At 49.3% G+C, this 142,602-nt stretch overlaps 2 protein-coding genes and 1 long non-coding RNA gene across 11 annotated transcripts; all 3 read right to left on the bottom strand.

Annotated features, from left to right (window-relative positions):
- Nucleotides 1–41,991: 41,991 nt before the first annotated feature.
- LOC123638138 lies at nucleotides 41,992–49,394 on the bottom strand. The gene is made up of 2 exons (XR_006735193.1): nucleotides 49,301–49,394; nucleotides 41,992–42,710 (listed from the first exon to the last, which is right to left on the bottom strand). It is a non-coding gene; the product is annotated as an uncharacterized LOC123638138 (long non-coding RNA).
- A 113-nt stretch (nucleotides 49,395–49,507) lies between these two features.
- LOC123638134 (nuclear pore membrane glycoprotein 210-like) lies at nucleotides 49,508–90,934 on the bottom strand. Of its 8 annotated transcripts, XR_006735187.1 has the most exons (7): nucleotides 90,233–90,934; nucleotides 86,110–86,236; nucleotides 73,006–73,097; nucleotides 70,999–71,173; nucleotides 67,410–67,555; nucleotides 63,960–64,073; nucleotides 57,763–57,817 (listed from the first exon to the last, which is right to left on the bottom strand). XR_006735187.1 is itself a non-coding variant. In XM_045551525.1 (6 exons), the coding sequence occupies exons 2-5, from the start codon at nucleotides 86,194–86,196 to the stop codon at nucleotides 67,448–67,450; spliced, it is 462 nt and encodes a 153-aa protein (XP_045407481.1). In that variant the 5' UTR covers nucleotides 86,197–86,236; nucleotides 90,233–90,934; the 3' UTR covers nucleotides 66,558–66,786; nucleotides 67,410–67,447. The 8 variants fall into 8 exon arrangements, 2 of the variants coding, with proteins under 2 accessions (XP_045407481.1, XP_045407482.1); XR_006735190.1 differs by lacking the exons at nucleotides 63,960–64,073; nucleotides 67,410–67,555; nucleotides 70,999–71,173; ... (1 more) ...; nucleotides 86,110–86,236; nucleotides 90,233–90,934 and adding exons at nucleotides 49,508–49,604; nucleotides 51,644–51,734; nucleotides 52,170–52,362; nucleotides 57,194–57,429; nucleotides 58,741–59,192 and having other exon boundaries at nucleotides 57,575–57,817; XM_045551525.1 differs by lacking the exons at nucleotides 57,763–57,817; nucleotides 63,960–64,073 and adding an exon at nucleotides 66,558–66,786.
- Nucleotides 90,935–99,820: 8,886 nt separating this feature from the next.
- ACAD9 (acyl-CoA dehydrogenase family member 9) lies at nucleotides 99,821–133,538 on the bottom strand. 2 transcript variants are annotated; one of them, XM_045551511.1, is made up of 18 exons: nucleotides 133,318–133,534; nucleotides 130,478–130,571; nucleotides 125,260–125,361; nucleotides 121,742–121,848; nucleotides 120,664–120,764; nucleotides 119,701–119,779; nucleotides 118,132–118,306; nucleotides 115,080–115,153; nucleotides 109,551–109,626; nucleotides 108,042–108,112; nucleotides 107,660–107,779; nucleotides 106,206–106,334; nucleotides 104,121–104,200; nucleotides 103,276–103,402; nucleotides 102,947–103,024; nucleotides 102,202–102,330; nucleotides 101,600–101,672; nucleotides 99,821–100,387 (listed from the first exon to the last, which is right to left on the bottom strand). In XM_045551511.1, exons 1-18 carry the CDS (start codon nucleotides 133,465–133,467, stop codon nucleotides 100,287–100,289), a joined length of 1,866 nt encoding a protein of 621 aa, XP_045407467.1. In that variant the 5' UTR covers nucleotides 133,468–133,534; the 3' UTR covers nucleotides 99,821–100,286. The 2 variants fall into 2 exon arrangements, with proteins under 2 accessions (XP_045407467.1, XP_045407468.1); XM_045551512.1 differs by lacking the exon at nucleotides 101,600–101,672 and having other exon boundaries at nucleotides 100,188–100,387; nucleotides 133,318–133,538.
- Nucleotides 133,539–142,602: the final 9,064 nt, after the last annotated feature.

The following is a 142,602-nucleotide window of genomic DNA, read 5'->3' as shown; positions in this document are numbered from 1 at the left end:
TGGAATGATTTTTTATTTATTTAAATGTTTTTCTTTAGTATTACTTTGAGTTTTCAATAAAAATAAATAAATCACACAAAAAAATGCTCAACAGATATTTTTCACTCTGCTGGAGATGTTTGAGTTGAAGTCACCTCCCTCTGCTGCAGAAGTCTACTAAATTACTGTTGCTTCCAGGTCCTTACTGAGTTCAAGTTCAGAATTTACAGTGCTAATTGAAAGAACAGGTCTGGTGAGGGTCTTGTATAGAACTGATATTGCATTTAAGCTAGAAGTGTGTTATGATTATCATAAAATTAATCCTCATCTCAATAAGGTTATTCTCAGGGAAAATAAAAAGAGGAGAAGTGCAGCTCCTGAGGAAAAGATTGATCATCCGAGCACTGTATTACCGTGCGTAAAACAGCTACTATTTACTGAGCAGCTGCTATGTGCCAGGAACTGTGCTAGAAACTTTGTTAGATTAGAATTATTGCTCCCAATGGTTTTGTAGAAATTTAAATATAGAAGATCCTCTTAGCACAAGACATTGGAATAGGATAGGAGGGAAGAGTTGGTAGTTTCAGCACTACCACGTCTTAATATGTATGGAGCATTTATTATTTGACACACATTATAATTAACACCTACATACTTTGTTAAATTTAATACATACCACAACCTGAGTAATTACAGATGAGGAAACTGAGGGTTAAACACGTTGAGCAATTGTCCAATGCCATGCTAATAGTAAATGTTGGAGCCAACATTTCAAACCAGTTCCCTCTGACCCCCTAGCTTATGAGCCAGCTGCCTACTAAGAGTCCCTGAAATATGGCATCCGTAGTCTTGGTGCTTTGTTCATAGTCCTGCATTGAGAACTCAGTCTTACACATGCAGAAAGTGGATTCTACTTACCCAATCAGTTAAAGATGGACTTTCCCCCTACATTTAACCTCTCCCAAATCAGTATGAGTCAATGCCTTTTTTTCCCTACTACTGGTATAAAACAAAATAGTAGTGCCTCTAGCCTATTAGATTTAAAGAAATTTAATTCTCATATTTAATCCTTTGAGAAGTATATATCATTATCTCAGATGTGAAATGTGGAAATTCAGGCATAAAGGTAAGTTATATTCAAAAACAATCGCTAAGTATTTATTATGTTTCTGTAGTAGGTATTTATAATTAAAAATATGGACTTGCAGACATGTCTCAAACTTGAGTAATGTAGTGCCTTTGAGGGGGCAGTGGAAGGCAAATATCCCCAAGTTAAACAGCAGAAGGACTGAGCTATTTTGCAGTGTGGTGCTGCCCCATGTGAGCACTCCAGCATAGTAGTCCTGCAGTTAAAACTTCAGCATTCAGTTCATAAGAATAAGGACATACTTCTCCATGACCGAATACTACTATCAATCCTATGAAAATTTAAAAATTCCATATTTAATTTCCAATTTTTTCTTCAAATTTCCCTAATAGTCCCTGTGAAATTTTTATAATTTGTTTTAAAGTCAGAATCTGGTCAAATTTCGTACATTGTATTTGGTCGTTATGTCTTTATACTCCAGTGTTCTCAAAATGTAATTCCTGGGCATCAGCACCACCTGGGAACTTGTTAGCAATGCTAATTCTTGGGTCTCACCCCTGATCTACTGAATCAGAAGCTCTGGGGATGCAGCCGAACCTCTGCGGTTTAACAAGCTCAGGTAATTCCGAAGAGTAAAGTTTGAAAACCACGGCTTTAGCGCAATCTTGACTCTCAGTCTTGGCTATATAATATTGTAGAATTACCTAGGGTTGTTTTAAAAAGACCCAACGTCAAGTGTACACCAGGCCAGTTAGATTAGAATCTCTGGGCATGAAACTCAGGCATCAGTATTGCTAACGCTCCCCGGGTGGTTCCACTGCACGGCCAAGACTAAGGACCTGTGCCTCAGTTTCTATTAACCTTGAACTGTCCTCCTCCCATTTTATTTAACCATATGGATTTTTGTCTTGCTAATTATCTTACAGAGCGGTCCATAATGTGTATGTTTGATCTATGCCTACTACTTGCACCTTATTGGGCCTCCCATTTCACAGAAATGAAAGGGATGAATCACACGTCTCTTCTAATGCTGTCCCCAAATAGCCTTGAGCTTGAACATGCCTTGCAAGTAAAATAGACCATATTATAACCGGCTTTGGGGCTTGTATTTTTTTTTCCAACCAAGTGCATCTCCTCTCTCCCACCTATTTGTTCTGTCTTGCTAGGCCAGGTTACTGCCACTGTGGCTTTCCATTCTGGTTTCCATTTCCAAGTTCATATTTTGGGGAGCATCTCTTGAGAATTTTGCCCTTCTCTGTCTGGGTTTTATCAGCTGTCTCCTGATAGCATATACTTGTCTGTTTCACTTACCTCATTCTTCTATTTCAAGCTCTGCTTTATTAGAGGATTTGTTTTCAATATCTCATCTGGCCATCCTGTGTGGAGAGTGGAGTCTTTGTTCTCTTAGGTGTTTTTTTGTTTGTTTGTTTGTTTGTTTGTTTGTTTCTAGGAAATCGGTACAGATTTGCTAAGATGCCAGCTCTCAAAACTGTTTCTATAGCGTCTGTTCTGACGCTTAACACTGTTTCTTTTTGTTCAGATTTGCAGGACGTGGCCTGTTTAGAGTTAATAGGCTTCTGCATTCTCAGAGAAATCTCCAGGTCCTAGCAGTTGACCCACTTTTTTTCAACCTGAGATGAAGCAGGTCTGCAATTATTACACAATGTATGTCACCCACATATGAAAGTAAATCAAGATATCCTTCTACCAGTTTGCATCTACTACAATGAGCAATAAGGTAGTTGAATGCAATGAAAAGGGAAATTAGAGCCATTCATGCCTCATGTGCAGACAGAACAAATAAGCCAAACAGTGAGATATTATTCTTTCGTAGTAGTAATAAATAATTTTAAAGGATAATTTTCACATATTAAGAAGTAAAAATCAGGACTCTTATAAAGATATAAAATAAGCATGTGTTAAAGACTTACCTCGTTATTAATGAAGGAATCAGATATTATTGATATAACAGGTTCACAGGAGAAGCCTAAGAAGCACAAATTTATATGGTGCATGGGAAGGCTGAAATGGATGCCAAACTGCGATTTTCCCCCCGTGGGGAAAAGGGTAAAGTCAAGTGAATGTGTGTGACCAGCCTGGAGCACATGGCCTCAAGAGGTCCTGAAAAAATGTGCCCCTCTCAGTATTTACTGACATAATTTATTTGTCAGTCTGTAGATAAGACTCATTTTACATTATTCTCCATTATTTATAACTTAGTTCTAACATAGCTCAAGGGCAATGAAAGGCAGGAGGCAGATAATTCAGAAGGGTGTGTTCTGAACATTGCATAGTATTCCATTGTAGATGCCCACTAATATTTTTTTATATTTCCAAATATCTTCACAGTGATAGCATTTATAAGAAATGTGGTGGCTTATGAAGTACTCTGAAATGTGTGCTTTCAGCCATCACCTCAACCCAGTCAGATAGGCTGGGGGGCTATTCGGATAATTCATGTCGGGGAGGTAAACTGTGAAGCATGGTGCCTGGCACAGGGTAGGTGCTCAAAAACCCGTAGTGGTTGTTGTAAGAGAAGCAGTGTTGGGTAGTGGTTAAGAGTGAGGACTTTGGAATCGTTTTGTAGATTGTGTCTCACTCTCCTCATCTGTGCAGTGAGGATAAGAATAATACCAATCTCATGGAGTTATTATACAGAGTAACTGAGCTAATTTGCACAAAGTACAGACAGTAGTGTGTGTGCTGTGCCACTGGGTCTGGGATAGGAGTCCAGGAAGCCTTAGCAGAGTTGGCCCCAGGGCTGGAGAAGCCCAGAGAGACAGTCCCAGGTTGCCAAGACTGCTTGAGTCCCCACCACACCCGGCCACAGGCTGGAGGTCAGTGGAGGTCATCATTGCTATTAGCATTTTTCTGGCTCATGGGACTCCTGCTTGTTTAATCAGAGTTTTGTGGCCAAGGAATGGCTGTATATTCTTTTCCAGGAGAGTGTGCTATCACATACAGACAACAGCAGAAGATGTTGTGGGGGTGGAAAGGTATGATACCTTTCCTCACCCATCGTAGGGGTCCAGGCGACACTCCTGTAACGAACTCTTATAACATGGTTAACATGAGCATTCACGCTCTGGTTAACATGAGAAAAGCATAACAAATTTACTTAATCAAAGTTTTACGTGATAAGGGAATCTTCAGAAATGAAAACCTGAAGACTCAGGGAAAAGTACAATATTTTCACACTGACGTTCAGTATAGAATGGACAGCCATGTAGAAATGTGATTGGACAAAAAAGGGGATAATATAATGGTAAGAGACTGAGTGAGAAAGCCCAGCAAGGTTTGTCTGCTCAGATCCTTCTTGTCCTCCCTGTGCAGCATTCCTTCCTCTGAGTAGAGGGCAGGATCCTTCTTGAATAAGGGTCCTATGACCTATTAGCAGACAAGGCAGGTCAGAGCATCTCTTTCTGGCCAGATGCTACACAGAAAGACAGGGGAAGGCTAGTGTAAGCTTTGTAGTTTCTGTGACCCGCCTTGAGGAAAAGGAATTCTAGTTTCTATGACCTGCCTTGGGGGGGACAAAGAGGGACAGGTAAAAGAAGGGCAGGAGAAGGTCACAAGGAAACTTTGCGTCAAAGGCCCTTCCAATCCTCCAGTCCAGAGTACTCAGCATGTCAGAGTGCCATACTCTGGGACATCAGATTCTGAGCCCCAGCATCATCTCATAGTTATCAAAGCTGCGCCTCAAACCCAGTGTGTGTGTGATTCTAAAGCCTGTGTGTGTCTCCCAACCACATGCTAGCCACCTATTCTTTTCTCAGCCTGCCTTTTTACTTTCCAGGGCTCAGGTTTTAGCTTCTGGCCCTAATTACTTATTCCTTCATCTACCCATACATCCTTTCAGTCAAAAACATTTAGTGCATGCTTGCTGTATGCAAGGCACTGAGCCTGTAATGGTGTGTGTGAGCAGACAGGGACTGGACACTTATGAACCTTCTAGCTGAAGGAAAGACAGAGAGAAGCAGTTAAACACGTGGATGATTCTAACAAAGCATAGAATTATTTTTTTCTAGATCTGTGAAATATGAAGTTGGTATTTTGATGGGTATCGTATGGACATTTGAACAATGTTTATCCTACCGATCCAGAATGGGAGAAAATATTTGCAAGCTGTACATCTGATAAGGGACTAATATCCAGGATCTACAAATAACTCAAACAAATCAGCAAGAAAAAAAAAACAACAACCCATTAAAAAGTGGGCAAAAGACATGAACAGAAGCTTTTCAAAAGAAGATAGACAAATGGCCAAAATACTCGTGAAAAAATGCTCAATGTTACTAATCATCAGGGGAATGCAGGTCCAAACCACAATGAGCTAGTAGGAATGCTCACACACTGTTGGTGGGACTGCAAATTAGTACAGCCTCCATGGAAAACAGTATAGAGATTTCTCAAAGAACTAAAAGTAGACCTACCATTTGATCCAGCAATTCTACTACTGGGTATTTACCCAAAGGAAAAGAAGTTATTTTATCAAAAAGAACCTGCACTGAAATATTTATTGCAGCACAATTCACAATTGCAAAGATGTGGAATCAGCAAAAGTGCTCATCACTTCATGAGTGGTGTGTGGATACATGAATACACACATACACACACACACACACCATGGAGTACTACTCAACCATAAAAAGAAATGAGGTAATGTCTTTTGCAGCAATTTTGATGGAACCGGAGACCGTTATCCTAAGTGGATTAACTCAGGAATGGAAAAAGCAAACACCACAGATACTCTCTAATAATTTGGAACTATTGATGGGCACACATGGTCACAGAGAAAAGTAAAAATTGCTGGAAATCAAGAAGGGAGGAGGGGGAAGAGGGGAGGGGTAAAAGCCTGCCTAGTAGGTACAGTGAGCTCTACTTGGGTGATGGGCACACTTACAGCACTGACTAAAGCATTTTAAAGGCTAGCATGTAAAAAACGTTGTAGCCCCATAATATTTTGAAATTAAAAAATTGAAATCATTAAAAAATAAATGGATGACAGAGTCACAACCTGTACTAGTGTGATGAAGGAGGGAAACAGGGGTTGAGACTGGGCAGAAGGGGTGGAGGGTATACTCAAGAGTAGCCAGGGAAGAGTTCTTGAGGAGGTTAGAGCTGAAATGAGACTTAAAGGATGAGAAGTGATGTCCACAGAGAGCCAGAAAATTCTTTTGCCACAGGCCAAAGGAATAGCAAGTACTATGGGTCTGAAGCAGGGACCAGCGTGGCACATTTGAGGAGCAGGGAGGTGGCCAGTGTGGGCTGGGAGCTGGGGTCAGGCAAGAGACAGGGCTGGAGATTTAGATGGGGGTCAAATCTTGCAGGGCCATGGAGAAAAATTTGAATTCTAACTTATGTTAGCAACTGACATCTGTCATAAGACCAACAACTGATAATGATAAGAATTTATTGGCCAGGCATGGTGGCTCACACCTGTAATCAATCCTAGCACTCTGGGAGGCCGAGGTGGGAAGATTGCTTGACCTCAGGAGTTCAAGACCAGTCTAAGCAAGAGTGAGACCCCGGCTCTACTAAAAATAGAAAAATTAGCCAGGCATTGTGGTGTGTGCCTGTAGTCCCAGCTACTTGGGAGGCTGAGGCAAGAGGATTGCTTGAGCCCAAGAATCTGAAGTTCTGTGAGCTACACTGATGCCACTGCACTCTACCCAGGGCGATAGAGTGAGACTCTGTCTCAAAAAAAAAAAAAAAGAAAGAATGTATTGAGTGCATAATCTATGTCTGTCATCGAAGCAGGCATTTATCACCGATCGTGTCATTTCATCTTCTGCACAACTCTGCAAGGTGGAGAGTCTGGGCTGTGTTAGAGTATCTGCTCACTTCTGCATTACGGAGCATGCTCCGTATTCAAGGCAAAATCCCAGACCTCTGGGAGGCTGGTCCCTGTCTCCAGGGAACACACAGTCTACTAAAAACACGTGCTAACCAGCGGCCATGCTAGTAGCTCTACGACCTAACTGCAGCCTCCTAACCACTCTGGGCTTCTGTTTGCTCCAAATGGGGAAGTACGAATTTCCCCACTGCAGGGGAAGATTAGAAGAGAGAGTCAACAGCTGAGCAGAGCCTGTTGCTACTCAGTCACTGGGAGTTACAAACGAACGTCTTGGTGATACTGGGATTGACAGCTGCTCACGGTGCACACCCAGGGTGGGAGAGGGCAGGAACCCCTGGGAGAGGAGAGACGGGAAAGGCTGGGAAAAGGAGGGTGAGCTGAATCTTGAAAGAACAGTAGGCATTCCCCAGGCAGACAAGGAAGAGAAGGACAGAAATTCCATTTCCATCAAGCCCAATGCATGGCAGTCCTTATTAGGAAAATTAAGCATAAGGAACAAATGCACCTGTGATTTTGACAGAAAGAAGCTACACGCCATAATTTGACGTCTCAACTTCGTGTAACACTTTGTAAAAGATGGGTTAGGATACTACTTACCAGTCATAGTTCTGCATATAATTTTCTTCAAAATGAGAATAATATAACAAATATAGTCCTGTTCAAGCACTTTCTGTTTCCAAGAATGTGGTATTATCTTTTCTTTCAAAAAAAATTTGTAAAAAACGAAGGAAAAAAAAAAAAGAAAGGATATGTCAACTTGGCCTCTAGTGGCAATATTTTGTATTTCACTCAAGTTCAAAAAATAAGCTGCACACTGGCTCTTCCAACAGTCATTTTCTTTTTCTAAGACGAAGGCCTGTACTGTGTACTGTGTGGACAACTCTCTACAGAAGGAGTAGAAGACAGTAACCTCTGTGAAGTACCTTTGTGGCAGACGAGTGTGGTCCCTTCCAGACTACTTAGCCGTGGGACTTCAGGCAAGTTATGGAACATCCAGGATGTGGTCTCCTCACCTCTGAAATGAGCCAGCCAGGGTGCTGTGTATCTTTTTTTCTCTCTTTTACTCCTGCCAGGGTGCAAGCTTGGTGAGCATAGGGATTTTGTCTGCCACTGATGCCCTGGTGCACAGAACAGGGCCTGGCTTGCAGCAGGCACGTAACACGTGTGATGAAAGAATGGACGACAACGGCAAGTGTGAAGATTGAACACTACCGGGTAGGCAAATGCCTAGGTGTGTGGTCAAGCAAGGAGTGGCTGCTTCAGCACATGATGGGGCCCTTTCTTCTCTGGTTATTACTGCTGACTTTTTATTCTATATCAGGCTTGTTTCTCTCTAAGTGGTTTTCTCTTGCTATGCTTTCTTTGACTATTGTTGAGCCAACATTTGGAAGAAACAGGAGGGAGTCAAGGAAGAGGCTGTTTTAGGTCTGAAAGACAGGTAGACACTTTGCAGGCCCTTCATTCTGGTTGGTGACATTTTAAAGTTAACACTTGGCCGGGCGCGGTGGCTCACGCCTGTAATCCTAGCACTCTGGGAGGCCGAGGCGGGTGGATCGCTCGAGGTCAGGAGTTCGAGACCAGCTCTGAGCAAGAGCGAGACCCGTCTCTACTAAAAATAGAAACAAATTAGCTGGCCAACTAAAATATATATAGAAAAAAATTAGCCGGGCATGGTGGCGCATGCCTATAGTCCCAGCTACTCGGGAGGCTGAGGCAGTAGGTTCGCTTAAGCCCAGGAGTTTGAGGTTGCTGTGAGCTAGGCTGATGCCACGGCACTCACTCTAGCCAGGGCAACAAAGTGACACTCTGTCTCAAAAAATAAAAATAAAAAAAATAATAATAAAGTTAACACTTGCCAGTAGACCAGCTATTTCTTTCCCTCCACGATGTGATCCAGGGATAAATCATTATATGTACATGGTGAATTCTGGAAATCCAACCAGGTCTGTCTCATAACTGTCTCAGTGGTCCGTGTCCCTTAACTCAGTCAAACTCCACATGACGTCAGAGGATTGAGAGGTCTTGTTCCTGAAAACATTTTGGCAGGGTATGATTCTCTAAGAAGAAAAGACATTCTTCTGTCTTAACCTCTGACAAGTGTCTCCTCAACCATACAGATTCTTTGCCATTGCTCATAAGCAGAGGGAAAACACGTTATAAAGTTGAAAGTCCTACCAATTTCAGTGAATTTCTAATAGATTGTTTGATTTATAGAAGATGTTCATGGCCTGGGAAGGTATACTGAAGCTACCCTGCTGACATACTTTTGAAGATATTGTCAAGAGGGAAAGTAATGTGACCAAAAATCACAGTAACTTAGAGTCAGCAGCAGAACAGGATTCCACATCCCTGGATTCCCGGCTCTGACAGTGAGGGCGGTAACAGCAGTAGTGTTATCATTGTCACCATCATCATCCTCATGGGCCACAGCAGCAGTGGTCGTTACCATTTATGGATCTTACATGAATAGTTTGTCCAGATTAGGTTAAGTGCTTAATCCATACTCTGTCAGTCAGGGGCCTGTGTCCCACTGTGGTAAATAAAGCTGCAATCGGACACATTAATGCTCGTGCATTTGTGTGTCGTCTGTAGCGGTTTTTGTGCACCATGGCAGAGTCGAGTAGCTGCCACAGAGACCGTCTGGCCCACAAGCCTAAAAGATTTACTGCCTGGCCCGTTATGGAAAAAGGGTTCTGACTCCTGCTCTGAGTAATTCCTGGCAGCAGCCTGTGGCGTTGGCATCCTGTGCAGTCCTGCTGCTGAGGAAGCAGAGAAGCAGAGAGAAATTTGTCCCCAAATTACACACACCATGGAGACAGGATCCAAACTAAAGTCACCCAGCCTCCAAAATTTATGTTCCCTGTACTCTTCTGTGCTATCCCTGGTGAATCTGGCTAATCGTATCCATCATATCTTATTGTATAATGGCTTATAATATTTTGTTTTCTCTCTTCAACGAAATAAAGTGACATTTTTAAAACGAAATAATGAGAACTAGTCCCCACAGGATAATCACATCACATTGGCGTATTTACTTTTAAAAGTCAATCATGTTTTATGGTGATTGCTAAGTTAATGAAATTACTATACTACCAACTAAGTGGGTTTTATTATCCCCAGCTTTTTGCAGGGCACCTGAGCCTTGACTGGTGAACAATGAAATAATCGATTGCCGAGTGGGGATTTGAGCCCGGAGGCCTGACTCTTCTCAGCGTAATCGTTGTTTGTTTGGATGGGGCTGGTGCTCATTACCTCACTCACACAGGTGTTTGTGTTGTTTTTGAAATTTCCAGCTTGATCCTTTAATTCAGCGGATCTCCAGCTTTACGGTGCATCACTGTCCTGTGGGGTCCTTGACATGTTTTTGAACTGTTATTCCAAAGTGGAGCCAGTGCCGAGAAGCTCTGTAAAGAAAGCTGTGGGCAGTGAGTTGATATTTGAAGCCGTGCACCCCTGGGTTCTGGTCCCCTTGGCAGCAGGCAAAGTTAACAGTTTCTTACCAGAAAGAGCAACAAGGGAATCCCACGTGTTACCTCGCGGTTTTTGTTCCTTGTCCTGTGCGCCCATTGCTATTTTTCCCTATCAGCTGGTCCCTTTTCACTTGATTGTCTTTAGGAAAAAGGAAAAGATAGTATAGATTGGGAACGGAAACTAGACATAACTAGTTATCTGGGAAGGGAGAAGGTGTGAATAATCCAAAACCCAAGAAAAGTTAAAACATTGTTTCTTAATTTATTAGATACAGAACAGCTGCTTCCAAATCACTAGAGGACCTTGCTAAATTGCAGATTCCTGGGGCGACTCCAGGTTACTCAACTTGAATTTCTACAGGCAGGAATCTGCATTTTTTCAATGCTGTAAATGTAGTTCCCATGCGTACTAGGTTGTGAGAAAGGAATATAGTAAGTCATAGGTTTCTATTGCTGTGTGAATGTTCCTATGCTGAAAGAGAGAAGGTAGGAGAAAGGGGCACGTGATTGTATTCAGCTGAGAGAATGTTCCAGCCATATGTCCCGTGTGTTATGTACATGTATGTACACATTACTTACACATGCACGTACATGCACACACATAAGTCTACTTCGCGTGGTCAAGCACAAGCGCTCATACATTCACACTTTACCTTCCTTTACCTACATCTGACTCTTCTCATCATCCAAGTTTCAGCTCAATTGTCATTCCTCAGAAACATTTATCTTGACTATTGTAATAGATTTTTTGCAAACATGCCCCTAACCTTCACTCCTCCTTGTCTCTGTGCCTTTTGCAGTGTGACTTTGCAGCTTCAAGAGGTGAAGTCTCTTTCCCTCCCCTTGAATCTGGGTTACCTATGTAAACTTAGTCTGACTAATATTAAGTAACCGAAGTTCCAGTGTACTAGCTATAGTCTCAAAAGGCTGTATATGCTTCTCTTGCTTTCTTGGAAGCCCATGTGTTTCCCATATAAAGAAGCCCAGGCTAGCTAACTGGATGATGAGAGACACATACCTAGTCATCTCGACATCCCAGTTGACAGCCAACTTCCAGACAAGAGTTGAGTGCAGCCACCACCTGATTACTCACCTGACTGCAAATTCCTGAGTGAACCCAACTGAGATCAGGCATGCCTGGCCTAGATCAGCAGAATTGCTTAGTTTACCCCTGGAGTCATGAGAAATAATAGTTGCTATTTTAAGCCACTATATTTTTGGAATGCTTTGTTATAACTGATATAACTATCTTTTCAAAGGGCTCACCTTATTGCATTACCATTTTGTATATAGTCTTCTACTTCCTTTCATTATCTGAAGTCATTTTGTTTTTTCCTGACTTTATAAGAATGTAAATGCATTGAGGTAAAGTCTCTTTCTGTCTTATTTGCTGATGAACCTCTAGTACCTACAGCAGTGCCTAACTGATAGCAGACACTCAGCAAATATTTATATTATCAATTAATGCATTTAATATAGGCATCTCTGGCAGTTTCAGCTTCCTAATTTTATTTTCCTAAGGCTTATGTTAAATTGACTTGTATGGGGTCTATAATGGGAGCTAATGGGAGGTTGTTATCTAGGGTGTATAGTGGGTTGCTGAGAAAGACCAGTGTGGGAGATTAAATAGGCTACCCTAGGTGCAAAACCCCATCTTGATAACTATAACATACATGCATACCTAGAATCCCAAGTGGGTCATGCCACATTTTGTTTTGGTCCCAAGTCCTTTCTGCTACATCAGCTTCTATTAATATTAACTATCGGGAGGTTAGGAAAATGTTTGAGAGAGATTAAATCTTTCCAGACAGGGCTTCATATATTCCATGGAACCCATTGTCAGTGATGCCATGGCCAAAGGTTTTGCCATTTATTTCCTCTGCATGGAGAACAAAATCCTATGGTCTGGCTCGTCCTAGGCACAAACATTAAATCCTGGGACTTAATCAGCTCTCTTCTGCTGGCTAAATGTGCCTGAGGGCGTGTCTCTTCTTTGGGATATATGACTCTCTCATCTTCTCTTCCCAATTTCCCAATTTTTCTTCTTCCAGAGCAAGATAGTGTAGAGTTTGACAAACTGCACCTTGGAAGCCAACTTCAGAGTTGGCATAAGAGCTCTACTGCCAACCAACCATCTGTGTGACCTCAGGCAGATCATTTAGCATTTCAGTGCTCTGCTGCGGTAATGACAGCACCTACCTTGTAGGGCTGTTATAGGAATAAACAATCTAATAAATGTAAATCTCTTGGACTAGTGACTGGGAATATAGTAAATACCATATAAGTATTAACTGGTGATATCATTTTTATTGACAGTAATTATCACTCTTTTTCCTGGAGAATAATTTTGGATAAAACTGGAAAATTAATGTAAAGTTGATTATCAGATGCCTATAGTAGGGTCATTAATAATTATTAATTTTAAGCAATGATAATTACATTTGTTGTCTGCTTCCCCTGTGATAGACTGAGTGCCAAAACACTTTGTATTCCTTCATACTTAATCCTTGTCACAGTCCCGTGGGGCAGGCAGGAGTATTGTCCTGTGACATATAAGACAATCGGGGCTCAGATGGGTTAAGCGCCTTGCCCAAGGTCATGCAGATGACCGGCCAGTCAGGATTGCAACCTAGGCAGTCCGACCCAGCACACCACCCAGTTCTACCTCTGACACCCATAGAGGAAATAAAATGTAATAAGGTAGACGTCACCGAATACAAGAGACCGTTTCTGCAGAATGCTGGCAACTTACCTTTGCACAGGACTTTGCAGTTTGCAACATGTTGACACAGGTGTGATCTCATCCATTCCCGTCCTCCCATCAACCCTGGGCGGTAAGTAGCTCCACATCTACAACAGACACGGAGCCCAGGGTGAGAGACTCGGGGGCTTGCTTTAAATTCCCCAGCTATTAAGAGACAGCACTTTCACGTAATCTGGAGGCCCCAAATCCAGGCCCTACCCTCTTTTGACAATGCTATGTTGATGCACTACCATTGGCTTTTTAATTTGAATTTCTCTTCCAATTTGTGAGATTGGGAGAATATGCTGAAATAGAACGTTATAATTTAGGACAGCAGGCATTCTTAAAATGCATATAGGCCTAAAATATCACTCTAAAGGGGAGATTTAATCTATTCAGAAGGACAAAATATTTTTGATACTTTAGAGAACTCATTGTCTATAACGTTTTATAGAAATAAATTATTAAAATCTCTTAATTAAAGAAAGTCTTTTACTAGTTCCTAAGTCTACTTCTTGGTCACAGTCTAGTTTGAAATACTACAGAGCCATGTTTTCTCAAAGGCTGGTTAACACAGGCTTTAGACAGAAAAAACTGATCAATAATTTTTAAAGATATTAAACAGATTTCTTTACCTAGGACATTTCAGACCCTTTACTATGTTAACATGTGCTATGAAGCTGAAAAGAAAGAGAGAACACAGACTCACAAGTTTATTAGACCATTGAACCCCCTGGAACAGGGGTTGGCAAATGACACCCTGTGGGCCAAATCCAACCTGTGGCCTATTTCTGTTTAGCTTGTGAGCTAAATAAAATAAATTGACATTATTATCTGATGGGTTGTTAAAAACAGAGAATATGCAACAGACTGCATGTGGTCCACAAAGCCTAAAATATTTACTACATGACATTTTATTGACAAAGTTTGTAGCTGCAAAACCTTGTTCTGGAATGACAATGTCACCATCCCCGTTGCCACCATGGTGCTAGCTTGGCTCCACAATGGCTGTCATGAGTTCCTTCTCTTACACATGCATGGGAATCTCCCATTATGAGGTCGTGTCTGTCCTTGCACCTAGTGGGTCTGGCCTGACCTGTAAGTTCTTTGGCAAAATATGGCGAGAGTGACACTGGCAGTTTGGGACTTCACCATGAAGACACCACAGTTTTTACCATGGTCTCTTGTAATTCTGAGTCACCATGTAGAAGCATCAACCGCCCTGCTGGAGAGATCTCACGCATTGCCCTTGAGACTACTCGGAGGAGAGCAGCTAAAATCTACCTGCTTAACAAAAATCCCCGATATGATACAATTTCATTAACGGTAGTCCTCATGTCATGCGTTAGATCTCTAGACGTGCTCCTCCTACACATCTGCTATTTGTAGCTTTTGACCTGCAACTCCCTGCCCCGCCCCCTGTGGTAACCACTCTTTCATTCTCTGAGCATTTGAGCTTTTTCTTATACTTTTGTCACACATAAAAGTAACTGCATGAGATGACAGATCTGTTCTTCTGTTTCACCATAGTGAGCATTTTACTACCAATATGTATCCCAGAACATCGTGTCATGAACTTCAAATAAGAGGGCTGTTGGGAAAGTACCCAGCCATTGGTAAAATAATGAGAATGTTTAACATGGCTGGATTCTTTGAGAACAGCCCTTTATATACACAATAAAATTTATTTTTTCTTTAAAAAAGACTACTTGGAGAGGGACAGTGGCTTGGCAGAGCCCAGCCTTCTAGTTGTTCCCATCAAGGCACCAGCTATGTTAATGGAACCAGCAGAGACCTTGAAGACCAGCCCAGATGCCAGCAGGAGTCACCGAGCTGGTCCATCTGAGCAGACCTCCATGAGCATGATGTATGACACAGTCATTGCTAGTTTCAGCCGCTAAGCTGGGGGGTAGTTTGTTACCCAGCAGTGGATAATCAGAACGCTCCTCAGGCTCAGTGTATTACATCTTCACTGTCATTTTGCAGATACTTTCCAGGGCTGGTGTCCCATGGCAGGCACTGAGACAACCTGATTTTGAGAGTGTAATGCTATGGTCGCAACTTAATGTTTTTATTAATTTACAAAGAGTATACTGCAGATGGTCTAAATTAGTGAGGTTTAACCTGGTAATAGTCATTTTATCAAATACCATCATATGTAAGGGACTACGTCAGGTGTAACACATCTGCAGAAATAAGATAGCAGCCGAAACCTCTGAGCCCCTTGATCTCGTATCTCCGCCCTGTACTCCTCTTCCTAGGAGGAGAGGATTTCAAAAAGCTAAACTCTGCTATCTAGCTGAGTACAATCTCTTCAGAGGGTTATGAGATCACAAGGTCTCTCCAAATGCACCAAAGCCCAGCCCACAGCAGATCCTCAGTGACAGTACCATGTGGATGCTAATTTCAGATTCAGGAGGGCATCATTCCTTCACTCCTAGATGGCTGATACTTTCTCCCGTTTGTTGATGATTCTGCCACGTAAGTCCTGTGTTAGCGACAGGGTACCCTGATGGCTTGCTTTAGCTTGTCACACTCCTGACTACAAGTCTTTAGCATCCCCCCTGTCTAGGAGCCTCTCATTTCCGCAGCTGTGCACATGCGCCCATCCACAGCCCAGCCCCAGCTAGCTTATCTCTCCATCTGCTGCCTGAAACTTAATGTCGTTGAATTTTTCATTGTTCCCGGAACACACCATGTCCTGTCATAACTCCATGGCTTTGCCACGCTGGTCCCTTTCCCTTGCATTCATGTCCCTGCTTTTCCACCTAGTCCATGTCTTCTCACCATGGCACCTCCAACTCCTTCGTTTCTTCTGGTAAGTCTTTCAGACTCCCCTAGGGGGAGTGTGCCAGGCATGTGTGCCTCGGTTATACCTCTGTTACAGCGTTTACCGCATTTGCTCACAATTTATCTTCCCCACATAAGTTTTGCTTTTCTAGGCTCCAGTTTTCAAATCTGTGAAATGGGTATCCTACTGCCCACCTGCAGGCTTGCCGTGAAGGTTAAACAAGTTGTAGCATGGATGTGAGCACCTGGCACCTGGCACCTGCGGAAGAAAAGGCCTCTGGGAATCTTCGCTGTCTGCACTTTCCGTTTATGGCAGATGGTTTCCCCTTCCCCACCTCCTCTGTCACATTCTGAGCTGCTCAGGGGCAGGCAGGACACCTCTGTCACTGTCCTGGCCACGGTGCCTCGCACAGGCCACGTGCCTGGCAGGGAGCTACGGCACATGTGCTTCTTCCCAGTCTCCTGACTCATCCCGACTCGTGACCGTTTCTGATCAGGACGCCAGCCACCTGTGGGGGCAAATATTTAAACAGAAAGGAAACACAGTTGCAAAGTCCCCCTTTAAATTTTGGGACATTATAAGGTGGAGAAAACACCATGGTAGATGTGGTCATCTGTCTGTCCCTGCTGGTGGCAACCACGAACAAAGCCCTTTCTTCTGGGAGTTACGTGCTCCTGGTGGAGGCCCAAAGACCACTCTGGGGCCAGTCCCGGTTGTTCCCCCAGATTACTCAGCGTGTGCCTTGCAATGAGAGGAACAGTGAGGACATACTGGACGCACAGTGTCTGCAGGTGTCTGAACAATCTTCACTGCGATTTAGCCTTTCTTATTGTGTAACCCCCACCGACATGGTGTGTGTTGGAACAGTAGACTGACGTTCAGCTCCATTTAGATGTTCTTGCCTTCCGTGCTGATTGATGTTGAAGTGCTCTGTCTTTTTCTTGATGTAATTTATTGTGAACTCAGCCAAGATTTTATTTGTGGCATTTTGATATTTATTGTCTTATGGAATGACTTGGCGTGAACCCCTATGAGAGTCACTTGGTACGAGTTGACTCTGGGCAGAAGATGGGGCAGCGCGGAGACACCTGCCTGCGTCGCCGCAGTGACTGGTCTCCCGTCTGGTCTGAAGTTGGCCTGGACCCCAGGGGAGATGGAGCAGGAGGCGGAGGAGCTGAGCCAGTGGTCCAGGACGCACCATCCGGCCCAGGGTAACAGGAACGTAATGTCCATCTCGGACTCGTCTCCACCTCTGGAATCAGTGGGGTGCGCCCCTCTTGGAACCGTGGCGCACCAGGCATTCAGCACTTTCCTCAGGGAAGGCAGATGTCGAAGACCCCCTTGCTGCCTGCCGAGAGAGCAGAGCCAGACTGCCGGGCCCAGGAAGGGGCACAGGGAGGGAGCTCCTTAGCTGTGAGGCCGTACTGCTGCCGGCAGGAGGACCGTGGAAAAGCTCGTGCCCAGCTCCCACCCCGTGAGTCACCAGCGCACACACCCAGCCGGGACCCCCTAGACGTGCACTTGGGAGGGCCGCGCACGGTCTGCCTTCCGTTCCGCTGGGCTTGGACGACATGCGGGGAGGCACAGACATCGGCCGTAGACAGGTGGCCAGTGTGGCCGACGGTTCATGAGGTCTGACCATCTCAGGCACCAGCAAAAGACTCACCGGCAGAGGCCAGGCCCGTGAGACCCGCAGGCCAACCGCGGAGCGATGGACGGGCCCCCCGGATCCCGCCTGCCTCTGACCAGCTCGTCTCCTTGGTCCATGCAAGTCGAGGTGAAGTCAGTGGAAGATTCTGAGGCAGTGTTGAAGCCCACGTGAAGTCCTGGCCCCAGTCAGAGACTCCTCAAAACCTGCCTTGGACGCCCTGACGTCTCTGCGGCCACCCCTTCTGCGGAGCCTGGCCAGACGGGAAGGCGGAGCGAAGCCGAGTTCGGCCGAAAACCCTTCGGTGGCTCCGCTGCCTGCTACATAAAACCCGAGTTCTTAGACGCGAGCCGGGAGCGCCCGCCGCTGTCCCCTGCGTCTCTAATCGCGTCGCCCGCGGAGACCAGGGAGCCGGCGCGGTCGTGTGGCCGCCTGTCCGGGTCCCCGGCGGTGTGAGCCCTGGAGGCGGCGGCGCCCCTGGCCCCGGGTCGAGGCAGCCAGTGCCTGAGAAGCGGGCGGGTGCGGGGCCAGCAGGATGGGGGACAGCGTGGAAGAAGAGCAGGGGCAGCCATGAGGCGATGACGATGACGGACGACCAGTGCCACAATCAGGAGGCCGCCGTGGGCGGCTTCCCGCACCCCCAACCCCGCCGCCTCCGCCTCGTCCATCGCAGCCACTGCCCGGGAGCCTGGGCTGGGGGGGCAGCTGCTGGCGGTGCCCGCGGGCTCCGTGGGCAGGAGGGGCCCCAAGGAGGGGCTCCCGGTGGGGCCAGTGCGGTGATCATGACGTTGAGGAGCTGCCAGGCGCCCCGCCCCCACCGCCAGCTCCGCGGTCCGCGTCAGCACCTGCACCTGCGAGTTCTGGAGTCCGGCCCCCCAGCAGCCCTGGCCTTTCTCCTCCCCACGAGGACGCCCAACCCACCGGCTCTTGGAGCAGCCTGGCTTCCTTTGTCTCAGGCCTGGGTCTGGCTGCTCCTCCTCTTCTCTTCCCGCCCCACCTGCCCCCTCTTTGGTGGCTTCTTGCATGACCTGGCCTAGAGAGGAAGCCTGGCACGCAACAGCCCCAACTTCTCCTGCAAACTCCATCTTTATCGCAGCTGGCTACTCCCAACATTAGGAAGCTCTTTCCTCATCTGTCTCCCCTTAGAGTTTCACCCTTAAAGCTGAGGGGGAAAATAAGGCTGCCTGAGTTTCCTTAGGAAAAGGCCTTCAGTCTTTTTTTTGCAGCCAGAGAGAAAAGAAATCTGGTAACTTAAGTTCTTGTGATTTTAGCCAGTCTGTGTTAAATCAGTCGGGAATTTGAAAGTCGGCCCTTATCTACACCTTGTTCTTTCTCTCCTGTGTACACCTTTGCATCCTGCTAGGGAGATGTGCTAGTTGCTTCCCAGTGCAGTGGCAGCTGCGATGTTTTGAAGCTAATGCATAAAATCACTTCTCGGAGCCACACTCATAAGAATAACCCATTCAGCACGTGTCCAAACCCAAGCTTCTGTTGCATGTTGAACTTTGTCATGTTAGTGACCTGCATTAACGCTCAACTGCAGCTGGAAAGATTTAAGTCCAAAATCTGTTTGTAATCTGAAATTCCCGCCAACCAGGATGTATGCGTCCATAGCTAGAAAAAGAATGTGCTTTTGCTTTGAGTGGGCTTGTTTTTTTGCTGGTGGGCTGGTGAAAATCAATGTCACAGCCAGGTTTTTCTCTCCTATTATTAACTGCAAGTTTTGAATGACATCTGATAAAGCAACTGGAGATTTCGTTTCTAGTTACTAATTTTATCAAGCTGTACCAGTAAGTGCCCAGTTAGCTGTGCAGAGAAAATATTTGCCTTGCTAAAGATATAAAGTCACAATTTACACGAGTGTGTGTGTGTGGGAATAGCACTTAATCTTATTTGCCTTCAAGATACTGCCTTAGTCAAAGACACTGACATGTAGGTATGATTGGTAAGATTTGTATATGATTTTTTTCTCCTGTTATGCAAACATGCAAATAATGTTTATATCGTATAGTTTCTGGGTTGAATGCTGTGCCGGGAAACCAGACGTTGTACAAAGTGGCTGGGTGACTTAGCTAAGTGCCGAAGGAAGCTTGCTTTAGTGCCTAAACAAAGTTCATTTGAAGAGTTCAAAAAACAGGCTAAAGTTAAGAGCAGAAATCAGTGAAATTGAGAACAAAAGAAGAATTTGCCAAACCAAAAGATTGTTCTTTGAAAAGGTTAATAAGCTAGACAGACCTCTGATAAGATTGATCAAAAAGGCTGGGTGTGGTGGCTCACGCCTGTAATCCCAGCACTCTGGGAGGTCGAGGCAGGAGGATCTCTTGAGCTCAGGAGTTCAAGACCAGCCTGAGCAAGAGCAGGGCCTCATCTCTACTATAAACAGAAAGAAATTAGCTAAACAACTAAAAATAGAAAAAATTAGCCGGGCATGGTGGCACGTGCCTGTAGTCCCACCTACCCAGGGGGCTGAGGCAGGAGGATCGCTTGAGCCCAGGAGCTTGAGGTTGCTGTGAGCTAGGCTGATGCCACGGCACTCTAGCCCAGGCAACAGAGTGAGGCTCTGTCTCAAAAAAAAAAAAAAAAAAAAGAATGTACTAAAAAATTTAAAAAAAAAGATTGATCAAAAAGATGCAAATAAAAATAAATGAAAAATGGAAGTAACTGTAGATTAAAAAATATTATGAAAAACTACAGGTTAATACATTTGAAAGCCTAGATGAAATGTAAAATGCTTAGAAAACTATTACTTGTGAAAACTGGTGTCATAAGAAATAGAAAGCTTGAATTGACTACTAAACTGAAGTGGTGAAGACCTCCCCTTTTAAAAACTCTTGATCCAAATACTCTTATAAGAGTGACTTCCATTAAAATTTAACACTTAATTCCTTTTTACAAGTTATGAAAAATGGGGGGCAGAGACACTAGGCTGATTTTATAAGGTTAATGAAATCTTGATTCTAAAACTAGATAAAGACAATGTAAAAAGAGAAACTTACAGGTCTGTTTCATTTGTTAGCATAGAAAGGAAAATCCTACACAATATACTAGCTCGTCAAATCCAACAGTGTGTTAAAAGAATCACAACCCATAGTTAGTCGAGGAATATAAGCATGGTTCAACAACTATTTATCTATTAATGTATTTGTATCTCATTAATAAAGAGGAAAAATCATGATTGTCTCAATTGATGCCATAAAATCATTCAGTAAGACACAGCACCTATTTATGATAAAAACTCTTAGCAAGCCAGGAGTACAAGATAAGTAGATAAAGGTCATTACCAAAACCCCACAGTAAACAATAATATTTAATGGAGAAATTTTAGATGCATTCATTTTAAGATTGGTAACAAGATAAGGGTGCTCCCGTCACTACTGCTGTTTAATACAGTAAGAAAGGTCTTGGCTACCAGTATAAGGGAGGAACCAGAAGGCGTAAAGATTGTAAGGAAAGTGATAAAACTCATTATTTGCAGATAATTTGAAGACCTACCTCGATGAAACTTTAGAATCAGGAGAGAAATTGTTAAAACTATTAAGAGTTTAACAGGATTTCTGGATTTAAGATCAACTTACAAAAATTGATAGCATTTACTAAACTAGTGATAAATAACTAGTAAAGGTAATCAAAGTAAATATATACAATAATAGTAACAAAACTATAAAATCTCTAAAAATTAACCCAAGATTACACAGTACCTTTAAGGAGAAAACTTCAAAAAGAAACTAGAAGATGATCTAAATAAAGGGTACAATTTTCCATGCTCTTGGATTAAATTATTTATTATCATAAGAATGTCAGTTTTCTCCATTTTAATCCATAGATTAAATTTAAATGCTAAATTACATTTGGTTTGTTTGGCAAACTCAATAATCTATATCTAAAATTTATATGGTGGGTGGAATAAAGTTTGTGAATAACAATAACAACAAAAAAATCCAAGTTCTTTGTCTTGGTCTTCCACAGTTTCCAGAGCCAGATAGGTTCAAATCCTGAATTGACCACTTATTAGCCATGCAACCTTGGGACAGGTCTTTGGTCACTATGCCTTGTTTTCTCTTCTGGAAGATGAGAAAGCAATGACTGTATTGGCCACGGCACATGCACCGCATCAGAAGCTCTTTGCCACTCACTGGTCACATGCCCAGAGTTTGTGTCTCTTCCTGCCACTTCTAGACTTGGATGGAATGCCCTGCCACAGGGGCATGGCATCTGGCATTGCAATGCCCAGCCTGGTGATTACCTTGCATTACCTCCCTTTCCCTACTGTCTCACTTTTCTCTTCTCAATCCACCTGCCTTAGGCTCGTACCTCCCAAATAAAACCTCAGTATTTAGTTTTGATTTTAGGCTCTGTTTTCTAGGTGACTTGAGGAAGACATTGGACTAGGGCAGATAAGGATGAATCCCCTCCTCCCACCTACCCCAGGTACCAGGACAACCAAGCACCCAATACCAAGGGGCCTGTCCTGCTCTGCTCTGTCCTGGGGTCGAGGGGATACTGACTACCTTGGCAACTCAGACAGTTTAGAACCGTGTTTCTGGACTCCCGGCCATTTTACTGACCAGCAAGTTAATAGTGAGAAAAGAACTTGGTCAGGTTATCAAGTGCAGATACGTCTGCTCGGGTGGCCTCTCCCCTAAGAGATGGTGCCTTCTGTAGGTGTTTCCTGAACCCGGTCCGTGCCAAGCATGGCCAGGTGGTGGCCACAGAGACACGAGTCAGGTCAGGTTTCCATGCTCAAGGGACCTAGGTCTAGGGGCTGAGAGGGCCCCCTCAGTGCAGTGGGGAAGAGAAGTTGCCAAAAGGAGGGTCAGAAAGGCCTTCTGACGGAGGCGACCCTGGAACCCAGTAAGAATAGCGTCTAGTGATCCCTCAGATGTTGGACTAAACTGAGCAGGTGAATGAAGAGGGAGGAGGATTCCAGGCAGAGAACACCGGATCTGGCGGCTGCTCAGAGGAGAGTCGGCGCGCAGGATTCCATTCACACAGCAAGGGTGTTTTGGGCGGACCGATGGCGAGGAGCACGAAGACCACTCAAGGATGTGCCGGGGAAGAGACTTCTCGGGGAGGTGCCTGAGCCAGACCTGAAGGACCCCTGGGGCTTAGCCACGCCTCCTAGTTGTGGGACGTGGTCCTGCCCTGTGCTGGCCGCTGGGGATTCAGAGGTGCATGCAGGCACCCCGCCTCTGCTGAGGAGCAGAACATCCTGAATGCCCAGTGCGGCCGAGAGAGGAGCCGGACCTCTGCAGACTGAAGCTTATTCTAGGCCTCTGGGGAAGCCCCACAGCCTTGGCCGTGCCTGCCTCTGCCCTCCGACCCTACCCTGACCCCATCCTGCTTGGCCGCCCTGGTCTGTGTCACTGGGGGCCTCAGCGTACCAGAGGTGGACATCCAGGTGCCCTCCACCCGAGCCCCGAGTGAGGGGGAGGACACGGTTTTAAAAACAGGGGCAGGGAGTTTAGGCTGCCTTCTGACCCCTCAGCCCCCTCCAGGAGACGTTTGGAGCCCAGGACTTGTCAGGACTGAGGAGACAAGGTGAATCCCATTTTAAGGTGTTTGCTTACGCTGTGGTGTGCAAGTTGGATTAGAGCAGAGGTTTAAGGGAGAGGGAGGGATTTTAGTGTTTCAGGTAAGTCAAAGGTGGCTTGAGCCAGGGTGGAAAGGATATTAAAAATTAATTGGATCTGATTGGTGAGGGCATGGTCAAGGGTGACTGCCAGGTTTCAGGCTTATGCTATAAATAACACAGAAGAGGAATGCATGAACTTCATTAATTTATTTTCTATTTACTGTGATTTCTTTCATACTTGCAAAAATTTTTGTATATATTCAATTTGAAGAATAATAAAAATAAATACTCATTTACCTCTTAGGTCACTTGAGAAAAAGAATTTGCTAATATGCTTAAAATGAGGTCCCCATTTTACTCTCCAGAGATAACCACTATCCTGAATTTTGGTTAATCTTGCCTTTGCTATTTATTGTTTTTACCAGGTATGTTATCTATTCCTACATAATATAGTGAATGGTTTTGTGTGGTTTTGGACTTTTATATTTACTCTGTTTGGGCTTCATTGAAATTTTTCAATCCAAAGGTTTCTAGTTTGAATAAAATTTGGAAAGGTTTTTAAAAAAAGAGAATGTGGGTGGTTTGCATGAGCCTTGTGGTCCCTCAGCATCCTGCAGAGAGGGGTGGCTGGGCCAAGGTGCAGCTGGGGGAGTCACGTGGCTGTGCAAAAGCTGAAGAGCCTGCGTCCTGCTGGGGTCTTTTGTGTTGTTTGGTGGATTTGGGGGAAGTGTTTGTTTGTTTTCCTCCTTGGGCCAGAGACCAAACTCTTTGGACTCCAGGCAGCCTAAGCTTAGGTGGCAGATGTGTAAGGGATGCTGGGAGACACCAGCTGCAGAGCACGGGGAAACGTGGGCCGAATGTCCTGCAGCAGGGAGCCCCGTTAAAGCAGGAAGGCTATTGAGGGGCTGCAATCCCTTGGGAAGGCGACCTTGGCCATGGCCCCCAGGCTGGGTGGGGGAACCAACATCCCACAGAGCTTGTTGCCAAGCAACTGAGAGAAAGAACCTGAGGTCACTCGTTGGACAATCCTGCCTGTGTCCAGAAGCATTTCTGTTCTTATTCTTGCACCCCACCATTTGTATCCATAAATCCAAAGTAAGCGAGTTTGTAATAATCTGATCTTGTAAACACGTATCATAAAAATCAGAGTCCAACTGGCTTGTATACAGAAGAATAAAATGCAAATTTTAATATTTCATAGCTCAACAGGTAGCACAAAGTTTAGATGTGATAGATGTGGAGTTGGGGGGCAAATCCCAATCTTTGAAGCCCCCTCTCCCCTTTTCTTTCCTTTTTATTCTTACTGTCCATGGCTGTTGTATCGTCTTCAGTTTCTGTGATGCAGGAGCAATAATGCATCAATATGGATTGTTGAATGTATGTATCATAAAGCAGGATGTTATTCGCAGTGGTTGAACACATACGGCTACAGCACACATTGACCTCCACAAACAAGCTACGGTGATGTCAGCAGAGTGTTAACTCTAACCGGAACACCCTGTAGCAGAAGAGATTGGTGCTGGGCCCGCATTCTCTGGGCCCTGCCCCCATTGTGCATTTTGACTGACTGCAGCCGCCAGCACGTGCTTCTCTGCAGACAGGATTTTTCTAATGGCCACGCCCCTTCTGCTTCTGTGAGCGGCAGCAGAAGTACCAAAAATTTAATGCCTCCTGAGACCAGCCCCCAGCAAATAAGTGATGGGGACCCCCTTGCCTCTGAAGGGACAGTTTTGAGGCACAATTCTGCACTGGTTCTCAGAGATTCCTAGTGAGATTATGCTCCAGTTACTCCTGGTGGTGACTTTCTTGGTGACAACACCCTCCGTTGTCTGCCTGTTCTTCTGTCTCCTTCTCCATCTGCTGTGGGTGTTTCATGAGATTCTCTCCAGAGTAAACTACTTGTCTTCGTATTATTTTCTCGTGGTCTGCCCCCGGGGGAAGACCCGGGGGTTAGTTGCAATGATTATGTGTGTATTTTGTGTATAATGCAGCCTCCAAGGCAAGTGAGGCAGTCGTCATCTTTGTTCCATGAAGAGCCATCATTATCGGTCCATGTGTATCCTTCTTTATTTATGTTTCAACAATATAATGGGCACTTGCTAACCTACACCCAGCTCAAGAACTAGAAAAGTATCAATAATCAATTCACATCTGTCTATGGACTTCTTCCTTCTCCTGTCTTCCTGTTTCCCCCAAGAGGGAACTATGGTCCTGAATTTTATAGACAGTCTTTTAGGGCTTGCTTTTTTCACCCAATATTATGTTACTAAGATTTAGCCAAGTGATTTTGTTGCTTTCCCTGGTGTATAATATTCCACCGTAGGGCAGCACTACAGTTGTTTGTCCATTTTCTTGTCAATGAATTTTGGGCTGTTTCCGGGTTTTTACAGCACCACAGTGCAATACTACTATAGACACCCTAATACACGTCTTCTGGGGCACTTAAAAAGTGCCTGTTGGGTCCATGCTGGGCAGCAGAGCTGCGGGGTCACAGGAAATGTGATGTTCAACTTCATGAGGTTGCAATTGGTTGTCCAGTGCTGGTACCAATTAACACTTGGATCAGCAACATATGAGACTCCTTTTACTCACATTTTTTTTTTTGACATTGCCAATTGAACTTGGAAGGGTATGAAATACTCTCTCAGTGTGGTCTTGATTTACTTTTCCCTGATTACTAATAAAGTTGCGTATGTCCTCAGATGTTTGTTAGTCAGATGTTTTCCTGTTCTGCAAAGTACCTGTTCTTTTCTCTGTTTTGCTTTATCTTAATTTGCAGGGGATGTGTATATATTTCTAATACTTACAGGTGTGTGTGTTTTCCACACACACACAGTGTCTTAGCCTGCTGTAACAAGATGCCATAAGCCAGGCAGCTTGTAAAGAACAGAAATTTATTTCTCACAGTTCTGGAGGAGGGAAGTCCAAGATCAGGGTTTCAGCGTGCCAGGGCTCTGGTGAGGGCCCTCGGCCCAGTTACAGATTGCGACTTCTTATCGTACCCTCAGAGAGCAGAGCCAGCAAGCTCCCCGCCATCAGAAGACACTAGTCCCACTCACGAGGGCTCCACCTCATCCCTGCATCTCATCCTAGTTGTCTCCCAAAGGGCCACCTCTCAATACCGTCACACTGGGGGGCAGCGTGTCAGCGCATGAACTTCAGGGGGACACACACGTTCCCGCACATACACAGAAACACTCCTAATACATATATATTCCATGAGAATATAGAATCTATATTTATTCCTGACGTTACTCCTTTACTGCTATACGTTTTGCAAGTACCTTCTCACAGGTTGTACGGCTTTGGTTCCACTTTCATTAGAGTATTTTCGGGTGCACAGTAGTGATGATTTTAATGTAATAAAACCATCAGCTGTGCCTTTCATGCTTAACCCTCTTTCTGTCTTCTTTAAGAAACCATCCCCTACATTCAAGGTCAGAAAGATACCCCCCCAATTCTTTTAAAGTCATTTTTTTCTCTTTTGACATTTATATTCTTAATACACGTGCAACTGATGATTTTGTGTATAATATGAGCCGGTAGTCCAAATTTATTTTGGAACATGATTAAGTGCTTGCTTAAATGTCTGTTCTGTCACGAAGGTTCATGTGCATAATTCCATCCCGGGGGCTCATTCTGGCCCACTGAGGGATTGGCTTTTCTGCCTGGCAGTCAGTGCTGGGGACAGGTGGAAGCTGGGCCTCTGGTGGGTGGGAGTGGCTCTTGTCTGTAGTTCCCAGTGTTCGTGCAGTTCTTACCTGGTGACCATGTCTCTCTCTAGAACACTCCAGGGAAATCTTAAGATATATCAATGCCTAGGTCTTCTCCCAGAGTTTCCGCTTCAGTTCGTCTGGCGTGCACCCCGTGCAGCAGTACTTGTCAAAAGCCCCGAGCTGATTTCTACGTAGCTGCAGGGTCCAGAGCAGCTGCCCTCAAGGTTGTGTCCAGAGAAGACTTTGATGTGGAAGCCAGCATCCTGTGCTACTTGCCATCTTAGCAGAAATCCATAGGATGGTTTTAAAACTAACTTTTTCCCTCTGAGTATAAATATAGCACATCCTCAATGCAAAGGAAATGGAAAAAATTAAGAGTAAATCATAATTCACACTTGCATAATTCATTAGGTATGCTTCTTTCAAGATTTTTCTTGGCACATTTATGTGTATTGTGTCATTGAGATCATCTCGAAAACAACTGTGTGAACATTTCTCTACAACAGTCATTCTTTCGAATCACTTTCTATGCTGTTTAATAGTCTTTCTTAGTATAATTATTATTATGTACTGTCCATACATAAACGTCTCTTGTAAAAATCTTACTTCCTTCTGGTTAGAAATTTATTATTTTACATGTGATGATTGTCATTGTTATGCTTGGGCAAATAAGAAATCATGTTCTGGGCATTCTAATTTAGTGTTTAATAGTACAGGATCCAAAGCTGGTAAAATGTGAGTTCAAATCCCAGCTCTGGCACTTTTCAATGTGTGTGATATTAGGAGAATTATCATGCTACTCTGTCGTTCCTTTTTCTCCTCTTTATAATGAGGGTAATATTAGTCCTTCCCACATAGAGCTGATGTCAGGTTTAAATGAGGTGATGCCTGCGAATGGTTTAGCACAGTCCTGAGTACACGAGTGCCCACTGCATTTCTCTCTGTGCTGTCTCTATGCACCAAACTTCTGGGTAGCAGCAAAGGCTGCTCTGCCCCCTTGGCTCAAGGTCCAGTGGTTTGCCTGTCCCAGTTTCTCTTAGTTGTAAACGTTCACTGGGAGGATGGCAGTTCCTAGGATGGACTCTGTCATAGTCCAGCTCAGTTGCCAAATGCAGAATTTGCAGGCGAGCTCTGTGTGTTAGAAGGAGAAGGTAAAAAGAAAATATGCCAATTGCTCTGATGATGGATGCCACTAGCTGGCTGGCTGACTCAAAGTTAGAATCATTGCTCCCTAGGAAAACACCACTTCCCTTTCTCCTAGTGAATAGTTTTTTGCAGTTGAGAGCCAAAGCAATTTCTCAACTATGGGACCAGGTGTGTGGACAGCTGGCAACCTGCCTGCTTGATCTCCATGTCCTTTTGGAGCCCATAAGGTGGTAAAGCATAAAGTAACAGCAACAATGTAAAGCACTGGCACGGCCACGATTTCTTAGTAGAAACCAGTGAGGGGACAATGGAGGGACAGAAGAAATGCAGGAAGCAAAGTACTGCTCTGAGTCGAGTGTTCCGCACAGATTCCGATTGTGCATCTTGCAGAGGTTCCCTCTGGATAGAAGCGGAGCATCTGAGAAGTGCTGGACACGTCCTGTAGACGGCGGCTCCTCACGGGCAGTGGGTTTGTCTTCGCACCCAACTGCTGTGTCTCCAAGACTTTAGAATGGTGCCTGGTCTACTGCAAGTGCTCAGAACACCTGCGGTATAGATTTCCTTCTGCTGCCTGTTATCCTACCCAAGGGCCAGTTAAAAGAATTGCTTTTCTGAATCTAACTGGACCAGCAAGGAGGACCTAGTGAGGAGGAATCCTGGAGAAAGGACCAATGTCACTGGAATTCCTGAGCCACAGGGTAGCAGCCTGGACATAGCCAAGTGGGCAGATGAGGTTTAGGGGAGTAGATTTCAAAAAGACAAACGTAACCATGGTAATGAACTTGGGAGCAGAAGCAGGAAGATGGCAGACCCAAGGTGGAGGAGATACACTTAGGAGTAGAATTCTGAATCTCTAGTCATGATCCCAGGGAACAAAAGCAGAGAAGTGATTTAAAGAGACAAAAGTGAGTACATAGCAAACTTTTCAGGAATCCAGGTTTCAACTACTTCCTACAAAAACTGGGAGGCGGGAAATGCAGATAACTATGAAACAGTGGCAAGGACCACAAGGGTAGTGTCAGGAAGCCTGATGTCAAAAGGAGTGGAGGTTTTCAAAATGTGTGGTAGCCAATACAAGTGTTTTTGCATGTTCATTTTAATCTTTTGTTATATGCAAAGGTAGACGTGAGAAGAGCAGTTTGGTTGCTTGGCTTTGACCAAAGTGTGGTCTATGTGCCAGCAGCAGCGACTACCTGGGAAACTGTTAGGAATGCAAATTTTCAGCCCCATCCCAGGCCTGTTGAGTAAAAGCTCGGGGTGGGGCCAGAATTGTATGTTTTATAAACCCTCTAGGAAATTCTGGCGCTCACTAAAGTTAGAGATCCCCTAGATTGGAATATTAATCCTCAACCCTCCATGCATTAAAGTCATCTAGGAAGCTTGCAGAGAAAAAGATGTCCAGTCCTTACCCCAGACCAATCAAAACATTCTCTGGAGTGAGGGCTGCCGTGGGTGTATTTTAAGCATCTTGGTGGATCTCATATGCAAACAGGGCCAAGCACCAAATTCGGGTACAGGGTGCAGAAGTGTGATCATCCCCAGGGAGCTGAATAGAAATACAGACTCTTGGGCTCTCCTTGCCTACATCAGAGTTTGCATTTTACCAAGATCTGCATGTACACTACCGTTTCAGAAGCATTTGTATAAGATAAAAGTTATAGGAAAGAAATCAGAATTTGTACTTTCCCTCCACCTTCTCTTTCCTGATTAATTTACTGACTTTGTTTAAAGAAGAAAAGTGTGGTACAGGAAAGAAAGGTAGGATAAACTCCACCACGTTTGAATCATGAAGCAGTTAAGGTTTAAGGTCAAAGAAAGGCAGGCTCCAGGCCCAAAACGGGAGTGAGAGAACTGGATGCCGGGGTTGCCTGTATCTCTTTGACCATTACGCATGCACATTACTGAATGGCTCAGCAAAATGGCCGAACAAAATAAATCCACCAGGTCAAGTTCAGGGCCAGCAACAGGTTTGTGATCTCAGGCCTTGGTGACGAGTTGGTGAGCATGAAGATAGGTCTGCCCTGTAAGTAGAGAGACATGCCCTGTCCTCTCTCCGTGAGAAGTCTTGGAGAATGGGAGCAGTGGTCAGAGTCTGGAGGTGCGTGTGAAATCTCCAAAACTTCAAAAGGGAAAGACCTTGGGAATAACATGTGACCTTGATTTGATTCCCGGATTCCACTGAAGACTGTCAGGCTGATATCTTATCAACACTTGGACAGAAAAACAGCCCTGGAAGCCATTCAAGGTTAATGAAGTGATGAGATGATTCATCTGATTTCTTCCCTTTTGTGAGGGAGGGTGGAGAAATGTGGTAGATACAAGTGTCTTGATTTTTGTAAGGCATGACAGATGTCCTTGTTTTGGTGTGCTCATTATGTGCCAGAGGAAATAGCAGAGACTGATTCTTCCCGTGGTGTTTTGGGGATTCTAAGCGGCTAAGTGACCACACGCATACCCATTAACCCCGATGAATGCACCAAAGTCACCGGTCTCTAGTAGAAGCCTCCAGGGCCCTAAAGTAGGCTCCATAATCTTCTAGAACACTGTCAGTACCTTGAGGATTGGCAAAGCAGGCTTATCACCAGCACACAGGTTGGAGGAGTAGAGAAAAGATCTGAGTGTCAGGATCTAAACGGACACTGAAGACGGCACGATAAAGCAAGTTTTCCGGGAGGATGAATTATAGAGAAGAAGTGTCGAATAGGAAGTAATACAGCAGCAGCGCCAGGGCGAGGGATGGTGGGATTTCAGCGTGTGGAGCTAATTGTTTCATTTACGCGGCTGCCAAGTGCACCGAGGGACCCTTAGGCCGCACTGACTGCGCTGACAGCAATGGAGCGATTCTTCTTCCCCACGCGGGACCCCGGCCCCCACTGCCCATGCTGTTTTAAATTATTTTGTTCACTCGGTCCTGATTGGCACATTTTGAGAGTGAAGTTAATATTCAGTTACAAGTTCATGTAGAGTCAGCTGGTTAAGGAAAAGACAGGAATTCGTGTCCTACTCCTGCTGTAAAGATGAAGATTCAGAGATGCCAGAGGGTGTGGACTGCCTGAGAGTCACCCATTGGAAGTGTACAATTTAGTGAATGTTAGCATCTTACAGGGCTTTTTTTTTTTTTTTTTTGGAGACAGAGTCTCGCTCTGTCACCCTGGGTAGAGTGCAGTGGCATCATCATAGCTCCCTGCAACCTCCAATTGCTGGGCTCAAGTGCTCCTCCTGCCTCAGTCTCCCAAGTAGCTGGGGCTACAGGCCCGCACCACCATGTCAGCTAATTTTTTCTATTTTTACTAGAGACAGGGTATCGCTCTTGCTCAGGCTGGTCTTGAACTCCTGAGCTCAAGCGATCCTCCTGGCTCGGCCTCCCAGAGTGCTAGGATTACAGGCATGAGACACTGTGACTAGCCAGTATTGTACAGAGTTGTACAGCCAGCACCACAAACTAATCTCGGCACCTTCCCACCCCCCAAAAGAAATCATGAGTCCACTAACAGCCTCTGCCCGGTGCGCTCCCAGCCCTGGACAACGGCTCGTCTTCACCTCTCTTGAGAGCACAGTTACACAGTTCTGGTACGTCGTAAGGAACCTTGATCTACACGATTATGCCCTAACGGGGCCTGTCCAGTTCTCAGTGAGTGACATTTGGCACCTCTATTCCCGCCAGGGTCCTTAGCACATCTAGTTTATGCACACTTGGAACGCTGCTTCCCAAACATGCTCCGCGACAAATGCGCCCCGTACAGCAGAGATCACTGGCTTCCTTCTGACGTTTGTCCCCTCCGTGGTCAGTGTTAGGACGTCTGATTTGTAGCTGGGCACGTGGCAACTGGGCACAAGCCACCCAGCAAAAACTACATGTCCTAGGGGCCTTTGCAGCCAGGTGTGTCACGTGACTGTTCTGGCCAATGGGAATTAACTTTTACAACTTCTGGGCAGTGCGCATAAAAAGCAAGGGCTGTGGGTGTGAACAGCTGGGGAGGCAAGGAAAGTGGCTGAGTCCCACTCCTGGCCCTTGCCTGCTGGCAGGAGCACATGTGCTGTGGCCGTGAGGAGTCATCTTCACCCACGAGAACAAGGCCAAAGCCCGGGACACGGAGGAGCCCAGGCCCTGGGCAATCGGGCGTCTCTACCAGCCCTGGACCACCGACTTTTGGATGCTTCTGAGAGAAAGAATGGAATTTCTATCTGGCTCAGGCCACTGTTAATCTGGGTTTTGCTAAGAAGCCAGACCTGAATCCTAACTAACGCAGTCCACAAACACAAAGAAAAACACGATGCCCTGCTCAGATAAATAAATGCTGCCTGTGGTACCCCCGAGAAGTCAAGCCCTGATCCACACTAGTTTATTAAAGGCTCTGAGAACTCCTGCAGCAAAGAAAACAGTTGAACTCCATGGGAGCCAGCAGTCCCCAAATGTCTGTGGCTTTTTTTTTCCTTTACTTTTTTTTACTTTTATTTATTTACTTATTGGCTTCTCACCTCTTAACAACCCACAGAAAACACTTTGGTAACTTCTAATCAGAAATGGTAGAGACACTGTGCACAGATGGGAAGGCTATTTGGCCTGATTCCCCGTTTTGCACAACAGAGTCTGAGCTGCTCTGAGCCGGCTGGGGACCCGCACATCCAGAGTCCCAGGAGGAATCGCAGGTGTGGTCCCATGTCCCACCCCAGAGCTGTGGGGGTTGCAAGAAATATGGTGTTAATCCGCAGCTCTTACAGAGACAGTCTTCCTAAGTGAATGCCAAGAAGGGATGACACATCTCTGCCTGCTTCCCATGGTCCGGGAGTAAATTTGGCTCCATGTGAAGACTTGGAAAGGAGTCACCACGCTGAGCTTCACAGTGTGTGGTTTATCCAGTCGTCTGCCTGCATTAAGTTGTCCAGGGTCACACAGCTACTACTAAGTGTCCGAGCCAAGATTTGATCCAGGGTGTGCTAAAAATATTTTTTTTTCTCTCCTACAAAAGGGCCATGTCCTTAGAGACCAGCCACCTTGGTGAGAGGAAGCTACGACTTTAAGATATAGATCAGGCTTTCAGAGCAGGAGTGACCCTGGCCTCACCTCTAAATGTGGCCAACGTGGCTGTCCCTAAGTGGCGAGGTGGCTGGAAGTTCATCTCCGCGTCTGGAATCAGACTTCCCGAGCTGGAACCCAGCTCCTCAACTAAGACAGTGAACTTGGGCAAATCACTTTGCCTGTCGGAGCCTCAGATTCCTCACATGTAAAAGCCCAGTAATGACAGGAGTCACGCATCCCAGGGCTGTCGGGGACATTGACAGCAACGGCTCCCTCCAGTGAGGCAGGAGGCCTAGGATAGGGTGTGTGGGGAAGGCAGTTTAGGAAGCAGAACAGGCAGGACCCAGCTTGGGGTGTGTTTGGGCTAGACAGGGGGGCCCTCCCTGGGATGGGGACCCGGGGCAGACGAGATCAGTTTTAGGGGAGACGGTTAGGGTACTTGGGGGCACGGGAGTGGGAGATCCTGTGGGCCACAGGCGGGGATGCCCAGGGCCGCTGGTACCTGGATCTTCCTAGCAGCCCCCTGCGGGAGGTGGTGACGGAAGCCCGGCGTGTGTGGGGTGGCCCGTGGGAGGAGTAACGTGGGAAGGCAGGAGAGCCGGAGCCACAGCCTGGGCACACGGGCGCGGGGGCAGGAGGGCGGTGGGAAGGGACCAGCAGTCAGGGAGGCGGGAGGAGCAGCGGGAGCACCCGGCCTGCTGGCGCCTTTGTGAGCGTGTGTAAAACGTCCCCTGTGGGGTGCAGAGAAGCCCAGGCCGTGCTCTGAGTCAGCCTCTGCCATTTCCTAGCTCTGGAACCCTGGGCAAGGGACAGGCACCTCCGAGCCCCACAATGACATTGTACCTGGCCGTGCGGGCCCTTGAGGCCTCACTGTACACTGGGAGTGACATGCACCAGGACCTCGCGGGCCTCAGGGGAGGCAGGGGCCCTCAGCAAGCCCTTCGTGAGACTGTGGTGACGGAGCCCAGGAGAGGCAGCCCTGGGCCTGGGGGCCAAGCCGGGACGGGGCTGGCCCCTGCTGGAATGTGCCGCCTGCTCCGAGGGAGGTGAGCTCAGGGGGATGGAATCCCACCAGAGTGAAGAGCACCTGCCAGTCCCTGCCCAGCCTCTTGGGCACGGAGGGGTGTCAGTCTTGTCCCTTCCTGCCTTGCCCCGTCTGGTCCGGGTGCTCCCGGCAGCTGGATTCCCACCGCTGCCCTGGCCGCAGGCAGGCCTGTGAGTCAGGGGACAGCAGGGACCAGCCCCTGGCAGCTGGGGCGGGGCCCAGGTAAGGCTTGCTCAGCTGTGCTCCTCTCTGCTGTCCCGAGGGCCACTCGCATGCTTGACCAGATAGAGTGAGTGGTCGTCAGTGGCACATCGAGGGCCCGAGGGACCAGGCCCCGGCTGGCTGAGAGCTCGCTGCCCAGGCCGGGTGGGGGAGGGGCATCCCCAGGCTGCTGTGCCCTCTGCTCCCACCCGCATCCGGGCGCGGGTCTGGGTTCTCGCCTCTGCAAACGGAAAGGCCTGCAGCCGGCACTTGGGGGACGTGGACCTGGGGTGGCCTTGGGCGACTATCCCTTCAGGGCCTCGATTTCTTCCATGGTGGGGGCAGGGGGTGGGTTTCTTCCTTGTGGTCTCAGAAGGGTCTTCCAGGCCCCTGGCAGCCCCCGTTGTCTGTCTCTGTGAAGGTAGCTGCTCTGGGTCCCCATAGGAGGGGACTCTCCCAGTATCTGTCCTTTTGTGTCTGGTTATTTCAGTAGCACCCGCTCTGCAGGGCTCTGAGACCCCCTTTGACCTGATGTTTGTGTAAGGCCCGAGCTGAAGTCACGGTGCATTTGTGACCTGTTTTTGTGCTGAATCTGGCCACCGTCCCCAGCCCCCACTGCCCTGGCGAGGAGCGCGGCCCCTGGGCGTGCCGAGGAGACCCGCAGGGCTGTGGCAGCGCTGCAGGCTCCCTGCCTCGGCCCATTCGCCCGCGGGAGACTGAGGCCCAGACTCAGGGCCTCGCCAAGGCCGCACTCGCCAAGAGGGCGGAGAAGCGGGATTTGCACCAGGGCCCGGCTCCCCGCTCAGACCTCCCTCCTGCTCCCTGTGGCTGCCGAGGCCGGTGGAGCTGGGCTGGATGGGGCTGAGAGGGGGGCCAGGAGGTCTTCGGGGGGCTTGTGGGGAAGCCCAGTGGGAAGACCAGGCCCGGTGTGTGGGCCCAGAGAAAGGAGCGGAAGCCACTGAGGACGGTCAGAGGGGACCAGGCCAGGCTGGGGTGGAGGACGCCCACAAGGCCTGAGGTTTTCCCAGTTTTCTCTGGTGACACAGCAAGGGCAGGGCCCGGCCAGGTCCTGTCAGCGATGCCGCAGTAATAGCAGTGGACGGTGCCCGGAAAGGGAGGGGAGAAGGTAAGAGAGGCCTTGGGATGGGAGCAGAAGCAGGGCAGGGCAGGGCATTTCCTGTCCCACGCAGACAGGAAATGACTGTGGCCTCAGCTCCGTGGGCCTGATATGTAGAGCCCCACTTTGCTCTGGGCTGCTGAGACCCCCCACCGCAGCCCAGCACTGACATGGGCAGCCTGGGGCAGACGCAGAGGAGGCGGCAGGGCACACTGGCCTGGGAGGAGCTCAGGTGGCTCAGCCTGGAGGGCGGCAGCCTCAGGGAGCTCTCACTGTCCCTGGGTCCTAGGGACTTGGGGTGGGGCTGTGGCTGGGGGGGGGGAGCAGGCTGGACGGGAACCCAGTGGAAGGAAGAACATGGGGAAAAGGTAGGTTTCGGCTCGGGTGAGAAAGAACCTGCTCCCGGGAGGGGGGACAGGTCCCCGTCAGAGGAGGAGGTGCAGACAGAGGGCAGGTGCTCACGTGCTGGGGGAGACAGGGTGGGGACGCGATTCTGATATTAACACTTGACATGCATGTGCTAATCAAATCCCCACGGCATCCTACCAGGTGAGCGTTCTGCGCTCTCCCCATTTTACACAGGGGAAAATGGAGGTACAGAGAGGTTAAGAAAGTTCCCCAAGACCACACAGCTGGCAGGTGCTGCCCTGGGATCTGCAGCCGCACAGCCCGGCTCTAGACTCAGTGCTTGACCGCTGAGCCATCCTACCGGCCCCAGGAGTCTTGGACTCAGATGCTTCTATCTCCACAGTCTCCTCGACCTCCTGAGATTCCAAGATGTTATCCTAAGACTCCTGGGCCCTCTGATTCGGGGAACTCAGAGACTACAGTCCTCAACGCCCAAAGTCCCCAGTCTCTGGTCACTCCGGCATTGCGTGTTGTCCAGGCACCGTGTGTCCTCTTCCACTCCGGTCACTGTGGCCCGGGACGGGCTGTGGGCCACCATCTGCTGCCTGGGACGGGACACTCCAGGGCCAGGAGGGACAGTGGTGCATAGCGAGGGGGATCTGTGCGCTGCCCCCCAGCAGCTGAGGGCCCCGGGCTGCCACGGCAGGTCAGGGTGAGGCTGGGCGAGGAGACGCCCTGATAGGGGCAGGCCCAGGAGAGCTCGTGCCCGGTGTGGAGTTCTGGGGTGCTTCTTGGTTTGGGGTTTCTTTTTTTGAGACAGGGTCTTGCTCTGTCACCCGGGCTCTGCAGCGGTGTCATCATAGCTCACTGCAGCCTCAAATTCCTGGGCACAAGCGATCCTCCCAGCTCAGCCTCCCAAAGTGCTGGGACGACAGGTGTGAGCCATTGCGCCCGCTCCCCAGGTTTTGATGGAGTCTCTGGGCTTGCTCAGCCTGGTGGGGGAGGCTGGGGCGCCGCATGCTCTCCCCCTGCAGAATCCTCCTCATCCTTCCAGGCAGTCGGGAGATTCACCTTGGCATCTCCCAGAGCCCAGCCCAGAGCCTGGCCTAGCCTCGGTGACACCGAGTGGCGCAAATGCAAGGGTAGTGCCTGAAAACAGCCATCCAGGACAGCAGACAGCGGGCTTGGAAGTGCCTGTCCTCCACCTTCTCAGTCCCAGCCGTGCACACGGGCGGGGCGGGACGGCGATGCCAGCTCTGGCATGTGAGCTGGGCTCTGGAGCCCACCGCTGGCGCTGCTGCTTCCTAGGCTGTGTGATCGTGGGAATACTACTTTGCCTCTCTGTGACTCGGTTTCTCCATCTTTAAAACAGAGACAACAACAGCTCCACAGAGTATTGTGGGGAGCACGTGATTAAATGAATTTCAAGTGCTTATAGCTGCGCCGTCCAGTATGGTCACCACAAGCCCCACGTGGCTATTTAAATTTGAATGAATTTCAAATAAATAAGACTGACAATGCAGTCCTGCAGTCCACGTTTCTAGTGCTCAGTAGCCACGTGTGGCTCCTCGCTCCCACAGCGAACAGCCCCACGGTGGCAGGAAGGCCTGTTGGACAGAGCCGGGGCTCAGAGGGTGGGCACAGAGTGAGGACGCAGGCGTTGGTGTCATCCCTAAGGGACCCACAAAGGTCTCGGCAGCAGTGGGAGCCAATCCTGCCCCTCCCTGGGCTCTGGCGCCCAAGCCAGTCGCAGATCCTGGCCGTGTGATTGCCCCTGGAAGGAATGCCCAGTGTGGCTGCTGGCCCGGCTGCCGGGCTCATGGAAACCCACCTCAAGGGGGAGGGGGGCACCGCGGCGAGGCCCTGAGAGCCCCCCAAGTGAGGCAAAGTCAGGGCTCGGCTACAGCAGGGTGAGACCAAGTGAAAAGGCGCCCACCAGAGACAATTGCTGCCTTTGTCCCTGGGAGGGGACCGGGACTCCTGGGTGGTATCAGCTCTGCCTGGCTGAGCAGGGAGGGGAGCCCCGTGATGGGGGAGGGGCAGACGGAGGGGACAGAGTCCTAGAGGAGGGATGGGTGGCCGGGTGATCTGGGGGAACTGGCAACAGGAGCCAGCAGCCGTCACCTTCCCTAATCCTGAACACTCACGTGTCCTTTGCGGAGAAATCCAGGTGCAACCGTGTCCCCAAAGAGGACTTCTTGCTGGACAAAGGGGCTTCTTTAAGTCAGCCCCTTCAGCGCGCACCGGGGCCGCAGCTGGCCAGGGCTGCTCGCGGTGCGGGGCGCGCTCTGTCCCAGGGGCGCCAGGTGCTCTCCCGCGCTTAATGCATTGCATTGGCCCAGCATCCTCGGGGGCCTTGTCAGCTGCATTTCCCAGATGGGCAGTGAGGTCCGGGCGGGCACTCGAGCGGCATCCCGGGCTCCTGAGCAGGAGAGCTGGGCAGTCCCAGGGCTCTTGTGACCTCAGGGCCTCCCCAGGACATGGCAGGGAGGGGGCGGACCCCGACCAGCTGGGCGTGGCAGGTGTGAGGCTGGCACTCCGCGGTGTGCCTGGCTCTTGACACTCCATGTGCGCCCCGTTCCAAGTGCTCTGTAAATGATCTCACAGGAAATGGCCCGTTGATATTCCCATTTAACAGAGGAGGAAAACTGAGGTGCGGAGTGGCTAAGTGGGGTGCTTGAGGTTGCCCAGGTAAAGGCATCCGAGCCAGGCTTCCCTCCCAGCCATCTCAGCTCCGCAACCCAAGCTCTGCCTGTCCTCTGTGCAGCCTGTTCTGAGCCCTCACCTGTGTACGTGTGTGTACGTGTGTGTGTACGTGTGTGTACGTGTGTGTACATGTGTGTACTTTTTGACCTGAGAGGACTGGTAGTATTTTGAAATAATACTGATTGTAACATGACATTTGTAAAACACTTTATAACTTGCAAGACCTTTTATGAACAGTTTTGCTTGGCCAAGGCCCAACCTGTCCTCCAGGTGAGTGGTGACACTGTGCCCATCTTGCAGGTGAGGCAGCTGAGGCTCTGGCTGGGTCCCACTCAAGCCGCCGGGAGGGGGGCTTTGCAGGGAGTCGCTCTCCCCTGGGCTGGACGGCAGGCAGGTCGGGGGCTCCCGGACAGACCATGCTGGGAAGTGGAAATGTCGTGGGCACAGAGAGCACTTGGTCACAGACCCTGACTGCGCAGCTATCTGCTGTGTGCCCGCGGGCAGTCACCCCTCTCTGAGCCTCAGTTGCCTGCTTGGAAAAAAGGCGATGAGAACTTGACTTCTCAGAGCTGCTGTGCAGCTTAGATGAGACAAGGACCAAGAGCGCTTCCTCCTGTGTTCTCACGCGTGACGAGTGCTGGGAAAACAGCAGTGCTGGTGTGAACACTATTAGCAGTAGCCACCAAGTTTGAATCCCTACATTCTAGTCCTGAGGGTCATTCTAGCCCTAAAACTCCATTCCTTCCATGTACTGGCCACGTAGCAAGCTAGAAGGACTTAGGGAGACGGAGCTGTCCAGGCGGTCATTGAGATTTGTCACCTCACTGAACAGGGTGGGTCACAGGGGACCACACTTGTCCTCCTCTGAGACAGGTAATGTTCATCTGGGCCTCTCAGTCACGTCTGAGCAGCCACCTCCAGAGAGGACCCTGCCCTTGTCCCTTCCAGCCCCACACCACACGTCCCCAAGTGCACACCACAGCCCACGACCTGTAAAGCTGTCCATAAAGTCCAGGCTCCTGCCCAGACCTGCTGCCCCCGCCTCCCTGCTCCCAGGTCTGCTGCTCCGTGAAACTCACCCAGCCCAACCTCCCCCCCCCGATCTGCCCCCCACAAACTTGCTCCTGCCTTCCTCTCCCTCCCCTGCTTCAGTAAATAGCGGCTCCATCCTTCCACTTGTGCAGGTCAAAACCTTGGCCTTGGCCTTGACCTTTCTGCCTTTTTCACACCCCACATCCAATATGTCAGTTCTAGCTACGTCTATCTGCATCGGCCCCCTTCTGCCAGCTGCACCCCAAATCCCATGGTTTCAGCCACCACCCTCTCTTCCCTGCAGTGGTACAACCACGCCCTGACCCGCGTCCCATCCACCAGCATCCTTTCCCTGCAGCAGCACAGCAGCCTCTGTGCTTGGCCCCCTGTGGTCTCTTCAAATGTAAGTTCCCTCTTATCCCCCTCTCCTCATAACCTCCCAATGGCTCCCATCTCACTCAGAGTAAAGCCCAAGTGGCCAACAGGACCCTGCCTGAGCTGGGGCCCTGTGCCCCTTCTCCTTCCCCTTCGCTCACTGTCCCACCCACAGGGGCCTCCTCACTGCTCCTCACACACACTGCTATGTCCCTGCCTCAGGGCCTTTGCACTTGCCGTCCCCGCTGCCTGGATGCTCTCCTCGCATTCACCCCTCACCTCCTCACGTCTGTGCCCAAATGTCACCTCTCAAGGAGGCCTTTCCCGACGGCCCTATTAGAAGCTGCCCTCCCACCGGTCTCACCACTTCCTGTTGCCGCCCATGTTTTATTGTTCTGCATAGCCCTCGTGACCACCTGACATGCTATTGGTAGTTTGCCAAGTCAGCCCGGCGTGGCTGGGAGAAGTGAGAGCGCTGGCTGCAGAAGGCCTCCTGCGGGACAGCACAGCCTCAGACGGAAGCTCCTTCCCACCTTCCTAACTCTGCTCCAGTGCGTAGCAGTGAACGCATATTTTATTTGAAAGCCTCTATGTAGCTTTTGTCTCACTCTAGGCACTATTCTAAGTACTTCATATATATTGATTCGTAAGATTCTCAGAAGAACACAATGAGGTAAGCACTTTATGTCCCTTTTACAAATGAGGAAACTAAGGCACAGAGAGGTTCAGTGACTTGCCCAAGGTCACACAGCTAATCAGTAGAGAGCCAGGCTATGAATCCAGGCGGTCTGGCTCCAAGAGCCTACATGCCTGCTAGCCTTCCTCTCTTCTATGCATTCATTAAATATTTATCGTGTCTTCTTCGTGTTGGGTGCAAGATTTTAGAGACCAAGAAATGGCACCATAGCCATCTAGGAGGAAATGCTGAAGTAAACAAGGGAAAGGAGAAACACACTCATTCAGCAGACAGGTGCTGACACCTGCTGTATGTCAGCTGTTGTAGGCGTGGAAATCAGAGATAGATAAGACACGGTTTCTGCTTGTGAGGGGCTCACATTCTGGTGACGGAGGGAGAAGAGTGAATCACTGCGCGCAAACATGGCGACATGACCTGGATTTGGTAGAAGACAGTGTAGGGACTGTGGGCCCCAGAATAGAAGGTCTAAGAACTGGGGGGTTGGTTTGGATGCGTGGATGGCGAGTGGTAGGACGGATGGGTGCTGGGTAGATATTGGAAGTATAGAGAGGTAGATAGTATTAGGAAGGATGGTTGAATGAATGGTTATAGGGATGGATAGATGGATGGGTGGATGGACTAATGGTTAGGTGAATAGATATTAGCAGCTGTTTGGATGGACGCTTGGCTAGTTGGATGGATAGATGAATGGATGAATAGTTGGAAAAATGGGTGAATGGATGAGTGAAAAGCTGAAATCATTGCTAGAAATTTGGACACTTTCCCAGTGAGATCACCACACCTGCTCAAAGAAAGGGTTGGAAATCCACGCATTCATTCATTCAACAAATATTAAGCACCTAATATGTGTGGTACTGTTTTCGGTTCTGGGATTAGACATGGTACTTGCCTTTATGGATCTGACATTCCAGGGGAAGGCACATGACAAAAAAATAATAGAATGTATGTAGAATCCCTTGTCCTAGAGTAATAAATGCTAGGAAAGAACAAATAAAGCCAGATGAGAGGGCAGAGATGGCAGAAGGAGGCATTTTAGTTTGGGTGGTCAGGAGAGGCCTCTCTGAGAAGGTGAGTTGTGAACAGGCAGTGAGGAAGTGACCATCTGGGGAACTGCATTTGAGTCGGAGGGAATAGCTAGTTCAAGAGCCCGGAGGCAAAGAGGCCAGTGCGGCTCTCAGGGAGGAGACGAGGTCAAAGACAGGTGTGCTGGGGAGAGGGGAGTTGGGGTTTGGGTGTGTCCTGCACGGCGATGGAGGACATTGAACCTGGGCTGATCTGCCTTTGGAAAGGCACCAGCTCCCTCACCCCCTGGATGGGGATGCGTTCCTGGCCCTGGTCCCTCCTGGCTGCTTCACAGCTGGGAGGCCGTCAGCATTTTGTTCACAGCTCCCAGCTCCCCGCGGTTTACGACTCAACCATAACACAGGCGCTGGGCAACCTGTGGCACCTCTGAGTGGTTTACTTGCCACCCTTTCTATATTTACTGCCACTAATGCTCGCTGGCCAAGTTTTCAGAGAGAAAAGGAAGAAGGAATTGGGGGGCAGGGAATTGGTTAAATTTTGTGTTTTGTTTTTGGTTTTAAACACACAGACCTATTTTTCAGTTGTTTTCTGAGATTGTTTCCCAGCCCTTAAAAGGCTGCGGGGCAGCTGTCGGTGTATTCTGTGAGAGTGCTCACTTCTAAGCAAGACAGCCGATCCCTTGCAAAGCTGCCCTCTTCTCTTTACAGTGTGTGGCTGCTTCCTGGTGACAGAACTGGGTTTAAAGTACACCCCAGGCTGAGTGTGTGACTAAGGGACAAAGGCATAAATTACTTAATATTTCCCAAGGTATGGGCGGGGCTTCAGACCAGGTGTTTCCACCCCCGCTGCCTGAAGATGGGACCCCCTCAGAGACCTCCAGTCCAGGCCTCTGCAGGCTGCTCAAACTTCAGTGTGCACATGAGTCACGTGGGGAGCATGTGGAAATGCAGCTTCCAAGTCCGTGCGTGGGGCCCAGGCGGCCCCTGAGACTCTGCATTTCCGGTCAGTTCCCAGGTGATGCGGACGCCGCCGCTCCAGGAACCACACTCGGAGCACCCGGGGTTTCCACCAGCGCCGTCCCGCTGAAATGTTCTATGACACAAGCCACACATGTCACATAACATTTCCCAGTTGTCCCTTCAAAATGAGAAAAAGAGATGACATTAAATTTAATAAGATATTTTATTTAACCTAATTTATGCCAAATAGTATCATTTCAATATGTAATCTATATAAAATACTGAGATATTTTACATTTCTTTTGTGTAGTAAGTCTTTGAAATCTGGTGCTTGTTTTACACTTACAGCACATCACAGTTCAGATTAGCGACATTTCAAGCAGTCATCTGGCCGGTAGCTCCTGGTTTGGAGGATGCAGGTCTAAATCTGCCTTGAATACCTCTGGTGCTAAGGAGCTCACTACCTTATGGGAAATCCACTCCGTAGTTGCATGGTCTGAGTTGGGAGTTGACCGTAGGACTAGCTGGGGAGACCCAGCTTCACTCTCTGGGTCCCCAAGCCAATTGGCTTTCTGGTGAGCCCAGTTCCTCACATCCTCTGCCTCAGGTAGCCACACAGCAGCTCTGAGATGGTTTCTGTGGTTGTTCTCAGTCTCTTCTTTTCTTGTTGAAGAACCTGGCTCAGGGACGCTGACCGATGTCCTCAGGGACACCCGCCAGGAGATGGCAGAGCTAGAACTTGAAGTCTGGACTTGAAACCTCTTCTCCCTCTGCTGTAAGAGGCTCTGGGCCCTTCAGTGTGACCTGGTTTCAGAGGACCTTCCAGGTCCACTCATGCTCCTGCAGACACACTTATTTCTATTTATGCGGTGAATTACATTGATAGATTTGCAAATGTTGAACCATCCCTGCAACTCTGGGATGAAGCCCACTTGGTCGTAATTATTAATTTTTTTTATTTCAGCATATTATGGGGGTACATATGTTTAGGTTATATATATTGCCCTTGCCCCCCACCCTGAGCCAGAGCTTCAAGCAAGCATTTGAATTCAGTTTGCTGGGATTTCATCGAGCATTTTTGCATCTATGTTCATAACAGATATTGGTCTGTGGTTTTCTTTTTTCATTGAGTCCTTTCCTGGTTTTGATAACAGAGTGATGCTGGCTTTGTAAAACATTTGGGGAGGATTGCTTCCTTCTCAATGCTGTGGAATAATTTCTGCATGACAGGAGCTGTTCTTCTTTGTAGGCCCGGTCATATTCAGGTGGGAAACCATCTGGTCCGGCACTTTTTTTAAGGAAGATTTATGATTGCAGTTTCAGTTTTGATGCTTGATATTGGTCTGTTCAGAAGCTCTCTTTCTTCCTGATTGAGCCTAAATAGGCTGTTTCATAAAATTTGTCAATATCTTCCACCTTTTCAAGTTTATGTGTGTAGAGATGTCTATAGTATTCATAGATGATATTTTGTATTTCCATGGTATCAGTTGTAATTGCTCCTTTTTCATTCCTGATTGAGCTCATTAGAGTCCTTTCTCTTCTGCTTCTGGTTAATCCAGTGAGAGGCATGTCAATTTTGTTTATTCTTTCAAAGAACAAACTTTTTGTTTTATTAATCTTCTGTGTAGTTTTTAATTATTGATTTCATGTAGTCCTGCTCTGATCTTGGGTATTTCTGTTCTTCTGCTGGTTTTGGGATGGTTTTGCTCATCCTTTTCCAGTTCTTTGAGATGATTCATCAGATTGTTGATCTATGATCTTTCTGTCTTTTGGATGTAGGCAGCTATGGGTATAAGTTTTCCCCTCAGGACTGCTTCAGCTGTGTCCCACTGATTTTGATAACTTGTGTCCCTTTTTTCATTTAGTTCAAAGAATGTTTTGATTTCCACCTTAATTTCCTCCTTGATGCAATAATCCTTCAGCAGCAGGTTGTTTCGTTTCCATGACTTTGTGTAGAGCTGAGTGTTTCTGTTGGGGTTAAGACATATATTTTTATTACCACAAAGGTACATGGCAGCTTCTATCATCTAAAGGCATTAATCAAGCCTGTGGCTTCACAATCAGCAGCCCTCCTTGTCAGGTGCTGATGACATCACTCCATAGTGACATTCTGGTTTGGGGTATCTGTGAAGTGCAAATTCTGACCGGCCCGTAGAAGAAACTGATAGCCATGACAAAGAGGAGTCAGGTTCTATCTCTAGTATTTTCTGTTCAATAAAAATCCACAGAATCAAAATTTGAAATACTCTGATTGTGCCTCGACTTACTAAAGCACGGCAGTGCCCCAGCTTCAGATGATGCTCAAGTCACCATGAGCCCTGGGCATAATCAGACTTGTGAAGAGACCCAGCTGGGCTCCTAAGGGTCTATTCACATGGGAATCCAAGGAGCTTCAGTGGGAGGTGAGACGGAGTGAGATATACGAAGACAATGCTGGAATTTGGTACTTTCTTAATTACTCTCACAGGTAGTTGGAGCACAGGGAGGCTTGAAGTGCCCAGAAGCCAGGGCAGGATTCACTGGGCAGAGCAGGCAAATGGTAGCAGGTACGAGGTAAAGGGGAAATGCACGCTAAATACCACCAGGGTTAACCTCAGACGGCAAGAAGACTCTCAGGAAATAAATCCAAAGTGAAGGGACTTAAGTTAAATACAGCAAGAAATGAAAATGTGCTCAACATGGTTAGGGAGACACACAACGAGATATCACCACACATACAACAGAACGGCAAACATTAAAAGTTAGCAGTTCCAAGCGCTAGTGAGGCTGTGGAGTAACTGGAACTCTTACACACTACTGATGTGAATTGGTACAAGCACTCTGGAAAATTCCTTGGCAGTATTACCATTATGTGCATATACCTCCTGATCCCACAGTCTCATCCCCAGGTAACAAAGTAAGTGCACATTCCAGTGTCCAGTCCAAGGAGCTTGGCAGTCATCACTCTGTCCTAACCATAAGGCAAAGCTGAACTAACAAAAACCAAAAACTCTTCCTACGTCTGGCAGAGAAGTGAGGTGACAGGGCAAAGTGTTGCCTCCAAACTAGAGACAGACAGACAGGCAAATACGGAGATCACAAGTTACCAGAACAGAGCAAAGAGCAGAAACCTCCCCAGGAACCAGTACCAGCTCAGGAAAACCTAACCTGCGGCTGACACACTGCTGGGGGCTCCGTGTGGACAAGTCTGAGAGTTAAACGCTCCAAGGAGCCCCAGAGGGGCCCCACACTTTTATGAGTTTTACCTCCAGGAATCCTAGCAGGCTCTTATAGGGACTACTGGAGAAAAATCCCCCTGGTGCCTCCCACAGGGGGCTGGGAAATAGGCCAGAGCACTCTGTTCTTCTTAACAAGGCCCCTCGTGAGAAACTATTTAACCAGGGCCTGACCCACTGGGCTTTATCAGAGCCTGAGTGTCGTAGGGGAAGAGGAATTCCCCACTCCGGCCACTCTTTCCATCCTGTTCCACCTAACGGGTGGGGGAGGAGACTGAGAGCACACGGGAAGGTCACAGCTCAGGGCACAGGCTCCCCAAGAGACCTAGACCTACTGTGGGACTGAAGAATGCCTCCCCTCCCCCAACACTTATGGTAACACCATTAAAGGCCCATTTAATGGGGTTCCCTTTACCCAGGACATCATGTCTAGCTTTCAACAAAATTTATGAGGCATACTAAGAGGCAAAAGTAAAATAAAATCAAATCACAGTTTCAAAAGGTAGATGAAGCATCAGGTCCAGATTCAGATACGGCAGGAATGCTGGAATGATCAGAATGGAAATTTAAATATACTAGGATAGATATGCTAAGGGGTCTAATGAAAAAGGCCAACAGCGTGCAGGAACAGATGTGTAATGCAAGAAAGACACAACTAATAAAAAGAATAAGAAAGAAATGCTAGAGATCGGAAACAGGGCAACAGAAAGGAAGGATGCCTTTGACAGGCTCATTCCAAGAGTGGACACAGATGAGGAAGACTCTCTAGGCTTGAGGATTCTCCAGCAGAAACTTCCAACCCTGAGAAGGAGGAGAGAGGACTGAAGAAATAGGACAGAATATCCAGGAACTGCGGGTCATGTACAATAGGTGTAACAGACATAAAATGAGAATACAAGAAAGAGAAGAAAGAAAGGAACAGAAAAAATGCTGGAAGCAATAATGTATGAGAATTTCCAAAATTAATGTGAGACACCAAACCAGAGATCTAGGAATCTCAGAGAACACCAAGCAGGATAATTGTTAAGAAAAAGCAAACAAAAAGCAAAAAAACCCACACAGATACATACCCACAGGCATAGCATACTGAAAATGCAGAAAATCAAAGATAAAGAACAAAATCTTGAAAGAAGCCATGGTAGGGCGGGATCCCTTATCAATAGAAGAATAAGGATAAGAATTATGTCAGATTCACCTCACAAACCACACAAGGAAGAAGAGGGTAGAGTGAAATATCAGATGTGTTGAGAGAAAACAGCCACCAATCTAGAACTTTATTCTCTGCACAATCACTCCTAAAAAGGTGAAGAAGAAACAAAGACTTTCTCAGACAAACAAAAATCAAGGGAATTTGTTGCCAGTAGACCTGCCTAGCAAGAAATATTAATAGAAATTCCTCAGAGAGAAGGAACATTACATAGGGCAGAGACTGGGATCTATATAAAGAAAAGCAGAGCATTGGAGAAGGAATAAGTAAAGGAAAAATATGAACTTTTATTTTTCTTATTCTTAATTGATCTAATGAATAAGTTTATTGAAAATGATAGTACCAACACACTTACTGTAAGTAGATGTGTATGTGTGTGTGTGTGTGTGTGTTTCTATGCTTATGTCTATATGAAATGAATGACAGCAATGATACAAGGGACAGGAAGAAAGAAATAAGATTTTTTTTTATTATAAGGTACTTGTACCACCCATGAAGGGGTACAGTGTTATTTGAAAGTTGATCTGGATTACTTGCAAACTCTAGAGCCACCACTAAAAAAAGTTTTAAAAAGAAGTATTTAAGAAACAGAAAAAATAGAATCATAGAAAAATGATTATTAGTACTTCAAAAGGCCGAAAAGGAAGGGAATTCAGAAATAAGAACAAAGAACCAGGGCAAGGAATCGAAAACAGTAAGAAATGTAGGAGACAGTAATCTGACTCTATCAATAATTACTTTAAATGTCAATGGTTAAAATATAGCAGAGGTTGTCAGAGTGCCTCAAATAACAAGCCCTGACTGCAGGTTGCCTACCAGGACCCCACTTTAAATACAAAAACGCATCAGATGAAAAGTAAATGGATGGAGAAGAACACATCATGCTAACAATAATCAAAGAAAGCAGGGATCACAGCAGAGTTCAGAATAAGAAAAGTCATCAGGGATTTTTGACAGAGCCCTCCCTAATGCTAAAGGAGTCAGTGTGGCTGACAATGACGTGGCAGTGTAGGGTCACTGAGTGGAACAAATGTGTGTTTGTGGGGGGAGCGGACATGGGAACTCTGCACCTTCACACAGCTCGATTTTGCTGTGAACCTGTATAACTGCTCTAAAGAAATAAAGTCTGTTTGTTTAAAAAAGTGCACATGCCCACAAAATGACACTTTGTAACCACCAGAGCAAACCAATGGAAACATCAGTGGTAACATTTAGAAGGAATGAACACTGCACAGCCAGGAAATAGAACAAACTACAGCTGCATGTGACAACACGGGTGAGTCTCACACAGAAAAGACACAAGAAGGTACATGTTGTGTTGTGCCAGTGACACAGAGTTCAGGAGCCGGCACAGCTAATCCACCAGGGTGGAAATCAGCACCATCATTACTTTTGGGTGTGGGGAGGCTGAGGCTAGGAGGAATCACAGTAGGATATTCTGGGGCGCTGAAAATGCTCAACATTTTGATCTGGATCATGGTTACACATGGTGCTTTCATATGTAAAATTCATCAAGCACGGTCGTGCACTTTGCGGTACAGCACAGAATCTGTCCCTCAGATTGTCCTGCAGCCTGGTGCCCATCTGTAACTTACACTGAAATCATAGGGGTGGCTGTCAGTGCTGAGCCTTGGCATTGGTGACTTACCCGAGTGCTTTCACTGCACATTCAGTGGGAAGAGATTCCTTTAAAGGTGAGTTCAATTTTGACGATTCCCTAGTGATCCCTCATGCAGATGTGCAGACACGTAGGACATCTGTGTTTGTTTTTGGTCTTTTTATCCTATTCTTTGCTATATTTTTTAAAAAACAAAGTGCCTTAAACCACTCACATGCTCTACAAAAAGAGAACGGCTACAGTACAAATGACAGCATAAAAGTTATCACCTAGCCTGTATCACCGCAGGGAAAAATATAAAATCTTAGAATAACCTCATTGGAAAAGGCAGAATGTTGAATCCTTCCATCACACGGGCATAGCTAAGTCAGTACGTGTGAGAACAGGGAGAGGGTCAGGAAACAAACATGGGAAAAATCTTAATAGAAAAAGCTGATGCAGCCTCTAAAAACAATTTTTTTGTGGTTATAGTGGTGCTTAGGAAACAATGTTTTAGCCTTGATTAAAAGAGTGACTGGAAGGAAACCATTAGGTAACTAATGGCATGAGTAGTGTGTGGATGTGGAATAAAACCCACAGGGGCAGCACGGTGATGACCACAGTTGCTGAATGAAGTGGAGAATCTAAAGGCCCTGCTAATTCTAGCTGGTGTGATTAGGTGCCAGCTTATCAAATAGTCAACCCACTAACCACACAGTGGCCCGGGAGAGGAACTAAAGCCAACTCACCGCGGCGACTCCCCTGGCCTCCTGGGAGGCCACTTGACGACGTCTGCAGTGCTCGTGTTGAGGAAGAAACATCCGGAGCCTTCTCTGACATGCAGCTCTGCCTGCAGGGGGCAGAAACAGGGGGGGTCGGGCTGCATGTCGGAGGGCGAGGGGCCCCCCAGTGGGTCTCACTGGAAGAACTATGGCAGGGCAAGGGCCATACCTGGATGCCAGGGTGGTTCTAGGTGGTCACCTCTTCTGGACTCACCCTCACGTCCTCCACCAGGATGAGCTCTATGGAGGCCGACACGGGCACCAGAGGGTCCTGCTGAAGGGACAAGGCCAAAGCCGTCAGATCCACGAGGCCATGGCCAACTGCGGGCCAATGCAATGGCCACCTGCAGCCCGCCCCTGGGGAAGAGCGGGCCTAGAAGCCCCAGGTCCTGGCTACTCATTCCCTCTGGGACACAAACCCGGATAAAACCGTGGTGCTCCTGAGCCCTGCTAAATGGCCATGTCACCTTTGAGGCCTCCCTCACCCAAGGCGGAGTGAGCTGCCACCTCCTCCACTCCACACAGAGGCTGGGCGACCAACAGTCCTGCCCAGAGGACGGCCCAGCCCCCCTGCCAGGCCCTACTGGGTGGGTGACTGACACACAACCCCGACCCTCGGGACCGCAGAGCAGATGGCCGGGTTCGGAGCACGTGGCAGATCCTCCGCTGGGGGAGTGGACGGGGGCTGGGCAACCGGGAAAGCCACTGGCCAGGCCGAGCCGTAGGGGAGGGTCCCGAGGAAGAGTCCTGACGCCTGGCTCCCCAGAGGACAAGGACAGCCCTCACTGCCTTGGCCAGCACACTGCATGGCTCTGCTTCCTGCCAGGTGTCATTCGAGGGAGACTGTCTGCCCCGGCCCGGGTCTGACTCACCCAGTGGGATTAACCGAGCACCCACTGTGCACCAGGCACGTGCAAGGCACTGGGGGTGCAGCAGCTGCCCTCAGGGGAGAGTGAGGGAAGGACAAGAAGGTGCCGGGTCACTGTGGCTGCCACAGGCAAGGAGGGGTCTGACAGGGAGCGCGGCTCTCAGGGAGCACAGACCTCAAGCTGAGGAACACCTGAGCCACACCAGCGACAGGCAGCCCCCAGGGCACAGAGCGTGAGTGCAAAGGCCTGGAGGGATCCTGTCGGGGTGTCTAGGCCCAGCCAGGAGGCCAGGAGGCCCCTGCTCTGGCCAAGGGATTCCTGGTGCGGGCATGCAGGAGGAAGAGCCCCAGCCACCAGGGACAGGCACAGGTGAGCCCTGTCACCGGCCACTCCCTCCAGGCCAGCCTCCTCAGTGCTGCCCCCACTGGGGCCCTGGCCTTTTCCAAAGCTGTCTAGCCAGGTGACAACTGAAGCTCCCCATTCTAGCAACTTAGGGTCCCAAGGATCAGACGGCACGTTCCCTTTCCAGCCATTCTCTGCTGCCTCTACCTTGTCCAAAACACAAGGTCACTGATGCCCCCCACCATGGGGTGGCTGTCGTCCAGGAAGGACCGTTCACAGGGAACCCTTCCCACTCCTACCTCAGATGCACGATTTGGGCCCCACTAGCAACGCCCCTGCCTGGAGCCCCCATGAGATGCTGGGGCTGAGAGGGGTGGTCCAGTGGGTGGTGATCTGTGTGCACAGATGGTGGCAACAGTGTGTGGAGCGTGTTTGGAGGGGTGTCTCTGTGCTGTGACAGCAGGAGGCACAAGGGCTCTGGGATCTGGGGCAGAAAGCCAGTCTGCGTCCAGGGCTTAGGGACACTCCCCGGAGGGGCTGACATCTTAGCTGGGACTGGAACGACAGAGGGTTACTCGGGGGGGGGGGGGGGGGGAGAGGGGGGGAGAGTTAGAGGAGGGAGGGGGCATTCCCGGCAGCAGGGACCGTGCGTTGATAGTGTGACCCCCACGGGCACACTGGGTGGTCTGTAAGACAGGGGCGTGGGGACAGCTTCCTCCTGAAGGTTGAGGGCTACTAGGAGCATGCTGGGGCCCAGAGGTGACAGGGTCCGTCTGAGTTTTCGGTGGATCCTCCAGGAGCCCACATGGAAGTGGAGTGGGGAAGGGGAGATCCCAGGCAGTGAGCACACTCCCAGTTCAGGGAGCACGTTGGGGACTGAGGGCTGTGGCCAGTGAGGGCTCTCAGGACACTTGGACACCAGGTGGAATTTGGGCAGAATTCAGACAGCATCAGGAGATCTCTTGGCCTTGCCCATGGCCTCTGCCACCACTGGGCCCTGCTTCACTCTGGCCGTGCTGAGGTGGGACAGCTGGTAGCCAGTCGTGGTGGCAGTGATGGCTGTGGTTCCGATACCTCATGGACTGAAATGGCCACAAACCTGAGTCGAGGAAGAGGGAAACTGATGCAGGATGTCTCCCCATCACCACCGCTGAAGCAACCCCTTCCTCCTTCTGATTTGCAGTTTCAACCTGAAAACCAATAACCGAGTCAGTCAATATTGCGCGTACTATAAGAGTCAACAGGCCCTGAGCAAGGCTTCATGGAGCAGCTGCGATGAGTTGGGGAAAGAGATTTAACTTCTGGCTGTCGGGAATTCGGATGCACCTGGGCATAAAGTAGCACAGGTGGTGGAGCTGGAAAGATCTGCCGCACACCCTGGCACTGGAGACTCCCCTGCCGTGGGGCCTGAGCCTCTCCCTGCTATGTCACAGAGTGTCCGTGCAGGACTGAAGAAGAGCAGTGGGCTCACAGAGCGCCCTGCATTTTAGTGCTAGACGAAGGGGAGTCCCAGATAACTGAGCTCCCGACGGGCACCAGCCTGCCCTGGCACACTTCCTGTCTGGCCACGGTTCCCTGGTCTCTGTCCTCCTGCCCCGGGCCATCGTGCTCGCCAGCCTGCTCACCGTGCAGCTTCTTTTGGCCGCTCCCATCGTCCTGGGACACCAACCGCATGGGTGAGTCAAGCTCAATGCTGGCCAGCAGCGGCCTGGTGGACTCCCAGTGGGTGCTCAGAGAGCTGAAGTTCTTGAATCTGTGTCCCTGCTGGTCATAGGCAACCAGGTCCCCCAGGGGGTCTCGGTGGCTGGAGACTGGAACCTGCAAGAAGCAAAGGTGAGAAGCCTTCGTCACGCCCAGCACTGTCACAGCCACCGCTGACCACACAGTCCACACTGAAGCCGGCGGCTGCCCTGTGGGGTCAGGGCTGTGCTGAGGAAGTGAAGTGCGTGAGTAACAGTCTCCACCACCGCCGACCAGCACGTGCCCCGTCCGCCCTGCCCACGCCGGCTCTGCGTCCAGACCGTGGCTCCTAATGGGGGATGAGAAACCCCTTCCCCACCAAGGGTCCTTCAGCAACACTGGGAGACATTTCTCACTGTCACTACTGAGAGGGGTGTTGCCACTGTCCCCTAGTGGGTAGAGGGCAGTGACACTGCTGACCACCCTACGATCCATAGGATGGCCCCAAATTCCAACAGTGCCAGGTTGGTAACCCACGCCCAAGTCCCCGCACCCAGGCAGACTGCTGTCCTTCCCTCTGCCCTCACCTGTCCCCGTGCGCACCACCCTCCACCCCAGGCACCTCAGCACCCCCAGGAAGGCCACCCCGCTGCTTTGGTGGGAACGTGGGTTACAACACCTGAGCTGCCCCGAGCCGCTAGGTTTGCAAAGCTCCTTTCTGGGTGGAGTGCCCACCTGCTCCTTCCATACCCCAGCCAGGTGGGAGGGTCGCCCGTGCCAGGATGGGCAAGCAGAGGCCCGGGAAGGCAAGGGGCTACTCAAAGCAGATTCCGGATGGGAGATGCACGGGGTGGTCCAAACCCTGAAAGCCACCACTGTGCCATTCTCTCTCACACCCAGAGCAGACTCTGCCCTGGGAATGCAGGCCGAATTGGACCTCACTGTTCCTGGGGTCTGTCCCTTCCCTCTCTGACCACAGGGGATGGGGGCAGGGTGGCGAGGGCAGCAAAGCAGAGCCCGAGCGCCTCTGCTCCCACAGCCTAGGCTGAACCCCAGCCCCACCTCTTACCGCCCAGGCAGGTTAGGAACATCCCCAAGCCTTACTTTTCCCAGCTGTGATGTGGGAACCACAATAGAAACCACCTGCCAGGACACTGTTTTAAATACCGGTCACATGAGGTCACTTTAGAGACTGGCTCAAGCTAATTAACACTCAGGTAGGGAGAGGGGGTGGTCAGCCCCCTCAAAGAGCTGCCAGATGTCCCTCCCTAAGACACAGACCCGATCACGTCCCCTCTGCATTGAACTACTCTGCTGCTCAGGCCGCTGTAGAACACAGGCTCAGAGTCTGTCCTGGGATTCGCGCCTTCCCAGCCTGGCCCCAGTCCCACCTTCAGACTAGTGGCATCCCTCCTGCAGCACACAAAGCCCTATCATCCCCAGGCCCTCACAGAGGCTGCCCTGTTGCCCCTATTCACACTTAGGGCTCAGCGCTCCTGCCTCCAGGTGGCCTCTGTGTCCTCTCTCACCCAGCGCCACCCTGTGGTGCAGAGGGCTCATCTTGATGAGCAAAGCAGGGCCACTTAACCAGCTTTGCCCAGCTGGTGGGCCTGGGTCTGCTCTGGCCCCGGATCCCCTGCTCCTACCCACGTCTCTTGTTCACAACCAGCGAGACTCTGCTGCGGGCAAAGCAGGCCACCGCGCGTCTTGCCAAGGACTTTTCCGTGACGAGCCCGGAGGGAAGGAGTTGTGGGCAGGGGCTGCGTGTCCGGGAATTAACACCTGGAGGACTGTGGTTCCCGCCTTCCTGTCTAATTCCCTTCCCTCCCAGGCACAGGCGCGACCGGGAACCCTGTGCCAAGGACACGGGTCAGTGATCAGTGATCAGCAATGCTACTGGAGGACACTCGGGAACTGTGACGGCCCCACAGTGGGTGTCAAAGCCCAAATGTCCCCACAGCAGAGCTGAAGAGGGGAGGGCCCCACGCGCCTCAGACAAGCCTTCTCTCTGGACGTGGCGTCCCGGGTCACGAAACAGCAGACTGGGCCTGACCCCCGAGACCCCCGGTGTCGGCAGCTGGTGTTTGAAAGACACAGAACCTACACGCCTCTTCACAGCGACACTCACACTCAGTCTAGATGACCCGGCGCAGCCAGAGGGGCTGGACAGTCGGGGTGAGGGCCCCACTCACACCTGCTTGGCCCAGAGCCCCCAGGTCGGAGTGTACAGTCTACACGGACACCCACGGAGTGAAGGAGCCATTGGGGCCCGCGGACGCACGCGCTTACGGGCTCGCACAGTGACCCACAGGTGGGACAAGGCGTGCCAAACCTCTGCAGCAGACAAACTGGCGTTGGTGACAGCGGCGGGAAGCAGGTATCTGGCAAGCACGAGGGCCCCATGGCCAAGCAGACGGAGGGGTCAGGTGTAGCCTGGCTCGGGGAGGGCACAGCAGCTCCTGCAGAGGGATCTGAAGACGGTCCCTCTCCCGAGTGCTTGTGTTCAAGTGACTTTCAAGACGTGCCTGTTCTCCTCCCATGCCAGCTGCAGGGGTCTGGTGTGTTGAGCTGACACTAGCGCTGCCCCGACTGCACCGGCTGCTCGCTGCTGCTGGAGGGCACCCAAGTCCTACGCCATCGCTCAAAACCCTCCTGCCCTCACCGGGGAACCTGCACAGGCTCAGCTGTCCCCCTGGAGCAGGCACAACACCGGGCCTCGAGTGCCCCACCAGCCAGACGCCCCGCCCCGGCTTCTCCTGCTACTACTTTGTTCATCCTCCACCTGCCCCCTGGGACTCGTGACCTCCACCACGCTCCCTGCAGCTGTCCCAGAGCCTGCCTTCCCCACAGGCTGGCAGCCTCCCAGGGCAGAGGGTGGGACTTCTCCCTACATCCTGTCTCCCCAGCCTGGGCCTGGCACCAACAGTGTCCACGACTGTCTGCAGAGTGAACTGATGCATGCACTAGCAAACACAGGTTGCAACAGTGACTGTTAGCTGCCCTCCAAGTTCCCACACTCCCCTGTTCCCTAGGCAAAGAAACCCTGTTTTTTACAGGGTGGTAAACTGCACAGAGAAAATATTTCCCAGTTTCTCTTGCAGCTAGTGTGGCTAATGGGAAAACTTCTGATCAATGAGACGTAGGTGGAAATTATTCTTCTAAACTTCTGATAAGGCTAATAAAGCTAGGTGAGCCGAGAGGTGAGCACTTTCCCCTTCAGGCTATGTGGAATCCAGATGTGACAGCTGGAGCTGCAGCAACTATTTTGGACCATGGGGGAAGGGAGTGACCTAAAGGATGCAAGCCACATAATAAAATGATGAAGTGGAAAGACAGAAGCCTGGATCCCTTATGAATAGAGACCAGCCAGACTAACCCTGCATGAAACCTCATGTGTGACAGACAAACTACTCTACTGGTTAAGCTCCTGTCATTTTGGGTTTTGTTCCCTGTCAATTACCTTGATCTCAACTGCTATCTGTGCAGAAATAAAAACTAAAAGATATGAGACCCACACTCATCTTTCTCTGTCATTTGTCCAATCAGGTAGCCACACTGCTAAGGGACATGTCTACCATTTCCTCAACCTTACATCCCAGCTCATGACACTGAGCTCAAGCCTTGGCCTCTGCTGCTCCAGCCCAGCAGCCAGGAAGGGCCCTAAGGAATCTCCCCACCCCTGCCCGCCACAAGCTCCAGGTGAAATGCTCCTTCTCTTAGAAGGTGTGGCAGGGGGTCCCCAAGAATAACTGCTGTCCTCTTGGGGATTTCTGTCACCTGCACTCTGCTCTCAGAACACTCGCACCTGCTCAGGGAGGGGATATGACCTTTTCATTTTAAACTGCCTCCCCCATCACCCCTGCATGCTTTCCTTTCTCCATGGCCAGCAGAGACAAAATACATTATTCTCTAGGTGGTTTAGGGACCCTCTCTCCCTCTCTCCCTCTCTCCCTCTCTCCCTCTCCCTCTCTCTCCGTCTCCCTCTCCTTCTCTGTTTGAATGTCAGGTTTCTGCGCATTTTCTGATCTGCTGCATCTCTGGCCTAGAGCAGGCACTGGCACAGGAAGGTGTCATAGATAGGTGCTGCGTGACTGGATGGCTGCAGCAGGAGGGACAGTGTTTGCTCTGGTGTTCAGGAGGCCTCGGTTTGAGGCCTGGCTGGGTGGCCCTGGACACATTCCCTCACTCATTCATTCTAAACAAAACCACGCTTGGTTGGTGTCTGCTCTGTATCGGGCACGATGCCCAGGGCTAGAGGGGCAGAGATGGAAGATCCTAAGGTCACTGAGCGTGCTTCTGATGGGAGACAGGGAGAAAGAATATTACAAACCACAGGGACCAGCGCTGGCTGTCTCTGAGGTTGACCCTGCATGGCAGGGAAATGCGAGGGCTGCCTGGCCCAGCCTGGGAGGGTGGGGGCTCCTCCAGGAGCAGGAACTCCCCACCAACTAACCCGCTCTGGCCTCTTGTGGACGAGGCGGGGTTCAAACAGAGTGACAAGTGCATTCAGCAGCCCACTGCGTGTAGTCCTTCTGTGAAGCCTTCACAACCACCCTCGGAGGAAGGCCAGGTTGCTTTTAGTCCTGTTTTACTAACTAACCCTTGCTGAGTGCTGACTCCCTCCCAGGCTGCTTTCTAAGCCCATTCCATTTATTAGCTCAGCTCACCCTCAGCACAACCCTATGGGGCAGGTGCTGTCCAGCCCCATTTCACAGGCAGGAAGGTGAGGCCAGAGAAGTTAAATGAGCAGAGTACAGAGCGGCTGTGCAGCAGCCCTGGACTCAGGCTCCGGAGCCGGTGTGGAGGCTGAGGCCGTGTGCTCCGCATGCACACGCCTCGACCGCCTCCCTCCTCAGGTGGGAAGAGGGATTCACAGACATCAGGCAAGTGGCAGAATCCACCCCGCACGCAGGTCCCAGGAGGGCCTGGAATCGAACACACCAAAGGCCACTGTCCCAATGCTGCGGACCTGTAAGGACTCTGCAGGGCAACTCTGGAGTGGGCCAGAAGCGCCCCGTCCTCTGACCCCTGCCGCAAACATTTCGAAGCCTTTGGAGCCCACAGTCCTGCCTTCGTCAGGAGAGCCTGGCAGGTCAGCACCCCGCCAAGCCTGCCAAGCGCTGCCTCACGTGATCACATGGATGTCAGCAACCACTGTCCCCGTGGGGGAGGCTCTGCTCCTTCTGCATCAGTTCCTGCTTTCAGCTGGAAAATCACAGGGAGACAGATTTATGGCAAAAGCTACTCTGAACAATTGGGTTTTCATACAGATTTGTCAGAGCAAGTGAGTGATTCCCATCAGGGAAGGACTGGGCAGGGTGGGCGGTGAAGGGCAGGGACCCTGGCTCACCTTGGGGCAGGTAGGCCCCGATGGTGATCCTGGCACGCAGGTGGACGTGGCCCTGTTTGTAGCTCACCAGGAGAGTGCTGGAGCCCTGGGCCTCGGCTGTCACCCTGAGGATGCTGCACTGCTTAGACCCGGGTGGCAGCCCCTCCACACCAAGAGGATCACACGGTCACCGTGAACTTGCTTTTGCTGGGGAAGGCAGGACAGGCTGAGGGTTCCTCTTTCATCCTGGGCTTGATATGCAATCTGATGTTTTTAAATTAAAGATTTTTAATTTCAGTATAATTCACACGTTATAAAATTGACAATAATTTTTCCCACATGTTGAACACATCCTGTGTCCTGTACCCAGATCAAGAAACAGATTATCGGCACCCCAAAATCTCCTGGAGCCCCATCTGATGTCTAGCCCCTGTCCCGGGGAAACCACTACCCTGACTTCTACCAGCATGGCTCAGTGTTGCTTGATGCTGCACTTTCTATAAAGGGAATCACTGAGTACAGACTCTTCTGTATCTGGCTTCCTCTGCTCAGTGTTGTTCACGAGATTCCTCATTTGCTGCACATTGTGCATCCTTTACCCACATTTCTATACATTGGGCTGATGTGTGAATACAGAGCAATGGGTTTGCCCAAGCTACTGTGCACACTTCGGCCCCTTCCAGTGTGGGGCTCTGATCTACAGGGCTAAGAACATCTGTGCCCCTTCCCTTTTGGGGACACACGTGGGCATTTCTCTTTGGTGCATCCCTAATAATGAGACTCCTAGGCCATGGGGTGCGCATCGTTACTGCCAAATATCTTTCCCAAAGTGGTTCCATCAATTGAAACTGCTACTAACAGTTGCCCTACATCCCTGCCTTTATTTTCCATTCATGTTTTAATTAAATTTTTGAAACCTTATTTGATTCTCATAAAGTACACATAACAAAAAACCTCCCACTTTTGCACTTTTACATGTAGAGTTCCGGGGCGTGAAGGCCACGCACACTGCTGTGCAAGCATCACCACCGTGTATCCACACAACTCATCTCATAACCTGCAACTCTGTCCCCAAGAAGCAATAACTCCCTCATTCCCATCCCCCCGGCAACCACCCTTCTACTTCCCGTCCCCATGAATTTGACTACTCCGGGTACCTCGTATCAGTGGAATTAGACAGTATTTACCTTTTGTGACTGGTGTAATCACTCAGCACAATGTCCCCAGGTTCATCCACGTGGTAGCATGCGTCAGAATCTCCTTCGTTTTGAAGGCTGACTAATAGTCCACCGTGTGTATGGACCACATTTGGTTCATCCATTCTTCACTGGTGAACACTTGGGTTGCTTCCACCTTTCGGCTGTTGTGAAGAACACGGCTATGAACGTGAGAGGACAAATACCTCTTTGCGATTGTGCTTTCAATACCTTTGGGTATTGAATCCCAAACCCAGAGGTGGGATTGCTGGATCACAGAGTAATTCTATTTAATTTTCTCAGGAATGACTATACTATCTTCCGTAGCAGTGACACCATTGTATGTTCCCTCCATCAGTGCACGAGAATTCCAATTTCTCCACGTCTTCACTGACACTTATTGTTTTTTGTTTTGTTTTGTTTTGTTTGAGACAAAGTCCCACCCTGTTTCTAGGGCTAGAGTGCCCTGGCATTATTAGCCTAGCTCACCTCAAACTCCTGGGCTCAAGTGATCCTCCTGCCTCAGGCTCCCAAGCAGCTGGGACTACATTTGTTTGGCTAATTTCTGTTTGTTTCTATTTTTAATTGTCTGGATAATTTTTTTCTATTTTTCCATAGAGACAGGGTCTCCTTCTTGGTCAGGCTGGTCTCGAACTCCTCACCTCTAGAGATGCTCCAGCCTTGACTTCCCAGAGTGCTAGGATTGCAGGTGTGAGCCACCGTGCCCTGCCAGGCACCAGTTCTCTGTAGGTCTGGTACAATTCCTGTGTGAAACCATCTGGTCTGGGAATTTTCTTGTAAGGAAGGTTAACTATTTCTGCTTCCAGTTTGATACTTGATATTGGTCTGTTCAGGAACTCTATTTCTTCCTGATGGAACCTAGGGAGGCTGTGTGTTTCTAAGAGTTTGTCCATTTCCTCCACATTTTCAACTTTATGTGCATAGAGGCTTTTATAGTATTCATAGATGACATTTTATATTTCCGTAACAATAGCTGTAATTTATCCTTTCTCATTTCTGATTGAGATTAGAGTCCTTTCTTTTCTGCTTCTCATTAATCTAGCGAGAGGCTGTCAATTTTGTTTATCTTTTCAAAGAACCAACCCTTTGTTTTATTAATCTTCCATACAGTTTTTTTTATTATCGATTTCATTTAGTTCTGCTCTGATGTTATTTCTTTTCTTCTGCTGGGTTTGGGGTTGCTTTGCTCATCCTCTTCCAGTTCTTCGAGATGATTCATCAGATTGTTGATCTGTGATCTTTCTGCCTTTTGGATGTAGGCACTTATGGGTATAAGTTTTTCCCTCAGGACTGCCTTATCTATGTCACACAGACTTTGACAACTTGAGTCTTCTTTATCATTTAGTTGATAGAGTCTTTTGATTTCCATCTTAATTTCCTCCTTAACTGAAGAATTTTTCAGCAGAAGCTTGTTTAGTTTGCTTGACTTTGTGTAGAGATGAGAGTTCATGCTGGAGTTGATTTCTAAATTTATTCCACTGTGGTCTGAGAAGATGCATGGGATAATTTCTATTTTTTTAAATTTGTTGAGACGTGCTTTGTGGCCTAGGATACGGTCAATCTTAGAGAATGTCCTATGAGCTGATGAGAAAAACGTATATTCAGTGGTTGTCGGGTAGAATGTTGTGTAACTGTCAGTCAGGCCCATTTGTTCTAGAGCTCTGTTTAAGTCCATTGTTTCTTTATTATCTGTTCGGAGGGTCTGTCCTGTTCTGTCAGAGGTGTGTTGAAGTACCGGGCTATTACAGTGCTGCTGTTTATCATTTTGTTTAGATCAAGTAGGATTTGGTTTATGAATCTGGCTGCAATTGACTTAGGTGTATAAACATGTAGAATTATTATGTCTTCTTGTTGAATGGTTCTTCATGGTTCTATAGTGACCATCTTTATCTTACATTACTTTTGTTGAAGACTAAGTTATCTGAAATCAGAACTGCTAAGCTGGCTTTCTTTAGGCTTCCATTTACGTGGAATATTTCTTTCCATCCCTTTACCTCGAGTCTGAGTGCATCCTGGTGGGTTACATGTGTTTCCTGAAGACAGCCGATACCTGGCTTGTGCATACTTATCCATTCGGCCAGGCCATGTCTCTCCAGTGGGCACTTCAAGCCATTCACATTTATTGAAGGAATTCATAAGTGGGGCAGATTTCTGTTCATCCTGTTGAGTTGAACGTTGCAACTTTGTATTCTCTCTGGAGCCATTGTGGTACCTGGCCTTTGACCTTCACCCTTGGGATGATTTTACACTGGTGAGTGTTTATTGTGCCGATCCGTGTGTAATGCCGTTCTCGGTACTTCCTGGAGGGCAGGTCTTGCCTTGATGAATTCCCTCAGTCTGCTTGTCTGAGAAGGTCTTTCTTTCCCCTTCATATAAGAAGAGCTGCTTCAGTCTTGATACTGCTCCCTCCTCTGCAATTCCTAGGACATCTCTCTCAGTGCCCTCAAATTGTTTGGCATTCGGTGAGTCACTGGGTCTCTGGCACAATGTGGAGAGTGATAGCTTGTCAGTTTGGTTTGGCTTCCTTAGTCCAGGAAAAAACCCAGCACCTGGGTCTACCACTCGGGAGCGTGGCATGGAGGGATGCAGCCTAACCACTGATTCCAGGAGGGACTTCCCCCATCAGTCTTCACCCAGACCCAGGGACGCCGGGCTATGGAGAACCTTCAAGGACACAATCTGAGTCATAGATGGGATGCCCATTCTCTGGCCCAGATCACTAGGTTTTAGTCTGACTTCAGATTTTTGGGGATGCCAGATATCTAATCAGACCTTCAATGGTCATCTGAGTTCGGGTTGCCCCCTCAGACTTTTGTCAGCATATGACTATGCTTAAAAACGTCCATCATGGCAACGTTCGGTTGGAACTTTGGGACTCATCGAGCCCTATCCCAATGTTCAGTGAATTAAAGGACCAGGAAATTTGGCCGGAGAATGGATCTCTGCTTGATGCTACCTGAACTGCCATCACCACTGGCAGCAAAGAGTCTAACGACCTCTGCTTTCAAACTTTCTTTAAACTTGTTAGACTTCCTGGTCTTCACTCTGCCTGCCTCATGTCACTTCTGAGCCCTGCATCTCTCTCACTGCCTCACTGTCTGGACGATGTTTCTCTTTTGGATCCCTCCTTCCTCCTGCTTCCTCTCTGTCTCCATTTCCCTCACCTGAGCAGCCATCCCAGAACTCCGTGCCTGCCTGCACCCCTGCTCCCCTTTCTGAGAGGCTGCAGGGTCAGAAGGCATTGCGAATCAGGTGCCCCCATGGATGAAGCCAGCATGAAATGCCACCCCTTTCCTGTCTGAAGTCATTCTCGTCTTTACTAATCTACATCCTGACACTAGGGAGGAGCAATGCCTCTTAGCAATGGACATATCTCCCAGCCAGCCCCACTGTTTGGCATAAACTCCAGAACTTGAGAAGGGGTCTCAGGCTCCACAAGCAGAACTTTAAACCTGGCCCTCAAGGTCTTTGATAACCGGGATGGGGAGAGGTGAGAGGAAACAGAGCGGCACTGACAGCAGCCCAGAAAGCAGAAAAAGCTTTTCAAATGGAAGCTGCCACTGTGAAAGGGTTTTCACCAGAGCCAGAGTTACTGAAAAAGGTCCCAGGCAAGAAGAGGACAAGACCACAGCCTTCCACGGGAACTGAGCCCTGCCTTCACTACAACTCTGGTGCCCTGGAGTAAAAGTGCCCCAGGAGGTGGGCTCTCTGGCTCTCTCTGGGTCTCCCCCCTCCCCCCCAGCTCTGACATCAGAAACAGCCAGTGTTACAGAATTACTAAGACCTAGGCTGAGCGTAGGTGTTAGTAAAGCCGTAACCAGAGCTTATTGATCAGGAAGGTGCTGGAGAACTGGTAGTCTGACCGTAGCAACTCCGTTTCACCCTCGTTAGTTAGCAGTGTTGGTGTGGACAGTGTAGTTAGTGTCGCCCATCAGCAGTGCTAGCATAGCACAGTCAGTGCTGTCTGTCAGTAGTGGCAGCAAAGCACAGTCAGTACGGGTCGCTAGCGGTGCTAGCACAGTACAGCCGATTGTCTGTCAGGAGCGACAGCATAGTGCAGTCAGTATTGTCAGGACAGTTAGTATTATCGGTACTGTTAGCCTGGTTCATGGAGCTGGTATCGTAGCATCGTCAGTGCTCCCAGCGCAGGTCGTGTAGCTGGCAGTGTTCACTAGTTACCTAGCACAGCTAGGGCAGAGTTCTCATGGATAGACGTGACCAAGCAGCAGGGCGCCGCCTGCGATTTGTTCAATGAGGGACTAAACAATGACACCCTCCTGAAGAAAAGTGGCTGGTGCAGCAGTGGATGGGACAAAGGTAGCCATCAAAATAATGTCCAATCAGAGCCTCCATAGCCTGGAACTTGTCAAAATGGAGGTCAAAGCCAGAGGCACCTGACTCATCCAAACATCCTGAAGCGGGGGGATGTCACTGAGGCTGAAGATGCCCGCTGTGTAATGACACAATAATCCCGGCTGCGTGCAGTATTGCCACGAGAACCACATTACATCCTACAACCCCAAAACATCCGACTTGATGACAATGACAAGATGAAACTAGCCGACTTTGGGTTTGCCATATTTAGTGGCACATTTGTGGAAGCCCTCGTTTTTGTGCCCTAGAAGTTCCCCAACCAGGACTACATGGGACCAGCGGTGGACATATAGTGGCTGGGGTAGTCCTCTACACCATGACAGCCAGGACTGTGCCACTGCATGGAGAGAACTGGGGGAATCTTCAAGCAACATCACACCTGCAATGCTGAGATGAAAACATTTCTGAACAAGTTCCTGACCCTTGGCCCCCGGGAGAGGCCCATGCTCCTTCCAATGATGAGGGGTCTGTGGGTGAATGGGCAGCAGATGCCAGAGGAGACCAGGAAACCACAGTGACTGCCTGCCCATGAGCCTCTGTCCTAGCACGGTGCCCTGCTGACATGGCAGAGAGCCAGGAGGAGGGACCTGTCCCCAGGAAACATCCAGGGAAGCCGACTCCCACCAGGCTGGATGGCCTGAGGGGAAGACCTCAACCTTCCCCCTGAACATGGGCCGTAGAAGCTCACCAGGAGACTCGCCGATGTCACCTTGAAACTACACCCCTTCCTGCCAGCCCAAAAGACCCGCCGCAAACAGGCAAACGAGGTGCTGGTGGCGGCCAATGCTGAAGCAGAGAGCAAGCGACACACTCACACGTGCCGGTGACAGCGGTGGGTGGGAGCTGTCAGCTGTCAGTCCACGCCTGGCCGACCTCCCACTCTGTGTTGGGATCTGGGGAGCTCAGGGTCGGTCGTCTTGCTCTCCATTCTAAAGGCAAGGAGACATGTGAAGGGGACTCTCAGGTATTCTGACATGTGCAGGACATTCTCATTGACTCTTGCACCCTGCTGTGCCGCACATGTCAGGGCTTCCTCCTCCCGTCTGTCTGAAACTCTGTGCCCTGTGACCAACTACCCGTGCCCTCCCTCTGCCACCCCCCAGCCTCTCATCACCATCAAGTTATTCTACTTCCATGAGGTCAGCTTTGCAGATTCAGCAAGTGACATCACGCTGCGTTTGCCTTTCTGAAGTGACGGATACGTTCATTAGCTTTATGTCACCATTCCACATAGTGCACATATACCTAAACTTCACATTGTACTGCATGCATGTATACATCTATGACTTGCCTATTAAAAATAATATCAGCAAGACCATATTAAATAACATAAGATGCAGGGAGGGTGGCTAGACCACCCCAGATACTTGCCCTTAGCCGCTTCAGCTGTCTTCTTGCACTGGCACCACCCTGTTCGACCGCGTGCAGCAGGTCTCTCTGGGCGGCAGGATGCAGCACATTCTTAATAGGAAATTGCCAAGTCTCCTGGCAGGCCCCTTCCGGCCCTGGCCCTCTTCCGAGGCAGAGGACTCGGTCTCCCCAGCCTGGACAGAGCTGTGTCTCCTCTTTGCTCTGACTCAAGGGTAGGGTAGTAGCAGGCGGAGCTGTCATGCAGATTGATTGGCCTATAATGAGGTTTTGTCATCACTGGGTGGTTGATGATTGGGTCCTGCATCTGCATCCAAGCATCCTCCATGAGTTCAGCGACGGTGGGCCTCAATTTACCGTCAATGGTGAGGCACTTCCTCACCAGCTCTCTGAGTTCATCAGAGAAGAAATCTGGTGTTTCATAGATTCCCCCAATGATGTTTTTCTTCAGTTGCTCCCAGTTGTCGCCCATAAATGGAACATGCCCGGCTACCATGTTGTAGATGACCACGCCCAGGCTCCAAACGTCCACCTCCGGTCCCACATATTTCTGATGCAGGAACATCTCTGGGGCACTAAAAGCAGGAGTGCCACAAAATCTGTTCAGGTAGCCCTCCTCAGTGAAAGTCTCGGCAAGGCTGAAGTCAGCTAATATAACTTTTTCATGTTTTCCGTCCAGCAGGATGTTGGCCGGCTTTAGGTTGCGGTGGACAACGTGATTCTTGTGGCAGTGTTGCACCGCAGCCAGCAGCTGGCGGAATAGGGGACGGGCGTCGCGCTCACTGAGGCGCTGTTGTTTCCCGAGAAGCCTGCCAAGGTCCCTGCCACTGGCATACTCTGTTTCCAGGCACACTTGTTTTTCATCCTCGAAGACCCTGATAAGCTTCAGTATATTAGGATGTTGTAGGGCCCTCAGGTATTGAACCTCCCTGCGGAATCTTAGCGCAGAGCTGGTCTTCTTGGCCTTTTTGATGGCCACCTCGGTGTTAGTTATAGAGCACACGGCCAGCATCACCTTGCTGTGCGCACTGGAGCCCAGTTCCCTGAGGAAATCATAATAGTCCAACTCCTCCATGGGTTCGCTGGGGGCCAAATCCTGCGCCATGGCCCCTCTATGCTAAGTGTACGATAACTAACTAATGAACACTCTCAACTATATTAAGTAGGGTAAGGGTACGAACAGTACTAACTACACTAATGACAATAACAAATAATATTACATAATACTAATTATACTAATTATACTAACAGGGCAAAAGAACAATACTAAGTATACTATCTTAATAAAAAACAATGTTAACTATGCTACATGAATGCTACTAACAAACAATATTAACCATACTATGGTAACAAACTAATAACTATCCTACGCTAACACAACTAACCAGCAAGCTAACTATACTAACTACACTAACAATGTTCACCAATGAAGACAAAGCAGTAGCGCTACGGTCAAGGTCCACAGGTCACCAAAAACAGCTTCCTGGGCAATAAGACCAAAATCCTAGACCCAGCCGGGGGCTTATATAGGGGTTGGGGATTTGGTGACAATGGTCCTATATGAGGTCAGAGCAAGAAATGGGCCAATCATGGCTGGGTAAAACCTACAGTGTTTTTTTCATTTTTTGGTCACGAGAACATTTTCCTCTTTAAAGGAAACAAGTGTTTTCTGTTTACATGCTTAGAGACACTGATATTTACTTTATTAGAAATTTAAACCTGTACAATTCTTAAGGGACCGTTCCATCTATACTTTGAAAACCTTTAATAACTTTAGGCTTTTAAAGACCTCGTCATGTGTATCCTTGAAATATTCAATTTCTTTTTCTTGAAATTCTGATTGGCGTCAGGGGAATGCTACAAGATAGCTGACATCATGATCCTCCTTTAAGTGACACTCCTGGGGCAGTAAGAAGCATGTGAGGGCCAGCCCTGCAGCTCAGGGCCCAGCCAGCCTGGCCCGGAAGGAGGGAGAATAAGTGGCAGACACCACAACCCAGCCCTGGGCTGCAGGTCGAGCCAGGGCTGACGCGGGACGGCTGGGACCCAGGTGCAGCAGGAGGCTCCACGAAGGCACGGGCTGGAACTGTTCTGGCTCCCGTCCTGGCCTCCTTGGCCTGGCCTTGGATGAGCACTGTTGAGCGGGGCCTGGGGAGCTCCGCAGACCTGGAACCTGGGTGCCAGGGTGGAGTCCCTTCCACGGCCACACCAGCGTGTCGGTGTCGTGCTGGCCCTCGGATTCTCTTGGTCCAGAGGGAGAACATCGCAGCCTTCCTGGGGCAGATTTAGGGAAGAATGAGGGCAGCACGACTGTGACTGACAGCTCTGAGGTCGGGCCCAGCACTGAGTGTGCCACAGGACGCATCTCCCGGACCTGACAGCAGCCCACGGTGTGGCCTCAGCTCCACCGTGCTGGTCTCCCAGCCTTGCATCAGTTAGGCTCCAGCCCTCAGGACAGCCCTTAACTATTCACACTAAGGACATGCTGGCGCCTCTCACTTGCTCCACGCAGGCAGGGCAAGGCCCCATCATCCCCATGTCAGGAGAGGAGGCCGGGAGGGGAGCAGCCTCCACCCCCACAGGCAGAACGGCAGGGACAGCAGAGGAGGACTCTGACCCGGCCGGGGTTTTCCGCTCTGAACTCTGCATCCTTTCCCATGGGTGTAGGTGGTGGTGAGAACAGCCATGACCCAGCTCAGGAAGGCCACCCCCTCCTGGCGGCCACTTGGAGCCACAGAGGCCAGGACCCTGGCATCAATCCCCAGGCTGGGCTCCTGACAACCTCTGCTGCTCCGGACAGATGGCTGTCGTGAGCTGAACATGCAGCGAACCCGACATGTCCACAGGGCAAAGACCCTCTGCAAGTCCATTTCACTTTCAACTCCTGGCAAACTTACCCAGAGCAGCGTCAAAGCCTGGCTCCATGGTGAGACAATCACGTGCTGGGAAATCGGAGACGGCTGGCTGGAACTGCCACAGGACCTGAGGAGGGACTCTGGGTGCAAGGTCTCCACGATTCCCCTCTGGGCCAGGGACCACTCACCTAGAGAGGGGGAGGGAGAGAGAGGGTGTGACCAGGCCTGCCGGTCACCACACCCAGGCCCAGGAGACCCAAACCCCAGAATGAGAGCAATCCAAGAAAGCCACCTGCGCCCATGCGCCTCCCACGCGGAGGCCCAGGGCTGCCCAGAGCTTGGGGATGGAGTCACAGCTGATAAAAGCCAAGGATGAGTTACACAGAGCAAGGGTCATGCTGAATCACGGGGAGTTTCGGATCAGAATTTCAGCATTTCTTCTAGAGCACGCATCCAGGGGCACGGCAGACAGCCCAGGCCCACTGATGCGTGTCTCCTGTCCCTGTCACCAGGGGACGAAGGCATGTTGACTCTGCACGTTAGGAGGGCACCGGTTCTCCACTAATACACTGAGTGTCACTGGCCAGCAGCAGAGAGCTGTCCCTGCCCTGATGCAGGAAAGGACAGGTTACCAGGAAACAAAAAAGCTGCCCCACGCATCAGAACAAGAAGAGTGGTATTTAATTCTGCAAGGTGTGTAGGTGGTTTTAGAAAAACAGCCTGTATTAACTTGTTCATTTCTGGCAACTGCTGTCCAGGGCTGTCATGGGCGGGGGATGGGTTGAATGTGCTATGCACAACTTGGGAGAGCAATTATAAAATTCAAAATAGGTGACTAGTCTGCTAAGTCATTAGTTTCTGGGATCAATGGTGGTAAACTGTGGCTTTCTTTGCTCTGATGCCCTAGGGCAGAAATTGCATTTCCAGTTCCCAAACAGGCAACTTCGGGAGCTGGGCTCTTTTATGATGATTCCTTTCCCTGGCTGGGCTTGTGCAGGACTCAGATTTCTAAAACGCTGAAAGGCTGAAAGGCAGGGAGGAGATGGGTTAAATGCTCTCTCTCGAGTTGGTGTGAGTTTAAACCAGAAAAGCTGATAAAACCCCTAAGAAGGGCCCGAGAAGCCACCTCCCTGCTCCCTGGAGCCTGGCAGGTTCTCTAAAGACCGCGCGAGCCCCTCATTCTGTACCACGCGAGCTTCTGTCTCCCACAGTGACAATCACTTTGGAGCCTGTGGCCTCCTGGAGGCTGGTGTGGATGGGCGAACTTGACGGGCCATGATATTCTAAGGGACACCAGCTGCTATCTGGGGAGGCAGCCAAGGCAGCTGATTGAGTGCCCACTGTGTGCTGGGGCGCAATGTTACCCATTTCACAGGTGAGAACACTGAGGCTCAAAGCACAAATGCCTTGCTGGAACCTGGCAGAACTGGGTTCGAGTGCAGGCGGGTCAGACATCGCTGCCCGGTGTTCTCACACTGAACAAGCTACTTCTCCCAGCAGCAGACCAGGGAGCTGAATTCATTCATCCAGCTGGGTGGGCTGCAGATTTTGTGGATTTTGGCTTCTACCACAGACACGATCTCTTCTTTGTTCATGAATTTAGTTAATTAATCTCCCAGCCAAGAGAGAAGGATCCATTTTGCTTTACTGTCACTTGAGTCCACATGAGCAAAATGTGAACTCACATAGCCCAGGCAGTGAGGGCCCCCAGGACCCAGCCTGCCCAGATTCCCCAGCGGGTCCTCCGGCCCACCCCAAACCTCCCCAGGCTGCAGGCCTCCCTGTGTCCCCTCTGCCGCATCCCCCCAGCCTCCTCTGCAGAGCCCAGTGGCCTCTGCCCTTCAGGCCCAAGGCCACCTCCTCCACCTGGAAGGCCGCCGCCCTCTCAGCAGCCAGCAGCACTCCCTGCCGCCCACGGGTCTGGTTTCTCCCTGGATGTGAACTCCTGGGGAGCAGGGCTGGGGTCTCACTACTCCCGGAGCCCCCGCAGCTCCCAGGGCTGCAGCCGATGCAGAGCCTTAGGTGACTGGGCTTCCATCACCTGCGAACTGCCCCAGGGCTCCTGCTGCCAAGGCACCACCTCCTACAACTGTGCATCCCCAGGGACTGACCACAGGCTGCACCCCACTCCGCTGCCCAGCCCTGCCTCTCCTGTCCCAGAGTGTCCTTTCTCCTCCTGACTGCCAGCTGCAGTCTCCTCTCAGCTCCTGCTCCCGTCCAAGCAGTGGCCCAAGGCCTTCCCCCACCCTCTCCTGCCCTGCACAAGCCTGGGTGCTCCCCCCACTCCCAGGGCTCCATGTCTGGGCTGGAGGCTCCACCCCATGTCCCACCCTGCCCCCAGCCTTCCTCAGGGAGCTCCAGACACCCCTGCCCGGTGGGCCGCCCAGCCTCACCCAGAGAGGCCACAGCCACCTCTAACTCCCTGGGCCCAGACTCCTCAACTCCTTGCCCCCATGCCAGCCCCCACCTCTGTGCTCCACGCCACAGTGTAGGACCATCATCAGTCTGGTCACCCCAGCCCTCCCTCCCCTCAAGCCCCACTTCCAGATGGTCACCCGGCCCACCCAGTGGTCCTAGCCAGGTCCCGTCCTCAGTCTGCTGGCTGGTTTCCCTGCACTGACCCCCTTTCTCTCAAGCTCCACCTGATGCGGAGCAAACTTTCCAAACACACCCCTCATCTCTGTCAATCTTTCCTTAAAAATAAAATCCAGGAAGTCCAGCATGGGCTTCAACCTCTTTACTGTGAAATGGCAACAGGAGCAGATAGTATCTACTGAGCACTGGCCATGTGTGAAGTACCATTCTAAGTGCTTCACACGTTATAAATAATTCATTTAACCTTCACAACGCTACTATCTCCATTTTACAGGCAAGGAAATGGAGGCACAGAGAGGTGCATTAACTTGCCCAAAGTCACACAGCCTCCTGGTGGCCGAGCTGGGATTGGACTCAGACAGCCTGGCTCTAGAGCCCACACTGTTAACCTGCACTGAACTGCCCGGAATCCGGTGCATTTCATGATCTGATCACAAAGCCAGACCCCGCTTCCCCAAACCCTCCGTTCCAGACCCTCAGCCCCCACCCGAGGCTCTGCCCCTGAACCTCACACACCTCTGCCCGTGCCATGCCTGACCCGCCCACTCTCAGAGGCTCCTTCCGGGACAGCACAGCGTTATCGTCACAGTCACAGGGTGCGTCTGTCTGCTCCTCAGAACTGACCGTGCTCTGGCCCGGGGCTGGCCCAGGGCAGGGGCTCCCCATCGTGGTGACGATGTCAGTGACCAGGCACAGCGGGCTTAGCACCAGCACTCCGGTCAGGAAGCTGTGGTGCCAATCCCAGCTCTGTGACCTTAGGCCAATCGTGGACCTCACTGGGCCTCAGTTTCCCCATCCATAAGACAAGGTACTTGGAATCAATGATCTCCAATGATCTTCGCCTCTGTTGGCCAGAAGATGCTGTGGATTTTTACCTGTCTAAGATCTTTGCTCCCAAGTTATTCCTACATAAATTCCTACCTACAATTTCTCAGCTGGAAGGTGAATGTATTCACTTTAACACCTGAGAGGGAGGACATATTACCTCAGTGCCACTGTTTTTATTGCTCCAAAAATGGGGAAAACATGATCCTACCTTGACACCAACAATGATGGTTTGGTTGGTCCCAAAATGCTCTTGTGCAGTCACTTCAATTGTGGACGTCCCCATCACAGACCCTGGCACCAGGAAGCCCTTCTCATCAATGTGCACGACAGGAACCTTCTCGGGCCCATCCGGGACACGGTAGCTCAGAGAGGCCGCACCATCCCTACAGAAAATGAAACAAACCTGGTTTTACAGATGGCGGCGGTGAGGAGCCCGGGTACAAGGCCAGAAGACCCAGCGGTCTGTGGTTCCCCGTCGCTCCTGCGAGAGGACGAAAGCCCAGTCTCGGCCACCCCGGGCCTCAGGACCACGTGCCGTCAGCTCTCTGCAGCCTGGTCCGTCACCCAGGGAAGAGTCATTTGGAAACCACTGGTCCCAGGACAGCGAGGCTTCTCATGCTTCGGACACAAGCACCTGCTGCGGGTGCCCGGCAGGGAAGGAGGGACCATGGGGGCAGAGTTTCTTTCCTCAGTGACGTGGCACCTTTGTTGTCAAAGACTGTTTCTGTGGCACATTGGTTTCCGTTTCCTGAATCGAGGCAGCCGGGGGTACCGGAGAGAGGACGGGGTTTGAGTCGACGGAAGCCAAGGCCAGGCCCAGCACTCCATGCCAAGGGCACTGTGCACATCCTGTCCCCTCTCTGGGACTCAGTGTCCTCAGGAGTGGAAAGGGAGCTCATTAGGATAAGAATAAGCCCCTCCCTACGAGAGGGGTTTGTACACCACTGCTGCTGTGCTTGGATGGGAGACAAATCATGCAGTACGTTAATATCCTTTTACGCATTCATGAATATTATAAAGAAACACAAGGAGGAAAGGCCTCCAGCTCCCAGGGCCGGGCCCCCTCCCCTCTCTCTCTCTCTGGCCAAGCCCCACACACCCTCTCTGGACAATTGTAAGCAAGTGGTATTGCCTCCGCCTCGACTTTCTTCCCCCACCAACCCCCTCCGCTTAGCCCGAGGAGCCACTCTCCAGCCTTCACAGCTCTAGTTCCGGCTGCTCCATCTGGACCGCCCCTCCCTTCATCCTCATGGAGCACCCTCCTCTGGGCTCTCTCCAGCCTTCACAGCTCTAGTTCCGGCTGCTCCATCTGGACCGCCCCTCCCCTACATCCTCACGGAGCACCCTCCTCTGGGCTCTCTCCAGCCTTCACAGCTCTAGTTCCGGCTGCTCCATCTGGACCGCCCCTCCCTACATCCTCATGGAGCACCTTCCTCTGGGCTCTGGCTTAAACACCACACCTGGCTCTCTTGCAGGGCTTCTCACGCTCCCCTCCTGCAGGGCATCCGTGTCACTCACCTCTCTGTTCCCGGAGCCTAGCAGGGAGCCTGGCACTTAGTGACTCTGGGCTGAATGACCGCTGTGTGTGTGTGTGTGTCACGCAATGTGTACGTGCTCCTGTGGCCTCTACAGCCCTCCACTATGCAGCTGCCATTCAAATGCAAGTCGTCCTGAGGAAAGGCAGCGCCTCTGAACCAACTGTAGGAATTACCTTTGCAGACCTGCCTTAACACAGCGTTTCCCAAACGGGGCCGTGCACCCCCCATCGCCCGGGATACTGTCAGGGCACAGCTTCCCCCTGGCAGCTGTGGGGTGGGGCGGAGATCTGCATTTCCGTCCTCCTGGGTGATGCTGACACTGCTGGGTCACGGACTGCACTTTCAGTGGCAAAAGTTGAAAACACAGGGGCGGCGTTGGGAAAATTTAACACTTCCCAGCCGGTACTTTTGGCCCTTTTAAATGCTGAATTTCCCTAGCTAGCATGACAACACTTCTAGGCTACAGGAAGGAAAAAGGCACCCACGGCACGGGTTGGAGGACTGTGGAGGAGCAGAGGGGTCCACAGTGAAGGGAAGGACACAGAGGCCACCCCTCTCCAAGTGCGTCACCAACGATTCCGTAAAGCCCCCACGGCTCCTGACAACTGCGGCACGTGCGCTGCTGGACGCAAGGGCAGCGTCACAGCCCTGCTGAGCGCGAGAGCTGAACCACGCACCTGTTCGTCTGGAGCTTCATAAAGGAGCTGGGTGCCATTAAGATTTGTTCTGCTTCTATTCCTGGGTTGAGCAGCACCAGCTTGTCAAACACCTGGAAAAGAGGGCGGGTTTCATTTCCTGTGTGCCCTGTAGTCACGTCCAGGCCAGGTGTCTGCTTCTCTCCTAGCAGTGAGAGCCAGGGGAGAGAGAAGAGGAAGGGAGCCTCCCCACCTGCCAGGTGGCTGGTGACATGAGGGGAAAGGCTGACCTTCACAAGAAGCCCCAGGAGGGATGACAAAGGCAGGTGGGTTCACATCTGTGCACCGCGATGGGAGCTGCTCCATGGAGCCTAACGCAGGCCTCTGCCCCGATTCCCAGTTAGAGAGAGCCTCACCTGCCAGGCCCTGTGCACGGGGCAGCACGCAGAACTACAGCGCCCAGGGCCTCACCCAGGTGTCGCTCTGCCAGGACTGAGCCTGGGGAAGGAGCCACCTACACTCTCCTTTCTCTCACAGAGATACCCTGCTCCTCACTGCCACCTTCTCAGAACAACCCCTCCCACCGCCTTGGCCCTATCTGGCTCCCTCTGTCTTGTCACACTCTTGCAGGACCCACACGGACCACATGCATGGGTGTGTCAAGACCTCAGTGCAGCCGATGGTAAACCTCGTAATGACAGATCGGAGCCCAGCACTCCCAGGTGCTCCGAGGCCCTCGCTGGCTCCTGGAGTCCATGGTGGCACCGCTTACCTGGGAACTCCAGACCCCTTCTCTGCAAGGCTCCTGGTGAGCTCACCCACTGAGTCCCCTTGGTCTAAGCTCCTAGGGCTGCTGGCTTCTGTGGCCTCCCAGCCTGGCTCAGGGGCAGTCACGTGCTGGGCAGAGCTGTGCCTAGAGATCCCCACAGGCTTCTGATAAGTCCAGGAGGACTCCCCTAAGGACCTGAGCCCTGGACTGGTGTCTAATGTCATCTGAACTGACGGGTGATTTTCCAAGAGGAAACTGGCCTGTCTCCCCTCCCTCCAACACCCCTGTGTTCTATCCACAGCAGCCTAGATTTCTTCATCTGCAAGATGGGCCTAGGCCTAATAATCGTGGCCAGGTGCCCGAGGCTCACGCCTGTAGTCCCAGTGCTTAGGGAGGCCGAGGTGGGAGGATCACATGAGACCAGGAATTTAAGAGCAGTCTGGACAACATGGTGAAACCCAGTCTCTACATAAAAATTTAAAAATTAGGTGGGCACGGTGGCACATGCCTATAGTCCCAGCTACTCGGAAGGCTGAGGCTGGAGGATTGCTGGAGCCCAGGAGTTTGAGGTTGCAGCAAGCTCTGATGATGCCACTGCACTCTAGCCCAGGTGACAGAGCCAGACCCAGTCTCAAAAAACAAGACAAAAACACAACTAATAGTGCTTGCCAGGCCTGTTTCAAAGAGCTGTGGGATTCACGTGACATGATGCGAGGGGCAGCGCTTCCTCAACAGTGAATGAGAAACAGCCCTTGGGAGCCAGGGTGGATTTTGGTGTCAGGTGAGGCACGGTGGACTCAGATATCACCTTCTGCCAGTGTGTGACTTTGAGAGTGAAGCAGCCTCACTCACTTTGACTCAGGGGCACTCACTGTACAGCAAACACATACACAATAGGTTTCCTTCTGTTTTTCTTAAAACATGTATTCTTTGTCCTCCGTCTTTAGATGGAGACAAAGTTATAAGCTATGTCTCACTTTCCTGTTAACTTATCAGCAAACCCATAGCGCGAGCACTATGGTAAACGGCAACTGATTGATAGTGGATGTCGCTGTCAGGGAGACAACAGGGTGTGGTGCGGCCTATGGAAAAACGGAGAGCACAGCTCTAAACAAAGGGGAGGCTGCTTCTCGTCTCCCACTGATTTTGCCCTGGGGCAAATGCCGTATCTCCAGGAGTAGCTGACTATCAGACAGGCAGATAGAATCTTCCTATTTTTAAGTGCTGGAAACAAATAAAAGTTGTTTCAAAGGCCTGAGCGAGCCAAATAAAACATATCTGTGGGCTGGATGCAGCTTCTCTAGTCCCTGATATATTCAAACTCAATCTGCTGTCAGGTAGGGAAACTGAGGCACTGAGCTGTTCAGTGACCCAACTGAGGTCACAGAATTTGCAAGTTGCAAAGCCCTGTCCTTGTTTCTGTGGTATGCTCCAGAATGTACTTTGTGTTATTTTTAACTAGAAGAACATGTGTTTGTGTGAGTGTGTGGATGCACGTGTGTACGCATCCCTGTGTGTCCGTGTGTGTGTGTGTGTGTGTGTGTGTGTGTGTATGAGTGCACACACCTGAGGGCAGGGTGAGGGGTTTGGCAAACGGGTGTTTCCTTCTTTGAAAATATACTTCTTTGGCCCTCACTGAACATGTGGTTGAGTTAGAAATAGTTTATTCCTTCTCAGAGGGGACTTGAAACTCTTTCTTTGCTCAGGGCACTTAGGGCATGCTTTTAGTCTTTCTTTGCAGCTTAGCAGGACCCAGGGCTTACAGAGTCCCAGATTAAGTGCTCTGTGCATGTCTGTTAAATAAACACATAATTAAATGAATGACCCCGACCATAATAATGAGCTCCAGCTTCTCCCTACCATGAAGGCACACCCCAGATCCCAAGCTCGAAATCGTTTGCTACCTTTGGAACACACCAAGTTATTTCCGGGGCCTCTCAGCTTTTGCATATGCCCTTCCTTCCACCTGGCCTTCCAGTCAACCCCTCCAGTCCTGAGACGTCACTCCTCTGGGATCCTTTGGTCAGCTCAGCCCCGCCTCAGGGCTCCCAAAGCACCTCTGCACCCCGACGCTCACCACACTGCGATGAGTTTGTCTGTCACCCTCAGCGGACTGAGAGCTCCTTAGGGCCAGATCTCCCAGCACCCACACCTGGCCCAGTCCTGGTGGGACCCCAGGGAGGGCCACTGGGCTGCTGGCACTTGTTTTCCTGCTCCCACATGGCCTCTGTGTACCTGGCCTTATCTGGATCTGGATCTCATCAGACAGCTCCTTGGCGAGGCCACGCAGCTGCCCAGCCATGGGGTCCAGAGCCTTGAGCACCACCCTCAGCCCAGTTCGGCCTTTCACCCAGCCAGCACGTTCATGGCAAAGTTGTACTGTGACGGGAGCCGGATCGACATCTGGGAAAGACAGCAAATGTGTTTTCAGGGAAAAGGCCTGGGGCAACTGCATCCCCCAAAAGGCAGAGCTGGACAGTAGTCCCACATTGCCCAGCCCTCGGGTGCTTATACAGGGTATCTGGGGCAATCAGATCCACAGAGACGAAGCAGAATGACGAGTGCGGAGAGTGGGAGGTTCCTGTTTAATGGGGACAGAGTTCCATTTGGGGAAGATGAACAAGAGTTTTGGAGAGGGATGGCTGTGACGATGGATGACAATGTGAATGGACTAATGTCACTGAAGCATACACTTAAAAATGGTTACCATGGTAAGTTTTATGTGTCTTCTACTACAATAAAACCAGTCTGTGCTGGACGCCCACTGTGAGGGGCAGAGAGTCACATAAGCCCCATCATGACACTGGCGAGAGGTTGTGTGCCAGGCACCGTCCTGCACACTCCACACGCACACGTCATTTATCCCCACAGCACCCATAGGGAGGGTACTCTCGCTGTGCCCGTGTAACAGACGCCTCCTCTGCCCAGCTCCGTGTCCTGGAGGCTGGCTCCTACCAAGCCCCTCACCCAGCTCCCCTGCACCCCTGGCTGACTCCTATCGAACCCCTCACCCAGCTCCCCTGCACCCCTGGCTGACTCTTCCAGCCCCTCACCCAGCTCCCCTGCACCCCTGGCTGACTCTTCCAGCCCCTCACCCAGCTCCCCTGCACCCCTGGCTGACTCCTACCGAGCCCCTCACCCAGCTCCCCTGCACCCCTGGCTGACTCTTCCAGCCCCTCACCCAGCTCCCCTGCACCCCTGGCTGACTCCTCCAGCCTGCGGGAGGCACCAGCAGGAGGCGAGAAGGGCTGAGACAGAGGCTGGGTGTTTGTTCCCACTGCCCCTTCCTGCTGGCCTGGGGCGAGGAGGGAGCTGTGCTCCTCTGCCTGTGCTCACAGCCCCTGCCCGCGAGTCTCGGAGCTGTGGCGCTCGTGGGGTTCCCTTACCCCCATACACACACGCTGCCCCTCAGGTGGAGGAGGAGCAGTGCCCCCCCAACCCCGCTCCTAGTCCCTAGGTGCTGCACCAGCCCTTGTTGGTTTTCTTTAGCTCACACACACCTCTCTAAACTCTCCCTATGTTAAACCTCCCTTTCAGTGTTCCTCAGTTTCCCCAGAACCCCTGTAGCTCAGCTCTTTGCCCATGTGCATGGGAAAAATACCCCTAGTGTGTGCCCAGCTCCTGGGGACTCCTGCTCCTGTGCTGGTGATGCCCCACTCCAGGCTTACCCTGGGAACGATGTCTGCGGAGTGCTGGGACATGGTCCGCGTTCAGGTTCACAAACAAACCTCATCTCAGTAGCAGCCACAGAACTGCAGATTAGATGCGCAGAGACGATTCAGCAGGTCTAACCCAACTTAGGGAACCTGGCAAATGAGAAGTGAATAACCCAGGGGTCCGAGTGAACTGGACAAGGCAGACACTGCCCATCAGCAGGTGCAGACTGAGAGCCTCAGGGCCCGCGTCCAGGAATCAATTCTTCCTTCTTCCTTCCCTCCTTCCTCTCACAGTCACTCCCATCTGCTGAGCCCTACCCTGTGCTGGGCCCCGCTCAGGTGTCGGGCATATGCGAGGGACTTGGACAGGTGTCGGTGGGGCTCTGGCAGACCCCTCCCCCTAGACTCAGCCTTCCTGCCCTGGTCCCTGGACCTGTATCCAGGTCATGCTGCGGACAGCCCTGAGTGCAGAATGTCCCCAGTGCCCCCTTCATGCACACCTGTCCAGCCCTGTCCGTCTGTGATCCCCCTTCCAGGGCGGGTCTTGTCCACCCTTCAAAAGTGAGGAGGTGGCATTTTCCATCTTAATAGGCCACAGGGATCAGCCACGGCTGCTCAGGGAAGATTACGAGCCCAACGAAAGCTCACGCAGAGCTGCGGGCCGTGGGTGCAGCGTCCAGAATCTCCCACTGCCTCCGTGTGTGGCTGTCATAAAGGAAAACCTCAGCCAGCACCTCTGGCATCAGAGCTGTGACGGGGACACAGCAGAGCCACTGAGTCAGAACGGAGTTAGGGTTAAAACGCGTAGCTGTGGCCACCAACTCCATCAGAATTCTGAGCCGGGAAAGACTAAGAAACAGCGACTGAGTCACAGCCGTACTGACGGAGCGTCATGACACACTGGGCTGCAGAGTTTGCAAAGCTCTTTCCCAGTGATTGTCGCATTCTGCCCCCCACATCTTACAAGCAGGTGCTATTCTTATCCTGGGTTTACAGATGAGGAAACAGAGGCTCCACGAGTCACCCAGACTGCCCGAAGCCAGTGAGAGGCGGCTGGTGCTGAGCCCCGGTGTTCGGATCTCTAAAATGGGCACAGCGCTGCTGGGCTTCCCAGAGCCTCGTGAGGACATCCTCGCTGCAGGCAGCCCCTTCCACTCAGAGGAAATAAAACACAGTCAGAGCCCTCCTTGCTCCTGGACTGGGCAAAATGGGCGGAGTATAAGATGTGAAAGAATAGTAATGTGGTGAGTTAGAAAACACCTGTCCCGTCTAAACGGCATCATCACTGTGAGATGTTACCTCAGTAGGCAGAGGTTCCATTTTTGGAGGAGGAACTTGACTTCCATAATTTTATGTAAAAGTTCATTTTTTTCACTCGGCCATCTAACAAATATTTATTAAATATTTTTGGGTTTGATTCTAGGCATTAGAAATACTTCAGTTTTTAGTAGACAGTTCAAAGTCATATAGAAACATTTAGCAAGTCACGTGAAGAAAGAAGCCAAAGGGTGGGGAGAGTCTCCAGGCTGAGATTTTGCAACTTTGTGATACTGTCTACCCCCAACTTCCAAGTGTATGTGGTTATACAGCTCCCTCTTCCGCCCTCATTTTTAGCGGATCACTTTGCACTGTATGAGAACATACTGTTAGAAATGTATGGGATAGTTCTTAAGTCTTTATCCTGCACATTAGTCATTTGTAAAGCTCACCAAACTTCAAAACATTGGTTTGTTGCTTGATGAAACTTTGTCCGAACTAACTTCCCTGTGAGTCCATTCTAAGCACTCTCTGGGCCTCCCCCCACGCTTGGCTCCTGCTTCCCTATCAACCACTACTCGCACTTGCTGTTTACATATAAATATTTCAAGAGGGAGGGATTCTTCATATTATGGTTTGCAGTTATTAAAACAAAAGAGATACTTCTCAGTAATTATTTCTGTGGTCAGTGGCCTGTTTCCTGCCTGTTCACTTCATTAGTAAATTACTCTTGGCCCATCACTTAATGGCAAGAGTAGCTGTTACATCAACTGTTAATTCTCATGTAAGATTTCAAAAAAGCTAGTAAACTTATCTTTTGTAAAGAAAAAATTAATTTATTTCACAATGGTTTCCCTTATTTTTTTATTTTATTTTATTTATTTATTTATTTTTTGAGACAGAGGCTCACTTTGTTGCCCGGGCTAGAGTGAGTGCCGTGGCGTCAGCCTAGCTCACAGCAACCTCAAACTCCTGGGCTCAAGCGATCCTCCTGCCTCAGGCTCCCGAGTAGCTGGGACTACAGGCATGTGCCACCATGCCCGGCTAATTTTTTCTATATATATATTTTTAGTTGTCCAGATAATTTCTTTCTATTTTTAGTAGAGACGGGGTCTCACTCAGGCTGGTCTCGAACTCCTCACCTCCAGCGATCCACCCGCCTCGGCCTCCCAGAGGGCTAGGATTACAGGTGTGAGCCACCGCACCTGGCCAATGGTTTCTCTTAAATTCTATTTTTAACTCACTACTAATAGTAGCACATTACTCAGCCAAAAAGATACAAAACTAAATAAGGACAAAGTACATGATTACCAGAAAACAAGGCATTTCCAATTCTGCCTAAACTAAAAAGTTAAGACTTTCTATGTCTCTCCTGCCCTCCAACCCCAGCTCCCAGCAACAACCTCCTGGAAGAATGCTTGACTATTTGTCCTTATGTTGTTACCTGGATTTCTGGACACAAGGAACTTGGCAGGAGTGAAAATGCAATCAATCAGAAAAATATAATAGTTCAGTGTTCCCAAATCACCATTAATTCTAATCCAGTTGCAAAAACTGTAAAATCTGGATCCATCTATTCACCCTTCTATCTAACAAAATATTATTTAACACTTATTAAAAACCAGTAACTTTAGTACATGCTAACATTTGAAACAGACATGAGAGTCTGCAGGCTGTTTCTCCACTTCTCATTCATTGTGTACGCAGATTATTTCACAGACATCCATATATAGCTGCCGTCTGCCATCAGCAAGGGGTTGGCATTTCCTTTTTATTTTTTCTCACTTAATGTGATAAAAATAAGGCATGAAATTACAAACCAGACTCATCTTGACAGGAAACCCCCAAAGCAAATTGGCACTCCCCAACAATCCCGAATATGGATGCAATTCAGTGGATGGTGAGGCAGCAATGCTGTTGGGTGAGTTGACCATACTTTCAGACAATAGTAATCCAGTTCAAGAGAACGGAGAAGTAGCAGCATAGAAAACCTTAGAAAAATTTTGCTAAGTGCTGGCCCCATTTTTACCAGTGACAGACAGACATGAGTCAGATATAGTCCCCATTGCTATGGAACTTGTGTGATACTGCAGAAAGTGATCACACACCAGCAATAAGTACTTAAACACACTTCGCAAGGACTGATGAACTTTGTCGTGGATAGGGTGTAGTGCACCAAGCCTTGGAAGGCTTTTCAGTGAGGGAGGCATTTGCTTTGGACCACGAAGAATGAGAAAATGTGATTAAACCGTAAGTGCGATTAAAAAGAAATCAGTGTTCTCAACGCTAAAAGTCAATTGAGTTACTTAAGCTTCCCCTAAACATAGACGGCCATTGACTCTCGGGGAGTCTGGCCACAGCATTTGGGCCTTGTGCAGACACTGAGAGGGACAGAGAGAGACGGGGCGGGGGGGGGGGGGGGGGGGGAGAGAATGCAGGAAGGAGACGGAGGCAGGGCAGTGGAAAAGCATACTGTTTTTCCAACCAGGTGTGTGGGGAGGGGGGTCAGAGCTTGGAGGAACTCAAGGCTGGAAGTGTAGACAGGACCACGTAAATTACTTCAGTAAATATGCGTGTCACCATACCAGACTCAGGGCTCCAGAAATAGAAGAAGGAACAAGTCAAAGCTCCTGCGGCTGTTCAGCTTCCTGGTGGAAGTCCTTGTGAAAGGCCTTCCATGCTGAGCTAAAGCACCGTGCTCGAGAAGCCCCGGGGGACATCCTTGGTTTTGAAGAACATCCTCACTCTGCCTTTGCCCCTCACCTGGTTACCTTCCCATGTGGCTCTGCTTTTAGTTTCAAAGTCACTCGCTCCAGGTGGCCTTTCCTATTTGCCCAGAAAAGTGAGACTTTCCTGCTGTCCTCTGACACGGCCTCCCTACTGCCCCCTCGTCATGCACAGCCAGGGAGAAACATGAAATCTCTCATGTGTGTCTCCAACATTAGATCGGTAAGTGTCAGGGTGGTAGAGACCATTTTTCTTGTGCTTAGGAAGAATGTCATGCACAGCTGGTGCTCAGTATTCATTGAGTGTGTGATTATGGAGGGGCCTTTGCTCTCTGAAGTACTTGTCAATTCTGGGAGGATCTTAGGAGAGTTGAAACAAACAAAAACTATGTGGGAACTTCATGGGTTTTGCGTCCTTTTTTTCCCCTCAGTATCCCTGGTGTTATTGTATACAGAGCTAACTGTTATTACAACTCCTCAGATTTAGTTTGTAACTTTAAACCACAACATTCTTGTTTTCCTCTTTTTACATCTAAACAGGGACAAAACAGCCTGCTAAAATTGATAAATCAATTTTCAATTCCACCATAAAAAGAGTAAATGAATGTTCTAGTGTTTTTTTTGAAACCCTAATTTGTACTTTAAGATGTAAAGCACCAAGCAGGGGTGTATGTGGTTCTTAGATGAATCTGAAGCAAATAGACAAAATCTTTGTCTTGAAACAACTTTAAGCTTGGCAAAGTTAAAATCTGGGTTATTTGACTGAGGTTGTATATGTTTTGCTTAGAAAAAAAGATATGTAGTAAATTACTGCATTGGAGATTTCTCCTTTTTCTTGTTATTCACTTTGCTCGGGCATTGAAAAACTCTTGTGCATCTTGCAATTTCAATACATTATAGACACTAGTATTCTAGAGCACATTATAGATGCAGTAACGCATCAAAGATTAAAACTTTGCACCAAAGTCTGTTTTAAGGCTAATGTCACACATAAGGCAATAGTGATAAAATAGTAGCAGAGAAGTACTTAGCATTGTTGGATATAAAAAGCTCTTGCTAAAATCCAGGCCTTGCTGTTTGAGGATAGGAGAGTCACAGACCATTCATTCATTCCTTTACACCTTTACACAAGTGTCACTAAGAGCTCTCGGTGTGCTAGTAGCTTGGCTATAAACAAGTGGGACAAAGGTAGGGAAAACAGCCTTTATCCTTGAACAATTTCTGGTTGTCAGATGCAGTTTTAGACCATGGGGACAGCCACATTACAGTGTAGGTAACATGCTTTCATGGAGCTTAAATTCTACTTGGGGAGTTGCATCATTAAAAAAACTGCATCTTTATTTGAGTAGTTATGTTGTATAAAGTTGAACTGGTGAACATTGAATTAGTGAACACTGAATTAGTGAATACTGAACCTTTGCTCCTGGAGCAAATACGGGATTAGGTACCTACGAGCCTCTAGTCACAGTACATCCTTATTTTATATATGTGTTTGTTTAAAAACACTTCATTTCATGTGTATTGTTGATCACTAACATTGAACTGAGAGCCAGCTCATGCCTGAAAGTAGCTTCTCTAACACTTGTACTTTCTCCATGAGGCACATCACAGCGTCTTGTGCTTACGAGCACCACACAGCACATCAGCACTATGCTGGCGGTGGGGGGATTTTAAACAGCAAAACCACCAACAAAAAGCACAGGTATTAAATAGACTGAGAAAAGGACCCTTGTTTATCTATGAGACCTGAAACAAGGCAGAGTCTCTCCTTTTTTTGGCCTCAGCTGGGAATGTGTGCATCGGGTGACTGACTCATAGCTTGCTCCTTTGAGCACGTCTGTGAATGACGCACATCTGCAAAAGCGCTGCAAGTAATGATTTGGAAGTTGGAAATCAAATTTAGCAGGTAGGCAAATTCTTAAATACGAAATCAATGAATAATGAGAATCGACTGTATTTCGATGTCCAGGAATCCCAAACACTATGTAAAAAAGCAGCCTAAGGGTCTAGAGAGGGATTACGCTGAGGCTGCCATCCTAGGTAGGGAGGCAGTCAAGGCTAGGGAGGATGACATCTGAGCAGAGGCTGAAGCAGGTGAGAGAGAAGCCACGCAGATACTTAGGTAATAGAGTGAGCAGCAGATGCACAGCCCTGACGCTTGGCATCTGAAAGGCCAGAATGACCGGGACAGAGGGGGTGAGCAGAAGTGGGTAGCGCGCATGAAAAATACCAACCTTGGGGGAAGTGCCATCACAAATTTGTGCAGGGAGGAAGGGACAAAAAAACTTTGCCTGAGGAACTCAGGGAAGGTCTCAGAGAGGGAATATTGAACTGTATCTTCAGTGGTGAATGGCAGACATTTTCCAGGTGGGGGCACAGGCGTGGAAGAACATTCCAGGTGGGCGACACTGCATTGCCAAAGACATAGTCTGTGAAAAAGCTAAGATTTAGAGAAAACTGCACAAAGTTTGAAGAGTGTGGCAAGTACAGGTTTCATGCAGAGAAAAACTGCTAAGAAGAGCTTGCGAGGGAGGTTAACCTCAGATTGCCAAGGGGATTTTATGCCACAGCCAGGGTTCTGGCTAATAGGATGAACTGCGAGAAGTTCGCCAACATTTGAAAGGAGAGAGTTCTCCAACAGTAGCTTAGAGGATGGACTGCAAATGGGGGTGCCCGTGAGAGGTGGCAGTTACCGGAAAGGAAACCAACTAGGAGTTGACGGGATAGTCAGGACCATGTTTGTGGTAAGCAGAATTCCCAGTCAGTGCTGCAGTGGGTTCTAGATGAACAAGCATCTCACAGGGCCACCATTGCTTTCACAAACACCATGTTCTCTTACAGAAGCATGCTTGAGGCTGGAGCTATTTTTTCGTTTGTTTATGTTTTTAATTTGATAAGGCTATGTGTGCCCTCACAGTCAAGGTCTGCCAAGTTCAGTTCAGTTGCTTCTTGTTTTGACTGCAGATTTCAGAAAACCAGGAAGGCTTAAAGGAAAGGAAACCAGAGACTCCTCCAGGCCTAGGAAATGAGAAGAGATGAACTCTTTCCTTCCTTTCCTGGAATCCAACCAGCTTAACCTGACAGGCAAAAGACAGAGCCTCAGAGCTGCAGCTCCATCCAAAAATAAAGATGGCTGGAGGGTCCAAAGGACTGTATATTTTGGGATCTGACCATGGACCGTGGAAGTGTTGGAATCTAGTACAGATAATAAAAGTCAGACAGTACTCCACCAACATAAAGAAAATGTCTAACAGGTTTTAAACACAGGTTGCTGGGGACACAGAAGGAGTAAGTCATGTCTCTGTCCTAAGGGAGCTCTCAGTCTACTGGAGCAGATTCCTCTGTGGCTGTATTGGCCACTGAGTGCAAGGTCTGAGAACGTAAGTCACAGCTCAGGCTTCTGTGCATGTGAAATTGGCCGGCTCACATTCAGACTTGGACTTAATACGTCAGTGTCAACTCCAGAATTGGTGATGATGGAGAGTTCCTTTTTTCTTGTTCTTATATTTGTATATTAATTTGTTAATTTATTTAACAATAGCAACTCTTTTTAATCAGAGAACTTAAACAACAATGAATATCAGGCTGATTTTTTGTTTTCCTAAGTGAGCAATAAACATTTTTTTAAATTCAAATAGTAAATCTACAATGTAGTACTAAGCAACATGTATTTGGAAAACAACATGTATTAACAATGTTAGAAAAAATAAAGAGAACAAAGTTATGTACGTTAAGATGATCATGGTGATGTACAATATTATTCACAATTTAAAAAACCTGAATGTCTAATGTTAGAGGGTTATTAAATAAATTCGAATGCGTTCTCTGGATGGGGCATTCTGAACTTATCAAAGGTGATTATTATTGACTATAATAAGCAACATGAAAACTGCTTACGCTGTAGTGTTAATGTTTAGTACAAAAAGACAGGTTGCAAAAGTGTAAGTACCCTATGGTTAAAACTGCAACAAAAAGCACAAAAGAAAATGGATCAAATTATTAAAAGCCACAAGAAAACTGGTAGACTTAAAATATGTAAACATCATAAAAAACCAAAAAAAAAAAAAAAAGAAAGAAAGAAAGAAAGGAAAAGAAAAAAGACTTTTGGACTGTTTTAGATTAAACAAAACTTAGGAAACAAAAACAGTAAATGAAATGCATCATCCTTGATTATGTCATGGATTTTAAAAAAGAAAACAGCTATGCTAGGAAAGTCACATTTTGACTTTGTATTAAATAACAATATTGCATTAATATTAAATTTATTGGGTGTGGACTAATATTGAGGTTTTATGGGACAGAGTTCTTAGGAGATATAGGCAGAAATATTGAGGGTTATTAGTGTCATTCTGTCTGCAACTTGCTCACAAACAGTTCATGGGGAAAACGTGCTATGTATGGAAAGAAACTGAAGTGGTGAAACGTTAGTGAGCAGTGATTATACATGGATGTTCCTCATTTCAAAGCACTTGTAGGTTTTAAACTTTTCAAAATAAAAAGTGGGGAGAAACGATTTATAAAGCTTTGTTAAGGTAGTTGAATTAAAGTCATTTTACTTTTTAAGCCACATTTTCCATACTGTTGTTATATTTTTATATTCAAAGTAAATTAACATACAGTATTTTTGACAAGCTACTTGACAAGGCATAGGTAGGAGTCAGCGGCCTCTCTTAGGCCTGAGGAACCACATCCCTTTCCTTCCCTCCAGAGTGTCTTTAGGGTGGAGGGAACCTCCTACCTGGGGACCTTTGTCCTGTTGGCTCCTGCAGGGTCGTGCCCCGAGGGGCCGCTCAGGGTAACTCTCACACATGGTCCACGCCTCCATGTTGTCTTCTTTCTTTTTTTGTTGTTAGCATGAGGAAGAACTGAAAAACACCATTATAGATTCTGACCCATTATTAAATATAAGACGACCCTTTCTTCCAGGCTTTTCACAGGAAAAAGGCCCTACAAATTTTGTCTGGGCCTTCGTTTTTCTCCATAGAAAGTATATCACATCATACAATGAATGGCCTCCTAAACGTTTCTGAAGCATTCATAGGTTGAATGTGCCCAAGAGACTTTTCCTCCCCTAACGTTAGGGCAGAAATATTGTTAAAGATTAAATATCTCTATTCAGCTGTTTTACGATTTTGGCTTTAAACTAAATCATTGTGTCAGGCCCAGAGGGAGCAAGTGGGGGCTGGGTCGGCCGTGTCTGTTGAGAGCAGGAAGTGGACGCTGCCTGCCAGGTAATGACTGCTACGTCCAAGCCGCACATCTCTGCACACACTTGCTCCTGCTGCCGCTCAGCCTGCTTAACCCCTGGGCGGAGGCCGGCTGGGCACACCTGTGTGCGGAGGGTTGGCTTCCCTCAGAGAAGAGTGGTCGATGCGCACTGATGAGTAGAAGGGAAAATGTAAATTCTATGCCTGGGTCAGAAGGATAATCAGCGCCCACTACCTTTCCTGTGTCTTCTAACCAAGTCCTGTACTGTGTGTGTATGTATGTGTGTGCATGTGTGTATGCATGCATGTGTGCACGTTTGTGTGTGTGCATGTGTGTATGTTTGTGTATGTGTGTGCATGTGTGTATTGTGTGCATGTGTGTGCGTGTGTGTATGCATGCATGTGTGCATGTTTGTGTGTGTGTGCATGTATGTTTGTGTATATGTGTGTGCATGTGTACGTGTGTGCGTATGTGTTGGCATGTGTGTATGTGTGTATGCATGTATTGTGCATGTGTGTGTGTATGCTCACACACCTGTGTGCCTGTGTCAAGTCTCAGGAGTTGACTTATCAGAGGAACACCACTAACAATTGAGAAAACATAGACATGGAAGGAGGAAGCCGGGAAAGAATTCCAGGTCAGGCTCCCAATGTCACACAGAGAGACTTACTGCTCCATAAAACCCAGGCCAGGTACACAGAGGGGAAGAAAAGAGGCTGCGGGGGCAGGGAAACCTGACTATAGGTTGCCTGTGCTCTGGAATGTTCTTCCCCCAGATATTCCCAAAGATGACGGCTTAAATTTGAATGTCACCTCCTTGTAGGGGCCTTCCTTGATCCCTTCTATAAAACAGCAGTAGCCTACTGCAATTGCTCCTTACATTACAGCTTTTTATTATATTTTTCATCATGTATCACTAATGCTCTCCAAAGTGTTCTAATTTATTTATATTTCAGTGTATTTTCTTGTCTCCCCTCTGTAAGGTAAAGTTTTCATGTCTTTTTATTTTCAGCATATTACAGAGGTACAAATGTTTAGGTTGCATATATTGCCTTTGCCCTGCCCAAGTCAGAGCTTCAAGCGTGTCCCTCCCCCAGATGGTGTGCACTGCACCTCCTTTTCGTGTCTTGATCACCACTGTGTCTGCAGGATTTATAATGGTGTCTAACAGGCAATGCAAAAATAACTGAATGGGTAAAAGGTGACTGGTCCTTGGTTTGGGGTTAGTAGGAGCTGATGACAAGGGAAGAGGCCCCAAATCACGTCTCATATTCCTTAAAACTTTTGCCTTTGACTCTACGCTTTGGCCTGAGATTTTCTCCTCCTTCCTGAGGTAGGTGCAAAGTAGTGAGGAAGCTGACAGCCCTGCCCTAGTCTGCTGCCTCGAGGAGGAATGGCCTGTGCCCCCCAGGTGCTGGACACTTCTCATAGTGACTCAACCAGGGAAACAGAGACCTTGTTTGTTCATCACAGTGAATGACCAGGAGTAACCACACTTATTTGCTGCGGGAAGTATAAAAGCGACTGATAAGTGTTCTGACAAAGCATTTAATATAAATGGTACAGACCCCCTTGGCCTGGCACGGTGGCTCACGCCTGTAATCCTAGCCCTCTGGGAGGCCGAGGCGGGTGGATCGCTCGAGGTCAGGAGTTCGAGACCAGCCTGAGCAAAATCCCGTCTCTACTAAAAATAGAAAGAAATTATCTGGCCAACTAAAATATATATATAGAAAAAATTAGCTGGGCGTGGTGGCGCATGCCTGTAGTCCCAGCTACTCGGGAGGTGGAGGCAGGAGGATCGCTTAAGCCCAGGAGTTTGAGGTTGCTGTGAGCTAGGCTGATGCCAGGGCACTCACTCTAGCCCGGGCAACACAGCGAGACTCTGTCTCAAAAAAAAAAAAAAAAACCGCCAGCAGGAACACAGCCCGGCAACAATGACGACAACACACCCACAGCAACACATCAATGGCAATGATGGCTGCACACTAACAGTGACAACACAGCACTAACAACATCACAGCAACAACGCCACCACAGCAACACAGCAAGGACAAGGACTCAGCAACAACAAAGCCACATAGCAACAATGACAACACCAGCAGCACATCAAAAAGGACAACACAGCACAGTGGCAGCAACACAACAAGAATGACAATAAAATGACAGCACACCGCCATGCCCCCACCACAACAGAGCGACAATGACGACGGCAACACAGCAACAACAAGGACACAGCAACAGCACCAACCAGCGACTGGCTCAGACCAGGGTGAGGACAGGTGGTCCTGGAGTGCTATGGCTTCCCAAGCAGCTGCCGTCTCTGCTCGTGGGACAGCACCAGGTGTGGCCAGTGGGACTGAGCTCTTCTCTGCAAAGTCAGAGCTTCCTGACTCCCATATTCCAGGCCAGGCCTACTTTCAGCTGTAGATCAGTGGTCCCCAACCTTTTGGCACCAGGGATCAGTTTCATGGAAGACAATTTTTCCACAGACCGGGCCTGGGGTGCAGGGGATGATTTGGGGGGATTCAGGTGCATCACATTTACTGTGCAGTCAAACCTGTGTGGTAATGAGAATCTGTGTTTGCAGCCGCTCCCCAGCACTAGCATCGCCACCCAGCTCCGCCTCAGACCATCAGGCGTTAGATTCTCACAAGGAGCCGCAACCTAGGTCCCTCGCGTGCGCAGTTTACGGCAGGGTTCGTGCTCCTGTGGGAATCTAATGCCGCTCATCTGCCAGGGGGCGGAGCTCAGGCGGTGATGCGAGCGATGGGGAGCAGCTGCAAACACAGATGAAGCTTCGCTCAGTCGCCTGCCATTGCCTCCTGCTGTGCGGCCCGGCTCCTAACAGGCCACGGACCAGCACCAGTCCTAGGCCCAGGGACTGGGGACCACAGATTTACAAGATCCAGACACCTTGGTTGGTCACAACTGGGTTTCTCTTGAATGTTAATGGTTTTTTCCATGCCACCAAGAATAATCGGGTAAAATTCATCTAGGCCACTGTCACATGCAAACCTCCAATCAACCCAGGGGTCTTATTTATAAATTAAATAAAAATAGAATCTCTAGATGGCTGAGTCTTAAGCATGCTCCATGCCAAATAACAGCTTCTCCGGGGGAATCGGCTACCCTCCCCCATGCTCGTTTATTACAAGAGAAAGGTTAAGAGAGGTGCACGGCTTCCCTCGGGGACTCATCCATCCACCCGAGGGTGGGGTCCAGTCAGGCCTCGGTGGCTCCCGTGAGTTGCTGCCATCGCCTCTGCGGTCAGGGCAGGCGCGTTCTGTCAAAGTCCCACACATGGTGGCCGGGGGCTGAACTCCTCACAGCCCGCCTTAGGAGCTTGGATCCTTTTTCCTAAGTGAATGTGGCCAAGCAGATAAAAGAAAAATCAAGCGAATTAGGACTGTGTGCACTGAAGCAGCCCCTGAGATGCCAGGGGTGAGAGGGCCATGTCCAGAGGTGGCCGAGGTGTGCACAGCGTCCTGGAGAGCCACGGGGCGGGGTTGCCCTGCCCCTGGGGAGGGAGCTTGGCTGGAGCCCCAAGCAGGCTGCCCCAGACACCCAAGTGTCAGGCAGGACCTGCTAACTGGCAGGGGACCCAGGGACAGACAAGCAGGAGGCTGTGGGGGAATGACCCATGGGAGGCTCACCGTTGCCCCTACGGTCAGGCGCAAGTGCTCCCCCAAGCGGAGGACGAGCCGAAGTCGCTGCAGCCCCACGGACGGATGTTCACTGCCTGCCACCGCTGTGGGAAGCACCTTGGAAGCTTCATCTCGTCAAGTCCTTTCAGCAGCCTCCAAGCCCTAGGAGGCGGCTACTGCTGTTGCCCCCACTGTAAGAAGAGGAGACCAAGGCCAGAGAGCGCCAGTGACTTGCTTGTGGCCACAGGACTTACATTGTCCCAGTGCAGACACACTCAAGGCTCTGAAAAGCCCTGCAGTAAAAACACACAGAAGAACCCATTTAAATGGCTTGAACCCAAACTTCCTAATGCTGGCGCTTCTTCATAGAGCCACAGTGCAGATTTATGACGCGGGGCCCAGGTGGCCTCCCAGTCTGTGCACTTGGCTTGACGGAGGGGGCCTGAGTGCTGGGACTCGCAGGAACCTCGGTGTGGGGACATCGCAGGCACCGGGTCAGCTTGCTTTGCTCATAGACCGGACAGCTACGACCACAGAAAAGTGCTATCTGCCAGCTCCAGAGGCCAGAGTCTGAGACTCGGTGTGTGCAGGGCTGCGCTTAAGGATGCCAGGGGAGGCTGCCTCCTGCCCCTTCCTCCCTCGGGTGGCTGCAGGCGTCCCTGGGCTGTGGCTGCATCGCTCCACACCCTCCACCTCCACCCGGCACGGCCCCCTCCCCCCATGTCCTCACGTGGCAATCTGCGTGTCTCTCCTCTTCTTGTCAGGATGCCAGTCACCGGATTTAGGGCACGCCCTACTCCGGTGTGACCTCATCTTCACAAATTACGACCGCAAAGATCCTGTTTCCATAAGATCGCACACCTGCTGAGGTTCGAGGCAGATGTGAATGTAATGGGGGACCCTGTTCAACCTGGCACATGCATTCATTCTCCAATGTTGCACCCCCATTTTCCAGAGGAGGAAACCAAGGTTCAGCCTGCCAAAGCGGCGATTACACCAGAGAGAAACTTTAAACCCTCCTGGTTCCAGGGCCCTGCCCTCGGGCTGCAGGTGCCCCAGGGATGCAGAGTGAGCTCTGCTTGTCTTTTGACCCCTGAAATGCCACTTCGTGGAAATGTCACAGCCACCAGACGGCGGTCCTTGGGTGGGCAGGAGGGGTCAGGAGTGAGAAGGAAAGGCCCAGGCCTGGCTGGAAGCTTCTCGCTGAGCCAGCTTCAGGGCTGCGGGAAGCAGTGCGGGCAGCAGGTGTGCACGGACATCCCAGGGAATGCGCTCGGCCACATTCAGAGCACAGGCTACAACACTGGGCACAACTCTGGAGATGGGCACAATTGCTGCCAGATCACCGTCCTCGTCCTCTCGCACGTCTGCATAGCTGTGGGGCAACAGTGCCGGGCGGTGTGAGCTCTGCGGTCAGGCAGCCAGGAATGGGGCAGACAGGGGGGTCCCTTCCCTCCTGGGCCCCTCAGTTTCCCCATCTGTAAAGCGGGTATGGAAATAACCCCTGCTTCATAGACTTACTATGCAAGTTCACAAGTCCTTTACTATGTGACCTTGGCAAGTTCTCGGCCACTCTGTCCTCGGTGCCCTGACCTGTGCAATGGGGTCGTAGTCATGTCCCCACCTCGGCGGGTTGCTGGGAAGGCGAAGTAGGTGAGTACCCTCAGGCCTTGGAACATGACGTGTGATGACTGTTAGAAACTCCAATCCTCCGACATTCGGCGGGGTAGGAAGCGTTTTAAACTCCAGCCTCCCGCTGGTGGGCACCGAGTCAGCCTCTGCCGCGGACCTGGTCTCGGGGAGGCGCGGAGAGTCCCGGCAGCAGGCAGGCGCCCCGCGCTGGGCCGCCGCAGGGAGGCGGAGTGGCTCTCCCCACTCCCATTTTCTGGATGCGGGAGCCGAGGCTCAGAGCGGGGCGTGGGGTGACAGCGGAGGCTGTCCCTTTCCTCGTGACCTTCCCAGTTTTCCACTCATAACAGGGGTACAAGAACGATGCCTGCTGTGCACTGTCACAGGCAGCAGGATGAGGGCTGGGCTGCATCACGGGGCCGTGAGGACGGCCCTGACCCAGACCCCGGGTGCTGGCTTCTCCAGGGGAGAACGGGAGGCCAGAGGAGCCACGCCCCAGCCTTGGGGAGGGCTGCAGGGGAGGGATGCGCCATCCCCTGGGCCCAATCCTGGGAACTGGAATCTTTCTCTGCAAAGCCCAAGTTCAAAAGTTCAGACTCTCGGGCCTCCCGAAGACGCCCCCTGAGACGTGGCGGGAGGCACGTGTGCAGCCTGCCCTGCCAGGGTCCAGCAGCAGCACATGTCTTCTTTTCAGAGAGGGCTTGATCAGGAACAGCCTGTCGGGAACATTCCACCTTGCCATTCAACACAGTGTTAGGAAGCAACGCAAACAAAACAAGAATTTTTTTTTTAATTCCCATTTAAAAAATTTTTAAAAGTAACGTGCTCATCAACAGTCAGCCCTAGCCTCCACCCCAGCCTCCACCCCAGCCTCTATTTTCAGCCTCTCTGCCCAGGCTACACCCCCAGCCTCTACCTCAGCCTCCACAAACTCCTGAGAAGCCCAGTCCTAACCTGCGCTCATCTGCAGGCTGCTGCACTTATTAGCTCCATATTTGAAGTTGTGAGACACTTGGTGGATGCCACCATGGCTGAGGAAAGCAACGAGGGTGAGGCGATGACACTTGTGCATGGTGGCCCAGACATATGCGGATGGCAACTGACCAGAACCCACGTGGCCCCTCTACAGTTCTGATTTAAACCCGCGTAACTCAAAGGCTACGGACGCTCTCTGCGCCCTGACACATACCATTCCGGGACCGGGACCGGGACCGGGCCGCCCGACGGGATCGGCAGGTGGAGGGCAGCGCACGTGTTCACCGCACTGGGGACCGGGACCGGGACCAGGCCGCCCAACGGGAACCGCAGGTGGAGGGCAGCGCGTGTTCACCGCACTGGGGCCGCGCGGAGCCTGGGCTGGCCCCGCAGAGGGCGGGACGTGGGCGGGAAGGGGGCAACGCTTTTCAGTATGGATCCTTTATAATAGAGCTTTTAAATTTATTTACACTTCACTTCAGAATTGTGTAAGTGCTTTTCCTATTAAAAATTATAAAAATCATTCGACTCCTTCATTGTCTAATGCCCATTTTAGGAAACTCCTGTTTCTGGTTTTGTTTTATTCCCTCCTGCTGGGGCTGGTGCTCAGGCCGCCCGGGGCCTCCAGAGGGTCTCGGCTGCCGCAGCCTTGTGCCGCCTAAGCCCGGGACCCTCCTGCGCCACCCTTCTCGTGTCAGGTGAAACACCACCGGCGTGAAGCCCCCCAGGAGGCTGACAGGCCACCCCTCGTGCTGACGGCTGGGCCCCAAAGGCTCCGGCCAGCCTGGAGCGGATGGGACGTGGGGACAGACTCACGCTGCAGGCTCGGAGGAGTCGGCGTGTGAGAGACACTTCCTTCATACACTGTGCTCCTTAGTGTCACCCTCAGGAAACATAAAGGTAGAAACTGCCCAGGACTGACCTGGAAACGGCACCGTGTTGAGAGCGGACTCCACAGGGAGCCTCCTACGGCAGTTGTATTTCTGTCTCTGCACCCGTCTCTGCCCGCGCCTGTCTCCCCGCCCTCGCCACCCGCACTCCTGCACACCCGGGGCGCGCCCGCGCCCGGGGACACCCCGCCAGCCCTCAGCACCTCCCGCCCTGGAGAACCGCGCTTCCGCCTGCAACGCCAGACGCGAGTTTGGCACGACACAGGTGTGTCACAGTCACCCTTGTGTTGGGTTCGTTCACACACATTGTGTCTGTGAAAGTCCTCTGCGTAGTTTACGTAACAACGTTTCATTTGCTGTCAGTGTAGGGTCTCTAGTCATATACGTGACCGCCACACAACTGACTCAAACGTTCCACTGGGGACGGACATCGGGTGGTTTCTGGTCCAGAGTTGTAACAAACAGGCTTGTCTGGACACCCCTGTGCCCGTGTTGGTGGACACCTGTCCCCACGTCTGTTGGAGGATGTGGCCAGGAATGGAGTTGTTGGGCTGCAGGGACACAGAGGACCTGCCTCACTGGAGGGAGCCGTTGCTGTCAATGTCCCCGACAGCCCTGGGATGCGTGACTCCTGTCATTACTGGGCTTTTACATGTGAGGAATCTGAGGCTCCGACGGGCAAAGTGATTTGCCCAAGTTCACTGTCTTAGTCGAGGAGCTGGGTTCCAGCTCGGGAAGTCTGATTCCAGACGCGGAGATGAACTTCCAGCCACCTCGCCACTTAGGGACAGCCACGTTGGCCACATTTACAGGTGAGGCCAGGGTCACTCCTGCTCTGAAAGCCTGATCTATATCTTAAAGTCGTAGCTTCCTCTCACCAAGGTGGCTGGTCTCTAAGGACATGGCCCTTTTGTAGGAGAGAAAAAAAAATATTTTTAGCACACCCTGGATCAAATCTTGGCTCGGACACTTAGTAGTAGCTGTGTGACCCTGGACAACTTAATGCAGGCAGACGACTGGATAAACCACACACTGTGAAGCTCAGCGCGGCGACTCCTTTCCAAATCTTCACATGGAGCCAAGTTTACTCCCGGACCATGGGAAGCAGGCAGAGATGTGTCGTCCCTTCTTGGCATTCACTTAGGAAGACTGCCTCTGTAAGAGCTGCGGATTAACACCATATTTCTTGCAACCCCCACAGCTCTGGGGTGGGACATGGGACCACACCTGCGATTCCTCCTGGGACTCTGGATGTGCGGGTCTCCAGCCAGCTCAGAGCAGCTCAGACTCTGTCGTGCAAAACGGGGAATCAGGCCAAATAGCCTTCCCATCTATGCACAGTGTCTCTACCATTTCTGATTAGAAGTTACCAAAGTGTTTTCTGTGGGTTGTTAAGAGGTGAGAAGCCAATAAGTAAATAAATAAAAGTAAAAAAAGTAAAGGAAAAAAAAAGCCATGGACATTTGGGGACTGCTGGCTCCCATGGAGTTCAACTGTTTTCTTTGCAGCAGGACTTCTCAGAGCCTTTAATAAACTAGTGTGGATCAGGGCTTGACGTCTCGGGGGTACCACAGGCAGCATTTATTTATCTGAGCAGGGCATTGTGTTTTCCTTTGTGTTTGTGGACTGCGTTAGTTAGGATTCAGGTCTGGCTTCTTAGCAAAACCCAGATTAACAGTGGCCTGAGCCAGATAGAAATTCCATTCTTTCTCTCAGAAGCATCCAAAAGTCGGTGGTCCAGGGCTGGTAGAGACGCCCGATTGCCCAGGGCCTGGGCTCCTCCATGTCCCGGGCTTTGGCCTTGTTCTCGTGGGTGAAGATGACTCCTCACGGCCACAGCACATGTGCTCCTGCCAGCAGGCAAGGGCCAGGGGTGGGACTCTGCCACTTTCCTTGCCTCCCCAGCTGTTCACACCCACAGCCCTTGCTTTTTATGCGCACTGCCCAGAAGTTGTAAAAGTTAATTCCCATTGGCCAGAACAGTCACGTGACACACCTGGCTGCAAAGGCCCCTAGGACATGTAGTTTTTGCTGGGTGGCTCGTGCCCAGTTGCCACGTGCCCAGCTACAAATCAGATGTCCTAACACTGACCACGGAGGGGACAAACGTCAGAAGGAAGCCAGTGATCTCTGCTGTATGGGGCGCATTTGTCACGGAGCATGCTTGGGAAGCAGCGTTCCAAGTGTGAGTAAACTAGATGTGCTAAGGACCCTGGCGGGAATAGAGGTGCCAAATGTCACTCACTGAGAACTGGACAGGCCCCGTCAGGCCATAATCGTGTAGATCAAGGTTCCTTACGACGTACCAGAACTGCGTAACTGTGCTCTCAAGAGAGGTGAAGACGAGCAGTTGTCCAGGGCTGGGAGCGCACCGGGCAGAGGCTGTTAGTGGACTCATGGTTTCTTTTGGGGGGTGGGAAGGTGCTGAGATTAGTTTGTGGTGCTGGCTGTACAACTCTGTACGATACTGGCTGGTCACAGTGGCTCATGCCTGTAATCCTAGCACTCTGGGAGGCCAAGCCAGGAGGATCGCTTGAGCTCAGGAGTTCGAGACCAGCCTGAGCAAGAGCGAGACCCTGTCTCTACTAAAAATAGACTGCTGACATGGTGGTGCGTGCCTGTAGTGCCAGCTACTTGGGAGGCTGGGGCAGGAGGATCACTTGAGCCTAGCAGTTGGAGGCTGCAGTGAGCTATGATGATGCCACTGCACTCTACCCAGGGCAACGGAATGAGACACTATCTCAAAAAAAAAAAAAAAAGAAAAGAAAAGAAACCCATAAGATACTAACATTCACTAAACCATACGCTTCAAATGGGTGAATTTTATACTGCTTAATTATATTTCATATATCTGTTTAAAAACAAAAAAACACAAAAATGACTCATGATTATAGGCCTCATCATGGACAAGTTAAGGAAACGTGCATGTGTTCTGGGGACGTGTGAAGCATCCTGACAGCCCATCAGTTCTGCCACGTGCAGGACCCTCCCGGCCTCATCTCCAGCAGGGTGGCTTGTCCTTGAGCAGGGGGTGGCACGCTTTTTCTGTAAAGGTCCCACTGGGAAATATTTTCAGCTTTGGGGCCAGAGGGTCTCTGTTGGGACGGACTGTGCCATTTTAAGCAGCCATGGACAGCATGCAAGTAAGTGAGCCTGGCTGTCTGCCAATAAGACTGTCTTTATGGACACTGAAATTTGAATTTCATGTACTCAACCTGTGTTGTGAAATATAATTTCTAAAAAGTTTTATTGTAATCATTTAGGTATGTGAGAAATGTTTTAGCTTGTGCGAGGTACCAAGATTGGGGGTGGGGGTGGGGTGGAGTGGCCCAGGGCTGTGGTTTGCAGACCCACTCTGCAGGCGTGCCTGCACACAGGGGTGCCCTGTTTTGTTTTCTGACCAAGTGCAGCTAGCAAAACGCTTGTTGAAGAGGCCAAACCCACACCGACTTTCTGCATCCTCCCTCTGGGTTGCACCAGCTCTGCCTACCCAGCTTTTGCTCCAGGAGGAGGCCGGGGTCGGGGGGTGAGGTGAGCAGGGGGTGCAGGAGGCCCCTGCAGCTGGACTCCAGGACTTGGAACTTTCCCTTCTGCAAGCATGAAATGCCACAAAGCAGAGAGGCAGGACCTCATGAGCGCCCTTTTTGTGTGCCTGACCCTCACAGCCCTTTCCACACCACCCTTGTCCTGCCCCCGCCACAGCGGGGTCACAGATGTGGCAGCAGCTTGAAGCTTGCTTTGATGAGTTGTGCAAACCTGCCCTGGGTCATTGCTGGGTGCTGGAGGGTCCTAGGCTGTCATTTCTGACACCCGAGCAAGTTCGTGCCGGGCTACAGACGCAGGGGAAGGCTGGGGAGCTGGAGTCTGGGCTCTTGTGCTATTTGCTCAAAGATAGGCCCCAGAGCCAGCAACCACAGGCAGATGATTCACGGACAGGCAGGACCTCAGCCCTGTGGCCACCAGGCTGCCTGTGCCTGTGAGCAACTTCCTGGCTTGGTTTTCACACAGGCCTCCAATTCTGAGTCTGGGCTCTCCTGGGGCTTTCTCAGCTCCGACAGGGACAGGGACAGGGACAGGGACAGGCCTGGCAGTGAGGGGTCTGCAACACTGGGACTCAGGGGTGGGGGGACACCAGTGGGGGCTTTCTGAGCCTGCCCTGTTTGCCTAGTCCTCTCTGCCTGGGCAAAATGCCATCACCCTTATTCTAACTCTTCTCAACTATTTGGAAGGAGGAGGGGCAAATTGTGGGGGGCAGGCAGCGAATCCATCTCAACCTATGCATGAATTAGCAGCAAGCTTTGATGTTACTATTCCAACAATATTGGACCACTTGAAACAAATTGGCGAGGTAAAGCAGCTGGATAGATGGGTTCTGCATGAATTAAATGAGCATCAGCAGAAAAATCATCTTGAAGGTTGCGTTTCTTTGCTGTCATGACATAAAGGAGAACCATTTCTACACTGTATTGTTATGTGTGATAAAAAATGGATTCTTTTTGACAACTGCAAGCATCCAACACCATGGTTGGATAAAGATGAAGTGCCGAAACACAGTCCAAAATTGAGTATTTATCAAAAAAGGCTACTGGTGTCTGTTTGGTGGTCCAGCACTGGTATTATCCACTACAGCAGATGTCTACCAATTGGATGAAACGATGAGGATGCTTGTGATGAAGCAGCCAAGATTGGTCAGCAGAGACAGGCCAATCCTCTTGCAAGACAACGCTCAACCACATGTCGCACAAACAAGGCTGCTCAAACTACAGAGGCTGAACTTGGAAACTCTCTGTCATCCACCATATTCACCAGACCTTGCACCAGCTGTCTACCACGTCTTCCAAGCTTTGGACCACTTCTTGTAAGGAAAAATACTCAATTCTCAACAAGCTGTGGAAAACGCCTTTTGCAATTTCATCACCAGTCTCCAGCCTTCTTTGCTGCTGGCATAAACCAGCTACTGTTGAGATGGCAGAACAGTGTCAATAATTTAGGCATATACTTTGATCCAGTGTACTGATTCTTGATTGAGATATAATGAACTACTACACTTTTGATCCTAAACCAGACATTTCATATTTAATTTTCCATTCTGTGTAGAATGCCTCCTTGCCACCATTAATTATTAGCCAACAACAACAAAAAATTTTAAGTTTCACTGGAAGTTATTTCCAAAGTCACAGTATTTGTAAACTTTCCGTCCTTTTAAGATTAGTTACCAAAACCCTGGCAGAATCCTCAGGCCAACCCTACTAAGCCAGCTCAACTCTCCACGCTTCCAACGTCACGGCAAATGAGGACACATACTTCACTGGGCACATGAGGAGGAAAAAGAGCAAGCCTGGCCTCCTCCTTTCCCCCCAAGGCAACGTCTGCAATAGCTTTCTGGAGCCCTAAACCTCCCAGAGACCAGTCCAAAGCTTGGAAGCCTGCCAGAGCGGCCACACGGGGACCCCGGGACATCTTATAAGAACAGCAGAAGGGAGCCTGGAGGAAGGCGCGGGCCTGTTGGTGCAGCCTGAAGACACTTTCTCACTGTCTGTTCAAGAGCAAAGGCCAAGACTGGGGAATCACTTGAGGCTAGCAGTTCAAGACCAGCCTTGGTAACACAGCAAGACTCCCTCTCTATAAAACATAAGAAATATTAGCCAGGTGTCGTGGTGCATGCCTGTAGTCCCAGCTACTTAGGAAGCTGAGGCAGGAGGGTCAGCTGAGCCCAGGAAGTGGAGGCTGCAGTGAGCTATGATGACGCCACTGTATTCCAGAGGGGCCAAAAGAGCAAGACCCCGTCTCAAACAAACAAACAAGAGTGGAGGCCAATCTTTGCAAAGAAACAAAAGCCCTATGTGGGAATAAGTATGTGCCAGGTAGTTCCCCCATGTCCTGAGAAGGATTCAACACAAGGACTCGTAACCCTAGGGCACCGTGGCCTGGCCTGTGCACCTGCTCCTTAGTGTTCTGGGCCCTAATCTCAGAGGGTGAGGGCAAAAGAGACCCAAAGCCATCACAAAGGGTGCTGGCTCTCACAGTCGTGCTGTCTTCCATTACAGGCTGGTTCTGAGTATTAGTATAACTAGTACAGCAAAGGCTAGAAGTACACAAACTGTGACAATTTATATTCTTTGTTAAATGGTTCCTGCTACACGTTTTAAGCCCATTTGCTTCTAGTTTAAATGAGTGACACGTACACAGCTTTCAAGCTGTTTCTTAGAGAATGTATGACTATCCATGCCTGAAACAGGCCCCCATCGGCCTTGCACCATGGAGGCAGCAGCACAAGCCCGTCTCCTCTGTAATAACTCCTAACTGTCACAATACCCGCCAGTTCCCGGTGTCAGCCATCCCATTCTCTCTGTCTCTCAGTCCAGAAGCCGTGACCCTGCTGGATAGCAGTGCCTACAGACTAAAACCTGGAAGAGCTACTCAAGTCAGGAGGAAGGCTTTCTGGTGTAGACTGGGAACAAATGGCTCAATTTGTGATAAACCCAATTTATCCACCTTCTGAAAAAAGAATCAGAGTTGTCCATCGACGGGTCATGGCCTGGGGGCAGGCGGCAGCACTGTCCCCTGCTTCAGGATGTCCTGTCCAGAGGGTGGGCACAGATATAGGTTCGCTTTTCAAGGACCTGCTGGGAAACTTTCTTAATCTGCTCATCTAGGTTTTCTGGAGCATCTGGGAGGGAGAAAGAGAGGGAGCGGGTGATCTTTCTGCATCACGAGCATTTTCAACAAAGTCGCCCTCCCACCGTGAAGCAGCCCTAAAGGTGATCCCTCCTCCAAACCCCCAGAAAGTGACTCTGGGCTGCAGGAAGAGAAAGGGGTAGAGGCTTTCTTGAGTAACAAAGGACTCATCCCGTTAATTTCCAAAAACCCAAGATCTTGTGGGGGTGGAGTTGGCCCTTGCTCAGTAAATGGCCTGTTTGCAATTCTAGCCCATTGGAGGAGAAACCATCATCACCCTCCACAGTATCTAACTGTACTGTCAGCACTGTGGGGGGTGCCCAGGACACCCCTGTGGCAAGGACCTGCAAAAATTCATATGCCGCTCTCCTCAGTGAGTGCCACAATGCTGGCGGCCTCTCCACTATCACCTGGCAACAGGACCGGGCTCAGCAGGGGACACAGATCCAAAGCCTTCAGGCCAACAGGACTGTAGGATCAGAAGTAGACTTTGAACTGGGCATTCCCAGACATGGTCAAGAAGCTAAGGAAGGCCGGGCGCGGTGGCTCATGCCTGTAATCCTAGCACTCTAGGAGGCTGAGGTGGGCGGACTGTTTGAGCTCAGGAGTTCGAGACCAGCCTAAGCAAGAGTGAGACCCCGTCTCTACTAAAAATAGAAAGAAATTATATGGACAGCTAAAAATACATATAGAAAAAATTAGCCAGGCATAGTGGCGCATGCCTGTAGTCCCAGCTACTTGGGAGCCTGAGGCAGGAGGATTGCTTGAGCCCAGGAGTTTGAGGTTGCTGTGAGCTAGGCTGACGCCACAGCACTCTAGCCGGGGCAACAGAGTGAGACTCTGTCTCAAAAAAAAAAAAAAAAAAGAAGCTATGGAAGAGTCAGCACATTCCACGCACACTGAAAAGCATGAGCAAGGCCCCTCAATTCTTTAGGGCCAAGGCATGAGACATGGGGCTGTAGCACATTGATTCTGGCTGGCGTGCAGCGGTAGAGACAGGCATGCTGGGCAGGTACCAGCAGGCCCAGCACAAGGGCTCTGCACTTGCTCGGTCTAAAACTGCCTTGATGAATGGGGCAGGTGCCGTGTGCGGGCAGGTCTTGCCCCGCAGGCTCTGGGAACCTGATGGGGTCCAGAAATGGCTCCCCAGCAACAGGAGCCAGGAGCTGGGTCCTCCCTTCCCTCCCGGAAGACACCTACTTACACTTGTCTAGCTGAGACAGGCTGAAGAGATTCTGGAAATAAGCGTCCACACAGAAGATGTTGGCCAAAAGAACCTGCCAGAACCCAGGTCAAAAAGGATAACTGCTTGAGAGCCCTGGAATCTGGCCTCTGAGCTTCAAGAAACCCAGCCTGTCAGCCAAACTGGGTGGCCTGACAGGGGTTGAAAGGCCTGAGAAGTCACGCAGTCTTGGGTTCTAATTCCAGCCCTGACTCCCAACTACCCCATCCCCCAGGGCAGGTTACGCAGCATCCCTGAGCCTGTCTCCTCTGAGAGGCAGCCATCATAACCCTGGTGTCTGCAGGCTACTCCAGGACAGTGCACGTGGGGGTGGGGTGCACAGTAGGTGCCAAGTGACAGCATTTCCTTCCTCTAACTCGGCGAGGAATGTGTAGGGGCTGCCCCTCGGCGGGGGTGGGGCAGGCAGACCCCAAACATTCGAGGACTCGACCACCACTGGGTGCCACGGCCTCTGCCTTCTGGGACTACCAGACAGGGCCTCGCCAACCACCTCCCTCCCTCCCCCACAACCAGCTTCGTTAAAGTGCAACGGGACAAAGGCCACCTGTGCAGGGCAGGCTCACCTCGTGGTCATGGTTGCGAAGCCCGATGCGGACGGAGCGGCTGGCCCGTGACAACACGGCCGTCATACCATACAGGTTGATGAGGATGTTGGCCACCCGCTTCATCACCAGCTGCTCTTCCACGATGGTCTGGGAACACAGGGGCTCAGAGTGGGGACCTGCCACCTGGGATGGACCCCGCCCCCACGGTTCCTGTCCTGGGGTGCGTCTTTGCCAGTCTCCGAGTCTCCCTGTGTTCCTTGGGAAAGTGGGGCCATTGATGTCTTTCCCTTTGGGTCACAGGGGCCAGCTGACAGCTGCCTTCTGTTTTCCCTTCTCTTTGGTCTCTCTAGATTCGGGAAGGGGTTAAGGAGAGACCAGTTCCCAGAAAGCTGGCTGAGACCAGAGGCCGATGCTCAGTGTGCGACTGTCACCTTCCCCAGCAGGAGCCCCACCAGCAGGTCCCCAGATTTAGGCCCCATGGAGGGCCACCCTCCCAATTCCAGGGAGACTTTCTTCACCTGGAAGGTGCACAGGAAAACACCACAGAAAACCCACATAGCAGGGGTGCCCATATGCGAAGCTGAGTGGCCTCTGGGACAGGAAGACATAGCCAGCCCAACCTCCCCACCTCATCCCTCCCTGGGGATCAATGTTTCTATTCGAGGCCTGGAGCCAAAGGCAGACGCTTGGCACAAAGTAGTCTCGTGGATGCTGGCCGAGTCGGAGGGCCCGCTGTGCCCCAGGCCTGGCAGGGCCCAGTTACCTTGCCAAAGCGGAGCAGCAGCGTCTCAACAGTCCGGCCGAAGTAATACACATTCTCCTCGAGCTTGCTGGCACTGTCCTGTTGGGCCAGAAGACAGGACCCAGGTCAGCACCTCTTCCCCACAGTGCCCCATCCTGTGCCCTGGGGACAGCACACAGCCCAGGGCTCTGGGGCCCAGATGGGGTAGGGGCATCGGAGGTGCCTCGGGCTAGCTGGTGCTCCCCAACTTCCCCTGCACTAGCCCAACCCCCAGTCCGAGCCCTTCTGAGATGGGGACATCTGGCAGGAGGGCACCCAAGTAGAGGGGTACACCAACTAGATCCACTCACCGCAAGACTGGGGTGCACAAGTCCAAGTTCACCTGTCAGCCCCAAGTCCACAGTGCGGCCCAGAGAATCCCGAAGCCTCTGGCCAAGAGTCTCCATGATTGTGATCACACGGCCCCGTTTAAGCTCACTGCAGAAAGTCCACAACCCCGTGACCAGAGGCCATGCTGTCGGCTCCTGCTGTCCAGCAACACTGCCCCTCGACACCCTTCTTCCATGCCCCTCCCTTGGCCCAGACGTGCTGGGCCCCAGGCTGCAGGCTGACCCCCCAGCCCGTCAGAGAGCTGCCATTTGCTTGGGACAGCGGAGTCACAGCCAGCTTCCCTGCAGCTGTCTCCCACTACGGAGTCTGCAGAATGCTACCAGCAACCTGTACTTGGGCTCCAGCAGAGATCTGATTGCTCTGCCCCTAGGACGGGGTCGAGGGGTGCAGGAGAGGCAGAGAAGAGACAAATTGGTCTGATGTTGGCCTCAGAGCCTGACAACTGTTTGAGGGACATCTCTCATTCCTCAGGTTCTGAGAAACCAGCTGCCCTCAGTGTGGGGGACAAGAGCTACTGGAGATGGAGGAGAAGGAGTTCAAATTGGGGAGGGAGGGTAGGTGGCCATAGGATAGGGCAGCGGGGGCTTCCCTGGGCAGCCAGTCCCCATCGCCCACAGGGAAGGCAGCTCCCAACCCGGCTTCCCAGGCCCTGCGGCAACGGCAGCCTGCGGGTGAGCACTGCGGGGCTATGCCAGGCTCCCCACCCCCCAATCCCAGGACGAGGCAGCTTTTTCCTCTTGCCACTCAGACTGGCCTCTGCTGCGCAGCTGGGACCTGAGGAACAGACAGTGGGAACGGCACCTACTTGATCCTCGCAGTCAGGATGCGGCCGGCGTGCTGTAGACCCGTCAGGGCGATAAACATCCGGAGAATCTCATTGGTTCCCTGTGGGCAGCAGTGTAGCGGTCAAAGGCTGCCCAGTGTCAGGCAGCCACGGTGGTGCCGTGTCCAGGGCTGTGACCAGGGGTCAGGGACGAGTGGAGGAGCTGACCAGACAGTGGCCTCCCATTGGGATCTACCACCAATCCGTGACCACGTCTCCAGCTCCCTTTTAAAATGGAAACCAGCTTTCCCTGGGTGATGACCTAAGGGTACCGATGGCCGGGGCACAGTTAGTGCCAGGCAAATGTGCGCTGGCCCCGGGTCGAGGCCAGATTCCTCAGGGAAGCTACAAACTGCTGAGCAGCAGCAGCTGGGAGCTCCCCGTGCCAGGTGTCCACACGTGCACTAACCCTCGCCACCTGGGATGCCATCCAATGGCTGTGAGGGGCCGGTGGGCTTCTGCCCACTGTGTACAACGGCACTGTGCATCAGAACGGTGCAAGGGCCTGACCCAGGCCATGCAGCCAGCACTGGGAACTGAGGACTGTCCCCTACAGCCAGGCTGGCACCACTAACAGGGAGACTACTACTGCAGAAGAAGAGAGAACGTGGAGGCCTCCAGGCAGGACCACCCCCAGCTCTGAGCAGTCTCCAGACGGGAGCCTCTGCCCCACACTGAAGGCCCTGTGCCCACGGCCTTGGGCCTCCTGAACCCCTGTGGACCACACCACCCAGCACGGAGCCTGACGTTCCCAGGTGGAGGGAAGGACTTTTGGAGAAGTAGTCCTGGGCCAGCAGGGCTGTGACATGCCTGGTGCCCTCAGGCTGGCCCTCACCCCATCTGTCCAAGGGAGAGAAGATGGTGAAGACCTGTGGCCGAGGGGCCTTCCACTGGGATGTCCCAGGAGCCAAGACCCACGCTCCCGAGTCTGAGGACACCCTCCTACAGGCAGAAGCTGCTCAGGCTCAGGCCCTGCCTGCCTCCTGCACACACACAGCCCTCTCAAGTGTAGCCTCTCCCCCTCCCAGCGGGGCATCCTGGCCTTGGTCTCACACCTGCCTCCCATCCTCCTCGTTAGCCCCAGCGGGACTTTCCCAGAACACAAATACAACCAAATCATTCCCTGAACAAAAGCTTTTTATGGCTTCCCCAATTCCTCTGCTTGTTAACCAAGGTCCTCTGGCTACTTTTCCAGTCTGCCTTCCCATCCACCCTCTGCACACACCCCCGCTACCTGCCCCAGCCCGCCTAGCAGGAATGACTTCCTTCCTCTCTCTCCACTCACCTGGAGCTGGCAGGTCCATCCCGTCTGGGCCTGGCAAGCTCCATTTCCCTCCCCTCGGCCCAAGCTGCCCTCCCATAGCCCTGGTCAACATCTTTTCTGCCCCTAAGGGCCACGTGCACACGCTCCACGAGACTCCAACTCCCTCCCGGAGGACGCCCACCTCCTGTCTCCCATCCTGCTTGTATTACATCCTCCTCCGTGGGCAGCCATGCTGCACGACCAGAACACAGATGCCCGAGTGGTCTCGTGGCCCCAGGGGCCCTCCACTCTGGCACACACGAAGTGAACCGACTCTCTGGGCTTGTGCCTTCAGAGAGCAGCAATAATGACAGACGTCGGTCGGGAGACCTCAGGGGTGGCCCTGTGGAACTGCCTCAATTCACCGAGAAGGAAACCAAGACCTAGAGAGTGCGCACTCAAGGCACAGCAGCGCTGGGGTTGAACCCTGGTCCCCTACAAGACCTGTTTGTCCCCCATATCCAGCCAGAATATGGCAGAGAAGACCCGTAGCTCCTCACCAGGAGGCCGTGGGCTCAGTGGAAAGGGCCCTTAGGAGTGGGACCCTGAGCGAGCTGCTTGACCTCAACTTCTCCCTCTGCAAAATGGGGTCTATGCAGGGTTGCTAAGAGGATCCAATGAGAGAACACACAAGCCAGCAGCTGTGGTGGGCCTCTGCTGGGCTCTTAGCAGCATCTCCCAGGACCAGGAGGGTCAGGGAGAGGAAGGTGGGGACGTCGGTGGGGGGTCCACAGCACAGTGCCGCTGGCAGCAGGGCCACTCACCTCGAAGATGAGGAGGATGCGGGTGTCACGCAGCATGCGCTCGTACGGGTAGTCCCTCATGTAGCCTGAGCCCCCGAGGATCTGCAGCGCCTCACTCACGCACTGCCAGGCAGCCTCGGAGCTGAACACCTGCCACAGGCCCAGGGCAAGGTCAGCACAAGGATGTCACTGCTGAATCCCTCCCAAAAGGGGGACCGATGCTGTGGGGACCTGGATGGCTGGAGAGGAGTGGGCGGCTCTGCTCAAAGAACCCCAGGCTCAGGGATAAGACCCACCTAGGGAGAAACTCGATAGGTTACCGCAGCAAGTCCTTTGTCTTCCTCAACCACACTGACTAGCTTGTTGTCCCCGCCCACCATGACCTCTCATACTGCTGGGCCTTCCTTCACCCCTTCCACACCTGGCTCAACTCAAAACTGACCTAAGATCTCACCCTCTCCAGGAAGCCTGACCTATCCCCACCCAGCCCCATCCGCCCTCAACAGCCCGTCCTGCACAGCTGTGACTTATTTCTGCCTGCACACTGTGACCATCTCAAGGACAGAGACGCTGTCATATTTAGCTCCAGGCTTAGCACCTGCAAGAGGGCCACCTCACGGGCAACCAGTGAGTATCTGCGGTTCTTGTTGAAGGCTGACAAGATGGGATAATAGAACACATGCCTACACACCCAGCACACAGCACACCTCACACCCAGAGAAGACTGACTGAGACAGAGTAACGGTCTTGACCTTGTAGGTATATTTCCTGCCAACACCAGGCTGTTCACTTCTCTAAGCTGACATACCTCTCACCATTTCTCTCAAGAGCTCAATTCCAGAGACCGGTTTAAAAATAGTTTGTGGGTCTCCAAGGAATTAAGGGAAGAAAAAAGAAATACAATTTGTGGGGAACCAAAGCAGGGTTCCCCCAAAAGTGGAGTGGCCATCTTTTTTATTATAGCTAAAAAAGCATGCCCCCAAATACAAGAAAAGTAACAGAAAACTCTAATACTGACCTCAACCAAGTATTTTATTTTTAAAAGGAAGTTTTGATACCCATAAGTAGGAAGGTCATAAACTCAGAAACACAGTCCTTCCCACGAGAGCCAGCTGCCATTTTATGCTAATACAGTGTTACCATAATGGTATGTTTTCTCCATTTGCTGTAAACCACCGGTCAACTGGCGAAAACGTGGCATAAACCGCACCAGGGAAGCACGGAGCTGTCCGCCAAACTGACGCTTGACTGGGCACTGTTCTTGGTGGCTTCTGCCCAGCTCCCCCTTAGGGGCCTGCCTATCCCTGGAGCACTGCACAACGTGGGTGTGTCATCAATACTAGCAATGACAAACTGGCCTATAAACTAACAAGAAGATGGCAGGCAACACGGCAGGTCTGAAAGGCTGTAGAGAAAGAGCTTTGCCGAGTCCGCCCCCAATGCCAGCTCTCAGCCCTCTGGTTATATGACGTTACCTTCACCATGGCTGCCTCGATGGAGTAGTCAGGAAACCCTGGTTGGTCCAGCAACCCTGCAGTGAGGTAGGTCATACTTTCCATTACGTAAACTTTCTGAGCCATCAGTGCAAACTTTTCCTGGAGTGTGCAGAAAAAAACACAATCAAAAAGCAGTTTCCACGTGCTAAGACCCAAATCTGCCAACCAGTAGAGAAGGTCATTAAGTCAGAAGCCTCATTGCCCAGGAGGGGCAAACCCAGGCATTCCTATAAAGAAACTGCAGTAAATAAACCCTTATCTAGCCTTCCCAAGTCACGTGGGTCAGCGCTACAGAGAAACCAAGACCACATCTTTCCCGGGCACATGGTGAAATCAACTGACAGCACTCGGCCGTCAGTACCTGAATTAGTCCAAATTCACTGAGATTCCTGTTGAACTGCTTCCTCGTGCAGGCATATTCAGCAGTCATTTCTGAAGAAGAACAGAGTTGTTAGAAAGAACCAGAACACTGCTGGTTGTTCTAAAGATTTCCTCAGGCTACCATGGTTTCCCTTTAAACACTCAGGCAGGGCCGTGAGAAACATCCTGCTGCAATGAACCGCCCTGAATGCCAGCGACCCGGCTTTGCAGAGCGCGAGGTCAGAGCCAGGGCTGCCCCCTCCTCGTGATGCCCGCACACGGCGTTCTCTCTCACACACAGATTTGAATCCTGGCACTCGTTCTTACCAGCTGGTGGCCTTGGGCCAAGTGCTTCACCTGGCTGCACAACACTACCCACCTGAGTCACTGCGAAGATGACATCAGACAGAATCACAAAGCCCGGCACGCAGAGCACCCCAGACAGGGGCAGGGCAGGCCCGCACCCAGCACAGTGATCCTGACCCAAGCAGGATGGGCAGCCTGGCCTGGAAACCCAGGCCTGGGGCTTTAGGGTATACAGTCGTGAATACAGGCTGAGCTCGGAGGGCCCAACCCAGGCATCAGCACCCCCAGCCCCATCTGCAGCCCATGTTCTCAACATGCCTTTACATGTGTGACGCGACCCCACGTGTACAGATTTCTAGGCTGTGGGATCTCATCAGAGGTTCTGCATCCTTTGGGGGGCAGGCTGACCATTAAGAGCCCCCCGAAGCTCTTCACTGAGTTTTCCAGACAGGGAAGCTGAGGCCTGGAGTGGGGAGAGGCCTGAGCCCCGAGTCTGACAGGTTTAGCTTTAGGTCCAGGTGCATGGCCTCCGGCAAACCTCAGTCTCATCTAAGAAATGAAGGGAAGAAACCAAAACAAAGCCTCCATGTGCCCACTTTGCCCTGAACTCTGACAGGCCAAGCCAGAGCCTGGCACCAAAGAGGAATTTCATCAAGCCAGGAGTGCACCGTCCCTGGCAACCCCCATGTCCCTGCTGACACTTCCGCACAGCTGAGAGGTATAGGGCTGTTTTACGTTCAGTGGCAAAGGAAGATCTAGGTGTTATGTATCCCGGCAAAAGGATAAAGGAAAGATCCAGAGGCCAAGGGATCTGGATTCCAAACCTGAACCCACTCCTCACCGGGGAAACGTGAGGATCAGAGCTGACATCTCCCAGTGCCTGGCTCACGGTGTGGTGTTCACTGGCAGCTCCGGCCCTGGTGGTCAGGCCAGCACACCCCTTCTACCTCTGGCAGAAAGCGGGTTCCCTGTCCCCTTATCCTCTGTGTATAGGCAAAACAGGACTGCTGAAAGATGAAGACTGGCGTCTGGGGGCAGGCCGAGTAGATTCACTGGTCTAAATGGCAGCCAAGATGCTAAGCTTGAGCAGGACCTCTGTCTAGGTGGCCTGGAAACGGCCTGGGGAAGGGCAGAGCCTCCCGGGCTGGAGTGGGGGTGCCAGGGACAAGATGGCCGCAAAGGCCCCTGTCCCCGACTTACCTACCAATCAGTTTCTTGAGCATCCCGGCCACAGCGCTGCCCATGCTGAACCGCCCGCTGTTGAGAATGTTCATGGCCACCTGCAGGGACAGCAGGAAAGCCAGTGGGCACTGAGGATGCAGGCGGAGCAGACCACAACGGCGCCTGGCCACTTTCACCACAAACTCTCTTGAAGACAAAGGTGAGTCTCTGCAGCACCGTGTGCCGGCATCCAGGCCAAGCTGGTCACCCTGTCCCCTTCGTGCTGGGAGAGCACAGTCCTAACACTTCAAAACAAGGTCGCTCAGCCCTGCTGTGGCTCTTACCAGCATCTCTGGAGTCACCTCCCCGCCAACACACACAAGAAAGGACATTGAACAAATTACTCCACAGGAACATGCCAATTCTCCTCATCCTCAGAGGAAGTGAGCAGAAACTAAGATTTATTGAGTATACACTGCAAGCTTGTACCTTCCCTACGAGGCTGCAGGGTCAGGACCCTCATTTCACTGACGAAGAACCTGAGGTTCAGAGTAGTGAAGTGATGCTGCCAAGGCCCCGAAGCCAGCGGCTGCCTGGCATCCAAGCCCTCATTCTCTCCTCTCAGGACGAGATGACCCCAGGGAACTCAGCCACACTCCTACAATAATGACCTGAAGACTTTGTCAGCTTTCCCCCTGCCCCCTCTATCTTCCTACCAAACTCAAGAGTCAGCAGCCTGGATGAGGGACAGGCACACAGCCCTGGTGTCACACACACTGATAGACCAAAAGGGCACAGACACCAACAGCCAGGTCCGCAGCAGGTGGTCAGCGGTGCAATAGTGGCCAGAGGGGAGTGTCTGAGTCCAGGGGGACTTTTGGTGTGGGGAGAGGGGACACTGGACGGCGAAGGATTCCCCAAGGAGACACCTGGGCTGGGCCAGGGATGGATGGGCAACACAGGCAGAGGACAGACATGTGTGAAGCCCTGCAGCCACCAGCTTGAGCCTCCTAAAGGACAGTTCTGACTCAATCTGGAATCCCCAAAGGCAGGGCCTGGGGGCAGAAAGGAAGACTGTGAACATGACAGTTTTCCTAAAAGCTCAACTTCAATGGTATTACTGCTTTTTGCTGAATGCTTGGTTATGGGTAACTTGGATTACTAAAACAGGTAATAGAATTTATGATAACTTGTTAATTAACCTGAATGGGAGAATCTCTCAAAACAGATCTTGTGGGGGGAAATAGGTCCTCAGGGATTGGACAGGTTAGAAACAACCTCTCCAAACTACTGGGACAGCTGATTCTCAACACTCTCCTCTGAGGCTGCTGAGAAATTCAGGGGACAAGGTCCCTGGGCACTGGCCCAACCTCCAGCACTGGTTGGAGAGGGGGCTTGGCTAAGTCACAGCACAGTGTGGGATGCAAACCCCACCCCTAGAAAGGGTTCAAGAGGATGTCTTCCCTGCCACCTCCCAAGGGCCTGCGGAGGTGAGGGCCCTATTCCCGCTAACCTCCAACTCCAGATTTCCTGTGTCTCAGGACTTGGGATGACACTGGCCTCTTTTAACCTGCCAAAGAACTATCAGGTCATTAAATATGAAATGTCCAATTTCAAATCCAAAGTGTAGTTTATTAAATCTCAAACAAGAAGCAGTGTAATTAATTGAAGTATATGTCTATACTATCAACACAGTTTTGCCATCTTAATAACGGTAGCTTGTTTATGTCCGCAGTGAAGAAACCTGGAGAGTGAGTGGCAATGAAACTGCAAAAGGCGTTTTCCACAGCTTGGTGAGAATTGAATAGTTTTTCTTGTAAGGAGTGGTCCAAAGCCTGGAAGAAGTGGTAGTCAGTTGGTGCAAGGTCTGGTGAAAATGGTGGATGACAGAGAGTTTCCAAGTTCAGCCTCTGTAGTTTGAGCAGCCTTGTTTGTGCGACATGTGGTTGAGCGTTGTCTTGCAAGAGGATTGGCCTGTCTCTACTGACCAATCTCGGCTGCTTAACCGCAAGCATCCTCATCATTTCATCCAATTGGTTGCAGTAGACATCTGCTGTAATCAACTGACCAGGTTTCATGAAGCTGTAGTGGATAATACAAGCGCTGGACCACCAAACAGATACCATTAATTTTTTTGATGAATATTTGGTTTTAGACTATGTTTCTTCACTCCATCTTTATCCAACCATTGCACTGAATACTTGTGATTGTCAAAAACAGTCCATTTTTCATCACACATAACAATACGGTATATTAATAGAAATGGTTCACCTTTATGTCGTGACAGCAAAGAAAGTCAAGCTTCAAGATTATTTGTCAGCTGATGCTTGGGTAATTCATGCAGTACCATCTGTCCAGCTTCTTTACCTCGCCCATTTGTTTCAAATGGTCCAATGTTGTTGGAATAGTAATATCAAACCTTGACGCTGATTCACATGTAGGTCGAGATGGATGAGCTTCCACTACAGCTTTCAGCTCATCGTTATCCACATTGGTCTCAGGTCACCCATATGACCCATTTTCAAGATTAAAATCACAAACCATTGACATACTGTGTATTCATCAGCCACGTCCTTCCCAAATGCATTGTTGATATTTTGAGCTGTCTGTGCCACACTAGTTCCACAAGGGAACTCATTTTCAAAAATAACATGAATTTTTGATTTGTCTGCAGTTTCACAAAAATTGCTCTAAAAAAATTTGAAAGATAATCACAAGGGAAAACACAGGTTTGCAAGACTGAGGATGTACCCTCACCAAAAAACAAAAAAGAAAAAGAAAGAAGTGTCAAATGTCAAAGTGAAATGTCAGAGATATCAACTGTCAAACTTAGTACTTAAGGAAATGGACATTCCATACTTAATAACCTAATAAATTCTCCTGTCTTTATTCTCATTTCCTCTTTCAAAAGCTAGCTCATAGTTTTACGAATAAAATTCAGTTTATAGCCCTTTCATAGTTTATGGCTAACCTCATTTAAATTAAAAAAAAAAAAAAAAAGGAAAGTAGGGTTTGAGCCTAGGCCTCCCTCTTGGGGATGGAAGCCCTGACAGGCCCAGCCCTGTGTGCAGAGGCCTCGTGCACCACCGGTCGGCCTTTCTGCTCAACCTTCCGGCCTCCTCCAGCCCTCCCAGCGCCCACATGCTCTGTCACCACCTGCACCGAAAAACAGCTTCCTCCTATAATGTTCACAACTACATTCTAGATCTCAACTTTCCCAAAAGCAAGATTCAATCCCTTCCTTCAACAGCCCCTGCCTGTCAGCCTTTCTGTCTTAAGAAGTCTGACTATGGATAAAATCTTCTGAGCACCACAGAGGACAAATGCCCTTACTTTTATCTCACATCCGCCTGCTCAATCTTCACTTGGCCTTTTACTGTTTTATGATCTCTGGAATCACTCCAGTGCATCATCACACCTTTCAGTATTTATGGCAAATTGCATCCAGTCTCACTAGCAACAAAAAAGAAACCTTCAGAAATCTATTTTCCTTTGCATATTGAAACAATAACCATTTTTCACCTATGACAATGGCCAAAGTTTTAAAAGATAGAGTTGAGAAAGACCAGGGAAAGGGGCATTCTCAGCCACTGCTGGGAGAGCAGACACTGCCTCAGCTTCCAGCAGGCAACACAGATCAAGAACTTAAAAAATGGTCACGCACTTGGAACCCATAATTTTACCAGTGGTACTTAAACTCGGGAAATAATTAGACGAGTTTGCAAGAATATGTACAAGGATACACGATGTGGTTCTGAGTAGGGAAGAAGTGAAGACAATGTTACAGGCACAATACTGGGGACCTGATGACATTAAATATGGTACAAAGTACAAAGAAATACTATGCAGCATCAAACATTATTAATACGTATTTACCAGTACAGAAAGATTGTCATGGTTTATTGATAAGTGAAAACACAGGCTGTAAAATATAACACATACACACACATAATATTTAAGCCATGTGTATTATTTTCAAAGCTCTAGAAAGAGAAGCACCAAAAATGTGAACAATGTCGACTTTCTTGGGGATGGACTTCAGGTGATTTGATTTTTTCTCTTTGTTTACCAATACCGTCTAGATTGGACGTAACATCTGGGCTACACGGACACTAAACAAGCCTATCCCTGCACACAGCCTGCCCCCATCCGTCCTCCCCCCTCTCCAGCCCTTTGTTCTCCATTCGCTGAGCAGCCTCACTGGCCAGGAGCTCTGGCTAATGGCGTCTCGTCTGATTCTTGTAATACCCTAGGAGGGGAGGGGGATTACTTTTGAACTCTGCCAAGGTGGGTGGGGTCCTCAGGACGAAGATCCTTGCCTAGGTCCCCCAGTAAATTATGGCACGGCAACAACAAAAAGGCAATTAGCCCAACATAAAAATGGGCAGAGGATTTGAAAAGATATTTCTTCCAAGAACATGTGCAAATTGCCAACAAGCACGTGGAAAGATGCTGAACACACTAAATCACCACGGAAATGCACATTAGATCCACAGTGACATGCCACTTCACAATCAATAAATGGCTAAAATTTAAAAATAGGCAATAACAAGTGTTGATGAGGATGTGAAGAAGACGGAACCCTCATACGCTGCTGGTTGGAATGTAGAACAGTGCAGCCACTGTGGAAAACAGTCCGGCAGATCCTCAAAAACCTAAATGTACAGTCACCATGTGACCCAGCAATTGTACTTCTAGGTATAAACCCCAAAAGAATTGAAAACATATTTTTCACACCAAATCTTTAACATGAATGTTTATAGCAGCACTATAGATAGCAACCAAAAAGTGGTAACAACCCAAATGTTCATTGGCTGATGAATGGATGAACAAAATGTGCTAGCTCCATACAAAGGAATATTATTCAGCCATGAAAAGGAATGAATTACTGATTCATGCTATGAAAACATCATGCTATGTGAAAGAAGCCCACCATAAAAGACTTCACATTGTATATGATTCCATTTACATGAGATGTTCAGAAGAGGCAAGTCCATACACACATAATGTAAAACTGTCAGCACCAGGGGATGGGCTAAGGGTCACACTGGGAGGCATGATGTTTCTTTTTGGCATGATAGAAGTGTTCTGGACTTACACAGAAGTGATGGCTATACAGTATGGTGAATATACTAAAAACCACTGAAGTGTATGTTTTAAAATGGTGAATTTTATGTTATATGAATCATCTCTCAGTAAAAATAAATCTGAGTCCAAAAGGAAAAAAAAAAAAAATTAGGGAAGGGACTCAAGTCCCAGGGTTGTGCAGAACCTGAGCTTCTCCAGAGCCCACTGGCCTGCTTTCTTGCACCTGCTAGAGAGGGAAATCCTAGCCCTCGGAGGCAAAGGAGGCCTTGGGGATGAAAGAAGATTCCCGATGCTTCCCGCAGACTCCCTACTCTAGACGTGAGCCAATCTTCCCCTCTCCATGTTTTGATTTCCCAACGGAGAACCACGAAAGGTCACCTGCTAGGCACGGGCTGGTCTGCTCCAAGCACAGGTGGACAGAAAGCCGACAAGCCGTACCATGAGATCGCACATCACTCCCAAAGAGCTGTAGCTGGCAACTCACCTTAAACCCATTTCCGACTTCTCCAAGGACATTTTCGACAGGCACCCTGGTGTTTTCAAAATGGACTTCGCAAGCTGAAACGTAAAATTGAAAACCTTATCTGACAACTGCAAACCACTCTGCAAGCATGCAATTTGTTCATTCATTTATCCATCCACTATTTGGTAGGACAGTACAGAAAGACAAAGTTCCTGTCTTTGTGGGCTCATACTCTGGTTAGGAAGACAAACTATAAACAAAATTACAGGTATTGCGATCAGTGTGATGGATGAAAAAATAGGGCACAGTGACAGAAGTGGTAGCTGGAGGGGTGGATAATAACATTCTTATTAAGGGTTATGTCAGACTTTTCTGCGACATTTAGCAGAAGTTTAAAGGATGAAAAACAGTCAGTCCTATAAAGAGGCAGAGATGCAACAATCAAAGCTAGAAGGAATAGCATTTCCTAATGTCTCAGGGTAGATTGGGATTATTGGTCCCAGTTCTTAACTCAAACACAACCGTATCCCTGCAAGGTATCTGTAGCTCCCGCCCACCCTGCCACCATGGGGAGGGATGGACTTCCCTTTCCTTGCTGCCTGATGCTGGGTGTGGCCACATGACTTGCTGTGGCCAATGGAATGCACCTGGCCCAACATGAGCAGAGGCCTGCAGGCCTTAAAAGGTGCTTTTATGGTTTGCTTGGCCCCTTGGGTGCTTGTGATTGTTGTAAAGAACATGCCCTGGGATGGTAAAGAAAACACACGGGCTCACCTGAACCCAACCCACAGCCGGAAGGAGGCAGGCTGCCCAGGCACCTCGGGACTACGAGAAAGCTAAATACTCGTTGCTGTGAGCCAGGTTCTGGGGGGTCTGTCAGACAGGGTTACTGCAGCGAGGGATGGCAGCAGGCCTTGGAGTGAAGAGTGCTCCACCTGCTGCGTGCGGGAACCAGACAAGGGAGCCTCGAATGGGATGCAGCCAGAGCGCGGGAGCTGTGGCAGGTGGGGCAGAGCCTGGGAAGGGTCTACACTGTTTTCTCTGGCAACGTGTCCTGCATGTTGTTATACAAACACGGCAGCTCCTGGCAATTTACGCCAGAGAAACTGAAGGCTCAGGACAGAGACGGTCATGGGGAGGGGAGCCAACTGGGTGAGGACACCCTGGGTCTTCTGACCTTTCATTCTATGACAATTGAACAGCTTGGATGGGAAAGGTGACGAAATCGCCAGCTCTGGCTGCTAGGCTGTATTCAAGCTAGTAGTACATGCCCTGCAGGACCAGCCCCCTCTCCCAAAGGCTCTTGTTCCCAGACAGGCTGTGGATGTAGGTAAGATCCTTCCTCCCTCTGACCTCACCTTGTGCCATTTGGCCCTCTCTCTCGGGGCCACTGCACAACGTCACCCACCCAGACTGCAGAGTGGACCACGTGCCTGCAGTGTGCTCAGCAGCAGCCCAGCCCCTCCCTTCCCCTTCTTCCCCACAGACACCTGAGTGAGCTCTCCATAGACACAAGGCCTCTATGCACGTTCCTTCCTCTGCTGGCACTCTCCGAGCGCTCGCTAAGCACACTAGTCCTGGTACTGACACTGCTGTGCGTCCACATGCACCCTAACACTCCATTCTCCCATCACGTCCACAAGGGGGGTTCAGTGATCACCCCTTTACTTTAGCTGACGAAACTGCTGTGCAGAAAGTAAACTAGCTTGTTCAAGGCCACACAGCCTCCCAAGAGGTGGGGCTCAGGTTACAGCTTGGGGCCCTTGGACCTTCCAGCCTGAGCAGTCAACATGGCAAACACCACCATCCAGAGTGCAGGGTCCCCAAAGATGACAGGACACACAGAAGCGTCCCCTCTAGCACAGACACTAGGAGACCCCATGGCAGAGTGGTTTTTTTCTTTCTTTTTTTCTTTTATTTGCTATCTTCTTCCTTCAGAAAAGGCAGACTGTTGCAAGGACTCCACAGCAGCACCAGGCAGGCCAAGGACAACTTACAGGACAGCAGGCTCAGGTGAACCAAGTGCTGACCAGGGACGCAGGTGGGCCTGGGCAGGTGGGAGGGGGAAGTTCCAGGCAGGAAAGCCAGGGGGTTTGCTGTCACAGAATGTTTACCTAGGACACCCTACTGCTCTACTCTTCCTGGTATCCACTGCCTCTCCCACAAGGCTGAGAGCTCGACCCTCTTGCTCACCTTGAAATCACCAATGCTCACTGCACTGAGAGGCAGTCACTGCCTAACTGATGAGTTGGTGTTGAGGAACTCACCTGCATTGCCAGAGAAGAGTCTCTTGTGGCATCCTTGATTTGATCTTGCTAAAAGGTTGACACTAAATCGTTTCTTTTTTTTTTTTTTTTGAGACAGAGTCTCACTCTGTTGCCCAGGCTAGAGTGCCATGGCATCAGCCTAGCTCACAGCAACCTCAAACTCCTGGGCTCAAGCGATCCTCCTGCCTCAGCCTCCTGAGTAGCTGGGACTACAGGCATGTGCCACAATGCCCGGCTAATTTTTTCTATATATATTTTAGTTATCCAGCTAATTTCTTTCTATATTTTTTTTAGTAGATACGGGGTCTCGCTCTTGCTCAGGCTGGTCTTGAACTCCTGAGCTCAAATGATCTGCCTGCCTCGGCCTCCCAGAGTGCTAGGATTACAGGTGTGAGCCACTGCACCCGGCCTATTTAAATCTTAAATGTTATTATTATATTTTTTTAAGACAGGGGCTCACTTTGTTGCCTGGACCACAGTGCAGTGGCATCATCATAGCTCACTCCAACCTCAAATTCCCAGGCTCAAATAATCCTCCTGCCTCAGCCTCCCAAGCAGCTGGGGCTACAGGAGCACACTACTACACCCAGCTAATTTCTTATTTTTTGTAGAGGTGGGGTCTCACTATATTGGCTAGGCTGGTCTCAAGCAATCCTCCCACTTTGGCCTCCCCAAGTGCTAGATCACAGGCATGAGGCACCATACCCAGCCTAAATCTCATTTTATCTTGGTATCTGGACAGAGCAGAGGTTCTCTCTCTCTCTCTCTCTCTCTCTCTCTCTCTCTCACACACAGAAGCTACTTACTGTTGGAGCCCCGAATGCCTAACTTATCTTCAGGTTTCCCACTAGTGACTCCACCAAAGTCTCTTTCTACTATGAATGCTGTGATTTTGTCCTTTACTGAGCCGTCAGAATTAGCAACTTCAGTCTTTGCAAACACAGTAAAAATATCAGCCGCTCCTCCATTGGTGATCCAGACCTGAGGAAAGAAAGACGGACTTTGGAGAAAACCAAACTCCTTCTCAGCTCCATCTTTGCTCACCAAGCTCCAGCTGCCAGTCAGACTTCAGGCCAGACATGCAGAGTCCTCAGCTCTGCAGAAGCCAAGCCTGTGTGAACAGAGAACGGGGCTCAGCCCAGTCTCCCCACAGCAAGGATTTTCCCAAGGGACACAGGTGGCCGGGGCAAGGGGCAGGGGCCGGGGGAGAGCAGCCAGCAGCCCAGACAGTCAGGCTCTACCACCAGACAACGGAGTTTCTTCAAGAACGAAGGGGCTTAGTCATTTCACAAGATATACACATATCAAAACACCATGTATATACAAATTCGATATATACAACGTTTGTTGGTTAATTAAAAAAAGAAGGGAGGGAGGGAAGGAGAAAGAAAGGAGAGAAGGGGTGAGAGGGGGAGAAATAAAGAGCCTGCAACAAGCTGCAATGTGTGGAACTCATTTGGATCCTGATTCAAGCAAATAAACTGTTTAAAAAAAAAGGTACAAAGCAATTAGGGAAATTGTGAATGCTGAATAGACAGTAAAGAATTATCAATTTTAAAATTATTTTGTTTTATTTTGTTTAGAGATATGGTCTTGCTCAGTTGCCCAGGCTAGAGTACAGTGGTGCGATCATAGCTCACTGTAGCCTCCAACTCCTGGGCTCAAACCCTCCTCCCACCTCAACCTCCCAAGTAGCTGGGGATACAGACACGTACCACCATGCCCAGCTAATTTTTCTTATTTTTTGTTTAGAGACAGGGTCTTGCTATGTTGTCCAGGCTGGTCTTGAACTCCTAGCCTCAGGCAATCCTCCCACCTCGGCCTCCCAAAGTGCTAGGGTTACAGGTTTGAGCCACCATGCCTGGCCTATAAATTTTAAAACATGATAATAATATTATGGCTTTGTTTTTCTTTAAAAATACTCCTATCTTGTAGAGACACATGTGGAAACTGCCACTGATGCAACCCAGTGGTGGTGATGCTCTCAGAAGAGACACAGCAATGTGAGCAAGTAACTGATGAAGCTGGGTGCCAGGAACATGGCATATGTTTGAAATTTTGTGTTAACAAAAAATTAAAAAACAAACATGTAAAATCAGCTGTAGTTAGTACTACAGAAGCACGTACACTCTGGAGCCAAAATGCCTTGGTCCAATCCTGGCTCTGCCACCAAAGAGACACAGGACCTGGAGGCAGGTCTGTTAACTTCTCTGAGCTTCAATTGCTTCTTCTGAAAGAGGAGAGCAGCATCACCCAGCAGGTGGTCAAGAGATCATGCACGCCCTTGACCATTCCTGGTGCGTGGAAAGCCGTCACACAGTGGTAGGCAAGGTTGTGACTAAGACCCTGGCAAGGCCATGAGGATGGGGCCCTACCTTGGAGCCGCTGAGGACATAGTGCTTCTTGTCTTCACTTAATGTGGCTCTGCTCCGGATGGAAGCTGCATCACTCCCACTGTAGAGACAAAAACATGTGGTCAAGGAACAAGAATACTGGGAAAAGTAAGCATGCTTCTGAGGGCCTGAAAATGGAGGCTTTTAGTACTTTGATACAGAGGTTGGCAAACTTTTTAAATCAAGAGTCAGATAATAAATATACTCAGCTTTCCAAGCTACAGGATGTATGTCTCACCTCCTCAACTCTGCCCCTAGAACATGAACACAATCTGTTAAAAAGGTGAGCATGTTCCAATAAAACTTTATTTACAAAAACAGGTGGCAGGCTGCACTGGCCAACCTCTGCTTAAATATATATCAGGTAAAAAGGTAGCAGTGAAAACAACTTGGGCTTAGGTCTCAACATGAATATGTGTGCTTCAAATAGGCTCCTCTGTGCTTCTGTGAGGATGAGTTCAGCGCACCCCAGCAGGGATGACGATTCCCAGATTCCCAAGCAAAGGGAAGCAGGATGGAGTGTGGCTCAAGAGACAGACTCACTATCTGACCCCAGCCTTGCTCCACCCCAGCCCTGTGACCTCAGGCTGATCACACCACCTCACCGAACCTTCAGCTCCTAATCTGTAAATGGAGGCCATACCACCTGCCTTGTGTACTCTGAAAGTGCTTTGAAGCCTGAATGCATTACCGTAGGTCAGGGGTGTTGTAAACTGCTTTATTTAATAGTGCTATCAGGTACCTTATCTCATTTGTATTCTCGCTGGGACAGATACGTAAGATCAAGATAAGAGAACTGGCAAAAACAGTTGCTGAGCTGATTCTCTGGAAGATTTTGGGAAGAAATCAAAGTCAACTACTCAACAAAAACAGCAGCCCCTTGTCCCAGTGAACCATGAAAAATGCCAAGGATGCTGATGGATGACTTTCTTGCAGGGGACAGACCTGGCTGACTCAGTGAGGCAGAAGGCTGCAATGTGCTCCCCGGACGCCAGTTTGGGCAAGTATTTGGCCTTCTGCTCCTCAGTGCCGGCCAAGATGATCCCCTAAACAAAACATACAGAGAACTACTTTCAGCTGTGGGGAGAAAAGAGCATATGTGATGCGCTTATTCCCCTTTGAGGAAAATATTTGCTTCCTGCAAGAGAAGACTGCACAGGGGCAGCCTCAGGCAGAGCGTAGCGAGCCAGGCTGCCGAGGAGTCCACAGGGTGGGGGGCCTGTGCGACCCGCAGAGCTGTGCAGAGTCCAGGATTTTCATCATGGTTCTTCCATGTCTCGCCCCAGGGGCCTTGGGCAAGGAACCTCCGTTCTCTGACCCTCCCTCTCATCATCCAAAAACTGGGGACACTCCCGCCCAATGGTAGCATGGTCCAGAAGATGAGATGTGAGGACACAGGAGTATTAGAACCATGCCCAGCATAACAAAGGTGCACAGTAATGTCAGGGCTGTCCCACCCCCTCCCAGACAGTGCCACGAGCACAGGCCCCTCTTTTCTCTGAACATCTGCATGAATGTGTGTGCTCTCCAGGGTGGGGGAACCGAACACGGCACGTGTTCAGCTCTCTTTGAGGTTTACATCAAGCAGAAATAACATGAGTAACGAGACTGCCACAAAGAGCTGTGTGCTCCACGCCCAGCAGGAGGAAGAAGCATGTGCACAAATGGCAGGGGAAGCGCAATCAGCAGAGTCAGGTGGGGAGGCCCATTTCCAGCCCAAGGTGAAGGCAGTGGCATCCACCTGGGCATTCAAAGATGGGTCAAAGGTGTTGGGAAGAGGAGGAGGATTCAAAGGGGAGGGACAAGTGTGATCCAAGGGCCACTGTGCACGTGGGCTACACAGAGGCTGCGTATGTGGGGACTGAGTGTCCCAAGGTACATACGGCCTGAGTAAGGGAACTGCGGGGTGTGACTGCATATCAGACATCAGGCCTGATTCACTTCTCATGAAAGCGAGCAAGCCCTCTGCCTCCAAGGCACCATGTGACTCCTGAAGACCAAAAAGAAATCCCAGACACTTGACCTTGAGGCCGATAGCCTGGTGTGCTGCCAGGGTCACGGCGATGGATGCATCCAGGCCGATGATCTCCCAGAGCCGCGCAAACATGGTGTTGGAGAGGCCCAAGCCGCCTAGGAGAAACGCACGAGTGTTAATCATAGTCCAGCCCCAGAGTCCTCCCATTAAGGCAAGGGCTTCCCTAGTTTTTTCCCTGATTATACAGTAACACCAGATCACCATAAAAAAATCATCATACAGAAGATACAAAGAGAACTAGAACTGCCCACATCTTATCACTCAGAAGGAGCATTTCTGTGTATATCCCTTCAGACTTTTTCTAGGTACATGAGCACATATAGATTTTTTTTAAATATAAAAGTATTTATGGCCAGGCACGGCAGCTCACCCCTGTAAATCTAGCACTATGGGAGGCTGAGGCAGGAGGATCGCTCAAGGTCAGGAGTTCGAGACCAGCCTGAGCAAGAGCGAGACCCCCGTCTCTACTAAAAATAGAAAGAAATTAACCAGACAACTAAAAATACATAGGAAAAATTAGCCAGGCATGGTGGCACATGCCTGTAGTCCCAGCTACGCAGGAGGCTGAGGCAGGAGGATCGCTTGAGCCCAGGAGGTTGAGGTTGCTGTGAGCTAGGCTGACGCCATGGCACTCTAGCCTGGGCAACAGAGTGAGACTCTGTCTCAAAAACAAAAAAAAAATCTATGCACACATTGAATCTCTTAATATGTTGCAAGTCTCTTCTGTCACAGAGGCAGAGCTTTAGAAATGCAACAGCTGCAGAGCACCCCATTGCCCAGTAGCTAGAGGGCTCTAGGGTGGGGTTTCTCTGCTGTGGCACTAACATTTCAGGATGGATTGTCCTCTGTCGTGGGGTCCATCCTGTGCACTGCAGGATGTTCACCAGCATCCTTGGCCTTTACTCACTAAATACCAGTAGCAAACCCCCACCCCCACAGTTTTGACAACTGGAAACATCTCTGGACATTGCCAAATGTTCCTCTAAGGGGCCAAATTGCCCTGAGTGGGAACCACTAGGAGCAAAAACACAAAAGGATTAAAAAAAAAAAAAAAAACACTGAACTTATGTATTTTGCATTTAATCTTCAGCTTCCACAGGTGGCCTAAGGTCATGAGGCTGACGGACAGCAGAGCGGGGTGTGGTGCAGAACCCACCTGCAGAGGACGCCTCTCACAGACAGACAAAGGGAAGGACGACCTGCAGGTGCACAGGTTCTGACTGGCCCTGCGATCCCCTGGGCTCAGTGCTGGTGTTGGGAGGCGGGGAGGCTCTGCACTAAGCACCCCTATCCCACCCCACCCCATCCTGCACCCCACTCGCGTACCAATCAAAACACTTCTGCTCTTACTCCCTCCATGTATTGAGGGAATTTGGAGTTTTGGTTGGAAAAAAAAATTTTATGCATTCCCCTGAAAAAAGTATGGCTAAAATCCTGAGGGAGATGACAACCCCATAGGGACAGAAGACAGGCGGGTGGGGACTGTGATGGGAGAGGGGCAGAGAGGGAGGGCGGAGCCACACACTGGCAGGCCCTGGGCGCGGCATGGAGCCTCGGGCAGGAAACGTGGGCTCAGTCAGCGGAAAGCTTCAGGTCTCCACTCCAGCACAGAGCTGTCCAACCAGGCTTTAGAATTCTCCAGGCTGACAAAACCTTCCCACAACTTTTGGGCATGAACATACGGCTGCTGTTGCCTTAACTTCCCAGGGAAGAATTAAAAGAAAAAACAAAGCTCCACATATGACCATGTCATCTCAGGAGAGAAAGGCATTTTCAGAGCGGAGAGAGCAGGACGCGGAGCCAAAGCCCGGGGTGCAGAGCTGTGCAGTCCCGCCCACACACAGACCACTCACGCTGCAGCTAAGACACGCGTGTGTGAACAGACGTAGCCCAGCTGCACACAGGATTATTCTGGGGAAAAGATTAAGTACTTCTCATGAACCAAGGAGTGATTTTAAAATGCTTTGAAGGGGAATAGGTATTATTCCCACCCTGGCTGTGCCTGGTGGCTTCCTCCTGCTATTTGTTATCTGTGTTCTCCAAGCACTTACTCTTTCTTTCATGCTGCTGACACACAGACCGACCCCGCTCTCCAGCTCTGCCGCACCCACTGCCTCCTCTAACACTCACCTCTGCCACTTGTGAGCTACGCCACAAGTCCCAGCTGTCTGGGCGGGCTCATCTCTCCCAGCGCCTCACACAGGGGCTATTTTTGTTAAGAAACAGAGGATGCCCCGCATCTCTACTAAAAATAGAAAGAAATTATCTGGTCAACTAAATTAGCCGGGCATGGTGGCGCATGCCTGTAGTCCCAGCTACCCGGGAGGCTGAGGCAGGAGGATCGCTTAAGCCCAGGAGTTTGAGGTTGCTGTGAGCTAGGCTGACGCCACGGCACTCTAGCCCAGGCAACACAGCAAAACTCTGTCTCAAAAAAAAAAAAAAAAAAGAAGAAGAAACAGAGGATGTACGACTCCCCCTGTGGAGGTCTGTGCTGCCACGTCCCGCCACTGGGCCAGCAGCAGCATTAACTGTAACAGGGCTTTTGCAGAGACAAGGACAATTTGTTTCATGTACCACAGGGGTCCCAGAAGATCACAACGGAGCTGAAAAATTCCTACTGTCACAGTCTACAGTCTTGTCCCATCGTAGCACAAGGCATTACTCCCGTGTCTGTGGTAATGCTGCGTAAACATACCCACCTCACTGCCAGTTGTATAAAAGTCCAGCACATACACATCTGGGAAAATGTCCAAGATCAGTTTGCAACCATGAAATGCGCTCAACCCTTAAAGCACTACCAACTGCTATCTCCCCTACACCTCAAGACCTTAGCTGAGCAAACCTGGAGGCAGCCCTAGCAAAGGCTTGGAGGACACGCAGGGTGAAGGCTACAGAGCCTGGAGCCACTTTGTTTATGTTGAAAGGGCCTGAGAGTAAAAATAAATGGTGTGCGCATGTGTGTGTGGGTGGTATCTATCCCTTTGAAATATTTTCTATGCCCCTCCCTTTGATCGCTATAGAATTCAGAGGACCAACTTGAGAACAGGCAAAAGGGAGGCAAGCTGTAGGGACCGGCCAACTCCAACAAGGCAGAATTATACTGAGATCCTGGGGAGAAGGTTACGGCCTTTCACTTGGGGGCTAAAAACATCACTATGATGTCTAGACAATTATGGGGACAGTCCAAAGGACAAAGGGCCCTGCCTGAAGGTTCCCACTGGTCAAAATGTGCCCTGCACCGACAGCCAGCAGGAGCCCAAGCCTTACTCCTTCATGCCAGGATGAGAAGCGCAGGACTCCACAGCTCTTCCTCCCTATGGGTCCCTCAGTCCGTCCACACCCATCCACCATTTACCCATGACTGATGCTGTCGTCTGTCTCAGCCCTTTTGCAATTAGATCTACTGCATTTAAAGGGCAACCTTTCTAAACAAAACCCTTTTATGGACAAATATAGAATGCTTTCTTAAGAGCCACACCAGTGAGGTGGCTGTTTCCCTGACTTACCATATTCTTCCGGGACCTGCATACCAAAAAGCCCCAAGCTCTTCAATTTCTCTAAAGTCTCTTCTGGGATTTTCCCCTCCTGGTCAATTTTTCGAGAGTCCACTGCCAAGAGAAAACATCTTGATTAAACAAATGTAAGCTATTTTTATACCAAGAAAACAGAATAGCTTTTATGTAATATATAATCCCAGAGTCAAAAACTTTTCAAAACTAGAAATTATGTAGTCATCATTCAGCATGTGTTCACTTTCACGTAATTAGCCCAAGAAAAATCCTCTTTTATTTTTTTTACTTGATGGGGTCTCGCTATGTCCCCTGGGCTAGAGTGCAGCGGCATCATCATAGCTCACAGCAACCTCAAACTCCTGAGCTCACACAGTCTACCTGCCTTGGTCTCCCTCAGCCTCTCAAGTAGCTGGGACTACAGGTGCATGCCACCATGCCTGGCTAATTTTTCTATTTTTTGTAGGGACGGGGTCTCGCTGTTGCTCAGGCTGGTCTTGAACTCCTAGCCTCAAGCAATCTTCCTGCCTCGGCCCCCCAGAGTGCTGGGAATACAGGCGTGAGCCAATGTGCTGGGCCAAAAACCCTATCTTTAAAAGCTCTATGCCGATCTGTCTCTTGGTCTCAGTGCCAGTCACATGGGTGCTTTCACTGTAAAACAGTAGCAAATTATACGTTGATGACATGTAAGTTTTCCTGTAGGCATACTGAACTTTACTTTTTTTTGCCACTATCTTCTAGGAAATGAGAGAATAAATATGCAACTCTTAGAACTGTACTCAAACATTTGGCTAGATAGCCACCTCTAGGGTAGTATCTGGGCCAAGGTCTGCCTTGATGTCAGAGGCCACTTTGCTTTCACTAGCGTCCATAAGCTCCAAAACAACTTAATCTGTTTAACACCAATCCATTCTTTCATTCAACACTCACTCATTAGAGCAAAACCAAGGAATCAATGCATTAGGTCTGTAATTGTACACTATTGTATACACCAAGTTAATTAAAGTATACTTATGAATTGTTAATTCATCAGTATTATAAATTGTGAAAAATACCATAACCTATACTTAGGAATTTTTGTATACATGGGTCACTAAAGAGAACTATGGATTCCCCAAAATGCAGTCCAAATCCATCATTTTTTATCGTTTTACAACTTTATTGACATATATTATTGGCATAGAATAACCTGCACATGCTGACGGTATAATTTGTTGAGTTCTGGCACGTGTTCACCCATGAAAACATCACCACCATCAAGAAGAAAACATTTCCTTTTCCACCACAAGTCTCTGTGGCCCTCTGGGATCAATTCTCCCACAACCTCCATCCACAGGCAACCAAGAATCTCTTTTTCGCCAGTAGTTTGCATTTTTGAGTTTTAAATAAGTGGATTCAATAGCATGTATTTCTATTCTCTGGCTTCTTTCACTCAGTGTAATGATTCTAAGATTCATCCATGTTGCTACACATATAAATATTTCATTACTTTTTGTTGTTTCATATTCTAGTCTATGGGTGTACAACTGTTCATCCAAATTCAATAAACAGCATAAACACACACAGAACCAACAAGCTCAAAGAACTCCAAGCAAAAGAGATGTGCAAAAACTACACCAACACATGTGATAATGAGTTTCCCTAATACCACTTAAAAGTAGTCAAAGATGAAACACTATATACAAAGGAAGGAAGAGGAGAAGGCCACATCTCATCGGAAGCCAACATCAAGGCAGGAGCGAGTGGAGCAGCCCCATTCCAGGCCTGCAAGGAAAATACAGTCCACAGAGAAATCTCCTCTGGTGAAACACTGCGGGAACATTCACCCCCTGCAGAGCTGCACGCCATGAAATGTGGAAGGACAGCCTTCCCACAGAAGGGTGGCACTACCAAAAGGAAATCGGGTTCTACACGAGATGACGCAGATCTCTAGCAACAGTAACTAGACAGGTAACCATAAAATCATTTTTCTTATTTTAAAAATTGCTCTAAGAGAGAAAGCAATAGTTTAAAGAAAAAGAACTATATGCCTTTTTGTAGACATTGAAAAGCTGATTCTAAAATTGATAAGGAAATGCAAAGGACCTAGAGGAATGGAAACAACTTTAGAAAAGAGCAAAGCTGGAGGACTAACAATACCTAGCCCCAAGCCTGATCACAAAGTTCAGTAAATAAGAATGTGATATTTGTATAAAGACAGACAAACAGATCAGTGGAACAGAATAGAAAATTCAGAAATAGACCCACACATAAATGGTCAATTGATTTTTGACAAAGGTACTTGTAATAGGGAAAGAATAATATTTCCAATAAAAGTTGCCGGAATAATTGGATACCCATATGCATTAACAATCATACTCAAACTTTATCTCATACCATACACCCAATTAACTTGGAATATATCATAGATCTAAATGTAAGAGTTAAAACTATAAACCTTTTAAAAGAAAATAAAGACAAAAATCATGGCCTTGCGTTTGGCAGATTTCCCACACACAGTACAAAAAAGTACAAACTACACGAGGAAAAAAATGTAATCGACATTACAAACTCTCTAAAAGACACATAAGAAAAGGAAAAGGCAACCCAGGGAGTGGGAGAAAATTTTTACAAAACATGTGTTGGACAAATGACCTGAATGTTGAATATACAAAGACTTCTTATAACTCAATTAGAAGACAACCTAACTTTTTTAAATGAGTAAAATATTATAAAGACACTTCACCAAAAAGAAATACAGGTGGCAAACTAGCATATGAAGAAATGCCTAGTCATTAGAGAAATGAAAATTATAACCAAAATGAGAAACTAAAAGAGATATATTCATGAGATATGTTAAAAAGACTGATCACACCAATGTGGAACAACCAAAACTTACATACACTGTGGTGGGAATGAAAAGTAACCTCTTTGGAAAACAGCTTGGCAGTTTCTTAAAGAGTTAATCATACACTTACCATATGATTGAGACGTTCCACTCCTAGGTATCATTCAAGAGAATTGCAAATATACACCACACAAAGACTCACACAAGAACATCCACAGCAACTTTTTTTGTGATAGCTAAAATCTGGATACATACCGTGTGTCAATGCATAGGTAAACGGATAAACAAATCCTGGTCTATCAAAAGAAATACTACTCAGCACTAAAAGAAAGGGACTACTGACACATGAAACATGGATGAAACTCAAAATTATGCAGAAAGAAGCCAGACAAAAACATAATGTATGATTCTATCTAAATAAAATTCCAGAAAATACAAACTAATCTGTAATGAGAGAAAGTAGATCAGCAGTTGCCTGGGGACAGGGAGGGAATAAAAGAGGCTTGAGGAAATTTTACGGGCAATGGGTATGTTCACTACCTTTGTTGTATTGGTGGTTCCTCGGGGTGCACTATAAATACAGTCATGTGTCACTTAAGGATCTGAAAAATGCATCCTTAGGCGATTCCCTCATTGTGTGAACATCACAGAGTGTACTTATACAAACCTAGATGGTATAGCCTACAACACACCTAGGCTACAAACCTGTACACTCTGTTACTGTACTGAATACTGTAGGCAACTATAACACAATGGGAAGTATTAATATTTGTGTATCTAGACATAGCTGAACACAGAAAAGGTACAGTAGAAACAAGGTATGATAATCTTATGGGACCACTGTTATATTAATATATGCAATCTGTCATTGACTGGGATGTCTTTATGTGGCACATGACTCTATGGGTAATTATTGTAAATGCCTCAATTAAGCTTGAAAAAAAACTTAAACTACATAGTAAAAAAAAAAAATTTTTTTTTTTTTGGAGACAGAGTCTCGCTCTGTCACTTGGGCTAGAGTGCAGTGGCATCATCATAGTTCACGGCAACCTCAAACTCCTGGGCTCGAGCAATCCTCCTTCCTCAGCCTCCCAAGTAGCTGGGACTATAGGCACACATCATGCCCTGCTAATTTTTTCTGTTTTTAGGAGAAACAGGGTCTCAGGCTGGTCTCCAACTCCTGAGTTCAAGCTATCCTCCCACCTCGACCTCCCAGAGTGCTAGGATTACAGGCATGCGCCACCGTGCCCAGCCTAAAACTTTAATTGAAGAAATTAAAAAAAAATAAATAAAGATGTAAGTAGGAAGATAACCACTAGGAAAAAAAAAACAGAAACAATTTCTAAATAACAAAAGATGTTTATAAATAACTAAGCAACTTTTAAAACTAGCAACATAATGACAGTTAATGACACAGAACAGCACTTGTCAAAGAGGTCCTGGGGGACCTGAACTGTTTCAACAGGGTTCACAGGGTCAAAATTATTTTAGCAACAATGTTATTTGTTTTTTAAATTTGAATTCTCTCAAGAGTGTACCGTGGGCTTTTTCTGAGGCTACATGACATGATATCACAGACTAGATGCAAAGATATGAGAATCTAGCTATCTTCTAATAAGCCACCCAGTAAACAGACACGCAAAACTGTCACCCAGTGCCACTCTTTCCATCTGTTTTGTTTTCTGAATATTTTTCATTAAAAATATTGTTTATGTTAACATGTAATGGGGTTATCATTATTTTTAAATGAAGTCATAAATGAACACAGTATATTTTAAATTCCTCCATTTTAATTCCCAAGAGCACAAATATTGTTAGATAAAACCCACACAAACAAAAGCTCTCTGGGACCCTAGTGTTGGGGAGGGACTGCCACCAATCCATCGTCCCTAAACTCTCTGAACTCTCCATTGTTACTCTGGCTGACTGACCACTCAGACAGAGGGACCTGCAGCCTGGTCCACAAACCAGTACTGGTTCACAATAAGCTAAGTACAGAAATCTAAACTCAACTTTTGGAAGCACTGACAGCAACCCTATGCTGGCACAACTGCCAACTCATGATCCACAGGCTTGTATGGCCTTGGCTTTTTGTCATCTCATTTTTTCTAGTTATTCCTTTTTATTGTATCTCACAGAAGTGTTGGTCTGCAACCATTTGAAAATGCTTACAAGGGGCCCTTTACCATGGACACATGCAGAAGAACTAGATGTCTTTTCATTAAATAGCAATTAGGATGATCCCTAAAGCAAAATGTTATGAGTAGAAATTATTTCCCCTCATTAATGACACTCGAGAACTTCCCCTATGTATGCCACTTCTAATATAAATACCAACCTAACTGCATTATAATGGAAAGCAGCAACGATAAAGAAAACCATACATACCCTCTTCAGTAAAGAATTTTTCCACAGGTCCCACGAACTGATTGATTTCATTGAGTTCATCTCGGCTAACTTCTGGAAATGGGAAAACTTCTTTCTAAAAAAATAATCAATATTTACTAAAAATTTTTAGCCATCTCCCAGCATGGGAACATCAGTTAAAAGGGAAGGAGAAGCATGTGCTGAACTCCACATGGACAGCAGGACATTCCCCTCTGAAGGAATCAGAAAGCAAACCAAACCTCACAAAGTTCTTACGATACAGAAATTGTGCGTAGACTCTACCACCTACATCCATCTTCCTCCCCGGCTCAAGGAGGTTGATTCCGACTTCAATCAGCTTTCCTTCTCAGTAACACATGAGGGTGACTCTCTCATTAAACAAGGAGCCTTTGGCTAACATTTAGAAACCCTGGGGGTCTGGTCCTTGATTTTGGGCTTACCAATTGTTGGCCTTCACCAAATCCCTTTGGCTTTCTAAGCTTCCACCTTCTCACCCATCAAATGCAGGTATGATGTGCTCAAGGTCCTTGTGAGAATTGTGTAAGATAGTGGATGTAAAAGCTCCTTACTGAAATGTAAAATTCTACATCAACTGCTATGTGAGCTCAAAGACACTGCACTAACAAGAGCACACTGGGCTTACCACGTCTGACTCCCTGGTGCCTCTGTCCGGCCCGCGCAATAACACCTGCTCCCTGTGCTGTGCATGTGAGGAAGTGAGGTCACCGGACAAGGCCCAGCTGTGGGACCAGATCAACATGACTTCAACCTGGGCTCAGCCACTCTTTGGATGTGTGATTAGGGAACTCACACAGCATTTCTCAGCGTCAGTTTCTCTTCTTACAACAATCCTATTTATCTTAGAAGGTGGATGTGAGGCTCAAAATGGTTTTGTGTCCTGGAACATAAAGTGACTAATTATTTGTATGAGATTCTGGTTTTACTCTTGTCCCTACCTCATGGCCTAGAAAATGATGCAGCTTCCAATCTTTGTTTCAAACCAGGGAGTGGCCAATGTTTCTGACCATCCCAGATACCCCACTGGCCCTTGAAATCATCGTGCCATGTCCTGAGCCCCTCTGGCCTCTTGGGTTCCAGCTACCCCTTTAGCTGCCAGCATGACATGAGTTTGGATGTGGACCCAAGGCTGCTGAGCAGTGACGTCCTGGGTGACAAGCTGCAGGCCCAGGAGCCCCGCCTCTCCTCATGGCACCTCTCACACCCAGTGTTCCAGACAGGTCTTCAGAGGATTCTTCAATCTTCCCCCCAGCCCTTGTACATCTCATCAACGACTTCATATGTCTATTTTAGCAATACATTCGCAACTCTTGTCTCCTCTGTGGGGCCAGGATCACTGGCTTACAGGTGGGTTGCTAACCAAAAGTGACAGCTGACTGAAAGGAATCCCTGCCTCCATCCATCCTGAAACGCCCTGAAGGTGGTCTATAAAAAAACAAGCTGATGACTCTCACCACTCTGCAGCCTCTCAGGTCAAAGCCCCGTCTCCTTCAATAAATACTCAGAGGCTCACCGTCACCTGAGCCTTGTGCAACGGGCGGTGTTAGAAATCATTCTGGTATGAGTGGGTAGGCCAGATGAGAAAAGAGAAGCAGACTGGCAACTAGTTGGCCTTCAGGTACAATCACAGGGTTCCGTGCTACAGAGAGAGTGACCTAGGGGCATCGAAGAGAGAATTCTCTAACAATGGTCAAATATCTCATGGGAGCAGAGTTCAATTGCAATGAACAGTTTTGAAATTTTCTAAACCAGCAGAACCTGTTATTCAAATAAATCCAGTGCAGAAACCAAATATGTAAAACAAATAAAAGCCAGGTGGCTCTGACTGAAGCTGTTGATGGGTAGAACAGTCACCCACATCCCACTCACTCCACTTCCCACCCATCCCTACAGTAGTTCCAGGGACATTCCAAGATTAGCTGGGGTCCAGCAGAGGGCAGTGTGACAACCACTGGCCTAGATAATCTGAAAAATCTCTTCCAATCTGAGATCCAAAGCATCACTGCCCCGTTCCTGCTCAGTAACATCACGAGAGATGATGTTGGCCTGTTCCAAGGTATTAATGGTAGAAGGGCCTAAAAGTGGTCAGATGCGCATATAACCTAAACGTAGAGAACATAGGATTTGCTGTAGGATTAGATGTAGACTAGGGGAATAGGAGTCAAAGGTGACTCCATGTGTACTTGTTCTGAACAAGTGGAGGGAGACATCGCTAGCTCCATGTTAAGGCCGAAAGAATTGAGTCTCAGAGTCACAGACCCAAGGTCAAACCCAAGTCTTCCAACTCTAAGAGGAAAGTGAGTTCTTAATAACCAAACCGTTACTATTGGCTGGGTTGTGTGACCCGTGGATGTCACCTTGGAGCCAAGTTTCTGTGGCACCTCAGTGGCAGGAAGAGGCGCTAGGGCTCACCTGCCGAAGGAAGCCCAGGGGCCGCCCGAAAGCGACAGAGGAGTGGCATGGTCTGAGCTGTGTTTAGGAATAAAAAGGAAAGCCCCGCACATTTCGAGGCCACGACAGCTGGGAAGGGGGCTGCTTAGTGATCGCCTTGCCTAGGGTTTCCCAACTTCCCCTGACAAAAATTAGCTGGAAGACTTACCAACACCACATTTCTCAAAGTCCTGCCTTAGAAATGGCTCTATCCTTTCTGTGGGAAGGCTCCAGTGGAACTCAAGCATCCAAAGCGTTCACACTCCTCGCCCCTAGGGTGTGACTCTCTGGCAGGTTTGGGGACTCTGACAAAGCCCCACCCCACCTTTGCCTGCTAAGGGCGAAAAGCAGAAGCCAAACAGCAAGGGTCCGCCCAGGGCCCGCCGCGTTACCTTCTTGATTTTGCCCAGGAAAAGCTCTTTGGCGAAGGCTCGTAACGGCGGGCTGGTGCTCAGCGCCCGCCGGCTCGCGGTAAAGGCCACCAGAGGCTGGCAGGCGCGCGCCACCGCCGCCGCGCGCAGGAACAGCACGCAGCCACTCATGCCGGCCGTGCTCCTCCAACCTCTGCGGCCACCTCCTACTTGGCGGCTCCGGCGCACTTGCGGTCGTCGCAGCCTAATTGCGTCACCGGCTTGCGTTGCCATACTGTGCGCACTGCGCTTGCGCAGCCTACCGCAGGCCTAGGTGGAGGCCCGAAGGGCGGGACCACTGCCGGCAACTACCGCCCGGGCCTTAATCCGGTGGGACTGACCCGCGCCGGCTGATGACGCCACCAGCCTGTGCTGCTCGCCGGCCCCACTGCGCTTGCGCGGCCTCCTGCCGAAGGCGATCGGAGGCGCGAGGTAGCCGAGTTGGCTCGAGTCCCGGCTGTCCTGGTGGCGGCCTTGGCGTTTCATGGAGAAGCGCTTGTTTCCTTAGTGCCAGCCCTACGAAACTTCCCAAGAATGCGAAAAGCTAAAGAGTGGCCCAGCTCCCTGCACTCGCCTCCGTCCTGCCTCTTGCGGAGGCGAGGCCGTAGTGATACCGAGGAGAGCAAGGCAGGGGGGCAGCGGGCGGTGCGGGTACCCCCGCGGGGCGCTCGCAGGCCAGATGATGCTCCTTTTTTTTTTATTTGGAAGAGGAAAAGAAAAGGTGTGTTAAGCCAGAGAGAGGTCTGGATAAAACTCTTTTTGGGAAACACCAACATTATAAGGCGGGCAGAGGAAGAGAAGCTACCGAGGGAACGGAAAAGGGACGGGAGCTGTTGGGGGGACGGTACGGGACTGGCGACAGGGGCCCAGACAGGCGGCGTCTCGGGCCTCGCACCGCACAGCCACGCCCTGAACGTGGCAAATCGAGCTCCTCCGAGGATCTTCAGCCGGCCCTCCTGGGAGGAAGCCCGTCTCCTTTCTTGACCCGCTCACTGAGCTCTTCGCTGACGACAGCGTTGACCACAGTGTTGGGAAATGCTTCCTGCCTCCGTTGTCTTACTCTTTGAAACTGTACAAAATCCTGTTCATCTTAGCGTGCTAAGCCCAGCCCAATAAAAGATTGAATGGCTGACCCAACATCTGGAAAAGTGAGCTCAAAAATTTCCTTCGCTGCAGAATCTTTTGTGGTCCGTGGTATCTGTTTTATCTTACCTACTGTTTCTTTTTTTTTTTTCTTAGCAGCTTTCTCAGGTTGAAAATATTTGCCTATTTTAGCATTCAGCCTCACAAGAAGGCATTTAGAAACAACTGCTTTTGTGAATTACCTCCATGAGTAAAAGAAAAAAAGTGATATGCAAAAACTGTTTCAAGTTTGTCCTGCTGTACATGTTTGCCAAAAGAAATGTAGTCAGATCAGTCATGTAATCTGATAAGGTGTCAAATCCTGTGTAGTGCACACAGGTCAACCCAAATCACAAGTGAGAAACCCACTGGCACATACTTTACAAAAAAAAAATGGAAAAAATTTAGGGCATAATTTCAAATTACTCCAATAGCAAAAGAGTACGTTATCAGTTTCTACATTCAGTTTCCTCAGCTGTAAAAATGAGTGTAATACCATTTGTTACGCAAGACTTTTGCGAGGTTTAAGTAAAAATAATCAATATGAAAGCACCTAACACAATAAAAGATTATTTTTCCTGTAATAGCATGAAAATGAAAAATGGTTACACTGTGAGAATTCTATCTTATACTTGAGTAGTAGTGTTTGAGAAATATAATGTTGTTTTAACAGTTTCCTTTAAACATAAAAGTTCCCATATACAGTGTTCAGGTGGGGAACCTGTGGCCTTCTGAATCCTTGAGTGCTGCCTTTTGACAGCTTCCAAATTTTACAGAACAAATCATTTTGATAAGTTGTGAAGTGCTGTCGTCCTCCTCACAGTACTTCTCAATGTCCTTCTGTATGGTCATGTCAGTAAAACCTTTTCCCAACATAACTTTCCAAAAAATAAATTAACACCCTTACTTAGTCATAGTATTAGTATTAGTATGCCAGAATGGTTGATTTGGGGTCTCAGAAAGATTGAGTAGAAAACTACTCCTAGATCCCTCACTATTAAGCTGAGGCAGAAATTGGAGGGACACACCTACAAGCCAAGGACCGCCAGCACTTGCCAGTAAAAACCCAGAAGGTTGGAGAGAGGCCTGGTCACATCCTTCAGAGGGATCCAGTCTTGCTGACACCTTGATCTCAGACTTTTCACCTCCAGATCTTTGAGACAATAAATTATTGTAGGGCACCTAGTCTATCGTACTTTGTTATGGCAGCCCTTGCAAACGGATGCACAAGGTGTGGTGGTTCTTGGCACATAGTGTTCTCAGAGATAAATAGGGCCTGAGGGGGACCACAGGGTGGGGGCTGTGTCTTACCGCCCACACACCCAGTGTTCCTCCTATGGGTTGGGATCAATAATCTTCTGATGAGGGGTCCCCACACAGTTAAACATTGTGGTGTGTTTAAGGTGTGACAGCGCAGCCTGCAGCATCAGTAGAAGAGAGAGCAGGATGGAGGAACAAGGCCAAGGCTACGGGTCATGAAAACAGAGACCTAGTCCTAATTCTGCCAGTTGTCAGCTGGGTGACTCTGGGTCAGTGCCCTCACTGCTGAGCTCCCACTGCATTGTCTATGACAGAGGCAGTGCTATGTCTATGACAGAGTCAGCTAGTGGCCCAAAAATCCCTGTTCCCACATCCATAGTGTGCTGTTGTTAGTGTGAGGCAGCTGCCAGCCAGGAGCTGCCTTTCCCATCCTCTGGCCTCCAGATGACGTTCTCACAAAGCGAACATGAATGGAAGTAATATGTGACTTCTGTCCAGTGTGTAAGAGACGGAGGTTGTCCTTTGCTGCTTCCTCTTCCACTGGCTGGACGCAGAGGACTCTAAGCCCTGGGGGATGACAGTGCAAGCTAGAAGGAGCTGAGGTGTTAGCATCAACCAACTGCAGGAAAGCCACCATAGAACAGGACACCCACATTGAATGGTCGTGCGAGGAGGAAACATGTATTAAGCCACTGACATTCGAGGCTTCATTTATTACAACAGCCAGTGTTAACTCACGAAAATGTCTTCCCAGTTTCAGTGAAGCATGTACCGTACAGTGTAAATGCGGCCGTCACTACTAGGGGCAGGCACACTCATCAGGCAGATTAATTGAGCCCCAAGCAACCACGTTTGTATTACTGAGCCCTGTGCCCTGGTCTAGGAGCTAGTGTCCTCAGAGAGGAGGATAACAGCAGCTAGTATTATTTAAGAAGTGCTTCTTACGCTGCGCACTGTTTTATATGCTTAAACGTGTTACATCTCAATTCTCCAAACAGGCCTGTGCATTCAGTGTTGTTAATTTGTGCTCATTTTAGAAGTGATGAGACTGAGGTGCTGAGAGGTTACACTGCCAGCAGTGGCAGAGCCAGGCTTTGGACCCCACGGGCCTGACTGCTGAGCCTCTGTGTTCTCACATGCCACACTATACTGCCTTCCTGACGGTGGTCAAGACGGCATAGCTGAATGAAGACTCAGACTGCTCCTCCTGTCTGTTCTCATCTCTCCTATTGTCTGACCTGGAATGTGGCCAAATGACTCTAATAAACTTATGACAGGAGCTATGTCAGACCTCAGCCAGCTCATCTGTAAAATGAAGGTGACAGTGGCTTGCAGGTGAGGGTCACATTAAGCACCAAGTGCAGCACTTGGCACACAAACACTGTTTTCAGGGTTGTTGCGTCTCTGCTTTCTTAAGTGTGTCAGTGTGGATGTTGTGTACCAGTCTAACCAGTGTTCCTGCCAAGCCATGATCAGGTAAGACACATCAATTTTATCCATTCTACTCCCCAGCCCCACTCCTTGCACAAGTCACTCCCTACTGAGTCTCTGAGTCCTCACCTGTCAAATGATGAAATCAATGCAAAACGTAGATTTGTCATGAAGATTGAGTGAACTAATATTGAATTCTCCCACTCTACCCACCGTAAGTTACAGAGTTTAGCAATCCAGCTATTTATAAGAAAAAAAAATGTCTAAAAATAGGGGCGTTGAAGCTTAGTTTTGGTCCTAGTGAAGACATTCTTTGAAAGTGCAGGAGAGCTGATAAATTCACAGCATTAACAATAACAAACACCTTTGAATTGCCCTTGTGTCTCAAAGGACAAAGTAGGGCAGGATCTATGCTCTATAGCATGTTGCCCCTATCATTAAACTATGAAAAGGGCATCAAGTAACACAGAAGCGGCATCAAAACTGGCAGAATTCCCAACACAGTTGCTGTAATATAGGAGTCAAGCAATCACATTAAGTCACTGGGGTCCTCTTTGTCTGTTTGCGCAAAAGTCAGTAAACCTGAAGTCTTACTGCAAGACGGCCAGGAGGCAGAGCCAGCCTAGAAAAAGTGAATTTACAGGAAACTGCACACAAGGAAGACACAATGCCATGCTTGCTAAAGGGAGTTTGAAGGCTTTCTCACTTCCGCCTCCAGCCCTCCTTCTTCTTCACCCCGGAACTCAACCCCTCTGCTTGTTCCTCAGCTCCTGTACATCTCTGAGGCAGTTTCGGAATTCCACAAGGCACATATTCCCTTCTGTCAAGAAAAGGGGACATGTATTTCAATTCATAACAGAGAGAACAATCAGAACTACAGAATGAGAATAAAACTACAGAGATTACAAAAATATAGACCCAACACATTTTATTTTATACCAGGTCTAATGAATCCTGTGACGTGAACACCTCAGATCTTGTCTCCTCACAATGGAAGAATGAAAGTGAGGGACACGAAAGTTTAAATTAGCAAGCTTCTTCATCTTGTCATAAGGAAAACAAAAAAATAAAGAAGCAAAAAAAATAAATTAGCGGGGGACGAAAAAGATGGCGGAGTGGAGGCAACCTCCTGGATTCGTGCTCCCAAAGGGAAGGCATAGATCTCAGCCTGCCACGATGCGAGTGGATCGCTCCCCCACAAGAGCAGCGGTGTGACTCCACAGAGAATCAGCGTGGAACACAAATGAAGAAAAAGGTAAGGTGAACGGGAGATAAGATTGCGAAAATCTGGAGAGTGCAGGACAAACAATAGAGAGTGGAGTGTGGGATGGCTGTGCCCACCTCGCCAGCGAGTGAGATGGGTTCAGTCCCACAGGAAAGCTTCTTGCTTCCCCACTGGCCTCCACACCCACTCAGTCAGGGATCTGCCTGAAGTCGGTGCAGAATCACTGTGGGAGACGTGGGGCTCTGTGGAGAGGAGACATTAGCGGGAAGCGTCTTGGACTCCCGAGCTCTGTGCCAGGACTGCGCTGGGCGGGGGAGGGACCTGTCTGGGCTACTGCTGGAGGCAGTTAGGAGACAGTTAAACTGCCTCTACCACTCAGCGGTCCAGATTGACAGAGATGAAAACTAATCAGGGGATTCTAACCTGGAAACCGCGGGGGCTATTAGGCCTGATCAGGGTGGATCAGAGAGAGCAAGAGCCCCTGCTGATCAGGCGTGAGACTGTGGGAGGGCGACATAAAAGAGACAAGGGGGCATCCTGCTAACACAGCCCCATGACCTGACACCTTCCAACCCCTGAACAATCAACCCCGGTGCTGGCGCGGGCGGGTAGTTGCCATTTCCGCGGTCCACAGCCTAGCCACTGCGGTGCGATAGGGTGTGGGGCGGCTCCCTTCCCCGAGCCCGGGGACCCTTGTGTGACCTATGGCCAACAGTCCTGTTTTGATGTGTGACCTCTGAGTGCTCCCCCAGTCGTGAGAGACTAGTGTGTGGAACTCACAGGCATTGGGGCGGGCCAGACCATCGCCCACAGGATCTGCAGCTGCTGGGGCGAACACCACCCCCTCCCCCCTAGCCAGCATCTTTCTCGCCTCTGGAGAGGAAGAGACAAGAAAAAGCCACTATCTCTGCAACCAGTGTGAATCTTGGCTGCAGATCAAAAGTCATCTGCTCAGTGACTTAACTGGTCAGACCGGTTTTAGGTCAAATCAAGACTCTGAGGATGGACCCACCAGGAGCAGCCCCCCAACTGTGGTAGAAGAACCCTGAACAACACATAAGTGGCTCCCCCTAGTGATAAAGGAAGCAACACACCTAGGCTGTTATGCAGCCAAGGAACACAGCACAAGGCATGTTACTTTCCAGATGAAAACTGAAAAGGGGAAAGCAACCATTGATCCAGATGGGAAGGGCTCAGTGAAAGAACTCTGGAAGCATAAAGAAGCAAACAGAAAACACTCCCCCACCAAAAGAGGAACAGCAGCTCTCTAGCAATGGACATTAACCAAATTCAGAACACTAAAATGTCACAGGAAGAATTTCAAATGTGGATTGTAAGAAAACCAAATGACATGCAAGAAAAAATGGATAACCAACACAAAGAAACCACAAAAAAAAAATCCAGGACTTGGAAGAAAAATTCACCAAAGAAATCTAAATATAAAAGAAAAATCAAACTGAACTCCTGCAAATGAAGAATTTATTCAGGGAACTACAAAACACAGTGGAAAGCCTCAAGAGCAGGGTAGATCAAACAAAAGAAAGAATCTCAGAGATCAAAGATAACAGCTTCTAATTAAAGAAGTCAGTCACAGAGATAGAGCAAAGAAATAAAAGACCAGAGTCTGCAAGAAATGTGGGATTATGTGAAAAAGCCTAATGAGAGAGTTATGGGCATTCCTGAGGGTGAAGAAGATAATACGCAAGGGTTGGATAAGACATTTGAAGATATAATTGAGGAAAATTTCCCAGGCCTTGCTAAAAATCCAGATATACAGGTAAAAGAGGCTCAAAGGACCCCTGGGAGAGTCATTGCAAATAGGAAGACACCACATCACGCAGTCATCAGACTGACCAAAATATCCACTAAAGAGGCCCTCCTTCGAGCTGTAAGGAGAAAGAAACAACTAACATACAAAGGAAAGCCCATCTGAATAATGCCAGATTTCTCAACTGAAACCTTACAAGCAAGAAGAGACTGGGGCACTGTTCTCACTCTTCTGAAACAGAATAATGCCCAGCCTAGAATCTTGTACCCAGCAAAGCTAAGCTTTGTATAGGAAGAAGAAATTAAGACATTCTCAGATAAGCAAAGACTGAGAGAATTCACCAAGACAAGACCAGCCCTCCAAGAAGTACTCAAAACAGAGTTGCACACGGACCAGCACAAGAAAGACCCACAAATGTAAAACTACTCAAGGGCTAAAGATCAAAGACCAGATACCACAATGGCTTAGGAGAGAAAACATAGCAATGAAGTTCTACCCAACAGGATGAACACATATCTGCCCCACCTATCAGTTCTCTCAATAAATGTGACTGGCTTGAATTCCCCACTCAAGAGACATACGCTGGCCCAGTGGGTAAAAAGATACAATACAAGATACAAGTATCTGCTGTCTTCAGGAAACTCATCTAACCTGCAAAGATGCATTTAGACTGAAAATAAAAGGGTGGAAATCGATATTTCAAGCAAACGGAAGCCAAAAGAAGGCTGGCATGGCAGTTTTATTCTCAGATAACTTAGTATTTAAATCAACAAAAGTAATAAAAGACAAAGATGGTCACTATATACTGGCGAAGGTTACAGTTCAACAAGAAGATATAACTATACTTAATATATATGCACCCAACTTAGGTGCACCCAGATTCATAAACCAAACTCGCTGACAGCATGGGACAGATCCTCCAAACAGAAAATAAACAAAGAAATAATGGACTTAAACAGAACGTTAGAACAAATGGGCATGACTGACATTTAAAGGACATTCTATCCAAAATCCACTGCATGTATGTTCTTCTCATCAGCTCATGGGACATTCCTTAAGATTGACCATATCCTAGGACACAAAGTATGTCTTAAAAAATTTTTAAAAATAGAAATTATACCACACATCTTCTCAGATCACAGCGGAATAAAAGTAGAAATTAACCCTAACAGAAATTCTCATTTCTACTCAAAGTCATGGAAACTAAACAACCTTCTCCTGAATGATTATTTTATAAGTGAATAAATCAAGACAGAAATCAAAAGATTCTTTGAACTAAATGACAAAGGAGACACAAGTTGTCAAAATCTGTAGGACACAGCTAAAGCAGGCCTGTGAGGAAAATTTATTTCCATAAATGCCTATATCAAAAAGACAGAAAACTTACAAATAGACAACCTAATGAATATACTCAAAGAGCTGGAGAAAGAAGAACAGACTGACCCGAAACCCAGCAGAAGGAGAGAAATTAATCAGATCAAATCAGAACTAAATGAAATGGACAACAGAAAAACCATACAGGAGATTAATAAAACAAAAGTTGGTTCTTTGAAAAGATAAATAAAATTGACATGCCTTTGGCTAGACTAACCAAGAACAAAAAAGAAAAATCTCTAATAACCTCCATCAGGAAAATGAAAGGAGAAATCACAACTGATGCCACAGAGATAAAAGGTATCATCTATGCACACAAAACCTTTATGTACACAAAATGGAAAACGTGGAGGACATGGACAAATTTTTAGAAACACATGGCCTCCCTAGGCTCAACCAGGAAGAAACAGAATTCCTGAACAGACCAATATCAAGAACTGAAATCGAACAGCAATAAAAATCCTTCCCAAAAGAAAAGTCCTGGACCAGATGGCTTCATGCTTGAATTTTACCACATCTACAAAGGAGAACTGGTGCCTATCCTACAAAAGTTATTCTACCACATTGAGAAGGATGGAATTCTCCCCAACACATTTTCATGAAGCCAATATAACTCTGATACCCAAACCAGGAAAGGATGCAACAAAAAAAGAAAACTACAGACCAATATCCTTTATGAATATAGATGAAAAAATTCTCAATAAAATCCTAGCAAATCGAATCCAGGTGCTTATCAAGAAAATAATCCATCATGACCAGGTGGGCTTCATCCCAGAAATGCAGGGATGGTTCAACATATGCAAATCTATAAATGTAATTCACCACATAAATAGAAGCAAAAACAAAGACCATATGATCCTCTCAATAGACACAGAAAAAGCATTTGACAAAATTCAACACCCTTTTATGATAACAATGCTTAACAAAATAGGCATAGATGGGGCCTATCTAAAAATCCACAGCCAACATCATACTGAATGGGGAAAAATTGAAAGCATTCCCACCTAGAACTGGAACCAGACAAGGTTGCCCACTATCCCCATTGATTTTCAACATAGTTCTAGAAGTCCTCGTGAGAGCAATCAGG

This window comes from Lemur catta, chromosome 5, assembly GCF_020740605.2.
Source record: "Lemur catta isolate mLemCat1 chromosome 5, mLemCat1.pri, whole genome shotgun sequence".
Taxonomy (NCBI): domain Eukaryota; kingdom Metazoa; phylum Chordata; class Mammalia; order Primates; family Lemuridae; genus Lemur; species Lemur catta.
The sequence above is the reverse complement of the archived record's forward strand: the minus strand, read 5'-3'. Positions and strand labels throughout refer to the sequence as shown.

What these genes read in the sequence shown, in the direction of transcription:
- LOC123638134 (XM_045551525.1), bottom strand. Translation starts at nt 86,196, where the DNA reads ATGGAGGCGTGGACCATGTGTGAGAGTTACCCTGAGCGGCCCCTCGGG. An exon ending in AACAGGACAAAGGTCCCCAG is followed by an intron (nt 73,098 to 86,109) that starts GTAGGAGGTTCC and finishes CCTCTTTTCCAG; the next exon opens with GTGTTTGACAAGCTGGTGCT. An exon ending in CCATCATTGTTGGTGTCAAG is followed by an intron (nt 67,556 to 70,998) that starts GTAGGATCATGT and finishes CCCCCTCTCTAG; the next exon opens with GTGAGTGGTCCCTGGCCCAG.
- ACAD9 (XM_045551511.1), bottom strand. Translation starts at nt 133,467, where the DNA reads ATGAGTGGCTGCGTGCTGTTCCTGCGCGCGGCGGCGGTGGCGCGCGCC. An exon ending in ACCAGGCTATCGGCCTCAAG is followed by an intron (nt 120,765 to 121,741) that starts GTCAAGTGTCTG and finishes TGTTTTGTTTAG; the next exon opens with GGGATCATCTTGGCCGGCAC. An exon ending in AAGTCGGAAATGGGTTTAAG is followed by an intron (nt 109,627 to 115,079) that starts GTGAGTTGCCAG and finishes CTGTCCCTGCAG; the next exon opens with GTGGCCATGAACATTCTCAA.